The sequence below is a fragment of the Cucurbita pepo genome, chromosome LG02, assembly GCF_002806865.2.
Source record: "Cucurbita pepo subsp. pepo cultivar mu-cu-16 chromosome LG02, ASM280686v2, whole genome shotgun sequence".
Taxonomy (NCBI): domain Eukaryota; kingdom Viridiplantae; phylum Streptophyta; class Magnoliopsida; order Cucurbitales; family Cucurbitaceae; genus Cucurbita; species Cucurbita pepo.
In genome coordinates, this window is record NC_036639.1 from 12,969,181 (window position 1) to 13,103,986 (window position 134,806).

Sequence of the window (134,806 nt, forward strand, 5' to 3'; positions counted from 1 at the left end):
AAAAAGGTAACACATAGGCCTCCATTATTGAATGATAGAATCACTAGCATTTAGCCAGAAGCCCACGAATAAAATGTAATGTAAATATACCTGCAATTTTTTCAAAACTATTGATATTGCTTCTTCTGACGCTCGCTTGCAATCTTGGAATGATGAGTCTCCATATGCCTACCAAACATATAACAATGATTATTTTGGACTTATACCGAGATAACGGAAGAACTAAAGTCCCATACAAAAGTTGGAATCCTGCATTATGATTTATGCACCCCATTTTTTGGGATGGAGCAAAGGCCAAAAAGGCACCTTAAATATTGGCATGGCTCCGGTATAGAATCTAACTGCATCAGCATAGGCTTCTATTTTGATGCACTTTCCAAGTCTAGCAGGTAGATCATATATGAACTGTTCATGAATCATTTCCAGAGAAGAAAGAATAAGAGAAGCTCGTACAGCCACATGCCAAAACTCACATAAGAATATAAGAAAATAATAGTACAAAAACAGCTGACAATAAAATAAAATAAACTATCACATTCTGTTCAATAGTAACGTACATCTACATTAACTTCTAAAAGCACCACAACACCAGTACAATTGACTAGAAAATAGTACGGGTTTTGCAAGCCTGTTTTCTTCGTTTGCTTAATTTCTTAATAAGCCAAGGAGAGGCACCAACGTTGAATGGCATCTTACTTTTTAACTTAAGAGTCAAATATTTATGTTCCCTTAGTGGATTCTCTCGAGTCATGTATACAATGTCTTGGTCTNAAAAAAAAAAAAAAAAAAAAAAAAAAAAAAGAGAAAGAAAGAAAGAAAGAAACTATTTTAAAAACTAACCAATGATGAGCCTCAATGGATTTGCCTATATAGGCCACAGCTAAAGTTTCAAAAATAAGAGCTTGAATACCACTTGTAAGCAATCCAAGGAACATAACAGGCATAGGAACTACTAAAAGTACTATAAAAGAATAAGAATAACTATTAATTCATCCAAATATCTGGAAAAACCCAGAGCCACTAGAATTCACCACCAAATGTCCTACACTTTTAGTACCTGAACTTTACGGAGAAGGTTCCGCGTTCTATGCAATTTCTCAATGTGCTCTCTTTTTTCAAAGAGAGAAGTATTGACTCCATCACTTCTAGACTGCACGGACAGTATCTGCAACAATTTGCAATATGAATGGTAATCCCTTCATATATTGCTTAAGAAACGTAAAGATTCTGAATTCATCCATTTAAATAAGAACATCCTATACTTTCTCAAGGAGTTGTTCCATGTTTGTCTCCATACCCACGATATTATTATTCATCCTGGCAAAACAGAATTACATGTGTATTAAGTAAAGAATATGAATCTACTTCATCAAATATGGAAAAGCAATAGGCATTAAGAGGGAAAAAGATAAAAAATAAAATCGGATAAAGTAAACTGAGAGATATCTAGGTTAATTAGAGTCTGTTAGATTCCTAACTAGGAGGAAGGTCCTTTTTTAGTTCAACAAGTGGGGTTGGGGACATTCACCTCTTGGTTAAGGCATAACCAGGTTGGTAATCAGGACGAAGAAGTTTGTTACCCAGATTTGGGCATCATAAGGAGACCAGAATAAAGTAAAATGGTGGTAAGACGAGGGGAGAATATGGGATAAGACTAGAAATCTAGTTTTACTAGCTGCAGTTCAGTCAAATTGGGTGAAGATCTTCACAGATCTCTAGTGCTCATGATTTTTTCAAGTTAAGGTGAAGCTAAATTGGGGGATAAGTAAACTAATTTTGAGGTTGGGTCAATAAAATTTTAGTGTTTCCATCAGACATGATTTAAACTGGATTTTGCATGGTTGGAAAAACTAGGGACAGAAGAAGGAACATCACATTTCAAAGGACATGACAGAGTGCTCAATGATGAAGGTTCAATGGAACCTAATCAAAGACGACAAGCCAAGCTAAGTGAAGCTGTTGAAGAATTGCCTTTTTCAGCTGAAAAGTTGTGCATGGAGGAAAATATGATTCGTTTCGAACAGCTTCACTCACAGAAATTGGGGGTTCCAAAAGGTTAGCAAGAGGATTCATAACCCTTGTCTAATCAAGAAAAAAAAACCTGGGAAGGAGGAGATGCTGCCATTGAGCCAAAATTTTATGCAAATAGAAAAAATCCAGAGAAGAAAAGAGAGAGAATCAAGCCTCTGTTGGAAAATAGCTGAATGAGTACCTTGCAGAGACTCTAGGAAAAGTCATTGCAACTACTCTCAAACAAACGAATGCCTTCAGAGGACGTAGTAAAATCATTGTGGCCAAAGCATTCTTTTTCTACAGGTTTGGACAATTAAGCCATTATGGCCACCAAGGAGTATCTTGAAAAATTAAATTCTGTATTCGTTGTCTGGAGAAGTGAGAACAATATGATAATTGAGTAGCAGACAGTGTGAGGAATGTATGTTAGCCATATAGGCTGGTTAGAGTATGTTGGAGAGTCAAGTAAGAATCTCGGAGGGAGAAGTTTATTGGTTATCAGTTAGTGTCATAATTACGAGAGAATATTAAGGAAATGGGAGGTTATTGAGATGTGAGGGCTCAAACAGAGATTTCCAAGCTCATCAAATCACCTAGGAGGGACTTATCCAACCTGTTGTTGTACACAACTTTAAATTTCTGTCACTTGGCACCTCGTATCATAAGCCTAACTTTATTCATAAACTAACTACATAAATTTGTCGCAATTTCACAAACTTAACATTCACGTATCACATATGGCAATTGGCAATCAGCTTCATAATCGTGGGGGAAGAAAAAATTATCAACCTTTTAATTGTATCAGTTGCACTGATGAATTTATTGTAATTTTCATAAACCAACATTTGAAGATCAGTGTCAAGATTCTTTATTTCGGCAGCCATTTCAACATGTCTTTGGAGAAGCCCCTCCAAATTCGCCTTTTGCACCTACATTGCATGGCACATTAGAATAAATGAATAAAAAATCTGGATTTTACAACCAACAATGAAGTTCAAACTACAGACATATATCAAGTTATAGTGATACAAGAATTCCTTGAACTCCCTTTCAATATCTTCACTAGAAATGGGACTTCAACAAGTCCACAAACTAAATAATAAAAGAATCATAGCTGATAGTTTGGATGAAGAATAAATTATTGGCAACATATTTTTCTGATAGTTGTGATAATTTCATGTTGAACCCCACTATTTTACTTGGTGTATTCTGTGTTATAATGATCAGAATCTTCTATTCTTTGAGCCGACCTTTAGTGCATATACCCACTGTTGGTGATAGGAGAATGAGGAATTTGTTGGGTATTTCACAGTAAAGCTTAATAATATTAATAAAATACTTCTTCAAGAAAACTGAAATTTGCACAAATATCCTTAACAGAGTAATTACAAATGAAAGGAAGTAAAAAATGAGATGGGGCCTAGGACGTACCAGAATGCTCATATATTGATCGGGATTAAATGAGGTGGTGTTGATGGTTTCTAAAGGAGAAGCATATCTATTAGACGAACCGGTGGATGAGCCAGACATTGAGGCATCAGGGGAGTAGAAGCTAGAAAGCAGATCCCTCATCCTCTTAGCTTTTTCATCCATTGGAACATCTTCAATCTCCATTTCTTTTGTCCTGCTTCCTCCTTGTAAGCTCTTCCAATTAACGTCTATTATTCCGGATAGAAGATCCTGGCTCTGGCAGTTATCTTCTGTTTATATTTTAAGCCTATCCTGCTGCATTCACAAATGGCATGGTATTATTCAGTTTTTTTTAGTAAGAAACAAAGGTTTTATAGGGAAAAAAAAAAAAAAAAAAAGAATAAACTCACAATTACCATAAGGACATTTTTATTTTAGTAAGAAATTGAGCTTCCATTGAGGAAAATAAAAAAATGTACAAGGGCATACAAAAAAAAAATCAATCCCACAATTACCATAACAACATTTTAAACCGAGCTACCCCTCAAACCTCCCTATAAATCCTGTTATTCAGTTTCATTTTACAGCTATCTGGAGGCACACACCAAGCACTCAGCTTCTGCTCTTGAGAAATGAAGCAATCGTGATTGTTACATATTAACGAGATAACATAATAGATTTGACACAGTAACTTAAGAGTGATGAACTGCACCTTCTTTAGTTTGCCAGATGCGATGTGGATCATTAGAATAAGTCATAAAAAATATTTATATCGTTTAAGAAAAATTCAAATGAGTTCTTTCACATTCTCAACAGACAAAAGGCGTTTTCATTTAATACTTCAATCTATATCTTGGACTCTCCTAACATACATCTTGATCAGCCCTTTTGAATGATACATCAAAAGCACTACCTAGCATGGATCTCTATAAGAGTTAGCCATGCAGAAGACTATTTTAATAAAAAAAATACTGCTAAAAAAAGTATTACAAACTCACCATAACATAATGCCTCATTGCATGTATTTCAGCATGATATGATCTCCTTAATCTATTGTGTTTATCTTTTCCATACAATGATCTTTCCATTTTTGCCAATGTAGACAAGATGTATTGTAGATATAAACTTACTACGATTTTGATGGGATAAATCAGCCACCAGGAAAAAGGCTGTTCAATCAGCTGCTACAGAAATGAATAGCTTATCATATTTGCGTTATCCATAGAAACATACGGTAAACCAGTAGAGTCGAAGAAGATTACTACTTATCATATTTGCGTTTTCTATTCATCTCTCCCTTTCCCTGAGCCAGTTATATAGTAATGAATAGCTTAAAGCTTTGTAGTTAAATTAAAGCTAAATGGGCTACTTAAAAATAATTTACAACACTCCACCGAATAAATAACTTCAATTTCCTAAAGTAAGCATTTGAAAGATTCCCTTCCTTGAATTTTCTTTTTGCACACACACTTCAAAGAAGAAATCTTGAAGTTGCTGTCTTCTTGCTCTAAAACTGCTTTGAGTTTCTTCACTAAGAATTTTTCCACAAAATCCCCAACTGTTTGAAAGTTTCTTTCCTAACAAACAGTTTCCAGAATATACATAAAGTATTTTTTTCCTCCAAATCCTTTAACTTCAGCAACTCTAAATTCTATGCATCTGAAAGGATTACATCCATTATTGATTCTAAAACCAAATTCCCCCAGATCTCAAGAAATTTTCCATCAGCATGGTCCAATTGTCATAATGAACTTCAGAATGTGGGATAGCTGGCTACATAAAAGTCTTTGAAGCCATAAGAAAGAAAGATGAGATGAATGGAGGGAAAATAAAATAAAGCCCCCACTTTTCTTATGCAAAAACAAAGCGCTGAAGAATTCAAAATGTATTCCGGGATACAAAATTCAATGAAGGTGAATAGGCATAATTAAGCAGATTCGGCACCTTACTTGTCACTGACCATTACAAACAACCTCTGGAATTAATGATTATAGGACTAGGATTCTAACAGAAAAAACTATTAACTACGACAATTTGTGGGAACAACTCAACGGTGATAAAGAAGTCCTAAAGCCTCTTAAACTGAATAGTCACCTCCGAGAAATCTTTTATTTTCACTTCCATAACTAAGAACCATTTTTTCCCCAATCCCACTCTCAAATAACATTCCAAACTCATTAGAATTCGGACAAACAAAGACAAAAGTAGAATACAAGACCTTCCAATAGATATGTTCTATTGAGGATGGCTTGAATACTTACTTTTGGTTCTATTGAGGATGTCTTATGTTTCCTTGCCTGTACCACCTTGTTTTTCCTTCCTCAGCTAACTCTTCCTTGATTATTTTTGGTTTCCATTGTCCTTTTCCAGACAGGGAGACAACAGATGTGTCCATCGTTCCTTTTCAATCGAACAATTCCCATGTTTTGCGTGATCCCCTATATTTCTTTATTCTCCTCCTTATAGAAGACTAAGATCCCAAATTATTTTTTACAGGCGGAGTTTACAACTTGCTCATTAAACATGGAACTGATTTTTTGAGTCATTTTCGTAATTGAGAAGTGGTGATGGCTGTTCAATGTTGGAGGAGGTTATATAAGCTAGAATTTCCCTAATAAGAGATCTGCCAATAAAACTCCAAAGGGGAAGAATTATAAACATTTGTTCTATCTAAAACAGCTTCAATTCTTCCTGTTCGCATCAAGGAGACAACAATCAATGGACCTTCAGCAATCATATTCTGATACAATCTAGATCATTCATAGAGGCAGAAGATAACTCAACAAATATCTAAAACTATTCAATGGCGATTAAGAACACATTTCCATATAGCATCCAATGTAACAACTCAATCTCGGCATCTAAAGTCTTCTCAACTGTATACCATTTCAAAATCAAAACTCCTTTTCTTCCCCCTCACTTCGCGCAAAAACAGTCTTAAAACGGGAAATCGTGATAAGTAAATTCAAAACTATAAACAATCGTCTGTTTCAAGATTCTTACCTGGTTTCCACGGCGATCACCGGAAGGAGAGAGCAGCATCAGATCCAGTGAGACATGGGAGAGAAGAGAGCGAGTACAGAACAAGCATGTTGGAGGGAGAGACGAAGAAAAAGTCATGGCCGGTTAGCCCAAACCGGATTCCTTCGGTTCGATTGGTCAAATCGGTTCGGTTCGGCTGATAATTTCCCGCAATTTGAAAGTAATTTATTTTATCCAATCAAATAAAATATATAANACTGATAGATTTTTGCTTTAGGTTGCCAGAGTGCTTTTTTTATTTTTTTTAAGAATATATAGAGATTCAGTCAACATTTTTTATTTGTGGTTGAAATAATTGTCACATTTTCTGTGTGTATATATTCTTTAAATAAATTTCATTTGTTTAAGAATATCAATTTAATATAACTCCTAACTAAATTAATAAAAATATCTCTTAAAAAAAATACTCACTCTAATTTCCAAAGATAACTATTAATATTTAAAAAAAAAAATCAAAATTTCAGAAATTTCATCAATACCCTTCAAAAAAAATTAAAAATTTTAAAAATATTTTTTTTACGGTTAATATCATCTGAAAAGTAACATTAAAACATTTTGTAGATATTGACAGTAAAAAAAATTTACTTTTTTTTAGAAAAATAAAAATATTAATACTACTTTTAAAATTTGATGAGTGTTTTTTTAACACGGGCAACAATTAAAATATTTTACATTCTTTTTAAGAGGTCGATAAACATTTTAAAATTAAAAAATATTTTTAAAATATTATTAAAAATTAAGAGATCTTTAAAATAGAGTTATTAATGGTCTTCTCTCCCACCAAAATAAATAATTTTTTTAAAATTTAAGAGTATTTTCTTCGATAAGATACAAATTTTATGAATATTTTTATTAATATAGCGTAATTAATTACGAATATTAATTGAAATGAAAAAAAAAAAGAAAAAAAATGAAAAGTCAACAATTCCCTCCACACATGTGTATAGACGCAAAAGCAATTGGCTGTCTCTTGGGTGTAGCACAGGCATGCCTTTTATTTATTTTATTTATTTATTAATATTATTTTCCACTTTTTAATCGTTTCCTTGTCTTTAAGAAATGTAATTAAAAAATTCAACAACTTTGCTTCTTTTCTCAATTACAATAAAATACAATTTTTTTTTATCGGAATTACAATATTAATTTAGTATTATAATATTGTCCACTTTGAACATAAGTTCCTATGACTTTGTTTTGGGCTTCTTCAAAGCCTCGTACTAATGGAGATAATATTATTTGATTATAAATTCATGAGCATTCTCTAAGTTAGCCGATGTGAGACTTTCATCATTCAACCGTATTCATTGTATTTTTAAAATTGTGTATGTATGAGGTGTTTTGTGAGCGGAGGCTTTTAAATATAATTTTTAAAATTGAAATAAATTAATTTTACATGCTAATAAAATCATAGGTTAAATAAATGCAACCATTAGAGTTTAGGGATAAATAATTACAAAGATTATTGTAAAAAAAATATATTTTTTAACTATTTTATTTAATGAAAATTATGAAGAAAAAAAAAAAAAAAAAAAAGACAAGTGGACAGTAAGCGACAGTTACTTCCATGCTGTCGTCATATCCCATGCCAGCTATGACACCGACGGGATGCCTTAAAATTACGTTTTTCTCATTTTTTAATTAAAAAAATGTCATTAAAATATCCGAATTATTTAGTTGAGCCCTTCACGTTCCTCGCCTATAAAAGCCCCTCTCCACGCCTTGCCTAACCTTCTTTCGCCTCGCATTTTGCTCGCAGGTCGCAGTCGCAGTCGCCATTTCCAACCATTAAGCTAAGTCTCCTTTTTCCTTTTTCTTTTTCTCTCTTTTCGAGTCTTTTTCCTTTTCTTCTTTCTTTCTTTGTTCTTGCGTTTCTTTTCCAATTCTTCATGTTCTTGAATTCGAATCTTTGAGATTCTGTTTGTTGAAATCTTTGTCGGAGTTCTTGATTCGCTCTCGATTTTGTTGTTCATTTTCCGTCCTCCGTGTTTCTTGGCTGTTCCTTGGTTCATTTTCCGTCCTCCGTGTTTCTCTGTTGCTCTGGTTTGACGATTCGAGGTTAAGTACTTCTTTCCTAGGGTTTTGTTGGTTACCTCGATGATTTTAGGCTTTCTATGACGTTATCTTTACTAAGGCGACGTATTCGTATCCTCCACTCGTTTTCGGTTGTGTTTCTGTACTGGTTCTACGTCTTCTCATGAACTAATCGCCTAATTCGTCGTGGTGGAATTTGATTCATCTCTTCTTACGGTAGCTGAGTTGTCGATCGGAAGATTCATTTGATTTTTATCAGATTAGAAACTAATATAATTTTTGACTCGAGAAGATTATTTGGTAATATTTTGGCGGGAAGTCCTTGAAGGAGAGAATTATATGGCTTCTATTCCAAGGCAAACCAGCTTGGGTTCTAATGGAGGTTCGCCACCTGCCATTCCTGATGAGAGGAAGAGGAAGCGGATGCAATCTAACAGAGAATCGGCTCGGAGATCTCGGATGAGGAAGCAGAAGCAAGTGGAGGATCTCACGGGCGAGGTTAGCCGATTGCAAATTGCGAATAATCAGCTTCTGCAAAGCATTGGTGCCAAGGAGCAAGCGTTTGTCCAGGTCGACAACATGAACAATGTCCTCAGGGCTCAAGCTATGGAGCTGACTGATCGTCTGCAGTCCCTGAACTCGGTCCTTCAAATTGTGGAGGAGGTTAGCGGACTTGCTATGGATATCCCTGAAATTCCTGATCCTCTCTTGAAGCCGTGGGAGTTCTCTCGGCCAGTTCTGCCCGCTGCTGACATGTTTCTATGTTAAGTCAAGTCCCTCTTAAAGCCACACTTGCGAGTCTCTTGTCTAGTGGTCGTTTGTGAATTTATCGCAGATCTTAGTATTCTGCTATGTGTTGGTGTTTGCGTGTCATGTAATAGAGGTTTGTGTATCTGCAAGTGTGGAATAGTCGAGAAAAGTCTACCACCTACATGTGTTTTTGGTTTATGGTAATGATAATCTGATATTATCTGTATTCAAATTCTATGTTTGCTCTAGCGATTTCCCACTGGCTAATTGCAGAAAGCAAGATGTTAGTGGATACCACTGACATAGAATTTGGTCTTATGTATTGAATATTGTTAATGCAAAGCGCTCTGCTGCTTCCTATTAATTCTGCAGCTCGTTACATGCCTCTTGTATGTTGCTATTAGAACTTCTGTTAGTTCTGATCTGTGTCCAATCCAATTATATATCTCTATCACAAATTTGATCTTGACTGTCAGGAATTTGCCGCCTTTCCTTTTGAATTGGTGCATTACAGTTGAATCAAAAAGTCTCGTGGTTGATTCTGGTTCGTGGCTATCCCAGATGATAAAGAATACGCTGGAGAAACCCAGGTGAGTACTGTGGCTTATACTAATCCATTATGCAATCATTCATGGGGTTGATTTTTCTTCATTGAATTTGTTCGATTTTATCCTCGGTATGCTTCCTGGAACCTTCTTTCTGATTTATTTTGAAGCTTCTCTCTGGACTTTCTCAATGTTGTTTGCCGCTGGATATTTGTAGGGTGGAGTTGGTAGGAAATTGGAAAAAGGTAGAAATACTGTGAATATGGTCTCCTTTAATTAATGCTTTATTTAATTTCCTACAAGTCAAAAGTAATCTTAAAACTCCATGTGCTAATTTTTCTATTGCTTATCTTTGAACAAATTTGACCTGCTTGCCCCTTGGTTCCGTGGGCAATTTAGCTTATCCAATGTGTTAAATCGTCTTATTCCTCTTCCACAACATGCTGATTCTGTTCTTCTTTTCTTCTTTTCTTCATAAAATAATCATGTTCTCTAAAATAGTCTTCTCTTGACAAATGGCATAGATGTAGAGAATTGCGTGTTTCAACGTAATTTTCTATTGATAAATGGGTTCGTTACCATACAAAAAGTGAAACGTTTTTACAGTTTTTCTCTCCTTTTAACTGTACAAAACTGTTTGAACTCATTTAATAATATTATCGGCATATGTCGTTTTGTTTCTTGTGTTTGCCCTTATTTAAATATTATGGAGCTATTTTACAAACTGTTTTCGGTTTCTAGAACATAAATCTAGTGTTATTGTTAATTGCTTTTTAGAAGAAGTCATCCCGGGTTCTTTAAAATATGTTTATATAAGTTTATTATGATTATTGAACATTTAGTGGATATTATTTCTGAGTTTTATAATTACCATTAAGCATTTGGAATAAGTTTTAATTAGATAAATATGTATATTTACTTTTTATTATTAATTTAAGAATGTTATCTATCCAAATTATTTTTTCTCAATAAATAGTCGACAAGTGGCAAGGTAAACAAAGTCAAATAAAATATTCTCTATTTTTTAATATAAAATAAAACCTTTTCCACTAGTCCGTTTTGAATTTTGAATTGAATACATTTTTTCTCTTTTTGACTCGTCAAATAGCTTGATTTCTCAATTAAGACCGAGTTAAAGAGATATATACACATATACATACACCTTTTTCACATGTGAAACAACTTGATTTGTCAACTAAAATCAAATTAAAAGGGATATACATATGTATATATACCTCCCTGTGTTGCATATACCTCCCTTGTTTTCAACATGTGAAATGGCTTGATTATATATATATATATATATATATATATATATATATATATATATATATAGGAGACAATTAAAACCTGCAACGGTTGAGAGAAATTACTAATAAATTAACTAGTTGATCCTTTACTGTGAAAGAATCAATTCAGGGACAGGAAAGCCAAAACCAACTATAAGGGAGACTCCTGATCCTCCTTCACCGATTCTTTATTTATGGTCTCACAATTCCATTTCCTTAGCTGCCTTGAAAGTCCAAGATAGCAAAATGAACTCATTTGATCAATTTGGCTTGTTTTTCTATTCACCACATGATGCAATATTACGCCAAGAAAAAAACTAATACAAATCAAATATGTAACTTAGTTTATCCTAATGGCTCTAAACTTTCAGGATTAGCTTCAATGATAAGCTACCTAATAGTACTAATAATCAAAAATCCTAAACTGAAAAACCAAACCAACAATCATTTCAATCCAGCATCTTCAAGATACAAGTTAGTTTGTCTATGTGCAAATCAGTTTGCCCGATTTGCATAAAATGATACCGAATCGGTATACAATTACATAATGTTCAACATTATTTCTCACGTTTTATTAGCGTTTTATATCATATCCTAGAATAATCCTATGCATATTAACATTTATGGTTGTTTCTATAACTTCTTAAAAGCATAATAGGTAGCAAGCATGGACACGGACATGGTTTATGCATCCAAACCTTGCCAATGGCAAATCAATGAGATTGGTGTTTCTTTGCTCTCCCTTGGGAAACTGATCCATCGTCTCTCTTGGAACCCTCAGGTCTTCGAGCCCATGCAGGCGCTTGATCGGGTCCATAGCGGTAATCATAGAAAAGCTCTTCACTAGCATCAATATGCTCCTTGGCAAAAATGCCTACCCTATGATCTCCTGCCACCAACATTACCTGTTCAAGCCAGCAAAAAGAATGAGCTATTTCCTTTGTAGAAGTACAACGAGAACTGAGAATTTCAGGTTTCATGGGAGATTCCCGATACCAGCCTTAGCTTACCTTCGCGTAACAGTTGGGGTTTGATGAATGATTTGCAAACTTTAGCTTGTCTCCTTTACGATAGGCATCTAGAACATACTGTGGAAATAGAAAACTTCTGATATTTAGAATAATGTTGCAATGGAATTTGTAGTTCAGGGTCCAGTTCACAAAGTATCCTAATTAATATATATATATATATATATATATATATATATATATATGAGCAAAAAAAGGACCAAGTTATTTCGGTAAATACATTCAACCAGCTCCAATCCTTTTACCCATTAACATCTTAGAAGATTTTACAAAACCCTTATCACTTTGTTTTTTACTTTTTGGAAATATATTAGTTTTTTTTTAGTACTTTTAGTAGTGTTCCCATACCTGATATGTTCCTTGGATTATTTATCATTGGTATTCAAGCTCTTATATTTCAACCTTTAGCTTCGGCTTATATAGGCGAATCCATGGAGGGTCATCATTGATTAGTTTTCGANTTTTTTTTTTTTTTTTTTTTTTTTTGTTTTTTTTGTTTTTTTTTTTCTTTAAGCTTAGACTCAAGATAATCTAGGGAACATAAATATACAAATAATAGGAAAAATAAAATTACGCTATTCTACGAAAATTGTAAAAAAAGGAAAGAGATCTAAAAGATCTTTTTCCTCTAGACAATCAAACCAAAGAAAAAAAATAATAAACTACATGAACTTGGATTAATCAAATATTGATATTTCTAGGTAAGGATTTGGACTAATTCGTCCATATATATATATATAGAAAGCTGTAGAATATGTATATGGCATAAACGTGAAAGAAGCCCATTTACCTGATCATTCAAGTCAAAAAGGAAAGAAGAGTTTGCACGATCGTAAATTTTCCCACGCTTATCTGCTTCTCGATGTGAGATTAATTCCCCTGTATACTCTCCAAGATAATCATTCTTGTTGACGGAGTTCTGAAATCAAATTTTCCCCTGGTTCAGGATATTATTTGAACACAAGAACAGAATACAAAGCTAGTGTCTGACCTTCAAAAACGCTCCCCATCCAGCAACATCAGACTTGGACAGGAGAATCTGGAAATTGAGAAAATAATGTATACAATTCTTGAATTAATTCCAATAGATTGAAGTATTTAAACGTTAAATTTCTCACTCTCTGCTGTTGCCTTAGGAGGAGCCGCATGTTACCACACTGGCCATCTCCCTGTCTAGGTGGCTCTCCCAGTGAACCGTCGCCACAACTATGAAAATTGGACATATAGGCAGCATTGTCAGGGACCAGAAAGTTATTTACAACCAGATGAAATATAGATGTCAAACACAAGTTCTATCGGACCAATTTTGGACACTTATGTGTGTGTTCGTGCTTAAAAATACTCATGTTTCCTGCAGAAATAAGTGAACAGGTTGATAGGTTGATCATATTAGATTAAGAAAATGTTCGAACTTCCCATGGCATCAATGTACTAAGTATAACAATGTGAAATTCCGTTCCCTGGAAGATTAACTAATGAAATCTCTATAAATAATATATCTAAAAGTGTTCTCTTTCATGTGGAATATAGTGGCCCCAAAATAAATCCCAGTGAACCAAGATGGACCAAAAGTGTGCTGAACTTCAGTGAAGTTGCTAGCAAACTTCTGCATTAATATTCACCGATATATATGAATAAATGCATATCCATCAGAAGTTGAAGTAAAGTGGTTCGAGACCCAATACCTGACCCAACAATTTCGGCATACATCAGGGTCACATTCACGTCCCGCGGCAAAACATGGGCACTGCCTGCTTCTGCATTGACTCTTAGCACAGTGACATCCCCTGAACCTATTTTTGCAACTTTTTGAGCACCTGAAATGTAATTTAAATGCTGGTTTAACTGTGGCCTTTCCAGAAAGAAAGTCTCGTAAATGTCAGGCAACTAAAAAAGCTTAACTAGCAAGAGCATACAATAGATTGAAGTACAGTTCAACACGGGGGAGGGGGGTGGGGTGCAATTATGAACTAAAAACCAAGCATTAGAAAAATCATACCCACAATATTTTTCACAGCAGGTTCCATTATGAAGACAAGGGCATTGCTTTCCACATGAAGACAAGCATCCACACGGTGCATATTGTTTACAAGATTGATTTTTTCCATCAGCAATCCTTTTCCAAAATGATGGATGACCAGCAGATTTCCAAGAATACTTGAGCTTCCGTGCCTTTCCTCGTTTACGAAGTAGCCGTGATCTAGTTCGCATGTCCTGTTCCTAACACAAGAAAGAAGAGGTGAGGGAAAATGCTTAGATTTTGTTGTTTTTTCAGTGATGCAAAGCAACAAGATGAAATGATAAAGATGAGTTTTTCAATAGTGTAATTACAAAAAATTGCAGAAATAACAAAGTTAAGAAATTTAGTACTTCTTAAAATATGAGAAACATTAATATAAATACACCCCCCGCCCCTCCAAAAGAAAAATCTCAAGGGAAAAAATGTTTTAATTCTTGTTTTCATTTATGTGCAGTTTACCTTATAGTCAATATCAGTTTTTCCATTGTCATCTGCATTTGAGTTTAGCGTGCTGTTCGATCTTTGGGAAGTTGAAGCTCCACCATTGTGCATGTAATTGAATACCTCCATGCAAGTCTTCAATCCAGAGAGTAGGTTTCTAGATATGAGGCAACTACAACCAAAATTTTACATATAGAAATCAAAAAAGTCTCGAGGAAACAATACGATTAGTCTACAACTGTTGTTAGAATAGACTTGAGTTCCATTTAGAGAAACAAATATAAATGCGAGTCTAATTAAGCAAGATCTTGTCCCAAAATTTCATATTGTTTCATGTGAAATTCATGATGAGCAGAGAATAGCTGACCAGTCAAGTTCTAGCTATACATTCATATATCCCAAAGTTACGCAGGGAGATTAGCGTCTCAAAGGATCTTCCTAGCCTCAAAACCAATATCAAATTTTATTGGATAGCTAATCCCTTATCCTTTTCAACTGAAGGCATTGACTACCATCTCGTATCCATAAGCACAAGTAAGTCTAAGGACCCACCTGTTTCTTCCAAATATTTCTATTCCCTTCATGTACAATTCTTTTTCCATGAGCTTCCACTCCGAACTTTCACATGTTCCTTCAACTTGTTCATTGACAGCTTCAACCGACAACTTCAATGTTGACAATTCCTTGACTTCTACAGTGCTATAACTGCTAGTGTCCAAATTATCACATGAAGAAATATCTGAGGGAGGAACTTTCTCCTTAGCTTGTCCGGTGGCTTCACTCAAGGATATATCATTCCTTTGAAGTTCAATTTTTGGAAGTCCATGTATATCCTCATGCTTATATCTGGTGCTGGTAATATTGCAGAGTCCAGGGATGGTGTCATTAGGGGCATTTACAACATCCGTGGCTGACAACATTTTTTGTTTCTTGCAATCTGAAGAATTGTTAGAAATTAGTTCAGGGTCATTTGACGCTGAAACCTTATTTTGGTGCTCCACGGCTCTCTGCTTGGTCCCAGTTTCAGGACTGATAGCAGCTCCTACAGAAGCATCTGAATTTAAGCCTATGGTCGTCTCAGTCACAGAAATGGATTCAGGAGTAATGGATATCAGTTTTTCAGCAAGACATCTTTCATTCTGTACGATGTCAGCATCAACATGAGCACTTGACTCTTCAGGTCTGGATGATCTTGGTCTCTTGTTACTTCGTTCTGGAGTTTTCCCTTGTGTTTGCTGCAAGCAATGAATATATGGAAATAACATTAAGGATCTGTCAAGTATCTTAATGTAAAGAAGCAGACATGGACATTGAACCTGAAAACAACTTTGCAAGAACAACAACTATATTGCCGAATTTGGCTAGTTATAGATGCATGTAAGGAGGCCAAGCACACTATACGAGTAAAAGATGATGCTATTAACAATATAGCAGACGAGCGCTCAGAAAATTCAGCACGCCATCAACTATTTGTCTCATTGTGTATCTTACAACAATTAAGCATATCAAACTCCAATATGATGCAGAATACTCCTTCCTTTTGTTCACCAATTATAGATAATTTCTGAAACAACTGGGTCATATCAGTGGTATGAGTTGGATGGAAAATTTATGAGGTGCTAAGTGGTTTGTGCTAGAAAACATCAAGAGACAAGAAGAAACTTTACCTTAAGGAAACATTGGTTACTGCAAGGTTTTCTTTCTTCCTCATGTTCAGGCCAATAAAGCAGCTTTTCAATCTGTGAAACAAGATTCTCGGTAAACTCGTTGATAATAAGACAATTACACAAGCGACAAAAGGAAATGAGAACGTAGACACAGTTGCTTACAGGATAGGTTAACGATTGAGAGCACCCATGTAGACGGCAATCAAATAGCTGTCAGTAGGATGCAATACAACAGGTGAGCAAAAGAATGATCAGAAACCACTAAATGTGTACGTCTAGAAATTTTAATTATTATGATTAAACTGTGATATTTAGTCCCTAAACTATAACTCACTTTCAGCTTACTATATAATCATCTAAACTTCGATTTGTCTTTAAGTTTTTAGCTGATATTCAATTGGTCATTCCTCTTTATTATTAGGAGGATTGCCTGGTTTTAGTTCGTGGCTATTATATTTGCAGCGGAAGCTAGCCCAATTGAATTTTAAGATAACTAAAAATGGCCCTACTTACAGGAAAATCTGTACGACATGGATTAAAATTTCAAAGAATCAACATAGAATTTCAAAAACTCTGAGGACCAAAATGAAAAGCAAAAAGTGTTCGAAACTATTCTAAACATTATTGCTTAAACAAATAAGAATGAGAACGGAAAAACTAAAAATCGCTTACCATACAGCGACGGCAAAAGAGGTTATCAAAAGAATCTAATGTCGAACTGAGGCTCTTGTATAAAGATATTCCCTTGCTAGACTTCAATTCTTCCAAAGCTTTAGAACTTGAATCCGTTTTGCAATTCCTTTCCTCAAGGACATTAAACCGCTCCTGAAAATCTCAGAAAAGTTGTGACTCAAGCAATAGAAAAAGGATGGACAATTGAAATTTAGTTTTTTGACAGTTCAAACTTGTACATAACATACAAATATGTATACACTTATAGATGCATGACTATTCAGCACTAGTGTATGTTGCCATTTTTAGCCACCTTACCTGGATTTCTGAAGTGGTACAGCCAATGGAATGACTTAAAATTTGAAGTACATCCTCGCCTACTCCATGTTCCTGAATAATAATCCTGGCAAAAGCAACAAAGAAAAAGAATCGACTTTAACAGCTCTGAGTCTGTTTTAAAGTAATAAATAACCAGGCAAAGCCACTTCAATTTATCTAATATATTTGAGTCTTGCATTGCCTCCTCCCACAGAAAGCCTCAAACAACAGGTCAATCTCATTTGGTCTCCAAAATAGAAGTGTATCAATAATCTAGGAATATAATAAAGAAACAGGAAGACATGTACGAATGGTTGAAAATACTGGGAACTAAAATGTGCTTCTCCAGGTATGAAATGACCAATACACACACACACACACACACANAAAAAAAAAAAAAAAAAAAAAAAAAAAAAAAAAAAAAAAAAAAAAAAAAAAAAAAAAAAAAAAAAAAAAAAAAATCTAGAAATCACCGCTGAATAAATTAAGCAGAAGAACAAGAAATACAGTTCATAATAAACCAGGCATCAAGCAATATCTAATTAAGCTTACTGTAGAACACGGTCTTCACCCTCAGAAAACTCATGTTTTTCATCCTCGGGTTCTGCAAGTTCTTCCTCACTGTCACTACAGATCAAGGCTTCACTGCCATGCTGGTCATAATAAATGCGTCTTCTTCCGACTACCGACTGGTCCTCAGCCATTCTCTGATTCCTGTGCTGTGAGAGACAAATTTGAGATGGATATGATAGAAACACCACAACAAAGTACATATTCTTTACTATATATCTATCTTCCCTTCTTGTGAAACAGAGACAACTTCAAGAATATAAATTATTAGACTGCTAAAGCTAATTTTAAGAGAGAACAATTGAGCAAAGTATCTCAAACAATGGTATACCTGTCCAAAAATATCCACGTTGTGTAAGGAGGTAATCTCTCAACGTATGGAAGTTTAATACTGATGGAGTATACTACCTCCTGATTGTTAATGTAGTCTTTATCTTCAGAACCGGAAGCAATCCCAGATAACTTACACAGAGGGAGCTCCATTCTTGAGAGAAGCATTTTTCCATTCCTACTTTCTTCTACAAATGACGGAACATTTCTAGAAGTTGCAGACATAACCAGAGCAACGTTGCTTGCAAGCCTCAGTGCATTGCTCTCAAGCTTCATCTGCACAAGCATACTATGAATTTAGCCTTTTCTCTTTTTCATGGATGTAGAAGGCTTGCCCTAGTTTAAAAGAAATCTCGAATCAAACAAAATTTCTGCAACATACCTTTACTGAAACTACTCTCTCGGCTTGAATTTGCCTTTTGAGCGAATTTACCCGATTCGTCAAGGACTCAATACCAAAATTCGATTTGTCTCCCTATGAAATTGCAATAGAATGGGGTAAAATGCATAGATGTACGATCATATACTCAGGAACCAAATGAACCAATTAAATTCTCAAATAAAAAGCTTAGATCAGATCACTTAATCAACTCTTTCATTGCAACAAATTTTCGCGGGAAAAAACAAGGAATACAAAAACCATTACGATTGTGCCGCATACATCAACCAGCCAAAAACACACGAACTTCCGTCGTATCATCTCTAGAACCTCGAATTTCGAAATCACAACCAAATTTCATTCGGATACTAAACAAAATGATCACCGATTGCTTGCTTAAACGATCGTGAAATTAAAAGAAAGAAAAAAGTGCAAGGATCGAGAAGCGCAAGGGAAGGGGATGTGTTAAAGAGAAAGAGACTGACAGTGAATTTGGCGTCGGAGTCGATTTGCTTGGACGCCATGGTTGGCACATCGAGAGTGGGACTGCAACTGAATCGAGGTTGAGGAAGAAGAAGAAGAAGAAGAGAGGCCGAGTCTGAAGCCGACACGTACGGAGGACAGTGACGTGGCTCCACTCAGATATAGGAATCCAGGACGATTTTGTGCACTCAAATTCAAGAAAAAATTTATTCCAAGTTTCCGATGGGTCCTTCAACTATTCAGTAATTATGCTAAATGCCCTTTTTGTCCTATTTCTCAAATTCATCAACCTCCTTAAATTATTGAGTAATTACACAAATGCCCATTTCTCTTCGAAATTACAACGTTCTCACAATTTTACACCGTTTAGAGATGTCTATGGGGCAGAGACGGGAAAGCCTTCCCCGTTCCTATCTCCACCACCTATTTCACTCCACATCCTATAAAATTCTTCATTTATTTACGATTCCCACTAAAAATATGTCGAGATATTATTATTTTTTAAAAATAGTTATTTTAAAATTTTTGTCTTTTAATATAATCTTTAATAAATAAAAAATTTATAATTATTTTTAATAAATCAATATATTTCCTATATAAAATGGAGCTAACTTTAATTTTTAAAAATTTAAATTTTAATATTAAAACATTTTAACAATTAAAAAAAATCTAATTTTGACTTATAATTAACTAATTTATTTTTTAATACAACAAAAATAATAAATATAATATAATCTTTAATAATAATAAAAAATTTATAAAATTTTTAATAAATCAATACATTTCCTATATAAAATGTAAACTTAATTTTTAAAATTTTAAATTTTAATATTAAAACATTTTAACAATTAAAAAAAATCTAATACATCATCTAACTTTAGTTCAAACATTACCACTGGCTTATAATTAACTAATTTATTTTTTAATAGAACTAAAAATAATAAATATTATTTATAATATAGGTTGAAAATATATTTATATTAAATGAGACGGAGAATTGAACTGGAGTGAGGACGGGGAATATAAACTTGTTCCTGACCCTATTTTCTATCTAAATCAGGAATTCCCTTCGTGTTTGGGGGTAAAATAGATATTTTTAATTAAAAGTAAGAAAACGAAACTATAAAAATAACTCAAAATTATAACCGTCGATTACGAAGGAACGTATAATTTTTTAAAATTAATATTAAACTGAAATTAAGACATGTTCCCTCGTTGAAAAACACGTAAATATTAGGAACGTGAAACATAGAACAATCAAACAATTGCATTAATTTTGAAATATATGTTAATTACCATTAAATACAATTATATGGTAATAAATCTAATTACTATTCTAGATAAAAATAATTTAGACATTATCCTCAAGAACAACTTCATAGGTTTTAGATTGTTTTCTTGAGAAGCGAACCTTATCCAAAAACTGAGCAACAGAATTAACGACCTTTGCAATTCCAACGGCAACGTTGACATAATACAAGCACCAACCCAAAATGTCCACCGGACCCAATTCCTCCGCTGCCATCAACCACTTTCGTTCCGCCACGACCACCAACGCCTCCGCTTCATCCCTCAACCGCCACCACCAGAGGCCGCCGAAGCTCAACGTAGTTGCCGTCGTCTCAAACCATCTCTCTTTTCGGGTTTCCCCAAATACAGTGTCGTCCACCACTGGCTTCACCACCGTCTTCGTCCAGTGCACTACAGACTCGTGAAGTCCCAAAAAGAACAATATCCTACTCCACAGGCCGCCCTCGACACGGCCGACAACCGTGTCGCTGAGGCCAATCGACAAACTTCCCTCGATTCCGACACCGACACACACCTATCATTAACAAATATGAATAAATTATTGCTTGGAATCGAATTAAATTTTTTGGGTTGAGTTGGGTTGTTTTAACGTACCTGAAAAGTACAGAGGAGAATCCAAGCAGCGTAGAGACGTGGTTGGGAGACATGGCCGGGAAAGTTAGTGTGGAGAATGGATTTACCGGTGAGGGAATGGAGGAGGGCGGAGACGATAACGAAAGTAACGAGAAGGAAGAGAAGAGGAGAATTGAGGTAGAGAATGAGAGAGAGGAACAATGGCGGCGGGGCGGGGAGATATAGGGCGGAGGAGAGGCGGAGGAGGAGGAGGAAGGAGAGGGGAAGCAAGAGGCCAAGAAGGTTGACGGCGAAGAGATGAAACAAAAAGGAAGGTTTTAGAGCTTCCATGGTGGCAACTTTGGTTTGTAGAAGACAAAGAATTGGATTGGTTTATAAATAAATAAATAAATAAATATATATATATATATATATATATATATATATATATATATATATATATACACATTTCTTTGAGTAATGTTTATAAAATTTAGGGAATAATCTTGTTATCATAAAGTGGANAATAATTAGTTAATGTAATCAGATTCCCATTAAAGTTAAGATAATAGATCAGATACCATTTTTCACATAATTTTCTACATTTTTTTTCTTTTTTTTTTAGGGGATGAGTTGACTTTGACTTTGTCCCATGATTATTATATTATATACAACCACCATATCGGAAACATGCTGGATTTGTAAATGACGTGGCGTTCCCGATCGAAATGACGACTCCTTTAGATAAGTTATTCAACTTCTTTTTCCTAAATTAATCTCGTCTTGACGGCCCGACGAGTCATCTACCTAAAAGAACCATCCATGTGCATTCCTCCTTGAATTATTCGATCATGTAATACTCATAGAATACAAAGAACAAAATGTTTTGACCCATCAAAGTTCTCAATCATTTCGTGCCACCAGGCGTAGCTGACCATATGTGATGGTAGGAGCGAATATACCAGGAAGAAGCTTNAAAAAAAAAAAAAAAAAAAAAAAAAAAAAAAAAAAAAAAAAAAAAAAAAAAAAAAAAAAAAAAAAAAAAAAAAAAAACTTAGTGGATTGGATTAAACCGAATTGAGTATATAATTTGTGTATTCCATATAATTAGAGGTACTCGAGACGAATATATTTTTTGCATAGAGTATTAACTAGAGATATCTATGAGGCAGAGCAAAGTCTTGAAAGTCTTCCTCATCCCCATCTCTGTCCCCGTCTTGTCAACTTCTCCCTATCCAATAGTTATATGCTGTAAGTCGTTGTAAGTGTCTTTTTGCTTGCATCACATATAACATCAATTTCAATCTCTCAAATCTTGCTTTCAAAACTCTCATTCGAAATCTCTCTGTTCCCATTTTCTAAAACTTTGTTTTTGAATCGGGGCCAGAAGCTCGAGCATATATCGTAGGCAACCCAAGAATGAATTGGCTTAACTTACTATTGGGAAGTGAATGCCGCACAATCACAAGTGTGCTACCATCAAACGTACGATTGTGACAAGTGGTATCAAAGGAAGAAACCTTGTATATATTAACCTTCATTTAAAAAATATATATATATATATATCGATACTTTAACGATTTATCCATTAAATTGAAAATCTAATAACATAATTATAAGAGACTAAAATTATTTTATTTTAGATCGAACTTGTTTCTTTTTTTAATTTTTAATTTTTTGAATTAAAAAATTCGAACTAATTATTTCGTAGACTTATATAAGTAGTTGGGCCAATGAAGTATTTTTGGAGCATCATGGGCTCTTGGGCCTATTTGTGCCATGATCTTTTTTTATTTATTTAATATTTTATAATTTAATTTTCTATATATATATATATATATATATTTGTTTTTAGTTGAGTTTAGATTTATTCTGAAATTTTGAAATATTATTTAGATTACTTTTTAAGCCTAATTTGGCTAAGAATTTGCATGAAGAATTGATTATGGCCTTGTGTAATTTTGGCAATAATTCTTATAACAAAAATTCAAATATGGAAATTTCTTTCAAAATTTGGTAATTTTAAATTTTTTGAAATCACAAATGGTCCAAATGGTTTGAAAGGTTCGACCATGTGAGATCTCACATTGATTACCGAGGAGAACAAAAGTCTTCCTTATATGGATGTGGAAATCTCTCATTAGTAGACATGTTTTAACGAGTTAAAGTGAACAATATCTGTTAATGGTAGAGTTGGGCTGTCACAAATGGTATTTAAGTCAAGCACTGTGCCAACAAGGATGTTGGCCCCTTAAAAGGAGTGAATTGTGAGATCTCACATCGATTGAATAAGGAAACAAAAGCACTCCTTATATGGATGTGGAAATCTCTCATTAGTAGACATGTTTTAACGAGCCAAAGTGAATGATATCTGTCAATGGTAGGGTTGGGCTGTCACAAATGGTATTTAAGCCAGACACTGGGCGGTGTGCCAGCAAGAACGTTGGGCTCTTAAGGGGGGTGAATTGTGAGATCTCACATCAGTTAGAGAGGGAAACAAAATCATTTCTTATATAGATGTGGGAATCTCTCCCTAGTAGACGAGTTTTAAAATCGTGAGGCTGACGACGATATATAACGGGTCGTAATTCAATGGAAGCTAGCACAAGTCGTAATGAAGTTCGATCTAATTTAGTTCGGTTCGGGATAGAATTTGGCAAATGTAAAGATGAAAAATGATAAAAATTTGCATAGGGCTCCCACATGTTGTGTGGAGAGGATATAAAGGAGATTCAATAAATTCCTTAAAGTTCCATTAACTTGTTGGTGGGTATGGCATTATGAATGTGAATTAGTGCTTTTTTTCCCCTTTTCAAGTTTTATTATTATTATTTTTTTTTATGCTTTTTCTCTTAAATAAGAAACCACTTAATATTTCTTTTCATAAATTGATTAGCAAATAAATAAATAAATATATATATATATATATATATATATACTCTTACAAATTTTTTAATAAATTCTATTTTTTTTATATAAACTTTTAAATTCTTACGTCACACTAGTAAATTGCTTACATGAACATAACATCACATCATTTAAATATTTTTAAAAAATAATATTTTAAATTTTAATAAAAAAAATTTAAAAGTTTAATGGTATTTTTTTATGTTTTTATTATAAAAAAAATGTTAAAATACCTTTTTAGTTTTTTATTTATTTTTAATTTATGGATATTATTGAATTTTTTTGAAATTTTAAAATATTTTTCAACAAAAATAAAAAATTCATTAATATTTTTTAAAAAACAAAATACAAAATAACGTATTACATTCCAAATTTGCCACCCATAGGATTGTATATGCGTGCTAAAAAGGAGTAGGGCCCACAAATGCGCCATGCAGCCAATGGAAAATATAATAGGGGCCCACCATCCCTAAATTAGTAACAATAATTATCATCTTAATTTTCATCCTAATTTAAATATTTGCTCGGGGTGAAGTTGAGCTGTTACAAATGACATCAGAGCTAGACCGATGACACTGGCCCTTATGGGAGGTTGATTGTGAGATTTCACATCGGTCGGAGAAGAGCACAAATCATCTCTTACAAAAGTATGAAAATCTCTCCCTACTAGAGATGTTTTAAAACCGTGAGTCTAACGACAATATGTAACGGGACAAAGCGGACGATATAACAAAACATTTCTTACAAGGGTATAGAAACCTCTCTCTAACAGACGTGTTTTAAAACTATGAGGCTGATGATGATACACAACGAGGTAAAGCGGACAGAACAATATCTGTTAGCGGTGAACTTGAGCTGTTACACAATTACTAACACGAACATAATTTAGTTGTGATTAAGATAGGTTGGTATTAATTTAGGGATCTCTTTTTTCCTCTATCACTAACTCCATTAAATGAGTGATGAGAAACAAAAGATGGCAACTTGGGAGGGTGATTTTGTCATCTACTCTCTTTCTCTCTCTTCATTCACTCTCTCTTCCTCTCTTCATAACAAATGCTCAACAATCCCTCTGTTCTTATTTTCCTGCTTCAAATTCTCAACAACAAGAACAACAAGAACAGGAAGAACAACAAGAACAGGAAGAACAACAAGAACAAGAACAGATAGCCATAGATAGCCATAGCCATAGCCATGGAGCTTTCTTCTGTTCATTCCCTCTCTCCAAAGCCAAACCCAGATGATGACAATGATACCAATCTTTCAACCCAGCTCATACCAGAAGCAACTTCCAAAAAAAGGTTCGTTTTTTCCTCTTTTTTCCAACTTTTCAAGGCAAAAAAATCCAAACCCATTTGAAAAAATTTGTTCTTTTTGGTTATTTCAATCCATTTTCTTCCAAAAACAAAACCCTTTTTCTGTTTTTGCAGAAAGGTCCTGCAAAAAACTGTGGTTACTGTAAAGATTGGGTCTAAAAAAGCTGCAATAGGCGTAGGGAAGATGAAGAATGAAGGGCCTCCTCCTGATTTTTGGTCTTGGAGAAAATATGGTCAAAAACCCATCAAGGGATCTCCATATCCAAGGTTTAATTTGCTAAAAACTCCCTCAAAAACATGTTTTTTGCTCTGTTGGTCCTTTGTTTATCTCTGTTTTGGTGGTGTTTTTAGGGGTTATTACAGATGTAGCACAACAAAGGGCTGTTCTGCAAAGAAACAAGTTGAGAGATGCAAAACAGATGGTTCAATGTTCATTATAACATACACTTCAACCCATAACCATCCAGGTCCCAACATCTCTACTCTTAATTTGGATCAAACTCAAGAACAGATTCAACCTCAGCCGTTGGATCAAGGTCAAAATCAGGATGTTCATCCAAATCAAGGGCTAGAAAAGCAAGATCAAGATCAAAGTGATGAAGAAGAAGAAGAAGAATTAAGTATGGAAGAAGAAGAAGAAGAAGAAGAAGAAGAAGAAGAAGAAGAAGAAGAAGAAAAGGCAAACAAGACAGAAGTGGAAAATCATGATCATTTCTTTGATGAACTTGAAGAATTGCCATCTCCTCAACCTTTCTCAAGCTATTTTTTTGATGAAATTAGGCTAATTTCTGCTGCCCCTTCTTGATTTTTGTTTATGTTGTTCTAAGTTCAAAAGGTTTAGAGGGCTAAATCTTAGTTGAAGGGTTCAAATTTCCGGTCGTGTTGTACTCGATATGCAAATATGAAATCCTACACCAGTTTCTATCATCAGTTATCTTTATTTGGTAATGGTTGAGTAACGTCTTTTCATACAAGGGTTGGTTGACGAGTGTTAATGCTATGTTTGGTTTACGAGTAAAAAAGAAAACTTTATGTGGTTTATAACTTTTTGTTAGTATATCCTAGAATATCCAAGTTTAGGTTACATATATCTCAACCAATCTTACGAGATAGCTCTATGGTGTTATAAAGAATGTTTCGTTCTCTTTATAAGAGTGTGGAGATCTCTTACTAGCAGATGCGTTTCAAACACCTTAAGGGGAAGCTCGAAAGGAAAAGTCCAAAGAAGACAATATTTGTTAGTGGAGGGCTTGGTCGGCTATAAATAGTATTAAAGCTGAGCCCTGAAAGGGGTGGACACGAGGCGGTGTGTCAGCAAGGACGCTGAACCCCGAAGGGGGAGGGTGGATTGTGAGATCTCACATCGGTTGAGGAGGAGAACAGAACATTTTTTATAAGGGTGTGAAAATCTCTCATAGCTATCGCGTTTTAAAACCTGAGGGAAAGTCTCTACTACTCGTTGTGGGCTTGGGCTATTGATGGTGTTGTTTGAACTGATTCTAAAGTTTACCCTCAAGCTAACTTGTGACGGCGAGTTCACGACATTAGAACCCGCACAAATCTAGAATAGACAATTCTCAATAACTCAAACACAAACTTGACGACCTAGTGAGCGGGACGACCTCTAAAAATATCTCTAGAGGATAACGTAGGTAGAGAGAGAGAAGGGTTAATCGTTTACAGGTAGGACAGGTATTNAAAAAAAAAAAAAAAAAAAAAAAGAAAAGGGGGAGAAGATCCTTTTTAACATAACCATTTTATGTTCGATAGGTTACTTTTTTCACCTTAAATCAACATGTTAATATACAAACTCAAACTTATATTACTAATTTGTTAAAATTAAAATAAAGTAAAAGATTAAAATGACTAAAATAAACATTTTTAAAGTCGGGATACTAAATATTTTTTTTTTATTATAAAGTTTATTGTCGGTACAAAATGTTAAATTTATTGATAAGAGAATGATGTGATGTGAAAACATATTTTATTAGTTAGGTTGAAGTAGGTTTCCGTTTTGATTAGACGAAGTAGACAATTTACTCGTAAACCCAAAATTTACCTTGTTTGATATCACGTATCGTGTAATAACATACGCGATTAGAAATGACGTGATACAGGAAAATAGATCTATTAGAAATATTATTATACTCACGGCTAATATGATGGTTTTTGTACACATCGTTTGATTTTAAAAACGTTCCGTGACAATAACGATTTTATAAGATTTAAAACGATATAGTATTAAGGAATAAGTTATAAAATGAATAAAATTTCAAATTAGTTGAATAATAATTTTCACAAAAAAAAATATGGACCAAATTTATAATTTAATCAATATATTTTAACCTACTTTAAAAATTTTCTTGATGAAAAATCACAAATGACAAACGATTAAAAACATATTTTGACCGTGCCTTTAAAGACATCTCCAAATTATTTTTTCACATGGACTTCTACACGATTTCCGAGCAATAATTTTAAAGTAGAATATAACAGTCCAAGCTCACCGCAAGAAGATATTGTCCTTTTTGGACTTTTCCTCAAGATTTATATATAGCTCGTTTGTTGAGGTTTTACACCCTTGTAAAGGATGTTTCGTGCCAACCGACGTGAGATCTTACGTAAAAGTACGTTTAAGTGAAACAAAATCTCTTAAACATATTCTCGATCATTTTACTTCTAGAGAAAGCAAATGATCGATACTGAGCTCAATCTTTCACTTCAAACATACTAAAAGAAGACGTTTTCTCGATTTTTCATGGAAACATAATGAGAAGAAAGATGGAAAAGAGAAAACATCATCAATAATGACCAATAATTCTAGTTCAGCCCCAAGTTTGTGAAGAAACACATCCATAATGCAACAACTCCATTGAAAAAAAGAGCACTAAAATATCAGAAACAGCCAATTTCACAGGTAATAAAACCCTCCCTGCAACGCATACGGAAAGCTACTGAATGCATTAGAAATTCTCATTGAAACCTAACGCATATTAATCCACAATCAAGATAGTGACTTCATAATAATGCTGTCTTTTATAGGGTCGGCGGCATCTTTTCCAACGCCCAACCAGACATTGCCAAGTGTCAGGTTAACATTATCCTTGTCATCCCAACCAACCAAAAACTTGAGGGGCATTTGAATAAAATATCTTGGTGGTGTAAGGAAACTAACAGGAATTCAATGGACATTTAAAGATTTTCTAAGATGAAAGCATGGAAGCCATGTTGTTATAATGGTCAAAATCTGCATACACTAAGATGGTTTTTGCATTTAAATCTACAAGAAGAAGAATATCTAACCGGTTGCTACACAGCAGGAGGAAATTTACGCACCCGGCTCGTTTTCGGTGGAAGCTGCAGCTGCTAAAGGTTGGAAAGCTTTGAGAGGATTCATGATGACTCCATCTATGAGTCCATACTCTTCGGCTTCTTTGGCACTCATGAAGAAATCGCGATCAGTGTCTTCGTTAATCTTCTCGAGACTTTGACCGGTGTGGTAGGAAAGATACCCGTTAAGATTAGCTTTATGATACAACATTTCATTTGCCTGCCAAGCAAGTTGCAGTTTAGGGGCTTTGTTGAAAATGTCTAAAATGAACATGGATGAAATCAGAGAATCAATAATCTACTCATCTAAGGTAATAGTACATTCCTGCTAAAAACAATCTAAATTCTCCTACCAAAAACTTGTTCAAGTTGGACATTAAAATTTTCATTTTCTTAATGTTCTTGAAGACTCGTGAAATGATAGTGCTTACTAAACAAAAACAAATTAGCTCCAAACTCATCCTCAAAGCCTATATATGAAGTACCTTGACAATATAATGCAACCAAAGGAAGTATTAGAAGTATCATACCACAATTGTAGAAGTTTATCAATATTTTATTGATCATCCAAGAGGATATACAAGGATACCTGAATATCGATGTCAGTCTGTCCACCCTGAGCACCACCAAGAGGCTGATGGATCATTATCCTTGAATTTGGTAAGCTGTATCTTTTTCCTTCACAAATAAAGGAGAAAGAAGGTGCATACTTAATACACAGAAATATGTCATTTAAAAAGAACTACAAAAATAAAATTCCAAAATTTGATGACACTAAAAACTTGTACCTTTAGTTCCAGCACTAAGCAGGAAAGCTCCCATACTGTCAATTATTACAACAAACGGAGAACCAAATATAAGAACAAACATATTACTTTAAAAAATGAGGGTGAGGTTACAGATAATAGCTTTATGGTGGGAAAACTTCTCCTTTTCGCTCATTGCGAGAAGGAGAACGAAACATTCTTTCTAATAAGGATGTGGAAACACTCCCTAGCAGACGCGTTTTAAAAACCTTGAGGGAAAGCCCAAAGAGGACAATATCGGCTAGCGGTGGGCTTGGGCTGTTACAAATGGTATCAGAGCCAAACATCGGGCGATGTGCCAGTAAGGAGGTTGAGCCCCGAAGGGGGGTGGACACGAGGCGGTGTGCCAGCATGGACGCTTGGCCCCGAAGGGAGGTGGATTCAGGGGTCCCACATCGATCAGAGAAGGGAACCAATACCGGAGAAGGGAACCACTACCAGCAAGGACGCTGGGCCCTGAAGGAGGGTGGATTATGAGATCTCACATTGGTTGGGAAGGAGAACGAAACATTATTTATAAGGATATGGAAACCTCTCCCTAGTAGACACGTTTTAAAAACCTTCAGGGGAAGTCCGAAAGGGAAAGCCCAGAGAGGATAATATCTGCTAGCGGTGGGCTTGGGCTTGGGCTGTTACACTCATACTTTCCTAAGTTACTGATACACTGTACAAGAGACGCAGCCTTCATAAACGTATCTATATTATGCAAGCCATAAAACTAGTAGAAAAAGATGATAATTGGAACCAAGAGGAAGCTATATGCGACTATTTTAGTTTAGATAATAATTCTTCCCAACACAATTCAGCAATGCCACAACAAATTGCAAAAAAAAGCAGAATGTATCAGCTCATAAAAGTACGGATGCTCCAATTAATCTTGTACCTTGCGGCTAGTCCTACGCAGACAGTAGAGACATCTGGTCGAATATGCCTCATAGTGTCAAAAATGGCCATACCTGCACAGATCCAAGTGAATCAGTGGTTAAAGGATAACACTAATCCGAATCTCCAATGAACAAATGATTGGTGAAATAGTTTTCTGATTCCAATATTACCAGCTGTAACAGATCCACCAGGGGAATTTACATACAAAATGATATCCTGTTAAACATACCAAAAATATTTAGTTAATTGATTAATTATGCAGAAACGATAACAAACTGTATATGAGATACTTCCTTAAAATGGATTGAGAACCAAAAAAGGAACCTTATTGGGATCAACAGCATCAAGGTATAGAAGTTGAGCAACAATGATATTAGCCATATCATCATCAACCGCACCACCACAACGAACAATTCTCTAGTCCAAAAGCAAATTAAATTATCAAAAGATAGTGATAACAACCTACACGCGCTACACCAAACCTGGGCCGATACCCTTACATGTTGAAATAGCTGGCTGATAACACTTTGGAAGCGCTCCTGCACCATTGGAGGAGGACCTTGCCCTTGCGCGTACGTTGGAAAGTATGGTGAAGATGGAATTTGCACATCATCCCTATGAATCATACAGAAATATAATTTCAACATGTCTATGCTTAGTATTTCAATAACTGGTAATGATTATAGCCTTCTTTGGCCTCAAGAGAATGAAAGGGGAAATTCCAAGTTCATCAATCTATGCAAACCTTATAGACCAAAGTCCTCGGCGAGAACTCTTATCCAATGATGAAAACTCGCCTGAGTAGATGGCTTTGACAGGAGAATTCTTGAGGTTTCTTCCACCTCCAACGAATTTTCCTAGTTTCCTGCAAATAGGACATTACCCGTTGCTGCTACAATTAAAACAATAGAGAAATACGAGAACACAACTTCTGCAGCAGAAAAGAAAAAAAAAAATACAAAATAGAGGGGTTTGAATTTAAGTTCATCCCCAGAAGAGTAGAACGGTAACAAAATTGAGGTTAAAAAAAAAAAAAAAAAAAAAAAAAAAAACCAGAATTTCCCAATCTTATCATGCATCCAAAAGCGTGCCATTGGTACCAGTAATCTGCAAATACCCAAAGTCCAATTGGACGTCGAAACCCTTCCATTTTCGAACTTAAAACTAAATAATGCACCAATTCAAACAATGCATCATCGTCTCACTAACATGATTCAAAGACGCTAACACATTCAAACACCAAATTAAACTAACATTGAATCGAAACACAAAAAACGAAGACAACCAAAAACAGGTACCTGGAATGGAAATTCTCCAACGGAAGAAAGAGCTTCTGAGACTCGGAAGAAGAGCTCGGATTCGGAACAGGNCTCACTAACACGATTCAAAGACGCTAACACATTCAAACACCAAATTAAACTAACATTGAATCGAAACACAAAAAACGAAGACAACCAAAAGTAGGTACCTCGAATGGAAATTCTCCAACGGAAGAAAGAGCTTCTGAGACTCGGAAGAAGAGCTCGGATTGGGAACAGAAACGAGGGAGTTTAATCTGAAAGACGAGGCAGATGTGTAGGTGAAAGTATGGGCCATTTTTGCAGCTGAAGGTTTCGGAAAAACTGGACAGAAAGCAATAGGGTGAAGAAGAACCTGCCGAGAATTCGGAGCAAAGTCCGAGAGGCCTTATCCGAGGGAAGAAGCGAACGACGGCGAAGATAGAGATGAAGAAGAAGATGGGTCGAACAAGTAATTCGATGGCAGTGACCTCTGTTAATATCTCCATCAGAGGCTTCGAGCCCCTTCGCTTTCACACTCACCGAGCCCGACAAGTCACTCATGGGCCGAGATCCGTTCGGTGTTGGGTTTGGATCGTATGCGTCAGGCTTAGCGTTTGGCCCAATTGGCCCAATAACGACTTTGACCGAGGAATTTTTATATATATAATAATAAATTTTTATAATATAAAAAATTATTATTTAAATAAAAAAAAATTATAAACTAATTTCGACTTTTTTAGTGGGGTAAGATTTAAAGATTCACTCATTTAAATAATTATTCTACTCTAAAAATGACTACATGACCACAAAGATGACCCACGCTCCAATAACCCTGACCACAAAGATGACCCAGGCTCCAATAACCCATAACCCATAGCATGACCGATGATCCAGGCTCCAAAATGGCTACAACTAAATCCATGCTAGTAAACATGACCCATGACTCCAACTTGACCCACGAGGCTCCAAAATGGCTACATAAATCTGTGCTAGTAAACATGACCCATGACTCCAACTAAATTTATGCTATAAACATGACCATGGAAAGAGGCCCATGCAACAACAAATTTGTGCTACTTTCTTGTAAACATGATCCAAGCTAGAAAGATGACCTAAATGGCTAGAAAGATAGTAATTCTTGGACGTGTACATGACCTAAGTCAGAAAGATGACCCAGAAAGATGACCTAAATGGCTAGAAAGATGGCAATCCTTGGACGTGTACATGACCCAAGCTAGAAAGATGACCCAAATGGCCAGAAAGATGGCAAGCCAGAAAGATGACCCAAATGGCCAGAAAGATGGTAATCTTTGGACGTGTATGTCAAATGGTCAAAAGAAAATATGCAACCTTTCATTATTTAGTTGAAATAGATTGTGATAGCGTCATTATTTAGTTGAAATAGATTGTGATAGCTCCTGACATCGGCTGGGCTTCCAATTTGACCCAGACCAAAGAGTCTAACATGTGTGCAAGTTACTTTTACTTTACTCAGGCAAAATATTATATTTTTATTTGAATTTAGTCCCCATATTTTAATATTTATCTAAAATTTTCATATATTCTCAATTTTGATTAATTTATAAATTAATTGTCATTATTTTTTTTTAATTTGTATTAAAGTTAATTAAAAGATCTCTAAATGAAAACTACACATAATAAAAATATAATATTTTAAAATTTAGGGATGAAATTGAAATTATAAAAAATAATATTTTGACTAAAAAAATGTATACTAAAAAACTTGGAGGGAGGAGTTTTTTCTTTATTTGTTCTTATAAAAACCAATAAAATATCGCAATATGAATTTAAAAATTCAAAAATGGAGTAAAAAAAAAAAAAATGATGAAAATAGGTAAATACATTGAACATATAATATTTTGCCATTGCCAATTGAGTCCGTTCAGACCAATGAGTCCGTTCAGAAAAGTTCTTCCATCCATTCATTACAACAAGAAGATTCGCAGAATCAATTCATCAGGAAATGCACAGAGGAGAATCTGATATCATCATTATGCTTGATCGATCTTCTCCAAATGAACACGTCCAGTTGAAGAAGAAGAAGAAGAAGAAGAAGATGAACAACAAGTCTGTCTTCGCTCACAGAAGCAATTTCGAAATCGCCAAGCAGTTACTGGCGTATTTGCTCATCTTCGAGCTAAGATAGTCCAATGGCGAATCCACTCCCATCTCAATAAAAGTATCATCGCAAGTCGTCAGATCAGACATTACGGCGGCGAGGACGCTCTCCATTGTACCAGTATCTTTAGTGTCGATTGATTCCAATCCAGATTGTAGGTCATAAATTGCCATATCGAAAGTCTCCAAGCAAGTATCGTAGCACGAGATTTCGACTTTCGATGCACTTTTACGGAGTGACTTCAATTTTGTTACTGCTTTCCTCACCTCTTTAATCGATTCCTCAATTTCCGTTTTCAGTGCAGAGGTAGGATTCACCTCTGATTCATCTATGTGAGATGAAATCGATTTTGTACACAACTGTGGATCGCTCGTTACATCGCAGATCTCTTCGAGATCGGTTGGGACGGTCGAATCGTCGGAGGAGGACGCCGAAGTCGGTGGTGTTGATGATGGAGATTGAGGCGACGATGCTTCCGATGCTTCCGATTTTTCCGATGAAGAATATGAATCGAAAGGGAATTCCATGTCGGAGGGAGACACCGCATCGGAGTACGATTCTTGAGAATTTAGTGCCGAGTCTTCGGAGTCGGTTGGCGACTGAGCCGGTGGTGATGACGATGTTGATACCGATGGTTGTGGTGATGAAGATATAGACGGCGATGCTTGCGGTGCAATAAGTGAATCAACAGGGGAACCAAACGGAGCGGAGTTGCGAGGGACGCAAACGGTATTGGCAGGGAAAAAAAGAGAAGAGAGGGCGAGGAGGAGGAAGACATTGAGGCCATTGATGATCTCCATCTTTTGTTCTTGTTGTTCTCTTCCTCCAGAGAACAATAAGATAATAACAGGGTGAAAGGGAAGGGAAATGGATGGAGTGTTGTTGAAGGTAATTGATGGAGGAGGAGGGTCTATAAAGAAGGCATCAACCGCCATTGGAGCTCAATCCAGCAAATGCCTGAAATAGGTAAAGCTTTCTTCTGGTTTCAAATTTCTGATCCCTTTTCCACCATAATTTCTCCTTCATCTTCGTTCGATAACTGTTTATAACATGAACATCCAAATATAGAATTTTGTACTTGACTTTGTCTATTTCTACCATGAACAAAAAGAACAATACCTCATTTTTTGTGACCTTAAAAGACTAATTACACCATCACTTATTATGATAGCCTACTTCTAGTCATTTTGGTGGTAATTACACGATCACTTAACGTATGATTATCACAATGTCACGATTACTTGCGTTTGTGACATTACTTTTGGTGTCCCCGGTGACTAATTACATGAGTATTTGATCACAATGTCACGATTACTTGCGTTTGTGACATTACTTTTGGTGTCCCCGATGACTAATTACATGATTATTTGATGTAGAATTACCGTAATGTTATGGCCGATAACCAACTTCTAGTTATATCATCGATGGCAAATTACAAGATTACTTAGCGTGTAATGATCAAAATGTCAAATGGTAATACTTTAATTAAACAAACCCAAATGCTTTTACGTGGCACCTTAGTGCCAAACCAAATTCTCAAATGTATGTCCAAATGTCTACTTACCTCGATTGACACTAATTTATAATCATAATAGGACTTTTTACTTCATGTGATTGACATTTAAAAGTTTAAGGACGTGCGAAACAGAACTTAGATTTTTCTCCGAACATAGCCTTATAAAAATATTTCAACCCTATGCTCGAGTTGGTTGGTAAAAAAGAAAAAAGATTAGAAAACATGGTAAATTTAAAGGCTAATAAAAAGGGGGAAGAATCATATGCAAAAATCATTCAATGGCCATTCCCCATCATACAAAGCTAGAAGAACATATATTTACAAAATCTATCATCCACCACATTCAGAATAAACGTCACTGCCATGAAAAAATTGAAACACAGCAGTTCTCCGCTAAAACCTATAAGTTTGAAAGAGATGAACACCCCCCTTTCCTTTTCCCACCAATCACCATTACTAAGTCTCGTTCACGCAACCATATTTTCTTAAAACTGATCTACAATCCTCGCCAAACCGAAAAAGGAGGGGAGTGATGGAGGGGGATTCTACGAACTCGTGAGATTCCTAGTTACCTTGCTTTGAAGGCTTTCATCGTCCCTCGTGGAGATCTTCGGAGAAAATTGCTGTCCGAGATACATTGTCATTGTCAAAAGCGCTTAAACCAGAATAAGGACCAGAAGAGAACATCGATGAGGATCCATCGGACTCGAATGTTGTGGAGAATTGTTTGACATTGGTTTGGTTGTTGGAGGATGGTACCATGGCGTCTTGGTATTCTGTAGTCCGCTGGACCATTTTAAGAGACTGTACAACTTCGCCCATAGTTGGGCGTTGGCCAGCCTCTGAAGCGACACAGGCTGCAGCAATGGTACACACCCGCACGAAATCTTCCATCGGATACTTTCCTCCGAGTCGTGGATCAGCAAGTTCTTCCAACCGATCCTTATCTCTCAAAATCGGCCTAGCCTGTAAGGAATAAACCCTACTAATCTTAGCTTCAACCAATATACAAATGGTAAATGTATACACTTTGCAAAGATTAAACCAGAAAGACACAGCAGCAAGCACATTTAATGATGAGAAGAATGGGAATTGCTTCACAAAAACGCACCCACGTGACAAGGTTCTCCTGCCCTGATGTTTGTGACATATCGACAGGTTTTCTTCCGGTGAGCAACTCAAGAAGAACAACTCCATAGCTATAAACATCACTTTTAACGAGTAAATGACCAGTCATTGCATATTCGGGGGCGACATACCTGCAAGAGAACTCCATTCAATGAAGATCCCAAAATTCAATATACAACAACTAACTATTACTAGGCGGGGAATGAGACAAACCCAAATGTACCCATCACACGAGTAGAAAGGTAATTAGCTCTGCCTTCCGGAGCTTGTTTAGCAAGACCAAAGTCAGCAACTTTGGCATGGAAGTTGTTCTCAAGCAGTATATTTGATGCCTTAAAGTCTCTGTGGATAACACACGGTTGCGAGTCTTCATGAAGGTAAGCAAGTCCTCGAGCTGCATCAAGCGCGATCTTCATTCTGGTGTCCCAATCCAAAGGACAATTAACACCTAGAGGCCCTAGCAAAAATATACTTGTCAATACATCATCGTAAAAATCTTTTAAACCCAACTTAAGTTTCCATCATTTAAAGGTTCTCCAAATCTCCAAATCATAGTCCCCTTAGTAGAAAGAGAGAATGGATACCATGGAGCCAGGCCTCCAAGCTTCCATTTGGAACAAGTTCATAGCATAGCAGGTTTTGTGAAGAATCACGATTACTGTAGTAGCCAACAAGTTTAACAAGATTTCGGTGATGCAACCGACTAAGCATCTCGACCTCAACCAAAAACTCCTTATCACCTTGTTGCCCTCCACTTGTAAGCCTCTTGATTGCAACAGCTGTGCCGTCACTTAAGACACCCTTAAAAACCCTGCCAAAACCACCCTCCCCCAAAATGCTTTCTGCTTGAAAGTTATTAGTTGCTTCTTTAAGCTCCTCGTAAGTTAGAAACCTCATACTTGATGGATGAGGGAAAGATCCTACCCCAAGCACTTTGTCTTCAACCCTTGGTTTTTCTGAGATGTGAGAAGAATGGATGAACATGCAGTTGACATAGTAGTAAACAAAGAAATTATGCANAAAAAAAAAAAAAAAAAAAAAAAAAAAAAAAACCATGTAATTTAATCTCTTCTTTGGCAATTCCTTTTATCTTATAGCCATAAAATCCAATGGATACTAAGGTTTCGTTATTATGTTCTCTTCTTCATCCCAACACTAGGTTCAAGGTGTCGATAGCGACGGATACTTTCATAAACTGTGTAAACCAGACACAGGAACAAACTAAGGACGTAGGCTAAAATTTTATATACGTACCAGCTACTAAAGGAGGTGCTTCAGTCTTCCCACGACGAGATGTGCATAGACAAATTATCAACACAAATAGAATGGCAATGAAAAAAAAGCCAGCACCGATCCCAAGAATAAGGGTCAGATTCGAATGGTGTCCTTTACTAGGAGGACTCAGTGATGTTGAGGCTGGAAAATGATATACAGGAGCTGCTACAGGTGATGCCGAAGCTGTAGGAGCTGTAGATCCAATGAAAATATTGTAACAACACCATAACTTGAAAGCAACCACAATTAACACATCCGATACAGGCTTAACAGAACAAAACAGCAAAAACATTTATATCCTCAAAAGCAACAGTATTTCCAGCAGTGGGTAACCTAGGTTCCTCAATTATGAAGGAATTACTAATTTATAGTCTTTATTTGCTTCAAATCAAATTCTATACAAGTTGCAAATTACCCAATAAAATGGTCCATAAAACCTAAAGCTGCATAATAATGTAATTTAGAAGTTAGCAGAATCAATCTTAAATTATTGTTTGATATATTGGATGTACCTTGAGAAGGAGGAGGAGGCTTAAACCAGGTGAGATTGAGAAGATTGTAATCACCAACCAGTGTAGGGTCTAGATGAACCTTGTGCATTGTAAGTGAAGAGTTTATCGTCGATGCATCAACCGCAGAAAAGCTGATCCCAGCATGTGGAGTGATGTCCATTGAGATATTTAACCTTGATAAACTAATTACATAAAAGTTTATCAGCTCAATCTGAGAGACTCGTAAACCTAGTTCGGAAGCTAACTCTTCGAGAAAAAGTTTCCAATTAGGAGTCTGTGATACATTCAAGAGGAGGAGATCAATTTTTATGGGATAGACACAGTGGCAGTCATTGCCACTTCCTCGTTTCAGCACCATGTCAGGTTTGCAACAGTCTGCTGGATGATGAATAAAACCAGGAGCAGGCCTCAAATAAGTTTATTTGTCAACAAATAAAATTAACCTAAGTAGCTTACTTTTAATTCATAAGCAAGCAAGAAAGAACATACTTCACTAGAAGGGAATGAAAAAAAGGAAGAAAAAGAATCCAGCATACGATTTACCTGCTGCATTAGGAGAAAGTGGTGGCTGAGGTAATCCAAGGGGAATAGCTCCAGCACTGGACTGTATGGGAGCAATGTTTTCAAGCCTACCATCAGGAGGAGCCGATCCACTCTTCATCAATGGTTTTGAAAAACTTGAACTCGTGGGTGAGTGACCAGAAGTGATAAGAGGCCCATGGTAAGGAGGAGATGCCGGTGCTAGTCCAGCTGCTGACACACTCTGCGGTGACATATTTTTTCCGCGGTGGTGTTGGTGAGGAGGCAATTTGGCAGGAAAAGGCATATCGTGGATAGCAGGTGCAACCAAAGGTGCTGCTGATACATCGGATACGTAGGCATTGGTGACGGGAATCAGAAACCACAATAAAATGAACTGTTTTGGAAATGAGCAAGCAACCTGTTTCGATATACCTGCATTATAACCTCCAAATCAAGGTTTCGTACACTAAAAATATGTATCGATATAAACATCTCTAAGTTTCCTTGTATGTAAGATAGCTTAAGGATTCTAAAGGGACTTGGGAAAGTTGTAAAAGAAGGTGAAGCAGCTAATTGGTGATACTAAAATTTTCTTCAATCCCCCAAAGGTATGTTTCAAGGAGTTCACTAATTCATTACCAGTGGAGTACAGTGAAGAAGGAACGAGTCCCGCTCTTGATTTGCCTTTGATTAAAAAAATTATATAAAAAGTTCAAGATTTCAAAATTTCATCTCTAATTTAGCCCCTAAATCATCTACAGATTTTAAAAACATATAATTTTCCCCCTCAATGAAAATGTTTACTCCACCCCCAAATTCTAGATAAGCATCCTTTTGCCTCAAGTGCTTGTTTTTCGCCACTTGAATAGAACAGAACAAACGATTACAGCAATTCGCCGTCCTCATACCACATTTCCTCACTCGAAAATTACAAAAATGGATTTCCAGAGTTGAAAGCAGCGATCAAATTTAAGTAAAGAAGGTGTCAGCAAGCTTAAAATCACAGCACTAGCTCAAGAAAATGCGAAAGCCAGCCTAATAATCAATCAGGAAGAACAACTCAAATTAAGGTCGCAAGAAAAACCACCAAAAGGAAGTAAATAAATTTCACATCACCAATTTCCAAATACTCAACTATAGCATTATCTCATCCAAATCCCACTAACGTTTTCTCATAACCTAACGAGTCACACAAGATTCAAACCACAATCTCATTTCCCCATCTACCAATCTTCAGATTGACAACAATCAAACATCCCAATAAAAAACCACTAAAAAACCCAACTCAAACACCATGAACACCTGTAAACAAGCATATAAAATTCCGAAATGAGCATACCTGCAGCGACGGAAGCCGCAGGCACCGACATCGCCGACGAGTCAGATCTGTGAGATTTGGATCAAAACGCCGAAGAAACCATTACCGAAATGAGCGTAGGCGGCAAGCAATAACAAAGCCGATGCAATAGCGAACTGCAAACCACTCGCTCCAACGAAGAACAATTACCAAAGCGGAGTAGTAACATCACCGAGAAGGGAATCGAAACGAAACCCAAAAAGCAAAAGCTATGAATGAATGAAGTAATGAATGAAAGAGCGAAATTGAAAGGACGAAGAGAAAGTTATGGGAACTTCTTCTTCTTCTTCTTCTTCTTCTTCTTCTTCTTCTTCTTCTTCTTCTTCCCTGACAAAGTGACTGAGACAGTGAGAGTGCAGGGGGAGGTTTTTACGGGATAAATTCCAAGAAATGAGTCAAAGAGGTCCTAAAATTCCAACGTGAAAAGACATTTATGACCCTCCTTATATAACAAATAAGGGTCCTACAATTTAAGCTCCTTACTCTTGTTTTGCTTCATCTTCTCGGTGTAAGAAGACGTCGTCACCCGACTCGATCCGACGATGAGAACACCATCTAATGGGATGTTCGTCGAGTTCACGAACGTAATCGATGTATTGACTCGAGATACAAGAAAAAAAACTCTTCGAAGACCATTCAACACAGAAAGGCACGGTATTACCTCAAACAGGTGTTGGAGGAACCCTCATGTGCATTTGTACAGGGAACCTCGATGTTTTGTACGTGTATGTCTACATCGGTCTTGTCATCTCCATCTTTGTCAGGTTCATCGTCTCCATTTACCGTATTCTCGATTAAAATATGGGAATGTCCATAATGGTAATTTCAATATTTTGGCAATGAATAAAAAATAAAAAATTTACAAGAAAAAAGAAATTTAAATGACAAAAGAAAGAAAAACCTCATTTAATATATTTAATGGGCCATCACTGAAACCTCTTTGGAACATGTGGGCCTACGGCCCAACCCAATGGTCACCTTGAACGATTCGGGTCGTTTTGTTCCGGGTTTGACCGACCCAAAGTTCGACCCAAGATCACAGTTTCTCCCAAAAGATGTCTCGGTCGTCGTCGATTCTCTCTTCACTCAGCCAAGGGAACGAACAAACCCTTTTCTCTCCGTCGAGTTGCCGTTCCGATTCTCTAAACCCTAGCTTCAGCTAATTTATTCATCAGATTGAGGGTTGTCAAACGCTTCGATTTCTCATGCCGATTTAGGGTTTTGTTCTTTTTGGTGATTAGAATTCAGAATCGTCGACTAAACGATCAGAATGTCGAAGAGGAAGTTTGGCTTTGAAGGGTTTGGAATCAATCGACAAACTACTTACAATTTTGAGCGCTCCCAAGCTCCCCAGAGGCTTTATGTCCCTCCCTCGTCGCGTGGCCATGGGCACGACAATTATGAAGATACCGACGTTGATAATATAGAATATGATGATAATGAAGCGGAGGAAGCGAGTGGAAACGGCGACAATGTCGCTGGCGCTGGCGCTGGCGCTGGCGGTGGTGAAGAAGAAGAAATTGACCCTTTAGATGCGTTCATGGAGGGAATTCACGAAGAGATGAGAGCACCCCCGCCCCCCAAACCGAAGGAGAAGGTGGATAAGTATAGGGACGACGAGGAGGATGATCCAATGGAGAGCTTTCTTAAGGCTAAGAAGGACGTGGGACTGACGCTGGCTGCTGATGCGCTTCATGCTGGTTATGATTCGGATGAGGAGGTTTATGCGGCAGCTAAGGCTGTGGATGCAGCGATGGTTGAGTACGACTCTGATGATAATATGCTGATTGTTGAGAAGAAAAAAATTGAATCAATTCCTGCTCTAGAACATAGTTCCATTGATTACGAGCCGTTCAATAAGGATTTCTACGAGGAGAAAGCTTCAATATCAGGTCATTTTTTTTGTTTGAAGTTATACTTAAGTTTTATTTATGAAGTTGGTTATATTTCAGTATTGCTTTTTCCTTGGCTGATCTGACTGCCTTTGATCATTTTGTGCATCATGGTAATTAATTTATCTTCTTAACTTCTTTAAATCATTGCTGGTTAAATCGAAGCCAAAGTGGACCGAACTGTATGATGTATGGGACTGGTGACCACGATTTTTTTTCCTCTCATGGAAAGAGTTAAAGATTTGCTAAGATATGCAACCTTCATTGCACCACTTTTGATTTTTGGCCTTTCCAATTTAGTTACAGCAATAAATGGGCTTCCCAATTAAACGAGTTCCATTTTCTAATGAAATTTGTGGATTTTTGTGTTTATCTTGTTGCTTACCCTTTTTATTGTTGTTGTTTTATACGTCCGATTACATCTTCACTTAATTCTTTTTTCTTGCCTTCCCCTGCTTGCGGTCTCCTAGAATAAAGATACTGAGTTTTTGGAGAATCTAAATGATTAATTCAGGTTCTAAATTTTTTGAGTATTTCCTTTGCTGCTTCATCTATAGGAATGAGTGAGGAGGAAGTTTCTGAGTACCGGAAGAATTTGGCTATTCGTGTGTCGGGTTTTGACGTTCCTAGGCCAATTAAAACATTTGAAGACTCTGGATTTTCCCCTCAACTTATGAATGCTATAAAAAAGCAAGGGTACGAGAAACCTACTTCTATACAGTGCCAAGCTATGCCGATTGTGCTTTCCGGGAGAGATATCATTGGAATAGCAAAAACGGGTTCCGGTAAGACTGCTGCTTTTGTTCTTCCAATGATTGTTCATATTATGGATCAACCTGAACTTGAAAAAGAAGAGGGTCCTATTGGAGTTATATGTGCCCCCACCAGAGAACTCGCTCACCAAATATACCTTGAGTGTAAAAAATTTTCAAAAGTACACGGGCTACGTGTCTCTGCAGTATATGGTGGGATGTCTAAATTTGATCAGATAAAAGAACTCAAAGCTGGATGCGAGATAGTTGTTGCCACTCCCGGCAGACTGATAGATATGATAAAAATGAAAGCCTTGACAATGTCAAAAGCCACATACTTGGTACTTGATGAAGCCGATAGAATGTTTGACCTTGGATTTGAACCCCAAATTCGCTCCATTGTTGGTCAGATTCGGCCAGACCGTCAAACCTTACTCTTTTCTGCAACAATGCCTCGTAAGGTTGAAAAGTTAGCTCGAGAAATTCTCACCGATCCTGTACGAGTTACGGTTGGAGAGGTTGGGATGGCTAATGAAGATATCACACAGGTTGTTCATGTACTTCCTTCTGATCTGGAGAAGTTGCCTTGGCTTCTTGAGAAGTTACCTGAAATGATTGATGATGGGGATGTATTGGTGTTTGCTTCTAAAAAAGCCACAGTGGATGAGATCGAATCTCAACTCCTACAGAAAGGTTTTAAGGTTGCAGCTCTTCATGGTGACAAAGATCAGGCATCACGAATGGAAACTCTGCAAAAGTTTAAATCTGGTGTTTATCATGCTCTTATTGCAACTGATGTTGCTGCCCGTGGGCTTGACATTAAGTCAATCAAGTCCGTTGTCAACTTTGATATTGCAAAGGACATGGATATGCATGTTCATCGTATTGGTAGAACAGGTCGTGCTGGTGACAGAGATGGGAAAGCACACACCCTTATAACTCAGAAAGAGGCTCGCTTTGCTGGTGAATTAGTCAATAGTTTGATTGCTGCTGGCCAGAATGTTTCAATGGAACTGATGGATCTGGCCATGAAGGTAATTTTTCATTATATGCATGTTATTCGGTTCACAGTAAGCTAAGGACCTATGGAACTATGCTTATACCTTTTTTCCTCGCCCATTTTGTTCGTTTGAAATCAGTTTTTCTTCTAATTTTTTTCCACGTAAATTATGTGACTCACATCTCACCTTTATAGTGGCTGCAGAAACGTTTAGAAGATACTCCTACTTGTTGCTATTGAGAATTAATGTTCTTAAAAAACTGACCTTCTTTGGGAAATGAATAGAGTCGATCTTTGTGGCTATGGATTTCGATGTGCATCACTGATGATATTGATTGATGGGAAATTGTTTTCTCCCAAATTGATGGTTTTGTGGCAGGCTAGTGTGCGCGATTTTGTGGGGTCTTTAGAGTTAGAGAAATAATGAAATCTTTAGGGGGTGGGATAGGTCGACTAGCGATCTTTTGTCCATTGTTAAATCCTATATTTCTTTGTGCTTTTGTGAGAAGGCTTTTTGGTAATTACCTTCTTGGTGTCATTTTACTTTATTGGAGCCCTTTTTAGAGTTTGACTTCCTAGGTCTTGATTTATTCTTTGTAATATTCTGTTATTTTTTATTGCTAGCAATTGGGGTTCCCTCATGTAAGTTTTTGGGCGCTTTCTATGATCTTGGGCATGTGTTTGTCTATATTCTTAATAGCCTTGCTTATCATTGTTCTTTCATTAAGCTTTCCCCCTCTTCTTTTTTTCCCTGCTTATGAGGCGTAGTTGTTTGAGAAAGTTGCTAGTTGATTTTTTGCTGAACCATTTGCCTCTGAAATCATTATAGGATGGGCGATTCAGGTCGAAGCGTGATGCGAGGAAAAAAGGAGGTATTATTCAACATCTGGCTATATTTTTATCTTTCGAGCTGTGAATTTAAACTTTGTGATAAAACTTACCATTTATGTATTTATATGATACATCGTTGTCTTCGTAGGCGGCGGCGGTGGCGGTGGCGGGAAGAAGGGTAAAGGGAGAGGTGGCAGCAATGGCCGAGGCGTGCGTGGAGTGGATTTCGGTCTAGGAATCGGTTATAACCCAGAAAGCAGTGGTAGTAATCCTTCAACAAACAATGTTCAAAGTCGATCTGCAGCTGTAAATTCTCTGAGGACAGGAATGATGGCACAATTTAAGAGCAGTTTCGTCGCTGCTTCATCAGCTCCTCCAAGTCAGGGTTCAAATAGCGGCTATAGTATGCCAGCAAACAAACGACCAACATTAGCTGGTTTTGTATCAGGTGGCTCGATCGGTGGGGGTGCGAACCGCCCTCCACCTCCTCCGCCAAGAGCAAACTCATATGTTCCAAATGCCGGAGAATTCTCAAGCCAAAAGAACTCAGAAAGGTTGTTAAATCTTTCCTCCCTTGTGTTTGTTGGAACCTTTAGTACTACGAATACTTTTATGAGTATCCTAATTTGGTGCCTCATATGATCTGATTGCAGTTCTGGCGACAGGTCCAAGGAAAGGAGAAGACCCTCTGGTTGGGACAGATGACTACTAGAATTGGAAGAAAGATAAAAACTCAGTAGTGTTGAGAGAAAACTGTATCAGGTTTCATACACTCTCTCTTTCTCTCTTTGTTTTGTTTAAATTTGTTTTCACCAATGTATGATTTTAGCTCTTATGAGATTGTAGAAGTTGTCTGATATAAAATCATTACCTCTCTCATTTTCCCTCTTAATATTAATCTTTGCCTCTCTACTTCAAAGATCAATCGCCATTGGGGACTTATTATTATAGACTATATAATATCGGTTGTATGGTCATTCCATTGAATTTCAATGGAACTTCTGCCAATCCCATCAAGAAAGACTTTAGAACTTGCACCTTTTTCCCTGTTCCCAAAATTAAGACGATCCATCTTTATATCACAATTATCTTAACATGGGAATGAGTAAGTGACCAGATGAGTGTGAGTTTTGTAAATTTTCCTGATTTAGTTGGGTTTCCTTTGTACGAACTTATATATATATAGACACACACACAAGTGATTAGATGTGGAGGATGAATGAACTGAGTTTGATCTGCAGATCGGTGTTTTTATGGATTGCCATTCAAGTGTTGCTCCCATCGGCCTTCTTATGTCAGGATATAGATCCAATAAGGTGGTCTACGAGCTACTGCTCAATCAATTAGTTATAAAATACCGTTAACTCTGTGTATTCTCAATATCTCTANTTTTTTTTTTTTTTTTTTTTTTTTTTGAGAAAAGGGGGACCAATCGGTTAACAGCCGACTGCTCTACCACTGAGCTATTGAGGAACAACGGTAAATTAGTTTTCATAGAATTCAATTCCCGTTCTCAACCAATGACCAATTTGATGAGCTTGATTGAAACCATAGAATCCAAATACTAAATTTCGGAAGGCCTATAACTCCAATACTGGAGTATTTAAGTGTGAAACAAGACTTTAGAATGATATAAAATGCATGAATGACAAAAGACTTAACATGGAGATGAGATCCTACAAATAGGTTACTCACGAGTATTTTTATACTCATTCATGTTACTCTTATTTTTCTAATGAAACTCGAGATATGCAGCCAAGAAGAGTGTTTGGACGAATTGTGAAGCTCGCTATAGGAGCTGCAATAGATTCGTCTCATGGTTTTTTTTAATGATTATTACGCCTCTTTAATAAACTTTTATTGGATTATGTTTAAGGTTATTTGATGAAATTGATTGAAATTATTGAATCGTTTTTAATTTAATGTCAATAGTAATAATATCTAGAACATAAATGTCAAAGTACTTGACATATTGTTAACGAAGATGTTGAGAGGACATCACACGTTAACTATTACAAAACTAGAGAAAGTTTTGAAGTCTAACATCATCCTAGTTCGACAATTAAGGAAGCTTTGAGGAAGCTTTCAAGTCAAACATGTAAAGTTCTAAAATAGAGGAAGCTTCGATGTCCAACCTTCCTGATCAACGAAAGAAATACTCGTAAAGCGTCTAATCTCATCTATACTAAGTTTTTTAAGCCAAGGCACACGCTTCGAAGTGTCTGCTCCTGGTCCAATACAACGTGTCTCTAAATAAGTCAAACTCGCCCTACAAGATTCACATCACATAACAATTTAGAGTTAATGTCTCGTCTCACTGCCGAGAAGCGAAGAACGGGAAGAAAAAAAAGGCTTACTCATGGCCAACTTGTTCCCAAGGATCCCAACCAGCAGGGTTAATACAAGCTGATAGGAAAGATGAATAGTAAATAACTGTGGAGAAAGGTCTGTAAGCCCTCCCAAGATAAACAGTCCCACTTCCAATCACTGAGCATCCAATGAATACAAACCCATTGGTTTGACTTGAATCTTCCTTCCCTTGAGCTGTTATGTAACCATGTCCTATCACTGGAGCATATCGGTCCACTGGTATATTTATCTCACAGCTCTGCAGTAAACAACACGACCACAATAATCACAACTCCAAACCAATTCAATGTCTAACTTAAGGTGTAAGTATGCATGTAAGCTAACTCGAACACTTGCGTAAATGAAAAGAAATTCAAACCAATTGAATAATTGTGAGATCCCCACGTCGGTTGGGGAGGGGAATGAAACATTCCTTATAAGGGTGTGGAAACCTCTCTCCAGCGGATGTGTTTTAAAACCATGAGGTTGCGATGGTACATAACGAGTCAAAGCGGATAATATTTGCTAGCGGTGGGCTTAGACTATTATAAATGGTATCAAAGCCAAGTTACCAAAAAGTGTGAGGTACTAGTTGGAGTAGAGATAGACTCTTTCTAGATGCATTTTAAAACCGTGAGGCTGACGACGATACGTAATGAGTCAAAACGTACAATATCTACTAGTGGTGAGCTTGAACTGTTACAAATAGTGTCAGAGCCAGACACCGGGCGGTGTGCTAACAAAGACACTGGGCCTCCAAAGAAGATGGATTGTAAGATCCTACATCGATTGGATAAGGGGAACGAAACCTTCCTTATAAAAGTGTTTTTTATTTTAAAACCGTGAGGTTGTCAACGTAATGCATACCGTATAAAATGCGTAAAACATAGTTTAAAGTTAACCTCGTATATAGATTGACCAGCACCAGATATGACATCGATTACACCTTCGATGTAGCATTCGGTGTAGCGATGGCGACCATTTCCATCCCACAAGGTATCTTGCAGACCAACAAACCCACACTTATGGAAAATCCCTTTATCTCCTTCTATGAGAGCTGCAACTGCTGGTGCTATATCTTCTTGTCTCTTCACACTTCCGGGCACATTATACGTATTCTGCAAAAGTCATTAAGTTATAACAGTCCAAGTTTACTGCTAACAAATATTATCATTTTTCTTATTCAGACTAAGAAAAGACGTGTTCACTAGGGAGACGTTTCTACACTCTTTTAAGGAATGCACTCTCCAACCGATGTGAGATCTCACAATCCACCTCCCTAGGGTCCAGCGTCCTCGCTGGCACACCGTCTGATGTCTAGCTCTAATACCATTTGTAACAGCTCAAGCTCATCGCTAACAAATATTGCAACATGAAAAAAATAATATCAATACTACCTTGAATGTGATGCCTTTTACTACAAAGATTTTCTGCAATAGAAGTGAAGGTGGCACTTGTAGCTGTGGTTGCATGGTCATTCCATCGAATTTCCGTGGAACTTCTACCAGCTCCCTCGAGAAAGATGCACGATTTTTCTTCCGAAATATGCACCTTTTCCCTATTATATCACGATGATCTTCTCAAATTGTTCTATCTAAAACTTCAATCTATGGCTCGTATCAATAATTTGGTAATATCATAAAAAAATGAATGAGTAATTAGCCACACAACACGAACGAAAAATGATAAATGAACGAAACGATATCTTACGAGTATATCCCACTAGAAATTTGAATTCTAATCCATCGGCTATTTTGTGAAGGGATCGAATCAATCGCACTTTGGATTGTTCTGAAATTTCCCGAACCTGATTTGTCAACGACAATAGTATATGCAACTCTATTAGGATCATTAGGATTCAACTCACAATCTAATGCTTTTGAAACATTGAGACAAAGTAACAACAACAACGTTGTTATTAACAAAATTTGTTCCATATTTCTTGGAACATACAAATCATAAGATATGATTAAGAGATGATGAAATATACGTAAAGTGATATGAAATCCAAGTTATATATCAAATTAAATTTGTTGGCATGAAATGCATAAATTCTAATATGGTAACTTATATAAATGACACCTTAAATACTATATATATATATATATATATATATATATATAATGGAATCGTAACTCGTTACATAAACATAATATAATTGTTGTCTTTTATCAAAGTATATTTGATCGTGACGAGAGTTTGCTGTTTTGTCAAGTAAACACACATTAAAGTTTACGTTGTAACCCGTCTCTATAACCTATATGGTGGACTCCGACCCAACTTTCAAAAATCTTATACCAACTAGGGTTTGTTACCAAATGCATTGTAATGCTCGAGTCGTGCAATTATGTAAGTATTTGTTTAATTTTTGAACTTAAAAGATTTTATCGAGGGCCTTAAAAGGTTGAAATTCAAGGAAGTGTAGAAGGAAAGAATGTTTGGGATAGAGCTAGGGACTCGAGAAAAGATAAATTGAAAATAGCGAAAAACTGAAAAATACCAATGAAAGTCAACCGAGGGGATTTTGCCCCTCTTACTAACTCGAGAAGACCCTGGGCGGACTTGAATTAGGCTTCTCCAGAGAATTTTTAGAGTTTTTGGTGACTTTTATGTTGAGCAATTGAACTTGGGAAGGCACGTGATAGTCATGTAAGTAATCACGAAGATGATGAGAAATTTGTGATCTGTGCTCTGGGTGTTTGATGGATGTTATCGCCCGTTGAGCATGTGTGACTGTATGCATGATTTAATGTACATTAACTCTAGGTGATGAATGTGTGATCTCGCCGTAGAGTGCAGATAGTCAGTTTGGCTAGACTATGATCTAGGATGGAATGCTGCCAGTTGTTCGTTCGAGCACCTTAAAAACGTAAGCGACGATCAACAGGTTCAGTCCTTAGTTCTCTCGATCTAGCTAGGTTCAAGGAGTCTGAACAGAGAAGCCTAGAGATCATGTTAATCCAATTCAGAGCTGTCAAACCACCCTAGGGACCTAGGAGACCACCACGACAACCTAGGAAGACAAAGGTAGCCTCTTAAGCCAATAGTAGTTGATACGGTATTTGTGGAGTGTCCATTTCGATATGAGTACCATCGAGCTAGGAATGAGGGCGGTTAGATTTGTGTGACCTGATAGTTTTGTTGGATTACTCGAGATTCATCCTATGAAGAGGCACGGATGCAGATAGTCATTGGAGCTAACGCACACAACCCCTCACACCCCAACTTTACAAAAGAAATAGTGTCTTGAGGTGATCTGAAGTGTTACAGGAGACGAAGTAAATATCATACAAATTATAGAACTATGTAGCTACTCGATTTATTCATTTGATTCGTACCACAAAACAGATCATGCAGATGCATAAATGTCCTAACACTTAACATATTAACCGAGAAAATGTTAAGTACACTTCACACATCACTTATTACAACATTTTAGTTCTAAAACTGAGGAAGCTTCCTAGTCCAACCATCTTGATCAATAAAAGAAATATCGATGAAACGTCTAAGATCATATTTATTAAGATTCTTAATCCAAGGCACACGCTTCGAAATGTCTGCTCCTGGTCCAGTGCAACCTGATTCCACATACGTAAAATCCATCCTACAAGATCATATAACAAAATAATTTAGATGCATTAGGTACTTGTTCGAGCATGTCGATCCATCTAACATTAGATACTCGTTCGAGTAAATTTATAAGGAGAAGCGGAGACATACTCGTGGCCAACTTGTGTCCAAGGATGCCAACCAACAGGGTTAACACAAGATGATAGGAATGATTTATGATAAATAACTGTGGAGAAACGTCTATAAGCCCTCCCAAGATAAACAGTTCCACTTCCAATCACTGAGCATTCAATGAATACAAACCCATTGGTATGGCTTGAAGCTTCCTTTCCTTGAGCTGTTATGTAACCATGTCCTAATATTGGAGCATATACGTTGATTGGTATATTTATCACACACTTCTGCAGTAAATAACACATAAACAAAACTAAATCAAAACTCCGAACCAATTCAATCTTTAAACGTGGGTATACCCGATTCGAATCATATCGTATCGTCGCTAGTGGATACCTTTCGAGGTTCCTCTTAAGGTTTTAAAATGCGTCTGCTAAGAGAGTTTTTTCATACCCTGTTTCGTTCCCCTCTTCAACTAATGTGGGATCTCACTGTCCACCATGATTGAAAGTCTAGCGTCCTCACTAGCACACTGTTCGGTGATTGGCTCTGACATCATTTGTAATAGCCAAAGCCCACCGCTAGCGGATACTGTCCGTTTTGGCTCGTTACGTATCGCCGTCAGCCTCACGATTTTAAAACGTGTCTGTTAGGGATAAGTTTCTATACCCTTATAAGGAAACGTTTCGTTCCCCTCTACAACCAATGTGAGATCTCACAATCCACCCATTTTAGAGGTCCGGCGTCCTCGCTGGCACATGGTCCGATGACTGACTTTGATACCATTTGTAAGAGCTAAAACCCATTGCTAACAGATGTTGTCCACTTTGACCCGTTACATATCGTCGTCAGACTCATGGTTTTAAAACATGTTTGCTAGTGGAGGTTTCCACACCTTTATAAAAAATGTTTCGTTCTCCTCTCCAACTAATGTGGGATATGACAATCCACCACTTAGGGGCCAACATCCTCACAAGCACACCATCCAGTGACTAGGTGGTAACAGCCAAACATCACCACTAACAGATATTGTCCGCTTTGGTTCGTTACGTATCGTTGTCAGTCTCATGGTTTTAACACATATCTGCTAGTGGAGATTTCCACACCTTTACAAGGAATGTTTCGTTCTCCTCTCCAACCCATGTGGGATCTGACAATCCACCCCTTAGAGGCCAACATCCTCACTAGCACACCATCCGATGACTAGGTCTGATACCATTTGTAACAGTCAAAGCCCACCACAAACAGATATTGTTTACTTTGGCCCGTTATGTATCACCTTAGCCTCACAGTCTTAAAATCTGTCGGTTAGGGAGAGATTTTCACACTCTTATCAAGAATGTTTAGTTCCCATATATATATATATAGCTAAAACAATATAAAATCTAACCTCGTATATAGATTGACCAGTACCAGATATGACATCGATTACACCTTCGATGTAGCATTCGGTGTACCGATGACGACCAGGTCCGTCCCACAAAGTATCTTGCAGACCATAAAAGCCACACTGATGGAAGACTGCTTTATCTCCGTCTACAAAAGCTGCAAGTGCTGGTTTTATATCATTACGTGACGTCACACTTCCCGGCGCATTATAAGTATTCTGTCAATTTCATTTACGCTCCATGTTCAAGATTCAAAATTTAAATTCAATACTTGAATTAATTCTCGTCAGAACTCGTACCTTAAACGAGATGCCTCGTACCATGAGATTTACTGCAGAAAAAGTGAAGGTGGCACTTGAAGCAGTGGTTTCATGGTCATTCCATTGAATTTCAGTGAGATTTCTATCAACCCCATCTAGAAAGATGCATGGTTTTTCCGGGGGAATTCTCACCTTTTCCCTGTAATTTACGGTATATTGTTACCACTAGTAAATATTGTCCGTTTTAGCCCATTACGTATCACTATCAGTTTCACGATTTTAAAACACGTCTATCAAGAAGAAGTTTCCACACCCTTATAAGGAATGTTTTGTTCCCATCTCCGACCGATGTGAGATTTCACACGTTTAAATAAAAAAATTAGACTTTTTAACCACGCAACATAAACAAAGAAAGGTAAATAAATAAAATGATATCTTACCGATATACGCCAGGAGAAATTAGAATTCTAATCCATCGATTATTTTGTGGAGGGATCGAATCAATGGCACTTTGGATTGTTTTGAAATTTCCCGACCCTAACTGATGAACAAAAATAGTACGTGCAACTCTACTCGGATCTTTAAAATTCAACTCACAATCCAATGCGTTTGAAACATTGAGACAAAGTAACAACAACCACAACGTTGTTATTAACAAAATTTTGTCATTGTAATGTTCCATTTTTCTTGGAACAAACAAATTATAAGACCCTTTACAAAAAAAAAAGTTGTGTTTTTTATAACATATATACACACACAATAAACACAAGTGAATCAGAGACCAGATTTTGTTTTTACATGCTTTCCTTTATGAGCATGTGAATTTTGTAATTGTTTTGGGTGAAACATTTTGAATATCATTGAATTATAAATTCGGATAAGGTAACTGACATATGTATGACACCTTAAATATACTAAATCTAATTCAATCACTTAGATATCCTACTTGTCAGTATTAGTTGTAAAGAATGATGATGTTATACCGATCGAACGCCCACGACCGGCCGACAAGGAGTTGGTCGAACAAACGAGGGTCGAGTTTGTGGATGGAGCTGAAAAATGGGAGCTTTTAGCTCGAGTTGGAGCTTGATATAATCACTCGAGAGAAGTTTCTTTGCACATCTATGGAGTTGATTAGAGGAGAAGGAAGCTTGAACGCGAGATTTAAGGAATTGAATTTTCGGTAACAACCACGAGCAATCGTAGACTGAATCGAGGTGGAGAGCACCACAAAGTTCTGGATATCGAACTCTGGTGAACTAGATCATCCTATGAAGTTAAGAGTGATCACTAAGGAATAATAAAGAGCGAATTAGATCATGCTGGAATCTCGAGATAATACTAAAGAGTCAGATGAGCTCCAAGGAGCTAAATGATGAGAACCAGTGAAATGAAAACGGCTCTAATAGGGCTAGATAATAAGAACGTACGAAATGAAAGAGTGAGAACCCTAAGTTAGTTTCCGAAACCTTATGACTTAGACACGTGGTATTTAGGAAAGAGATAGGACTTATGAACGACATAAGAGGAATTACTGGTATAAGATTTAAGAACAATCTAAGAACTTACACGCTATTTTTCTACTTATTTATATTACTTTTTATTCTTACAGATGAAACCCAAGCTCCACTAAAAACTAAAGCGCACATTCGAAAGTGCTTCAAAAGGTGTCAGCAGGTGTGTGGAGCCGGAGCCTGCCATGTTCGCCCGTTGGACCGAGTGTTCGCCCACTTCAGAGTCTTCGCCTTTAGATAACAAAAAACGGTGTCCGCTCCTTAGGTTGCCAAAGTACGACAAGAGTTTTGGCTTTCGGCTGTGTTAGTCGCATAGGGCGATCAGACCAGGCCGAGTCATAAAGGCTTTGATGACTCAAGGTTTATATTAGGGAAAGGAGAATGAGGGGAAGAGGGGGTTGCCCTCGGCCCGATCATCCTATTCGCTCCAAGAAACAGACATGGTTTTGTAGTCAAAGCAACTTCGTCACTTTCGTGTACTCCGCGGCTATCGGCGGACTGACTCTATTGCCCGGAGTCGAAACAAGTGTGTACATGAATTGTGGATTATAGGAGTCAAGATAGATTCGAATCTTGATTTTGACTCCTTATATCATGCACGGTTCAAATCAATCAAACCCAACTCATAATTTAGCCAACTTTAAGAAATTTAAACTCGAATCCATTTAGTACTTCGAAAAAGGATCGTCCAATGCCGAGACAGACAAACAACAACGTTGTTACTAACAAAATCCCTCCTTTTTACACATGTTCCATGTTTATGGGAAGGAAGAAGATTAGAAAATGTCATTCAAAAAATAAATGTCTTCTTGTAATTTCTTTATTTATTGCATTTCCATGGTAAAATTTAATTGATTTTTTTATTAAGAAAAAAAGAAATGGAATAGGAAACTTAAATAAATTTGACAAATTTAAATTCTAAATTTGTCTGAATTGAGGATAGAATATACAATAAACATCATCGAGTAAACGAGTTCATGTTTTACGTGCTTAGCAGATACTTAGGTTGGATGTATAGTCTTTTCGATTAGGAAGTAATTTTACTACGTAATAGATTTTTAAACTTTTTAATAAAAATTTTAATTTTAAAAATATATAATAAATTATTTAATGATTAATAAATATTTAACCACCTTTGTATTAAAACAAATATATTTAATTGAAAAAAAGTAGTTTTTATTAAAATTTAAAATATAGTTGAGGTTTATGACCTACCAATAGAAATTAAACACGTGTTGATTTAATTAATAAGATGAGATTAATTAATGGTAGGATGGAAGGCTTGCATGTGCCTTGGCCGTCATGTCGTATTTGTTTGTTTTGCCAACTATATAATTAAAACGATGGAAGCCCAGTCGTCGTCATATAATGGCAACGGATCTTCTATATATATATATTTCTTAACACGTTCTTTACTTTAGAACCACTTGATCATCTAAATATATTGATTCTTTTTTAAAAAAATTATTTATGGCTTAACGGTCCAAACTCATGGTTATGCAGGTATTACGTAACGTCGTCAATCTTACGGCTTTTAAAATACGTCTACTAGGGAGAGGTTTTCGCACCCATATAAGAAGTGTTTCGTTCTCCTCTTTAACCAATGTGAGATCTCACAATCCACCTCTCTTGAGGCTCGACGTCCTTGGCACACCACCTGTATCTGGCTCTGATACCATTTGTAACAACCCAAACCTTCGTTCCCTCTCCAACGATTGTGAAATTTCACAATCCACCTATCTAGGGGTTTAACGTCCTGTCTCACAGTTTGGCTTTGATACCATTTGTAACAGTGAAAGCCCACCGCTAGAATATATTATCTATTTTGGCCCGTTACGTATGGTCATCAGCCTCACAGTTTTAGAACGCATCTATTAGGGAGAGATTTCCACACTCTTACGAGGAATGTTTTGTTCCCCTCTCCAACAAATGTGGGATCTCACATGTCACTCATGATTCAGACTAATGCAGATCTCATCAAACCATCCAAAAAGACGATCAGGGTCGTATTCTATTCTTTCTATTATGCGCATAAATGAAGTGATTCGCTAACAAAATATGAACGTTAGGTTAAATCTGAAACCGACTATACAGATGTTTATGTCGTATTAAGGTAAACCCATTCATCTCCAACCAAATTATCAAATAATATTCAACAATAGATAGACACAAAACATTATTGTTTCCAAACAATCCTTACACAAAAGCATGTAGTTGAAGATCATGATCCAAAATGTCTACTAAATGTTGGCACATTCAAGGACAAGCAACCATCAAACGTCCAAGAGAAATTCAACTCCACCCCTTTACTTAAATCAACAGGTTCCCTTAATGGAAGCAAGGCCTCAATAGCTGAACCACCTAGAGTAGCTATCAATTCCCATAGACATGAATATATTTGTAAGAACACCCATGTTTTGTATGAGCTGGATGGAAGAAAAAACGAAGCAAAACTCCAAGATTGTGATTAAAAATAATGTTCATTGAATTTGGAAAGGCATGGGGGGGAAGAAGGAATCATCCAGCTTGCGTTTGATAACACATGCTTCATTTCTAGGGTTCTAGATTGGGTATAAAACAATCATGTGGCTGCATCACCTCCTAACATGCTCTACCAATTTTATGCAAAAGCTTTAAAAGCTTTAAGCTTTAAATCCAATTTTTAGGTTATAAAAACCCCATTTTTGTTGTTTTGAATTAGAGATCGAGCTATGCAAGAAAAGGGGTCGTCGAGATCGAGGTCGAAGAAGAGGGTTTGTTGTAAGAGGATCAAGAGGCTAAGGAAGATGATACCAAAGGGTGAATCTTTGGAGTTGAATGGGCTTTTTAGAGAGACGGCTGATTATATTGTGTGGTTGCAAATGAAGGTGAAGATGATGCAAGCTTTGGTTCATGTGTTGAATGGGTCTATCAATGATTGATATTGATATTGATATCGATCCATTTTATCTGTATATATTGATCTAGTTTCTTCTCTTCTTTGTGTTGGGTTCTTCTTGTTTTGAATGTGTTCAAATCAAATGGGAAGATTTTCTTCCACTTATGGTAAATAAACCAATATTTATCGATTATGTCTCAGACCATCGATAATATTTTGTTTTTGTTTTTGAAACATGTCTAAAGGTTCAAATTTTTATTAGGAAAGATGTAAACAATGACACATGAGTAAAGAAATGGTACTTGAATGAATCAAGACTATATCCGATTGAGAGCGTTCCTAAGGATAGAACGTAAGAGCCAAAGTCCACTGTTAACAAATATTGTCCATTTTGGCCCGTTACGTATCGCTGTTAGCCTTACGATTTTCAAACGTGTCTGCTAGAAAAATGTTTCCACACCCTGATAAGGAATGGATAGAACGTAAGAGCCAAAATCCACTGTTAACAAATATTGTCCACTTTGGCCCGTTACATATCGTTGTTAGCCTCACGATTTTCAAACGTGTCTGCTAGGAAAATGTTTCCACATCCTGATAAGGAATGGATAGAACGTAACAGCCAAAGTCCACTGTTAACAAATATTGTCTACTTTGGCCCGTTACATATCGCTGTTAGCCTCACGATTTTCAAACATGTCTGCTAGAAAAATGTTTCAACACCCTGATAAGGAATGGATAGAACGTAACAGCCAAAATCCACTGTTAACAAATATTATCTACTTTGGCCCGTTACGTATCACTGTCAGCCTTACGATTTTCAAACGTGTCTGCTAGAAAAATGTTTCCACACCCTGATAAGGAATGGATAGAACGTAACAGCCAAAGTCCACTGTTAACAAATATTGTCTACTTTGGCCCGTTACATATCGCTGTTAGCCTCACGATTTTCAAACATGTCTGCTAGAAAAATGTTTCAACACCCTGATAAGGAATGGATAGAACGTAACAGCCAAAATCCACTGTTAACAAATATTATCTACTTTGGCCCGTTACGTATCACTGTCAGCCTTACGATTTTCAAACGTGTCTGCTAGAAAAATGTTTCCACACCCTGATAAGGAATGAATAGAACGTAACAGCCAAAGTCCACTGTTAACAAATATTGTCTACTTTGGCCCGTTACATATCGCTGTTAGCCTCACGATTTTCAAACGTGTCTGTTAGGAAAATGTTTCCACACCGTAATAAGAAATGCTTCATTTCCCTCTCCAAATGATGTGGGATCTCACGTAAAATAACTAAGAAATGTTTAAATGAAATGAACGTTACTGTCTATACCAACAAGGTCACCTTCCTTTTTTATGGCTCAATCATAGGATATGGGCATTTTCGTCCGAATTTAATTTAAAAAACTCATTTTGATAATGGGCCACTTAGAAGCCTCATGGGCTTAGTGGGCCGCAACTTTTGAGCATTACCAGATCCAAACACCTATAAATTGGTTCGTGGTGGCCCAAACCAACAATACCTTATACCTAACCATAACCTAACCATGGTTAACCAAGTAAAATATATTTTTTTTTAATTTTTATATATTTTAAAGTGGAGGAACAAAATAAAATAAAATAAATATAAAATTGTACGTAGAAAAATAAAATAAAAATAAAAATAACACGTTTGAATCATTTAATTTTTGGTACCTAGTTTGGCATTAAAAGTTGATATGACAAGAAAAGCATATAATTTTAGGCTATACTTATCTATCTTATTCTTATCTTATGTCTTTTTCGATTTCATTTAAACGTGTTACATGAGGAATCTTCTTACGTTAGTGATGCTTATGATTTTATTAACGACTAAAAATTAAATTTAACATTAATAAATTATAAATTTAATAGTCGTTGTTGATGTGCAAGAACGTAATTGACTTACACGTGTTTCAACTATAAATTTGTTCATTTGGGAGATGTTTGCAACACAGTGTGTGATTCCACATCGATTGGAGAGAGAAACGAGTGTTAGTGAGGACGTTGGGCTCCGAATGGAGAGTGGATTGTGAGATCCCATATCGGTTGGAGAGGAGAACGAAACATTCTTTATAAAGGTGTGGAAATCTCTTCCTAACAGACGCGTTTTAAAAATCTTTAGGGAAAACCCGAAAGGGAAAAACTCAAAGATTGTAATATCTGCTAGCAGTGGGGTTTGACTGTTACAACATGTTCCAATGCCTAAGCTAGAACGCGGAGAAGAAGAATGGAACAAGCTTTTAGAAAAAGAGAGCTCGGTTTAGACTTATCTCACTTCAGAGTTGTAACTATTAGAATTTTCATTTCCTTTTCGAGCCCTTTTTTGAATCATTTCCGACTCGAGGAAGGGAAAAATTAGGTCGATTTCTTGGCCGCTCGAGCTTAGGTGTGGTCAATTAATTAATGGGATTAAAAAAAATAATAATAATAAGAGAATAAATAAATAGAAGGAATTGGATGACACATGATGTCGGCAGGATTGATCCTATGTGTACGTAAAATTTGGGATCTTTGTCTCAATCTCATTGACTCTCCTTTAAATTTTATATGTAATCACAAACATATTGACTTCCTCCCATGTGCTTTCAAAACCCTTTCTTCATTAATTAATTAATCAATCAATCAATTAATTAACAAACACAAAGGGTTTGAATCAATGTCAAACTTCTAGAACCACTTTACTATTAAAGAACAATGGTTCGTTCTCATTTTCAATCGACGTGAGATCTCACAATCCACCTCTTGAGGGCCTAGCGTCCTCGCTAGCATATCGCTCGGTGTCTGGCTCTGATATCATTTGTAACAGCCCAAGTCCACCGCTAGCAAACATTGTCCACTTTGGCCCATTATGCATCGCCGTCAGTCTCACGGTTTAAAAATGTGTCTGCTTGAAAGTGGTTTCCACACCCTTTAAGCAATGTTTCATTCCTCTCTCTAACTGATGTGGGATCTCACAATCCATCCCCTTTGGGGTCTAGTGTCCTTGCTAGCATACCACTCAGTGTCTGGCCCTGATACCATTTGTAACAATCCAAGTCCATCGCTAGTAAATATTGTCCGCTTTGGCCCATTACGTATCGTCGTCAGCCTCACAATTTAAAAATGTGTTGGCTAGAGAACGGTTTCCACACCCTTATAAGCAATGTTTCATTCCCTTCTCCAATTGATGTGGAATCTCACAATCCACTCCTTTTGGGGTCCAGCGTCCTCGCTAGCATACCATTCAGTATCTAGCCTTGATACCATTTGTAACAACCCAAGTCAATCGCTAGGAAATATTGTTCGCTTTGGCTCATTACGCATCGGCGTCAGTCTCACGTTTTAAAAATGCGTATGCTAGAGAGTGGTTTCCACACCCTTATAAGCAATACTTCATTTCACTCTCCAACAGATGTGGGATCTCACAATCCACCCCATTTGGGGTCCAGCGTCCTCGCTAGCATACCACTCGGTGTCTGGCCCTGATACCATTTGTAACAGCCCAAGTCCACCGTTAGTAAATATTGTCCGCTTTGGCCCATTACGTATCGCCGTCAGCCTCACGGTTTAAAAATGCGTCGATTAGAGAAAGGTTTCCACACCCTTATATGTAATGATTCGTTTTCCTCTCCAACCGATGTGGAATCTCACATGTAAACCCTAATACGGTCAGCTAACATAACTAACCAAATAAAAGCTAGAACTAATCGTCAGGTGGATAGAAAACCCGTGATATATTCAAAATCATGAGAATCGGGAAAATTTACGATCAACTTGAAATAAAATTTAAAACCTAGGTACATAAACGTTAATAAAGATGAAAATATTATCAATAATTAAGGATGTTGTTGTTTATTAATTGTAAAGAGATTGTGTTATCATCCCAATAAAGTTGATTAGAGAAGATTAAAGTAATGGTTAGGTGGTGGGGTTTCATAATTATGAAATTAGAAGTGCATGGCAATTCCATAGCTTATGACCCGCCAATAATGGTGGATTCTTAACGTGATAAACATTTCCCATCACTTTCTCTTTCATTACCAACAAAAACATGTTAAATTAATCACTTCTAGACACACAAACTAGCATGTTTTTGAGGTGGCCGACATGCGTCGATCGAGGTTGATACACGTTTAAACAGATTGATTTGGTCTGACTTGACCTCTCACATCGGTTGAAGAGAGGAACGAAATATTCTTTATAAGAGTGTTGAAACATATCACTATCAGATGTGTTTTAAAACCGTGAGACTAACGGCGATACGTAACGGACTAAAACGGACAATATCGACTAACAGTATTTTCAAGTTCATACATATCTCTATCAGATGTGTTTTAAAACCGTGAGACTAACGACGATACGTAACGGGCTAAAACGGACAATATCGACTAGCAGCATTTGCAGGTTGATTGGGTTGATCCTGGTAGATGAACAGGATGAACAGGACTCTCCACAATGGTATAATAGCAGTATTTTCAGGTTAATTGGGTTGATCCTGTTAGATGAGCAGGATGAACAGGACTCTCCACAATGGTATGATAGCGGTGATTGGGTTGATCCTGTTAGATGAACAGGATGAACAAGACTCTCCACAATGGTATGATAGCAGTATTTTCAGGTTGATTGGGTTGATCCTGTTAGATGAACATGACTCTCTCCACAATGGTATAATATTGTCCACTTTGAGCATGCTCTCACCGATGTGGGACTTTCATCCAACACCTCCCCTCGAACAAACTACACCTCCCCTTAATCGAGGCTCGACTCATAGCTCTAATACCATGTTAGATGAACACGACTCTCCACAATGGTATGATATTGTCCATTTTGAGCATAACCTCTAATGGTTTTGCTTTGGGTTTCCCCAAAAACGCCTCAAACCGATGGAAATAGTATTCTTTGATTATAAACTCATGATCATTCCCTAAATTAACCGACGTGAAACTTTCATCCACCAACAGATCCAACCAAAAAAGATTCTACCCGCGAATCGAACCGAACCTAAATTTCTCAACTTTCTCGAAAATCAACACAATTCAAATCAAAAAATACTCCCAAACGTAACCCGAAACAATATGTGTCAAATAGTTAGATATAATCAAACACGTTATCTTAAATAATTAACAATAGCTTTCCACTAATATGATTTGATTCATATTATAATGTTTTAAAAGATTGCGAAATCTTCATTTTTATTATCAATAATGTTTATTATATGGTCTCAATATCCATCGAGGGCGTGTCACACAAGCCAACCTTAATTATTTAATATTCCCCTAACACCTTGCCTAATCTCTACCCATACACATTTTGGTCTTATATCAACCTCAAATATTATATCATTAATCATATTATATGTAAATTCACGAGGCGACAAAACAAAGCCACGTCGTAATTATATATTATATTTTTATTTAACTTTCTAGAACGAACGAGTTTGACGAGCCATGTCAAATAGCAAACATATACCAACAAAATCTTTTCTTGGACATCGCAGTTTTTCTCAACACGACGATCACCGTACAGTATCACGATTATAATAATTACTTTGATAAACTAAACTACGTTTAGATTGACGATCAAATTCAGATAGATTAGGTACAAAATTCCCGTGCATCCATTTTGAATCATTAGTTTTGCACATTAATTGAGCGATCGAAAAATAAGATGCACCTTATTGATATAGATAATAACCGTTAATTCTCGTAAGCATTTCTTAACCACTAACCAGCATATTTTCGGGATAACTGTATAAGCATATATAAATAGTTTGATCCAATCCGCGTTCCCGATCAGTCAAATTGGGAATATATTCTGTACATTACCCTAAATTGTGTTCATGCATTATGTTGAGCTATATACCCAACTTTTCATCAAATCAGGCTTAAAAACATTATCTTTTAATTTTTCATATGTCACGTATGTGTAAATTATGTCATATTAATGTCTACGAATATATTCATATTGATCTAATTTTTTTTATTATATAGTTTGTACATATAATTAATTATTTGTATTCTATACGTCAAATTTTACTATTTTACTACGAATAATATTATTCATTAATTTTTTAGGATTACTTTTAACAGCTGGTTAAATTTAATTTTAAAGCTAAATAATAATTATAAAAAAAAATAACGTAATCATATATTCTCTTTGTGGATTGCTTTTTAAGTGTGAACACAATTTGAAACGAAAGAAAAATAGGGTTTAAAAAAGAAATGAATTAAAGGAAAAGAAAAGGAAAAATTAGAAAAAAGAGGCATATTTATTTATTTATTTATCTGATGCACGTGCGAGGTTTTTACGATCCACTTTCAGCTGCTAGGATCGCACGAGTAAGAAGTACGATAAAAACGTGTTCACATTTCGAATCTCGGGTAGTAGCTGGTCAAGTAATTCATATTTACTTTTGACCCGATCCAGATCCAAAATTCTTTCTTTATTTTAAATTATAACTTTTTTTATCATATTGAAATTTTAATTAAAATAATTTAAACTAAAAAAAAAGTTAAATTACAAGTTTTGTTTATTAAATTATTAAAATTTAAAATTTTAAAAACATGTACAATAATTCTTTATAAATTTTAAATACTCAGTTGAATTTCATAGTTTTGTATTATAAATCTAAAAGAATTTCATAATTTAAAATAATGTTAATTTTGTGTTTAAAAAAATTATAAATTTTTTTATACACAAAGTTAAAAAAAATTTAAAATTATTACTCATTTTAAAGTTGAGTTAATTAAAAAATTAAAATAGATTTTTTAAGTAGTTAAAAATTATTTTATGTATTAATATAAATTTTTAATTTTAATTTTAATTTTATATTCCGTACATAAATAAATATTTAAAAAAAAATTGAGAGTTAAATTTATAGGTGTGATTCGAAGAGATTACAAACAACAGTCACTTTCTGTCTGATTTCAAGTTTTTAGAGAGAGAAGAAAAAATCCAACAAGCAAACCGCCGCAGAAGCATCGGACATGGAGAAGAAGAAGGAAGAGATTATGAACTCCGGCGGCGGCAGCGGCGGCGGAGGCGGCGGCGGTGGTGGGTATTTGCCATTTTCCGACAGTATGACAGGCGGCAGTTTATTTGATTTTTGTGATGGTGAAAAATTGTCTGTTGGGTTCATGGAGCTGCTTGGTGTTAAAAATGGTGAATTTAAGGATTATTGTTCGGAGGTTGTGAACCCTCCGGACACCCCTAATTCCTCCTCCATCTCCTCCCCCTCTACCGACGCTGCCGATCACGACGCTGACGGTGAAAATCCTCAACAACAACATAAGCCATGTAATAATCCTTTGAAGGTGAAGAGGAGGAAGCAAAAGAGAGAGAAGGGACAAAGATTTGCTTTCATGACGAAGAGTGAGGTCGATCATCTCGAAGATGGGTATCGTTGGAGGAAGTACGGCCAAAAAGCTGTCAAAAACAGCCCTTTTCCTAGGTATCTATTTTACTCGCCTCGATTCATTGTGTTAATTGTGAGATTACACGTCAATTGTGGAGGAGAACGAACCATTCCTTCTTTATAAGGGTGTGAAAACCTCTTCCTAAAAACTTTGAGGGTAAGCTCGAAACGGAAAGTCCAAATAGGATAATATCTGCTAGTGGTGGGTTTGGACTGTTACAAATAGTTTTAGAGCTAGACACCGAGTGGATGTGCCAACGAGAAGACTGAGTCTCGAAAGCGGTGGACTCGAGGCGGTGTGCCAGCAAGGACGCTGGGCCCCGAGGGGTGGATTGTGTGATCCCACATCGATGAGAGAGGAGAACGAAACATTTTTTATAAAGGGTGTGGATACTTTTCCCTACTAGACGAGTTTTAAAAATCTTGAGGAAACCCGAAATAGAAGGATGGACACGAGGCGGTGTGTCAGTAAGGACACTGGCCCGAAGGGGGTGGATTGTGAGATCACACATTATTGGGGAGGAGAACGAAATTTTCTTTATAAGGGTGTGGAAACCTCTCCCTAGTAGACGTATTTTAAAAATCTTGAGAGGAAACCTGAAATGAAAGGGTGGATATGAGGCGGTGTGCTAATAAGGACGCTGGGCCTTGAAGCGGGTGGATTGTGAGATCCCACATTGATGGAGAGGAGAACGAAACATTCTTTATAAGTGTGTGGAAACTTCTTGAACAATATGTATTAGCTATGGGCTTACGTTGTTACTTTAATAATAATAATTTTCTGGTGCTCTTTCTTTTTAGGAGCTATTATCGATGCACCAATGCATCTTGTAACGTAAAGAAGAGAGTTGAACGATCTTTTGTTGATCCAACCGTCGTGGTCACCACGTACGAAGGCCAACACACTCACCCAAGTCCGATTCTCACTCGGTCCGCCTTAGCGATCGCCACTCCACCTCCGCCCTCCATGTTGGGAGGAGGGTGTGTCGGTGTTGCACCCATACCATGGCTCAAAGCTAGCAACGACACTCATGGTTAGTTCGCTTCCTTCTATGATCTCGATTCACGAAATTCAAAATAATTTCTAATACTTTCATTATTTCAAACATTTCAGCAATATCTCATCAATACATACAAAACTCGACCTTCTACCCTCCCCAACATTCAACCGTCGATTACAACCGCAGCCTCATCGGAGCAGCGAACATGGCCGGATTGCTTCAGGACAAAAGATTGTGCAACCCAAATCCTGCTTTTCTTGCCGACCATGGGCTGCTTCAAGATGTTGTTCCTCCTCATATGCTGAAACAGGAGTAAAAAAAAAATAAACTTTACAATAAGTTTAGACATATATATTATATATATATATATAAATATATATTAGCCTAAGTTTAAAAATACAGATTTTAGTTTTATTTTTATTAGCCCACAACTGACCATTAATGATAATGAAGTTAAATTTTAGTTAAATTTGATCGATACGCTCGAAGAAAGTTCGAATTTTTATTGATAAAACTTCAAAAATAGTTTGATCTCGATCTTTATAGAAACCCCATTAGGGTTTTCTTCTACAAATCATGATTGAACTGTGTTATTAATCGTACGGTTCTTTTTTTCTTAGATTAACAACACGGAGAGGTAAATATGTATCTTGTCATTTTGATGTATGTTTTAATGATGTCTGGTTGGAGTAAAAGTTTAAATTTTTAACTTTTTGTTCACGGGTATGTATATCTACTTCGTGTAACACGCTAAAGTTTAAATATGCGTTAGAAATCTAAGAAAGAAATGATTTTTTTTTTTTTTTTGAAAAATATGAAAAGGGGTTGGGAATTAATGGATAATGAATACATCAAATGGATTGATATAGGGTTGTCAATATTAATGCCTTAGTTTACAAGCATTGCAACATCCTGTTTTTTTGTGGGTTTGGTTCATTGAATGATGGGGACATGAGAATATGCAACAATAATGGAGTTTCACACGGGTTTGGATCAACGTCAACCGTCGATATTTAAACAGGGTATGATCGAGCTCGTAAAATGGTTTACTATAAACTTTGTTTGTATTTGGACTTTGTTAGGACTTGAGGGTTTATAGGTCGGGTGTGAGAGAGCGGGTGTATAGAGAATGACACGAACATCTAGCTTTTTTGTCTTCTCTATTATCGTTTGGTTCCCGAAAGGTGAAGAGGTCGAGATTAGGTACATTTCCATGCATGAAATGGGAATATTCTTTTTACTTTTATATCAATAATCCATAAAATTAGCCTGAAATGGAGGGGCCGAAAGAAAGTTCAAAAGTCACCTACCACATCCNTTTTTTTTTTTTTTTTTTTTTTTTTTTTTTTTTTTGGGAAGGGATCCTTGATTATGACTTCAAGGTTCGTTCTTATGTTTAAAATATTCGATTGTGTATTTAAATTCTTTTTTACGGATAGAAATTATAATATATTGTCGATAAATGATGTGTTATGAAGTAAGAACCGTAGAGGAATTAGATTTTAAAGAAGATATCATACAAAGATGTAACCTGATATGACCGTATAGATATTGTTGTCAAACTAGACCGGTAGAGAAACCCATCAAAACAAGTGCAATATTCTTTGTTTTGTTAAAAAATATTATATTACAGATAAGAAATTCGAGTCTTTATTTTGAATAATGTTGACGTGAGATTACACATCGATTGGAGAGAGAAATGAAACATTTCTTGTTCTTAGCAGATACGTTTTAAAATCCTTGAGAGGAAGCCTAGCAGTGAATTTGGACTGTTACAAATGGTATTAAAGCTAGACACGGCAAAATGTGTTAGTGAGAAAGATGGGCTTCCAAGGGGTGAATTGCGAGATCCCATGTCAGTTTGAGAGGGAGCGAAACATTACTTACAAGGGTGTGAAAATCTCTCCCTAATAGACCGTCTTAAAAACCTTGAGGGCAAAGTCAGAAGAGAAAGTCCAAAGGGGACAGTATCTACTAACGATAGGCTTAGATTATTATAGTTGAAAACACTTGTAAATAAACGCACGATTAAGATTGGACCCTGTTCATAATAGCAAGTATATCCTTCAATTTCATATATGTTCATAATATGAGGAGATTAGGGATCAACACGTATTGAATGGATAAAAAGAGTAAGAACAAAAGCTTCTAAAGTATTAATATCACATTAATTACCGTTTAGAGAAGCAACTCGACAGAAGTGGCATGCAAGCTTAGCCCATCTCCTTCATACATGTACTATACCAAGTGTTTGCAGGAACATTGAGATTGCCAATAGACTATATAGTGCATCAGCTTTACACGAGCGTTACAAAATCATCGTGTACTTGCTAGTCGAGCAGCTAACGTGTAGTCTTTGTTACCATCCTAATTCACATTGTAATGACTAGGCATCAAAAGGATGAACGTTAGTTGCTAACAGGATAAACTACTAAATATCTTAAATAACCTTCCTAATAACTTAAACAGCATTGTTAAACACAGGCTGGACTAACAACAGGACTTGCTTTTGATTGAAGTCGCATACAATCCAACTCCTGCAGAAGAATTTGAGCATATTAAAGAATTAGTGAGAACCGAAACCCGGAACTATGGCCTAACGAAATATAGAAGATAATGAATGCATGAACTGTACGTATTCGTGTATAGATATATCGTGTATGAATACTAACTCGTACAGCTGCGGAAGTTTGGACGTTGGGTTTGAAGAGATTTGGCTGAGGAAGCCCCTCTGGAGAAGAGAGACCTGCATGGTTTGGTTTTTGAAGCTTTTCCTGCTTTGATTGTTGCTCAAAAGTGGCAAACTCCTCTGGCTTCTCCCACTAAGGACCGATTTTCAAAGGTTTATATCATATATTGTACCATAAAAGATGGGGGAACTGTGGCAAAAGAGCTGGTTGCATATAAAGCTTACCAAACTTTCACAGGTGACACAGTTATAATAGTATTTGAAACCGTCCGGGCAGGTGTGTTCGCTCCAATCGCACTCCAGAGGACCCTCTACCTGAGAACTTGGATGTGTCATAGGCGAGTTGGGAGTACCGGTAAAGGTTTGAACACCGTGTGCTGGAGGACCCTGCACGAAAACATAAAAGAGAATACACGCATAAGTTACCGAGACAAACCGACATTAAAGGACCTCTTTAGTAAACAACTCTTAGGAGAATACTATAATTCAGATCACTTTCATAATGAACCTGTAAATTCTGCTGCTGCTGATGTGAATCTTGCCTGGGCTGTTGACTATGCACCTGATTCGGCATCTTAGAAAAATCCGTCTGTGTAGGAGGCTGACAAACTTGCTGTGTCGGTCTCATCGGTCGAGATGGCATTTGAGCAAAAGATGATGAGGGTTCCTGTATTTGAGGGGGTGGCTTCTGTATGCTATTAGGAGCGAAAGGGGCATGGGATACCACTTGGGAAGCACTCTTTGGTGGCCCTAAACTTGCAGAGTTTTGTTGTCCGGGATATGAGTTATTAGGAAAACATCCTCCAGCAGGAGGGCCAAGAGGAAGCTCTGGTCTAGAAAAGGTTAAACCAATAAGAAAACAATTTGTTTTATAAAATTAGTAAACAAAAAGGAAGCAATAAACACACAATGTACCTAAATGGGTGTGGATGATGACCAAATTTCGGGCTGCCTGACATGTTGCTTCTGTGCAGAAAGAGAGAGGTTCAACGATTGAAATTGACACGACCAATAAGAAAATAAGCATAACAGTTGAAGCGGGCACGAATTGGCTCCCGTATTTCCTTGCTTCCTCTCTCACACACACACACATTATTAGTACTCTCGTGGGCCTCGAAAGATTTAAAGAACGTTATTCGATGGTGCAAGAAGCAAGACTACGGGGTACAGCAACTAGAAGTGTTGATTATTATCATAGTTACGACAGATGAGAAATCAGCAACACGAGACTATTCTTCATATCGATAATAGATTTAAGAAAAGAGTAATGTATTAGGAGGCCGAACCTTTGTTCACCAATCCTGGGTTTCTTAGGTTCTGCAAGACGAACAATCAACGGCTGATCACAACCCTGGTCACGAAGAAACAAGAAATCAATGTTACGCTTAGAAGAGTAATGTACACATAAAATGCCTGATCGTGCGCTCAGACTATAGATGGGTATAGAGACAAGTCATACTCTCATCGTATATTTTCCGTTCAATGCTTCGATTGCTGCCATTGCCATATCTCTACGAGCGTACTTAACGAAGGCACATCCTTCAGAAAGCATGAGCGCGAAATCAGAAGCATAAATTGAGAGACTGACCCAAAATTAAAGTTAATTTAGCAATTGAGTAAAAAAAGTGGCTTGATCCATAAAACATTGATATTAGATGATGAAAATAATTTGTCGAGTCCAACTTATTTTCCGACACAAGATGAAACTATAGGTACTTTGTCTATCAGAATAGAGCTTTTACTCTACCATGATCTGCTCAAAATTTCATATTGTACAAGTTTCATGACACATGTAAGAAAGAAATTATGCAGTAAATTGGAAACTATAGCTTTTTAAGATATAATCTCAGATAAGAACAATGAACAATTTAAAAATCCTCCTCAATAAATTTAATAGAAGGATCACAAGATTTCTTAGTTATATCGCCCAAGCGGATAATTTTACGCACCTCGGCTTTGCTTCAGCTCATCACGCATGATATAAATATCCTCAACAAAACCATAAGGTGAGAATACCTGGCGGTGAAATGTTCACAAAAGATTCTTAATTGAATAAATGACAGATAAACAAATAACATAAATCAAAGTAATCAACTTTTTAGCCTCATTTATTTGGTGATTTCCTCAAACTATCATCCATAAGCTTTATGGCACTGGAGAATATGCCCTCAAATAATATGCAAGACATCCTCAGAGTCCACACAACACACAATAGCCAAAACCTAAATAAAATCCATACTGGGAGAGGATGATGAGGAGATATTCAATGTAATTGTGTGGGTCTGGACAAGTTCATGAAAACCTAAGGAATGTTAGATTAATCTTGAAGCACCACAAGTGGCCATCAAGAAAAACCCGAATTATTTATTATCCTAAGCAACCACCATGATCTGAGCTCAAGAACCAAAAAAACATCTAATCTTACAGCTTATGCAACCATGGGGATATCACCGTCAGCCTAACGATTTTAAAACGTGTCTGTTAGAAAGAGGATTCCACACTCCTATAGAAAATGAAGTTGCCTAATTATTCTCGAGTTACCCTAAAAAGATCATACAAAATTAATTTTAAAAAAATTCAGTCATCTTTCCAGTAATGTAGTTAACAAAAAGTTTATGGTGGGGACTCTCTCTTTCAGTGACTTTAACCTAGGAATAAAAAGAATTGTTAAGTATTAAAATTGAACCTCAGAACCAAAAGAGCAATGCTTCTTTTAAGAAAATAACTCAACGTTGTATGAACGCGAAGAATATGGCTTACCTCCTCAATTTCCCTTTTTGTAGTATTTTTATTCAAGCTACCAACATACAATTTTTCAAGTACTCCTACATAAAACATAAAAATAAAAAATTTGAAAAGAGCATAGAGATAAGATAATTGATCAGGCGGTTCACGCTTACGGGAAATAATCAGAATGATATTCACCATGGCCGTGCAAAGATCAAAACATAGCATGCAAGAACGAATTACAAAACAATGCTTAACTACTGTTTTGCAAAGTGAAATAGCCTTGCTATGATGCAAATAATACAGCATAGATAAAGGAAAAATACGTCCTAGCGATGCGACATGAGGTCAGAAATGCTAGAAACTTACCAAGGCGCTCCTTTTCACCATCGGCATATTTCACATTGATAGGAGTCATTTCCTATTATAAAAAGAATAATAAGAAACGACATAATATTTTTTTATACGAGAGAGAGAACAAAAAGCCATTATGACACGAATTGCCTAAATGTTACCAGAAACAGCAGAAACGACTCAGTAATCATTTACCGATTTATGTTGATAGAAAATGAACTTTCAAAATAAGAGCAAGTGCTACATTTAATATGTTCATCTATAATAGACAATAGCTAATAACTCACTCCAGGAAAAGTATACTGATTGTCCAAAGCTCTGATTGCCCTGTCTGCTTCAATGGAGGTAGCGTATTTCACAAAACAACTACCTGAAGTGAAAATCATAGACCTGCTTTAATATCATTATTCTATTCTCATAACCTCAAATGACTGACAGCATTAAGCCAGATTAACCAGAATCCGTTCGGTTCTTAACCATAAAAGATAATCCAATATAAATGCATATATCGAAGCTGTTATTTAAAGCAACTGAGACTGGAGAAGAAATTTAAAAATGACATTTCATTCACTGAGCTTCAATTAAAGATGATAACCATAAAGGAAGCACGACAAAATCAACTTAAAGGAACATAGCCATAAAAAAGTAAATAGATAAAACAGGTAGATATTTGTGTTAATTGTATGGAAGAATCAAGAACTGTTTCGAAGAAATCGAGAAGGAATAAAATGACAGTAATCCACTAAATAAGAGTTCGCTTTTGCAAGGGGATGCTTCACTATGGAATCAACTCGAAGCACTTGTCAGCATATATTATGTTCTCCAAAGTGCCTTGCTTCCCCGTTTCCAAATGACAAGGTACTGTCACCACACTCAATTTTCACTCCCTAGTACTACTACGAATGTATAAAGATCAAAAGTGAGCATATTGATGCTCTAGTCAACCCATTAACCGGCAGAACAATAAAATGGAATGGAATTTAAAACGAAGAGAATACCTTGTTGTTGGCCAGTTAACTTATCCCTTAATATTACAATCTCGAGAATCTCTCCGTGAACTTCAAACAAGGGACGAATCTGAAACCAAAGATTTAAATATTTGTTAAATATTTAAAACGAAGAAGTGTAGATGACTATAAACTAATGGAGAAGCTAATTACTTCTCATAGTCCAGATTTAAATATTAAAATTTTAAACTAAGAACAAAAACAAAACATAATGAGTATACAACACTCTTTTCTCTAATCAATCTTGATTCTGAAGGATACCAGGGGAAAAAAGTCGATATTAAATTTTTTTATGGAAGAATTTTTCTGTTAGTACTTCAGAATGATTTGAATAACTTTACAAAAACATTTCAACCATCTTTAATTGCATATAACCTTCTTGAGGAGTGAAATAAACGTCCCAAGAGTCCCAAAAGTAAGAAAATGAAGATAACATACAAACCCCAACACAAAAATATTAAGAAAACTTAAAAAGAACCGAAAAGATGGAACCACAATCCATGACAAGATACAAGACCATAAATTTTCCTTCATAAGAAGAACTCTTTCGGCTAGAACGTTAAATGAATTGGAAAACCGTGGAAATTGAAACTTACAGCTTCTTCGGTTCCTGTTCGGGGAACTTGTGCAACATACAATTTTGCAGTACCACCAGCCTCAGCATGATCTTGAAAGAAAAATAACCATCTCAAAGACATTCATTATGGAGTAACAAATTGATTACTCTAAAGAAAAGCAATATCAGAAAGCCATTGAACTAAAAAGCTTCCCCTGCACCTCAAGTTAGACACTCAAAACAGTATTCTGATGCTCCTAGCGTATATCTCCACTTAATTGCAAATTACTCTTGGAATTCTTGTACAAAAGTTCAAAAATACTTTTTCCTAACGCGTTCATACAGAACCAAGGGATAATCATTGGGAAAGGAAACGTGCAGAACTAGTAGATTCAGGTAAAAGAAACAGTTTTTGATGAATTAAGGGTACCCGGGATGAACTTCTAAATTTGAAAAGACCCAACAAAGAAAGAACATTTAATTCTCACTTTTACAGTCTAAGAGAGGAATTTTTAAGTTCAATTCACAATCCAGTAGGGAATTATAAGCTGGACTATGAGAAGTAATTAGCTCAATTAGGTTTACATGTTCACATTGTAGTATCAGTTTAGCTATTTCCTGTATTTTATGACTCATCAAACATGAATTACCTGCAGGAACTGTTCTGATGGGCTGGTTTCTAGGCCGTTTACGCCCCAAATTCGCATTTTGATTCCCATAATTCGGCCTCATACCGCCGTTTCCGAACACCTCATGGGCCCCGCCGTTAAAGAGTGGCGGGGGACGGTAGTCCGGCGGAGGATTATGGAACTCTGGATGGTTCCAGTTATTACGCTGGTGCTGATACGGCTGCTGGTGCTGGTACGGCTGCTGGTGCTGGTGCGGCGGCGGGGGCGGGGGCGGAGGCTGGTGCTGGTGCTGGAACGGCGGCTGGTGTTGCGGAGGCGGCGGAGGCGGCGGCGCTGGCGGACGGTGTGGGTACTGTGGCGGGAAATTGGGCTCGCCAAAAGGAGGCCCGGGATGGTGATTGGGGTATTGAACATAGGGATCAAACTGGTGGTTGAAATTGGGGCGGTGGTCGTCGGATGGCCACGGCGGCGCCGAAGAAGTTGGGCGATGTCTCTCCAGTTTCGAAGAATTGGAATCGAAACAACGTAAAATTACTCGAGGCCTGTGAATGGACAAGCGATGCAGAATCGAAGACGAAGACGAAGACGAGCGCGCGAGATGAAAGAGAGATGACCACGGAAACTTCGGTGCAAGTTTCCGCACTGGATCATCTACAAAAACAAAAAAAAAAAAAAAAAATCTTTAATATTTTTCAAATAAAAAATTTTAAATTTTAAATTTTATGTTTAATAGAAAAGAATTTAAAATTTTAAAAAAATAAATAATTAAAAAAGTAAAATTTTGAATTGATTCAAAATATTTTCCTAATTTTTTTTAACTGTTTCGAAAGATTTTTCTAACTTAACTCGTATTAATTTGGGTCACTAATCGGACCCATGAATTCTGTCACACGAATGGGTCATCAACTCAACCAACTAAAATTTTTTGAACAGTTTCGAAAAAAATTTCTAACGTAACTCGTATTGATTTGGATCACTAATCGGACCCATGAATTGGGTTGTCTAACCTAAGTGAGTCATGGTCTCTAACTCAACTAACTGAACCGAACCGATTCAAAATATTTTAGTAATGACACATTTTGTGAGGGAGGAGTGAAATGTAAATACTCGAAATAATAGGAGCATATGAGTAATTTAGCAATACCTATCAAACCCTATCGGAGTCTCTGGTTTATTTCGCGGCAGTTGGAGCCATAAAAACGGACCACTTCCCTCCCTTCCGGTAGCAGCCTCCGCCTCCGGCAGATTCTTCCCTCCGACGACAAGGTATTTTTCGTTTCTCCTCGTGGATTTCGTCTTATACTTCGTTCCTTCCTCTCCCATCATCGGCTTTTTTATATTCCGGTCTCGTAGTGTATTGCTTTCTTTCGCTTTTCTCCTCTCCGTTTTTTCTTTCCTTCTTCTAATTTCCGTTCTTCCTTCATGTTTTACTTGAATTCTTTGTTGCTGTCAGTAATAATCTCTCTCNTTTTTTTTTTTTTTTTTTTTTTTTTTTTTTTTCTTTCCGATCTTTATTTCTCTCGGGGAGAAAAAAAAACCTTCTATTCGTCCCCGCTCTGTAATTTGTACGATTTAGTTTTGCTTCAATATCTTTCAGTTCACGATTCACAGTAGCTCACTATCGCTTAATGTGTTAATATGCTTCGACATTACGTCTCTGTTTTGATTTTATTTACTAATTTAAGTGTGCATTCTTTTTTTACTCCGGCGACGATAAGTACCACGCACGCTCTCTCCTTCTGGCGGCGGAAGGGAGTTGTGGCGTTGGAATGTGGGTTGTGATTGGAAATGAAAACATTTCCCGAGTAATTGTTCTTAGGAGTTAATTGGTGCCTTATATCTGAACCTAAATGTTTGAATTAGGATATGGATAACTTCATAATGGGATAGCTAGTGAGTTTTTTCTTTTCCTGGTTGCTTCCCTATCTCCAGAAATTTTCTGTTTATTTTGTTTTTTCTTTTTTCAATTCAAGGGGGTTTTTAGTCTGAATTGGGCGTTTTTCTCGCTTTTAGGTATGCCTAATTTGCCAGTTGCCAATTTTCAGGACATTGATTAGTGTGGTTTATTCTACAAATGCAGGAGCTAAACTGAATTTGATCTTCTTGTGATGGCGAATTCACCAGATGTGGATGCAGATGATGAATTTAGTGAACTCTACAAGGAGTACACTGGCCCTCCACGATCAACCGCTGTTGTAGTACAAGATAAGACAAATACAAATAAAAGGTCTCATGGAGGTTTTGATGAGGAGGATGGACCTCGTGATCCCAATGCTGTGCCAACTGATTTTACCAGCCGAGAAGCCAAGGTTTGGGAGGCCAAGTCAAAAGCTACAGAGAGGAATTGGAAGAAGAGAAAAGAGGAAGAAATGGTCTGCAAAATATGTGGAGAATCAGGTCATTTTACTCAGGTATTGTTACTACTATAAACGTTTTATCGATCTTGTTAAGTTATTGCACATAGTTTTTTCACAACATATGAGTTCTATTTTATGGTCTCACTTGTATTAGGCAATCTTTGTACTATTTGGACACATTTAAAACTTAAGGGGTTCATTAGACACGTTTAAAAGTTTATCAACTAAATTTGTANTATATATATATATATATATATATATATATATATATACATATAAATGAGAGAATATCTAAGTAATAGGGAGCAAGCTAGAAAGAACAATTGAGCAGAGAGTACATACAATAAAACCTCCACAAGCATTGCCTAGTAATTGAAAGTTTTCTCTCAATCTCGCACTCACTTGTCGTTTGTGTGGATGGTTGCATGCAAGGGGAGAGAGACTGAGAATATTTGATGCTTTATGATTTGTTTTATAGAAAGATAGTTTTCTTACAAGAAGTAGACCTTCTGAAACTAATTTATATGCTTTAAATTCATATCCCTGTTTTTACATGACGGTAGAATTCAAGCGGGTTATCATTATTTTAACAGATGCTACTTTGCAATTTTTTTGTATTCATAGGGATGCCCATCTACCTTGGGATCAAATCGTAAAGCTCAAGATTTTTTTGAAAGGGTACCAGCCAGGGATAAACATGTGAGAGCACTTTTCACTGATAGGGTAGTACAGAAAATTGAAAAGGATATTGGTTGTAAGATCAAGATGGATGAGAAATTCATCATTGTTAGTGGCAAGGATAGGCTAATTCTGGTAAAGGGAGTAGATGCTGTGCACAAGATGATTAAGGAGGAAGGTGATCAGAAGGGTTTTTCTAGTTCTCGTATGAGTAGATCCAGGTCACCTGAGCGAAGCCCAGTTGGCTCAAGATCACAACGTTCTGACATCCGTAGATCACATTCTGGTCCTACAAATGCATCACAATTTCAACCTAGGTTTAGCAGACAGGAGAAGGCTGTTGAAAACCGCATTCGTGATGATCTGCAGAAATATCCAAGGGGCTCGGTTCAAGGTAGGAAAAGCATAGGATATGTTAACGGCATCAATAGAAAGCTGGTAATTCTATGTTGTAGCTTGTAGCAATCTTTGTTTTCTCCATCTCTTTGCCTTCTTAATAATGTTATTTGTTGCTTATATTTGTTTGCTGTACAAGGTAAGTTCTTCTGTTCAAGCTTATATTTGCGACTCTGAAGTAATTTTCAGGGATAGGATCTGAATTGATCAGATTATCTTCAAAACAAAACAATTTTATGATTGGGCATCTGGGTTGTTTTTCCTCCTATGGTTTCTTCATTTGATTATATGATGATCACCTTGAATTATACCACAACACACTCTAGCATTTGCCTATTTTTAACATTGCTCTTCATTTATTGTGAAGCATATAGCAACGACAGAGTTAGAGGTCGTTCAAGCCACTCAAAATCTCCTGCTCATCCACCTTATTCTGGCAGCTCATTCAGTTCATATGATAGTTATCAGAACAAAAGTGCATATGGTAGAATGGAAGGATGGGATAGTGAGAGAAGAGGATCTGATTTGCAAACTAGTCATCAGTTCGAGTATCCAGCTTTTCCCCAGTCTCTTGAAGAATTGGAGATGGAGTATAAAAGGGAAGCAACTGAACTTGGAAAGATTCGTGACAAAGAAGAAGACGATGAGAACTATAAACACCGTGAGGTATGGATCTCCTATCATAGCAATCATACATCAAATGACACCTGGTGTATTTTCGTATTTTTCCATGTTGCCATTTTCCCTCTTTGGATATCATTTTGGATCTCTTTACACAACTCAAATTTGTACTCTTCGTTATTTTAATTTAAAGTTTGTGCTTTCTACTTATGGTTCTATTAAAAAGACTATAAGGGAGATGAGAGAGAACTACACGAAGAAATTGGCTCATTTGAGGGGAACACATGCAAAACAATGGGATGAGTTTCACCAACTTGATGCCCAAAGGCGTCAGCAACAAGTGCACCAGCACATGGCCGCTTCAGGTTTTGCTGGTTATAAGCAGCATAACTATTCTGAGTATGAAGGTGGCTCAGTCAATTCCCATTATGAAGGGGCTACTAATTTAGCGGCCCTTGATTCAAGAAGCAAGTATCCAAATCATATGATGGAGAATTTTCCTTCAAGGCCTCATGGTAGTTTTGGGGAGTTTCAACGTCAGAGGCACGACGATTACGGAAACGCTTACAAACGATACTAATTTGTTAACCCCCTGGAAGTAAGTTGGTAAGTAGTCTAACTCTTCAGCCAAATTAAAAGGATTTTAGTTATCTTCATCTTTTTCGGGTTGTTGGCGGTATGATTGCAAGGTACATAATCTCCATGATGCCCAATTTCATATTATTACTCCATAGCATGCCTGGACTAGAGACACCATGTCCATGTCCATTAGAAGGTTATTTTGGATTTACAGGAAATGGCCAGCAATAGCTTTAATTTCATTCCAAAATTTTCAGGATTCAGATCCATCTTGGGTAGGCCTAATGCATGGAGGAACGCCTAATCAAAGGTAAATATGTTGGTATCATACGGTCTTGGACTGAGTTGATAACAATGGTCTCGGACTGAGTTGATAACAATGGTCTCTCTGATTCATTGTAGCCTACTTCCAGTTTTTATCGTTACGTTTGATAGTTCGACTGGGTTCGATACTTGTTGTAAAGAGCGCCATGGAATCTCGTCTTAGATTTTTTATTTTTCAGATGAAGTTCTCATGAACGGTTGAGATTTTGAATTAGTTATGAATTGGTTCCTTGGAGAACTCTTCTTTCTGCTGTTTTCCTAAACTAATTGTTGGACAGCCAACAGCATGACTGACTGAATTCAACCACTATTTCATACCATATGGAAGCTTACGACAGTGTTTACTGGTTATTACATTTACGAACCGGTTACCGAGTCTTGTTTTCTGGTCTAGATATTCATAAATCGGTTATTACGGTTATTTCTAGGCGTGGAAGCTGCGGATAATTTACTGGTTATGTTTAAATTGATAATATCTATCATACTCTGAAGGAAATTGAGAATCCCCTATACATATAATGTGTTATTTTTTAAATTAATTTTTTAATGTGACAAAAATTAATCGTCGAATCATATTCAAATTTTCGCTTAGTCCTTAATTTTTATACCTCTTAATTTTTAATTTTGTGTTTAACAAATTTATAAACTTTAATAAATTATTTAAAATTTTATGATTATTGGCTAAAAATATTGTGTGCTTAATTGAATTTTGTTGTAGTTGGAATTGGAAATGGCGAGATGAACAAGTTTTAGAAATGACAATTGCCTATTTAAGCGCCGCACCTCACGTTTTCAGATCTGAAATTTCTCTCCATTTCGATTTTGTCCCAAATTTCTCTCGTCTTTTCAAATCTCACGATCTGGGTTCTCTCTCTTTCTTCCCCTCTCACCATTTTTGTTCTTCAAATCATTCATATCCTCGGTTTTTTTTTTTTTTTTTTTTATTCCCCAGATCTTTTTCTGTTGTTCGTGTGCCAGTTGAATCTCTCCATGAACTCCAGCTTCAAAATGGCAGAAATGGCTTCTTCTTATTGATTTACTGTTTGTCGGTGAGTTCTTCTTTCTCTCGTCAAGGTTTGAACTCCCCTACCCTTTTCCTGCTACTACAATTGCATGTATGTTGGGGGAGAGGGATTTTCCCTGTTGAGTTCTATTGATTATGGAGTTTTCATTGTGTAATATTTTTGGTATGACTGAATTCAGAAGGAGAAACAATCTGCGCTACGTATTTGATTCAATTTTTGCATTTCACTTGTGTTGTTGAGTTCTATTGAATATGGTGTTTTCAGAAGTGTATGAACGTGTACAAAGATAAATTTGAAACGAAATTTGGTCACATAAGCACATTAAGAAGCTAATGTATCTAAAGCTTAGATTATAGATTTAGTTCATGAAGTTAGGGCAGTCCCACAACTTCTTGCCCCTTTTAGCTTGGATTATGCTTTTGTTTAGTTATTGTGGTTAATACTATCGATTGATCATAGAAAATTGATAATTCAAAGTTTGGGGATGATATTGATAAGGGTAAATAAACTCAATGCTCAAAGTTCATGAGTGAGTTCATAGTTTGCACTATATAAAAATCTGATAAAAAGTTGGTTCTCTGTTTTTTGGTATCTTGGCCCATTGCTAATTGTTTTGGATTTATTTTTTTGTAATTGAAAGGTTCAACAGAGTGTTAGGAAGATGAGAAGAAAAGAAGGCCCTTTCATTTCAGGATCTTGGTAGAATGAATGCCCTGCCATAATGGGAAGTAAAACCTCTTTACATGAGTGGTTTAGATTGTATGGCTACAGAAGATAGAGAGTTTGAAATAGATCTTGAAGGTGGTGATTATACTAGCGAAGATGATCTGAGCAGTGAATCTGACTCGACATCGAAACCACATGTTAGGAAAGCTATCAGTAGGCTTCGGAGTGGGTTTCTGTGCACTAATGGATCTATAAATCAAGGGTGTAGCTTTGCTTCCAGTAGTAATTCCACCAAGCTCAATAAGCTTGGTGTTGATGAAAACGTGGAGTTGTTGATAGACAAGAGTTTAGATGGAGAAAAGAGACGAGAACTCGGAGCTCTTGCAGAGAAGAAGAAGAACGTTAAAGAGACGATTAAGAACAATGGAAAGCTTCACAAGCCACCACGACCTCCAAGGGGTCCGTCGTTGGATGCTGCTGACAGAATCTTTGTTAAAGAGATGACTCAATTGGCAGTGAAAAAGCGTGCCGCGGTCGAGAGAATACAAGCTTTGAAGAAGATGAAAGCAGAGAAAACATCTTCATTCTACAGCAACTTACCTGCTTTGTTTATCACATTGCTTTTCTTTGTATTCATCATCTTTCAAGGTATGTCAAATACTATAATCACAAGAATCTCTCAAATTGATATTGATAAAAAAATGAGGATAATTGTTCATGTTGTGTAAATTCCCTGGCAGGAATGAGTGTTAATGGTAGCGCAATCATGTTCGAGTCTCCCGTGCCTTCCAGTAGCAGAAGTGCAGGCTTGATACCTCTTCAGCATTCGTCTAAATCTTTCCCGAATGTTAACGTACCGCAATCCCTCATTCTCGAGTCAGTGTAGCTCGATCTTTTATGGTTTATTTAAGTAAATGCTTTATTTTTGTGTGTTCTTCATCTTAAATCCATTGTTCTGATGCAGTTTTGCAGGTTTGAAGAACCACTCCTTGAAAACTGAAGATCTTGGGGGAAGGTCTGTGCAATTTTGTTAGAATACTGAAGTTTAGTGTCACTAATCTGGTAAGACATCGCCAGCTCCTTTACACTGAAGTTTTCATATACCTTATAACTTGATTGAAGGCTTTAGATCATGTTGGTATCTGTAAATATGCAAAGGACTCGAACGATTCGATGCTTTGGCTGGGTTTTTTCTTGTACAGAGAGTTCACTTTTGGTTGATCCATATTATTTTTGTTATAGCTAAATTGGCTTGTTCTTATCAGAACCCAGAACTTTGAACTTAGTCATATGGGCTTCAAAAAATTGGTGGTGATTGGTATAAACATGTTTGACATTTGAAGAGGCAATTTCATCTTCTTTTTTTTCTCTCAAGTGTAATGCCATCTGAAACCCATTCTTTAAATGCAAATTTCATTAGATGTTCTTTCGGGTTTTCGTTTTTAAAAGATTATTTTGTATTAGTTATTGTGCGATCTTATATCGGTTGGAGAGAGTGACACATTTCTTATTGGGGTGTGGAAATCTCTCCTTAGTAGACGCGTTTTAAAATCGTGAGGTTGACGATGAGTAACGGGCCAAAGTGGACAATATTTGCTAGTGGTAGGCTCATGCTATTACAAATGACATCCCATACATCGGGTGGTGTGCTAGTGAGGATGCTGGCCCTAAGGGGGTGAATTGTGAGATCATGCATTGGTTGGAGAGAGGAACGAAACATTTCTTATGAGGGTGTGGAAACCTCTTCCTAACGGATGCATTTTAAAATTGCGAGACGGACGGCGATACGTAATAAGTCAAAGCGGACAATATTTATTAGCGGTGGACTTTGGCTATTACAATGGCATCAGAGCTAGACATCGGACGGTATGCTAGCGAGGACACTGGCCTCCAAAGGTGTAGATTGTGAGATCACATATGGGAGAGGAACGAAACATATCTGTAAACTCTATAACAATCTTAAAGGTGGAGTAGGGTAGGTAGAGTAGGGTTGGATTGAACTGTAAACTCTATTTCAAGCTGATGCTCGAAAAGGGAACTTGGCATATCAAACAAACTCAACCTAAAAAATTTATTCTCGTTACTCTAAAAAATTTATTCTCATTCAAAAGTAACGTATACTTCAACGTGATTTCCCAAGAAATCGATGGTATTTATATTATTATAACATATGGTTTTTAAGGGATGCTTAAACTTCATCACCTCTTGGCCTCCAAGTTCTTATATTCTGCATTGATTTCCTTCTGCAACAAAAGGCACCTTATTAGTCTCAGTTTTGGAGAATCTCATCTGTGGGAAAATAAACAAGTTTCCAACCAACAACCTCATAGTGTTTGAGCAAATTGTTTCTCTTCTTCTTCAAGGTCGCCGTGACCAATTCGTCTTCTATATCGAACGGGCGTGATTCCAGCACCACTCCTTTGATGTATTCAAAACGTTTCAACTGGTGCAAGCCAGAGACGTCAAGAGTTAAGATGATCAATAATCTTGTTATGTAACAATCGAACTCCACCTCTGGTAGATATTGTCCTCTTTAGGCTTGCCTTCAAGGTTTTAAAACGCGTCTACTAAAGAGAGGTTTCCACATCCTTATAAGGAGTGCTTCGTTCCCCTCTCCAATCGATGTGGGATCTCACAATCCACCTCCCCAACGTCCTTGCTAGCACACTGTCCAATGTCTGACTCTGATACTATTTGTAACAACCCAAGTCCACCGCTAAATATTATCCTCTCTATGTTTTCTCTTTTAGGCTTTCCCTCAAGGTTTTAAAATGTGTATGCTAGGGAGAGGTTTCTACGCCCTTATATAAGGAATGTTTCGTTCCCCTCTCCAATCAATATGGGATCTCACAATTCACCTCCCTTGTGGGCCAGCATCGTCGCTGGCACACCACCCAGTGTCTAGCTCTGATACCATTTATAACAACCCAAGACCACCGCTAGCAGATATTACCCTCTTTATGTTCTCTTCTGGACCTCCCCTCAAAGTTTTAAAACGCATTTTCTAGGGAGAGGTTTCCACACCTTTATAAGGAATGTTTTGTTCCCTCTCCAACCGACATGAGATCTCACATTATACGAAAGAAAAAAAAAAAACAAAACATGATCATATGGTGCCATACTACTTTTATCCGACAGGAAGTAGAGCCGAGAGTGATTGTACCTTGGTCCTTTCAGCTGTGGAAGTGAGCTCAGAAAGAACATATTGTCTAAGCTGTTCAAGACAACAAAGCTCAGAAAAAGAACACAAAAAACCATTTGAATTTGCCCATTTCTTGGTGTTTTCCTCATGTAGCACCACCACTGCCACCAGTTTTGATTTGAAGCTGTTCCCATAGATCCATATCTTTGGGAAAAAAAAACAACATCAAAGAAACTCAAGTCACCAAAAGCTATTCCCATAGGCTTATTAGAGGAACACGATTTAAAACTTACATCTTCGACGATCGGGGTAACAGAGTAAACGTTTTCTAAGTACTCGAGCGCTATGTACTCTCCTTGGGATAGTTTTATAAGATTCTTCTTCCTATCAATGATCTTCACAACCCCATTAGGAAAGATCTCTCCTATGTCTCCTAAAGTAGCAAAAGAATGGAACAAATAAGCGGAAGAACCAATGAATTATTCGACATGAACGAGCGAAGGACGTGACGAATCACCTGTATGAAACCAACCATCCTTGATCGATTCTTTCGTTAACTCCGGATTCTTGTAGTATTCATTGAAAACCGTCTTCCCTCTCACACATATTTCCCCACATGGACGATCCCCCAACGGATCGTAACCCATCTCGGGAACCTCTTCCAAGCGAAGCTCGTTGTATAGAGTAACAGCACCAACATTCCCAAGCATACACATTTCATCAGGAAAGCCAACAGTAGTTGGTCCACAAGTTTCAGTCAATCCTATATGTACCACATCATTACATTCACAAACAACGACGAGAGAAGCTCGTTAAACATATCGTGACGAAGAACGGAGAATCTTGAAACATAGGATTGTGCTAAAGATACGAGTATTAAAACCATAGTTTTACCATAGCCTTGGACGAACAAAGCACAACATGTGACCCTTAGAAACTCTTCAACTTCGGCACTCAAAGCTGCACCCCCGGATATTATTAGTCGAAGGCGACCGCCTAATCTAGCTTTCACCTGAACTTATAGAAGTTTAGAGTGATCGTAAGGTTGCCTGAAACGAGAACGTGTAATCTAATAAGAAAAGTAGGAGTCGACCTTCCTGAACGCTAAAAAGTCTGCCAATGGCGATGCGTCCTTCTGTTTGTATCCGCTATTCATCCATGAAAGTTTGCTGCAAGTTCAGCATTTAAGCTTATAAGAATCATGAAAGGAACAAGAACATAAAGATAAAAGGTTGACTTACTATTTGTAGAGCAAATCAAAAGCCTTCCTTCTCACTGGATTGAGTACTTGAACAGCTTCCTTGATTCCTATAATACAGATTTGGTTTGCCATGTTAACAAGGCCATGGATTAACGAGTTAATAGCAATCGAATTACAAATGACGAGCAATGTTCTTCATGCCTTCGTGAATTTTTTCGAAGACTCGAGGTACACCAACCAAAAGGGTCGGCTTTAATTCCATTAGATCATCTTTTATCGCATCGAGATCCTACATATCAAAGGTCTAGAGGATGTTAATGTTGGATGTAGCCCACGATCGTAACTTATTCTACTAAGTCAAGTTTATTAGGTCATGAAGAATACAATACCCCGTGGTAGTAGCCAACGGATGCGCCGTTACGAAAGAAATATTCCTCGACCGTACGGTCGAGGATATGAGCAAGCGGCAGGAAAGATAGATACACGTCGTCCTCTGTCATCTATGGACGAAAAGTTTTACGTCATAAACAAAGAAAAACTTGAGCCAGAAAAGAAACAAAGGGACTTATCTACCTTGTCTTCAAATTGCTCCATGAAGACATCAACTCCTCTAATAAACGTTGTGATCGTTTCATGTGTTAACACGACGCCTTTGGGAGTTCCACTCGTTCCACTTGTGTACATAATCGTGCAAACGTCGAGAGGTCGTGGAGGAACGATCTCGAATGGATCTTCTTTTCCCTGATTCAAAATAGATTCACGTATCAACTACGACACGTAAAGAAGGATGATAAAACAGACTTAAAACGGACCAAACGAAGGAACTCGTCCCACGAGTATGGTTTTATCCCGTTGCCTACTGCTGAGGTCTTTTCTTCCCCCTTCAGTGATGTAAAGCAGATGATCACTGCAAAAGGAATTGAACTCGGTAAATTGGTTCAACGGTTGCTCGAAAACCGTCTTGTCTCGTCGTTCTTACCTTTCAGCCTCTTAGGATTTGTGCTTCCAGAACTTAATAGCTGCAAAACAAGCAGAGAATTTATAAGTGTGTCCCTTTGTTTGTTGTATACTTTACTAACAGGAAAGCAGTTCTTACCTCTTTTGCTTTCTTATCTTGGATGAAAATGATATCAATCTCTGCGTGTTCTATAATATAATTAACAGCTCCATGTCCTGCAATTCATTTAGTTTAAGAATCATTACAACTTACAAAGAGCTTTGAATGCTTGAAGACGCTCTCTTGGTTCTAAGTTCAAACTCTTAAGTAACGGTCCAAGCCCACTACTAGTAGATATTGTCCTACTCGGGTTTTTCCTTTCGGGTTTCCTCTCAAAGTTTCTAAAACACGTCTGCTAGGGAGAGGTTTCCACACCCTTATAAAGAAGGTTCTGTTCTCCTTTCCAACAGGGATCTCACACTTATTGTCTCTCGTAGTGCTGGTTTTAAGATGGGTGAACCCTATGGAAATTAGTACGGGTGAGCCACGAAGAAGGGGAGCATAGGACACGGTGGTGAATGGATTCCGGGAGGAGGAGATGAAGATGAAGAAGGAGAAGAAGGCGTTATTCACAATCTACCAAGGAGTAGATGACGCCACGTTTGAGTGGATTGCCCCTGCAAAATCTTCTCAGGAAGCTTGGGAGGTACTGAAGAAAGCCTTTGAGGGCGTGGATAGAGTGAAGAAGATCCGCTTGCAGTCTTTACAAGCAAATTTGAGGCTCTAGAACAAGAAGGTTTGGAATCAATTTGTGATTACTTCTATCAACACCGACGTCCTAGTTTGGGGCGTGCTATGTTTGGGGTGCGTCGGGAGAGAGAAATAATAGACTTTTTGGAGGACTTGAGAGATCCCGAGTAATGTTTGTTCTCTTGTTAGATCCTATGTTTGTCTTCGGGCTTCTTTCTAGTGAATATAGTAAGAGACCAAAATGAGAAACAAGCTTTCCAGAACGTCCCATTGGTGCTCGTTTGAGAAACAAAAAAACCGTTGATGGTACCCTTATCGAAAATTGCCCGAAAAGGAGTACTTTACCAAGTGTATCATAGAGTGGCACAGCAACCAAACTGTGGGCATTGCAAGCCTACACAAAACATTTAGAGTATCAGTTATCTGATATCACCAACACTGAAACAACGACAAAAAGCTATTACAGCTTATAAAACATTCAGACAAGATTTTAAGAATGTTTCAGCTAAACCTCCATAGCAATTATCCATTGAGGACAATTCGCGCCATAAATCCCGATTCGAGAGCCCTGTCACGCGTATTTAGTTTCTCAGTTCTTACAATATGGTCCTTATCATATTGAAAAATCATGAAATCGTCGAAGTATGCTAACCGCTTTGGCGCCAACCGCTCGTAGAGCAGAACCAATGTTAAGAACATCAACATAAACTTCTTGGTAAGTTTTCCATATATAAGGTCCAGGCTGAATACCAAAGACAAAAACAAAGAACCCGAAAAGAATTATCGATCAATCATGAAAACCGTTTTAAGTTCATCAACAGTTCTATCATTTTTTCTTCAAAGATTATGAGAATTCACCTTCCCTTCCACAAATTTTCGCCATCCGAGCATTCGCTTTCCAGCGTACTTTTTGGCTGAAACACTGCAAAGATAATAAAACATGAACGGAATACAACCATCCGTGCATAGTTCAACTAGTTAAGACATATACTCTTGACTACCCTGCACCTGAAAATATCCCAAGTTGTGCTCAAATCTTCATAAAGAGGAGGAAAGCCATCCTTTGTAAGAACATTGCGATAAACCGGACCGACCGACGGTTTACCGTCTTTTCCTTCCTTTCCTTCCTCGACCTTGATCGAAAAACTCTTCATTCTTCAGTTCTGTAAAACCTGTTGCATTGATCTTTAATGGGACTCAAACAAAATGCATTTCAAAACTAAGAAATGCCTCACTATTTACCCCAACTTTCATGGAAATTGTCTATGTTCTTAGCAAAATTAATTACAAGGGTCAGGTTCTACATATAAGTTGTACAATGCAATCAAAAGACAGCAGGCAGCCATTAATGAGATGCCAACTACCATGCGCAAATGCTTCCAATTGGGGGCTCAGAGAAACAAGAAGGCCCAAAACTTTATGAAGTTTTGAAAGAAAAAACAGAGTGAGGAAGAAAATAGAGCTTGTTTTTCAAGAACGTTGCCGATATTTAGCAATGGTGAGAAGAAAACAGATTGAACATCAAAAACCCACTTCCAAATTCATCAGAACAAACAGAAAAAGAGAGAAAATAAAGAAAACAGAGCTTGTTTTTCAAGAACATTGCTGATATTTAGCAATGGTGAGAGGAAAACAGGCATGGAAATGGAGCAAACAGGTAGAACATCAAAAACCCACTTCCAAATTCATCAAAACAAACAAAAAAAAAGAGAGGAAAAGAGCAAAAAAGAGAGAAAATGAAGAAAACAGAGCTTGTTTTTCAAGAACATTGTTGATATTTAGCAATGGTGAGAAGAAAACAGGCATGGAAATGGAGCAAACACTTCGAACATCAAAAACCCACTTCCAAATTCATCAAAAAAAGCAGAAAAAGAGAGAAAAGAAAGAGGACTTACAGTGGAATGAGCAGAGCAGCAGAGAAGGAAGAAAATCATGCAATGCAAGAGAGGTGGTGGAGTGAGCAGATTATAAGGGGAAGGAGGGGAAGAGAAAGGGCAGAGATGTTAATGAGTTTGTTGAAATCAGCTGCATTATCAAATACCAAATTTCCCAATACATTTATCAAAACATCTCTTTGTTATCCGACTAAAATATACTTAATCATGGAGTTCTTGTGATAGAGTCACTCAAAAAAATGTGCATATTATTGGTATAGACAGTAACTTTCAATTCTTTTAAGTATTTTTTTATCTATCGATATCTCTTATTTAGAAGTAGTCTCAGTTCATTCGTATATATTTGTAGCGATCGTAGATGAAAAAAAAATAGGAGGGGAGAAATTTCATTTATGCCTCACCTACTTCAATCTTGAAAGCATTAAGTGTGGGTGCTTCTCACCATTCCCAATATTAAATTATGAGTGCTTTTTTTTTCTTCAATAAAAATAGAGATTAAGAAATCAAATATTAAAAAAAGATAAATTATAATATATTTAATTTGTTTTTGTTGTAAATTTTGTTTAAATATATATTCTTTTTTATTTTTTATTTTTTTAAATGATTGATTGGACTTGTAAGAATTGAAAGAGAAAAATCAAAATAATAATTAATAAACAATGAATTTCAAAGCATTGGTTCAACGGTTAAATATGACCGCTTTTGTAATGGCTTAATGGGGCGGGTCATTTTAGTAATTTAACTTTAGATATTTTTTAAATTATTTTCTATTTAAACCAATATTTTTAATTTTTTTTACTAAAAAAATTCTTAATTAAAATTTATAATTAAATTAATTGAGTTACGCTCTAGTTTACCTTATAAGTAAGATCGGTTTAAGCGTGATATAGAAGATAAGCACATTAGATGTGAGAAAGTTGACTTATAAAAGTTTCAACAAAATCGTTTGCAAGCAATTGGATAAGATGAGAGAGAGGGTTGACTTTATTCAACTTAAAACTTCAGACTGGATTTTCAACCCGAAACCAACAAATTAGCGGTGTGATGTGAAGTGTTTTAAATTTACATTATTTTCTTTTATCATCAATATTGCCCACTAGACCTAATCTATGCTCGATCTTCCTCTTATATGGTAAGTTATCACATCTTCATTTACAAAATTAGTAAGCAAACGAGCGTTATAAAATTTAGCATGTAACTCCCTTCTAACATAAAATTAATACACTAAAACCCGATAAAAATAACATAGAAACTCGAGCTAAAAATATAACCATAGCAAAAACAAACTATATAATAGCTAGTTCAATCCAATAATAAAAACAATAGTGGTTAGTAAGTGGAAGTTGGAACTACAATTTTGATTTTAATAAATAAAACTAAATAATAATAAATCATGAGAGCTATAGCTGTTGAAGCCGATTTTGTTGGGCTTTTTTAAAATTAAAAATGGAAAAAAAAAATAAATAAATAAAAGTCAATTTTAATTAAAGAATGACAACTAATTGTCAAAACTCATTGTCCAACTGCATGCAACGTGTCTTTTTTATAATAAATTTATTATGAAATTAAAAATTCAGTTGTTTTCTTTATTTAATAGCATATTTGATATTTGGTGGTTGATGAAGTCTATGTTGTTAGCTCATTTATAAGTCCATTTTTTAAAAAAGAAAAGTGGGGCAATTTTGCAAAAAAGACCAAATATATGGTGACGTGGTCAGACATGGACTAATAAGATTACAACACATGGCATATTAACCACTCAGACGCTACACGACTATTTTCTTCCTTAATTTAAAGCTTGAAATTTTTTATTTCTTACAGAGTTAAAAGAATGTGTGACACCGAGTAAATGAGTAATTATGAACGAACAATTACTAAGAACAAACAATTCAAATTATAGTTTTGTCTTTTACCATCCAAAAGTATGTGTTGTCACCTATGAAACAAAGGAAAATAAACTAAATATATTACCACGTAAGCAATAAAAACTAAAATTATTTATTTCCAAGAAAACCCTATTACCACGTTGGAAATAAAAAGTAGAAAGATTTATTTCCATTGTCTCGTTATTATTATAATTTGTACCTAATATTCATTTTCTTACGTACTATTCTTGATATAAAAGGTTGCTAATACAATTAAATACATGTCAGAACACAATTCAATTAATTAGAATATATACTTATGATCAAGAGGTCAAGTGGTTCAAATGTCTACCTTCACATATTGTTATCCCGAGCATTGATTTCAGGCCTCAGTTCCAATGCCTATTAGGTCTACGGTACAAGAATTCAAATTCAAATCGTAAGATCAGAAGACTCGTAAAAATTAATCAATTTGTCCTCAAATGATACACTCAAGAATCAAAAGTATATTCAACACGATGACCAGCATCACATAACCCAAAAGTACTAATAGAAAGGAGATTTTTTTTTTGTATGATAGACATTCAACGCTCCCCACATAGGAATCAGCGGCAGAAAGCTCACAACTAATGCAAATGGGCAATAAATGAATCAAAATGAAACTTACCCAAAGTTATTGGCAGGTGGAATTTAACTCACACCCACTTGCTTGATTCTGAATCAAACCAATATAAAAGGAATAAAAAGGACGCAGAACAGAAAGGCAATGAAGAGAGTAGCTATTTTTGTATGAAAATGGCCTGTAACTGCACATGAGCTAATAATATTAATTGCCCCAAGCCATTTGAGTGAAGTACTATTACCCAACTTGGCTTCAAGAAGATAAGATTTGGGAGTTCGTTTCAGAAAATGGTGCATGTGAATGAACAACAATGGTTGGGCATTTATTTAGGCCTCTCACAAAACCCTAGAATCTTAATGGTGGGCAAGTCAAATTGGTTGTTTATAATACACATTCTTCGGTCGTAGAGTCTTTGAATTTGGATTTTGAATAGAAAGCATCGTACAAATGAAGTTATACTGCAAAGATGTGTGTCAAATAGGTCTCTAAATTTTACAAAATGTCTAATAAGTCCCTAAATTTCCAGTTTAATTACTTCTTAAACTTTTGATTGAAATTACCGGCCATGAAATTAGAAGTTTATTGTCTCCTACTTGTTAGAGGATTGTTGGGAGGGAGTCCCACATTGCCTAATTTAGGGAATGATCATGGGTTTATAAGTAAGGAAATACATCTCCATTGGTAGGAGGATTTAGGTTCAAAGTGGACAATATCATACTATAGTGGAGAATCGTGATTCCTAACATGGTATCAAAGTCATGCTCTAAACTTAGTCATATCAATAGAATCCTCAAATGTCGAACAAAGAATGGTGAACCTCAAAGGTGTAATCAAAAGTGACTAAAGTATCGAACAAAGGTTGTACTTTGTTTGAGGGCTTCAGAGAAGGAGTCGAGCCTCGATTAAGGGGAGGCTCCATAGGCCTCAAGGGAGGCTCTATAGTATAGTTTGTTTGAGGGAAAATTGTTGAGAATTGTTGGGAAGGAGTCTTGGCTAATTTAGGGAATGATCATGGGTTTATAAAGTAAGAAAATACATCTCCATTGGTATGAGGCCTTTTGAAGGAGTCTTGACTAATTTAGGGAATGATCGTGGGTTTATAAAGTAAGGAAATACATCTCCATTGGTATGAGACCTTTTGGGGAAGCCCAAGGCAAAGCTACGAGAGATTAGGCTCAAAGTGGACAATATCATACTATTGTAGAGAGTCGTAATTCCTAACACTACTATCCTACTCAAATTCAAATTTGAATTTATATTCAATTTAATGAATTTTTCCTATTAAAAACAGAAAATAATCTTCAAACAGAAATAAAAATGACAAGTCATCAAAATTAATTATTTACCTTCCCAGCTCCAACCTTCCAATCTATTAGGCAGAAAAACATTTGATTAAGCAGACCCATCCTTTTTTACAGCAGCAGAATCCAACACAGACTTGAGCCACCTCGATAAATTAATCAAGAATGGAGTGTAAACAAAATAGCATGTGATTGTCCAGCTGATTAGCCCCTGCATTGAACAAAAGCAAGCTTTAAAACTTTCCAGGAAATAAAACTCCATGAATTTCCCATCACTTGCTGATATGTGCCTTCATCACTTACCTCACCAAAGATCTCGACATTCGCTTGTGGATAATACCAGAGATGGAAGAACCTGTATAAGCATTAGATCAAGGAGTAGAGTAGCATTTGGTTAGCTAAAACAGAATCGAAGTAAAAAAAAATTGTTTATGAATCGAATGTCATTTGATCATCTAAGGGATTCTCTGTAAACCATCTTTTGCTTCTATGATGAAATCAGTTGCGGCTCAAAGGAACGGCAGCTCATCAGATTAGTCATAAAATATTGGATATTCTTTTATAAAAGTGAGGCATCTTTTGAACCTTTAAGTTGCCAAGAACATCATATCATCTCAAATTTTTTCCTTTTAGTTTGAGAAGAAATGTACTAACTGCATCTAACTAATGATGAAATCTTCATATTTTTTGTAATCAAGGTATCACATGACTTGGCTCCTTGTACCATGCTCCCGATCCACCCTACTAATCTTTTGGGGAGACTTCGTCCATCCTAAGGCTATAACAGCCTAAGCTCACTACTAGCAAATATTGTCCGCTTTGACTCGTTACATATCGCCGTCAACCTCATGGTTTTAAAACGCGTCTGCTAGGGAGAGATTTCCACACCCTTATAAGAAATGTTTTGTTTCCCTCTCCAACCGATGTGGGATCTCACAATCCACCCCCCTTGGAGACCTAGCGTCCTCGCTGGCACAACACCTGATGCCTGGCTCTGGCTCTTATACTATTTGTAACAACCCAAGCCCATCGCTAGCAAATATTGTCCACTTTGGCTCGTTACGTATCGTCGTCAGCCTCACAGTTTTAAAACGTGTTTGCTAGGGAGATGTTTCCACACTCTTATAAGAAATACTTCGTTCCCCTCTCTAACTAATGTGGGATCTCAAAAAGGCTAACCTCGCTCCTTGTAACAAGGGTTTTAATTACAATAAAGTCTACCTCTGATAACATTTCCTTTCTCATCTTAAGCCTCTTCTAACGTTGTTGGCACTCATGTTTTGCTCTAAAACAATTTCGTCCTAATATTTTTACAAATATAACAATTAAGTTCTTGACATTCAAAATTTCGTAGGAATCTCTTCAAGTAGCAACTAACGTACTTGAAGTTGGGTCAAGTGAATAAAGTAGATATACACCTCCTTACAATCCAAACTCAAAAGTAGTCCAAGTATTTAGTCATTCGTATGCCTCACTAACAACTAAACTTCTCACAATACAGAATTAATCTCTGCATTTCTAAATATATAGGAACTAAATCATCACATAAAAATGTACAAGAACCAACAAATATCATAAACTACTTGTAGGTGAATTGAAAGAGGGTCGTTCACATACTTCATAATGGGAATCTCAGCCAGAGGGCAGAGAAGGCCAACAACACAAGCCAGTGAGAAGCCAAGCAATGAACTATCAAGCAATGCCCATATAAACTCAGCCCCAGCAAACAATGCATATGCCTCAATGTTGGGAGCCACTCCAGCTTTGTACATTTCAGCACTCAATTCAATAAACAAAGCCAATGCTCTGATCAAACAGTAACAAACAATACATATTAGAATACTAATTATATGAAAATCGCTTTTAATAGATCATTTTCACTCCCTAAAAAATCTAATACAAACAAAAAAAAAAAAGCTCACATTAAGGATGCTACTGTCTTGCCCAAACTCCCCTCCGGTCTGTTCGGCGAAAAATTCTCATCTATGTAGAGTTGAATCAATCCAACAGTACAGTAAAATACTCCCAGCAAGAAAGGAACCTAGAGAAACATTCAGATTCAAAATCGCTCGTAAAATCATCAATTGCACTAAAAATTAACGGCAATTCACGAATCTTAGGGTTCTACAATCGCGATTCGAAAATCTTACACAAATGTTAGTGCGGAGTGGGCCGATATCGACGGATCCCATTTGATAAACGACGAGATTCACCCGAGAATGGAGACCATCGAGAAGAGGACCTAAGAGAAAGCCTGAACCGAATAGGGCAATGGAAATGGAGGGCCAAGATGCTCTGAGACTGAGGCTTGTTCTAGCCTTCCTGTTGCTTCCATGGCTGGCGAGTGTTCTTAGCAGAGAAATTTTGGGGTTGGGATGGAAATGGGATTGGGAAAATTGAAGAGAGTGGGAGAAGCCCAATGCATGGATCGATTGCATTTTGGAGTTCGAAGAAAATGCTAACAGATGAAATTTTGAAAACTGTTATTATACCTTTTTTATTTTATTTTTTTTTCAATTTACGAAGAAATATATATTTTTAATTATAATAATAATAATAATAATAATAAATAAACAAATATTTTAAATGAAAGAAACAGTCTGCACATTTTCCTAGGAGCCGGATTCTCGATGTGTCGATCTGCTACAGACTACAGTCTTATCAGTAATCAATCTATCGAATTGTCAATCAGCTGTCGTTTGAAAGCAATAATTTGTCCCACATCGGTCAGTTTTGATTATATTTTTCACTTTAAAGAAAAGAGCGCTAGGCATAAGGCTCGTCCCTTCGGGGACATCCGATAAAATTGGAACGATACAGAGAAGATTAGCATGGCCCCTGCGCAAGGATGACACGCACAAATCGAGAAATGGTCCAAATTTTTTTTCCAATTTTGCCCCTTCCATCTTAGTTATTCACGAATATATCCTTTTCCTTTCCAGAGAAAATATTAGTACACCTAATTGATTTTTTTTTTCTGCATTAATAATAATAACCTTAANAAAAAAAAAAAAAAAAAAAAAAAAAAAAAAAAAAAAAACTCGCCTCAACATTTCACCTAAGATCCACGATTTTAATACATATATTCAAAATTAGCACGTTTTCATCGCTTCAAACCCATATTATTTATATACATATATTCAAAATTAGCACGTTTTCATCTCTTTAAACCCATACTATTTATCGAGATTAACGAGGTTCGGACCCGCCTCAATAAAGAAATTTAATACATATACTCAAAATTAGCACGTTTTTGTCTCTTCAAACCCATTTTATTTATCGAGATTAACGAGGTTCGGACCCACCTCGATAAACAAATTGAGTATACAAATATTGGAAAAATAGACCAGGAGGAAGTTGCATAGGGCATGGATGACGTCATATAGCATTAAAATGTAACAGTGAATTCCATTGGCTGCCTAATTTTATCATCATTATCCATTATAACCAATCATACCCAATTTTTGTTTTATAAGAATAATTAAACTATATGATAAAAAGAACATTTCAAAGCTTACGGCAGCCAATGTAAAATAATCCATTATCATAAACTATATAATATACGAATTATGATCCTCATCATAAAATTTTGCCCTAAAAAGTCCACACACGACTTTGATTTGACTCATCCAATTCCTTCCCCCATTCATTTAACTTACAATTCTATATTCTTAACGTGTTGAAAATGTCTTTGTGTGTATATTGGCTTCTTTTTTCAAACTAGACCATGAGTGGCTATGCTTTGTGTACTAAACTTTTAATTTAATATCTCTCTATGATCCTCGAAATTCTTGTTCGAAACATAGCAAAGATGTAAGATCCCACACGGGTTAGAGAAGAGAACAAAGCATTCCTTATAAGGATGTGGAAGTCCCTCCCTAACAGACGCGTTTTAAAACAGTTAGACTGATGACGATACGTAACGTGCCAAAGTTGACAATCTTTGTTAGCAATGGGTTTGGGCTGTTACAAATGGTATTAGAAGACAGTGCGCCAGCAAGGACGCTGGGGGCACAAGGGTGTGGAAGAAACATTGCTGGGTTAGAGAAGAGAACAGAGCATTTCTTATTAAAACAGTTAGACTGATGACGATACGTAACGTGCCAAAGTTGACAATCTTTGTTAGCAATGGGTTTGAGCTGTTACAAATGGTATTAGAAGACAGTGCGCCAGCAAGGACGCTGGGGCCACAAGGGTGTGGAACGAAACATTGCTAGGTTAGAGAAGAGAACAAAGCATTCCTCATAAAGGTGTAGAAGTCTCTTCCTAACAGACGCGTTTTAAAATAGTGAGGTTGATGAAGATACGTAACGTGTCAAAGTTGACAATATTTGTTAGTAATGGGTTTGAGCTGTTACAAATGATATTAGAAGACAGTGCGCCAGTAAGGACGATGGGCCCACAAGGGTGTGGAACGAAACATTGCTTATAAGGGTGTGAAAATCTCTCCCTAGTAGACACGTTTTAGAACAGTGAGATTAACGGTGACATGTAATGGATTAAAAGGACCATATCAAGACAATTTTTAATTAGTATGAAAAAGAAAAAGAAAATTACAAAAAAAAAGAATGTTTTTTTCTTTCCACCCAATAGCATCGCCGAATTTTCCGACATTTTTAGGGTATTTTTCCATTCTTTAATTAATTAAAATTCTATTCTAATTCTAGTCAAAGAGCTGTTGCTGTAAGAAACAAATGTTTTCTTCCGTCCACAAGCTCTCTAACGAGTCAACTCCGTCTCCTTCCCACCATTCCGACCCGAATTCGTCATCCCAACCCGACCCATCCACAACCGTCAAATCCGACACGTCGGAAGACGACGCCGACACATTGGCAGGGACGTTATTGTCATTTGGGTTTGCCCATGTAGTTTCAAAAACCATTGAAGTTGACGTGGAGATGTCGATGCATGGCGGTGGCAATGACGGTAAAGGACTCGAAGTGGCCGTGATCCGCTCGACCATGCGAGGGATCCAAACATGTCTCATGGCGTCTCGAAAACGTTGACTGTTGACATCGCAATTCAGCTGTTTCGCTTGCTTTTGAACTCTCGTCCTCCAATAATTTTTTATCTCATTGTCCGTTCTCCCCGGTAGAAATTGCGCTATTTTCGACCACCTAAAAAAACCAAATCCAAATAAATAAACAAATAAAATAATAATTATTATTATTATTAAAAAAAAAAAAAAAAAAAAAAAAAAAAANAAAAAAAAAAAAAAAAAAAAAAAAAAAAAAAAAAAACTCACCGGTTGCCCCAACGGGAGTGGAGTTGGAGAATGAGAAGCTGTTCCTGAAGAGTGATATTGCCGCGGCGGACATTAGGGCGGAGATAATTCAGCCACCGCAGTCTACAGCTTTTTCCGGTTCTCTTCAACCCTAAAACCAAAAAAAAAACCGGAGGAATTCCATTAAACCAAACCGTGAAGAAATAAACCGGCAATCTAATCCGGAAACGACGTCGTATATTGCATACCAGTAGAACGAGCGACGGAATTCCAGTGGCCTTCGCCGTGAATACTGACGTAACTAAACAGCAAAGAATCTTCCTCCGGCGTCCATGGCCCTTTCTTTAAATCCTCCATTGGAACCCTTTTAGAAAGCTCTGTCTGTAAATCAGAATCCAGGGGAAGAAGAAGAAGAAGAAGAAGAAGAAGATGGAACTTTGGGCTTCTATGGAGGAGAATTGAACCAAAATATATATATATATATATATATATATATATATATATATGTATATATATGTATGTGTGTATATATGTATATATATGTATGTGTGTATATATATATATAGATAGAGAGAGAGAGATATGGGGAAAACAGGGGAAGTTCTGAACAACGTGTTTTGCCGCAAGTTGAACATGGTTTTATAAAATATATATATACCAATAAAGTGAACAAGTGGGGAGTTATTTAGAGTTTTATTTATTTATATATATATATATATATATATATATATATATATATATATAATATCTAGTGAGCTTGTGCGTTCGGATACGGATAGAACCCGATGATTTAAAAAAAATTTGATCGATCCAACCCGACCTAATTTGTCCCATTTGAATTGGGTTATGTAAATTAAAAAGTTTTGGGTTCTAAAAACTCGAACGATCAAATTAAACCTAATCGCTATGATTTGAATTCAGTTCAAATAAATGAAGATGTTTATTTATGGGATTTCGTAAAATTATTTGATCGAATAATTTTTATTTTGTATTATTTATTTATTTATTGGAAAATAGAGAGAAAAAGAGGGGTAGGACTAAAATGAAAGAGAAAAAAAAGAGTCAAAGTTTTGGGCATTAAAAATTAGAAAAGTGGATATTTATTGGAGTTGACGTTGACTAACTCTACCTCAATTTTAGGGTACAAAAACACAACAGATCCGCCGATACCGACAAGATTTTCAATTTTTTGTTTCTTTTTTTAGAAAATAAAATATCCATACAGAGCTTCTCACATGTCTTGTTGTCTTCTCTTATTTATTTATTTATTTTTCATTCATTTTCCTTAATGTTAATTGTGCGCAAGCTCTGTTGAGTGTATTAGAAATTACGGCTCTCTTCAACGGTATGATATGATATTGTCCACTTTGAATATAAGTTTTTATGGTTTTTCTAAAAGACTTCGTACGAATGAAGATATATTATAAACCCATGATCAAGTCTTTAATGCCCAAAACAACCTCCCTTGAGACCTATGGAGTCCTTGAACAACCTCTGCTTAATTGGGACTTGACTACTTCTCTAGAGCCCTCAAATGAAATACACTATTTATACCATACTTAAGTCATTGACTATGTAAAGAGGCTAACTTGACCTCGAGCCAATCTTGTTTCGTGGTAGGTCATTTCGGGTCCATTTGGGCATTGGGGGTCGTTGACCAAGCTTCGACGTGGGTCCTCGACTCTTCCTCTACTCCCACTTCAACCTCTTTGTTTTGACTTTTTTTTTTCTTTCAATTTCACAGTGTTTGGTTGGTCTAATTAATCTAAATTGAATAATATATCAATTCATTACAACATAATCCGAATTAAGGACTATAGTAAAAAAAAAAATAATAAATAAATAAAACTTGAACAATGGGAACTAAAATACAATTTAATTATTTAAATAAAAAATATAATAAAGACAATGCCACAAAATAATTAAATAAACAAATAAATAATTTTACAAAATATTCACATGCACTCCACCCGCACCGCCTAATTTTGAATTTTTTCCCCCTACTTTAATTCCATAAATATTAAATAAGTTTAAAATTTTTAATTTCTACAAACTTAAATAAATTCAAATTTTATATTTTCTCCACCGCTTCCTTTTAATTTTTTTAATTTAAATTTTTATTTTTTTTTAAAGAGTAGATATATAATAGATATAAATTAAATATTAAATTTTAATTTTTTTAATCTTATAAAAATTATTTTTTAGTATTAACTAGTTTATTTACTTTTTTTTTTTTAATCGACTTTTAAATAAATAAAAGTTTTTACGAGAATAAAGATTAAAATAGATAGCGAGAACATAAATAAAAAGATTTCTCTATTTTCCACCACTATCATGAGAATATTTGTAACTCTTGACCGACCTTGTGTTCGAGTTAAATCTAAATTTAATTTAATGAAAGCCGTCGAATGGAAAATAATAATTTTGTGTAGGGTTTGATTAAATAGTATTAAATGAAGTCAAATAGTGGAAGTCCACGTATGAAACGTGGGAAGAACGAGTCAACGAGTCTTTGCTGGCTGTTTCTTTAGTTATTTGGTCAAACGTAGGAACCTTCTTTGACTTATGAAAAACAACCCTTCTAGAATCAAGCTCTATATATTTCTTATTTATTTATTTAATCAGAATTTATATTTTATTTAATTTCATAAAGATCATGTAAATTGAAAATTGGGCCTGGTTTCAGTTAAAAAAGCCCATTCCATAGCCCATATCATAATAAACATCCCATCTTATTGGCCCGTTATATATCACTGTCGGCCTCGTGATTTTAAAACACGTCTACTCGATAAAAGTTTCCACACTTTAAAAGGAATGTTTGGTTCCTCTCTACCTGGTGTGAAATCTTACATAAGTGATCAATCAAGAAGTTGCTTAATGGATGAAGATCGAGAAGTCTACTAGCCAACGTGGCTCGACGATCCCGTTCGGGTAAAGGAGGAGAGTGGAGGATGTGTGTGGACTTCATCGAGCTTGCTCGATCAATCCAACCCACTGATACGGTTTGGGTTAGATTAGATTTTTGTTCAAATAAACAAAATTAATTAAAAAATAACTTGAACATGAATATATATATATATAGCCTTTTTAAAACGAAGCCTCCGCTAACCTAAACGCTTTATCGTCCGGCTCAAACTTCTTGGAGCTAGCTGAAGTCTGCAACTCTTCGAGCTTTTCGATTTCAATCTCCTTTTATCTTCTTTTGATTCTTCTGCTCAACAAAACGAAAATCCTGCTTTGGAACTACCAAAATAGTGCAGATTCAGTTTCATTTCAAGAAATCCGACGATGATTCTCCGGCGGCAAAGCTTTTTCCAATCGCCGATCAGGTACTTCTCGCCAACTCCATTATCCAATTTCTTAGGGCACCAATTTTCAACTGCAAGCGAAAATCAATCGCTAAATGAGAATGTAGATACAGTATTCCGCATAATTAGTAGTTCAACCTCTTCTGCAAACATGAGGCAATCACTGAAATCGAGTAGGGTTTTTCTCTCTAACGAATTGATCGATGGTGTTCTTAAGAGGGTTAGGTTTAGTCACGGGAATCCCTTACAGGCTTTGGAATTTTTTAACTACACTGGTAGAAGAAGGGGATTTTATCACTCTGCGTTTTCTTTTGATACAATGCTGTATATCCTAGGTAGAAACCGGAAGTTTGAAAAGATTTGGGATGTTTTGATTGATATGAAGCTTAAGGATCGGTCCTTAATCACGCCGCGAACCGTTATGGTTGTTTTAGGAAGAATTGCCAAAGTTTGCTCAGTGAGACAAACTGTGGAGTCTTTTAGGAAGTTTAAGAAGTTTGTTCCTGAGTTTGATGTCACTTGCTTTAATGCATTGTTGAGAACTCTGTGTCAGGAGAAGAGTATGACGGATGCGAGGAATGTCTACCACGGTTTGAAGAGTAAGTTTAGGCCGAATTTGCAGACGTTTAACATCTTATTGTCGGGTTGGAAGTCGTCGGAAGAAGCTGAGGGATTTTTTGATGAGATGAGAGAAATGGGGGTTCAACCTGATGTTGTTTCATATAATTGTTTGGTTGATGTTTATTGTAAGAATAGGGAGATGGACAAGGCATTTAAGGTGATTGAGAAAATGAGGGATGAGGATATAGCTGCTGATGTGATTACATACACTAGTATAATTGGGGGACTTGGATTGATCGGTCAACCCGACAAAGCGAGAAATATTTTGAAGGAAATGAAGGAGTATGGATGTTACCCTGATGTTGCAGCTTATAATGCAGCAATTCGAAATTTTTGCATTGCGAAGAGGCTTCGTGAGGCTTTCGATTTGATGGATGAAATGACGAATAAGGGTTTGAATCCAAATGCAACTACATACAACTTGTTCTTTAGGATTTTCTTCTGGTCGAACGACTTGCAAAGCTCGTGGAACTTGTATCGTCGAATGATGGATGTGGGGTGCTTGCCTAATACGCAGTCGTGCTTGTTTCTAATGAGGTCATTTAAGAGGCATGAAAAAATAGACATGGCACTGCAGCTTTGGAACGACATGGTGGAAAGGGGTTTCGGGTCTTATATATTAGTGTCCGAGGAGTTATTTGATCTTCTTTGTGACTTGGGAAAATTGATTGAAGCTGAGAAATGTTTTCTGCAGATGGTAGATAAGGGGCATAAACCGAGCAACGTCTCGTTTAAAAGGATCAAAGTACTCATGGAACTGGCAAACAAGCATGAGGCTCTGCAGAACTTGTCGAAGATTATGGAAAGTTTTCTGGATCCTTCAAGACGCCTTCCTGAACCGATGACTCGTCCCGCAGATCTGTCAAATTTGAATTCATTGCCATGTTAAATGAATCATATATGATCAAGGCATTAATTGTGTTTCGAGAGCAGGATGCCGACCGAGATATACCTTATGAAGGCAACCTACACTTTCCTTCGGTTAGCACGAACACCTAAATGAATTAGTTAGCATGCTAGAAAGAGAACCAAACTAGCCTTGCTGAATAAAGCTTTGCATTGTAGGCACGAGAGAAGGAGCACGACTGCAAACTCTCGTGTTTAGAGCATTGCGCGCATAAGGCAATGAACTCTTAGCTTCAAAAGATGGTTGAAATTTGGAGGATTGAAGTTGAGGAAGGGGAAAGGAAAGTGAAGGAAGGAGCTGATGGGTTAAAGAGCTTGGCCATTGTATTCTATTCTATTCCGCGCCATTGTTGTTGCAAACCGAAAGACCTCAACCCGTTCTAATACGTTCTTAAAGAGAAGTTCTTATTCGTTCCTCAAAATTCATACGAGCCATCGAGTCGGATGTGTGGAAGTTTGTGTCTGTTTTAGTCTCTAAACTTTTATAAACAGTTAGTAATTATTAAACTTTTAATTGAGGACCTAGCCGAAACGAATCCTACTTCAGCTATTATCTTCTTCATTTCTATGTTCTCGTACGTAGGAATACACCCGTTAGCTAGTTTTTGTAGCAAATTATATTTGATTTTTGGCTTACTTCCTACCCCTAATGGAAATAGTGACTAGTGTTATAGGTCGTTGGACGGTCGAAAGGTTGCCGGAGTAAGAGACCATATTGAAATTTTTTCGATTGGAAAAAAATTGAAGTTTGTATCTTAAAAAGTTTGCTAATTTTTAAAAAGTTTTCAGCCACGTGGGAGTTTATTATTTGTTATACTAAAAATGCAATTTGCCAAAAAATAATAATAATAATAAAAAATAAATTATATAAAAAAAATTCTCACAATATTTTTTTATTTTTTTAAAAATCAATCTAATCAAAATTAAATATAATATTGCAACTTAAAAATAAAAAATAAAAAAAAAGTAGTATTTTTGAGACTTGAAACTTGTTCGAAGAAGGTAGAGGATTCTGGGGACTGATTGAACCAGATTCAGAAGCTTAGCAATTGAAAATGGCAGGCCAGGATGAGCAAGGAGGATCTGCACCTGCAGTAGCAGAAGAGTTCGTTTACAGAATCAGTCCATCCAAGGAGTGGGAACACTCAAAGAGCGTCGGTTATCTCCATGGAGGAGATTTCGATACCTCTTCTGGTTTCATTCATCTCAGTAACCTCAATCAGGTTCTCTCTTTCTCCCTNAAAGAGCGTCGGTTATCTCCATGGAGGAGATTTCGATACCTCTTCTGGTTTCATTCATCTCAGTAACCTCAATCAGGTTCTCTCTTTCTCCCTTTCTCTAATCTGATCGGAGTTTCTAATTCACTCTCGTACTAGAACAATTTTGCTCTTTCCACAATAGTTAGAGCATTGCATCGAGGAGAAATCATGATTTCGTTTGTTATTCGCCGCACACTTTCGCTCCCTCTGATCTAGGGTAAACTTTGTCTTCATTCGTCGATTTTTGTTAATTTTTTTATTCTTAAGTGGATTGCGTTCATTGACTGTATTATTAGCGTCGAACAACTAGTCGATTCAAATTGATTTGAAAGCTAGTTTAGAAATCTCAAATGTAGTTTCCCCGAGATTTAATTGATGGGCATGAGAATGTCATAAAATCAATATCCTCCGCATTATATTCGATGGTACCGTAAAATCATATTCATTGGCAAGTATTATTCGAAAACCTTAAATTTGTAAGAGAATCGAAGTGTAAATGACAAATGATTAATTATTAAACAGTGAGCCTGGAAACTGGTTATTGTTTTGCAGGTTCAGTCAACTTTGCAGAATTTCTTCCTGAATAGCAAGGAGGAATTATATTTACTTCAAATTGAGGCCAAAAAGGTATACAAACACCTTTTCTTTTCCCTCTCGTGTTTGCAATGAATAGAAAAGGGGAGAGCATAAGTTCTTGTGATCTTGTTTTGTTCGTACTAAAATATTATTTGATAACAATTCGGTTTTTGCAAATTGTACTTAGTTCCTTGTAATTTATGGATTCCACCTTTTGTAAAGAAACATTAGAATTCTTAGCCAACTTCCTAAAGAAACTACTTTTTTAGTTTTCAAAATTAGTTTGATTTTGAAGACATTTTTTTGAAAAGTAGATAACAAAAGAAAAGAACTCATTTGGGAACTTTCAAAATCTAAAAACTAAAAAGAATAAAATCTAAAATAAAATAGTTGACAGATGGGGCCTAAATATGTATGGTTCTGATCTTGTTATGTGGTGATAATTATTAGCGAAAAGATTAAAGGAGAGTGGCATTCAAAAAGTGTGATTGTGTGAGCTAGCATTATAATCGGCTCGTTTCAACCATGGAACACAATGCATATACATATAAGCAAACTATTTACTTCAACAATTATCATTGGTTTGAGGCCCTTGTTTTACATGAACACTATTGCGTGCGTGGAAAATGTGTTAAAGTATATACTTTTCTAGTATTCAAGAGGCTCCTTTTACTACTGGAAGTTAGCCTCATAGTTATTTTGTTTGATAAGTAAAATGAAACAAACTGGATCATCTGGTTTGACCTATCTGAATAATGTGTGTTTAACTCTATCATCAATTAGTAAACATTCTCCCATTTTATATGTTATCAGTACTGGCCTTTTTCCATTTCACGTGTTCTTACCTTGTGCCTCTCTATTTAATATATTACATGGACCTTTTTCTTTGCAGCTTGGTGATGGATTAGTATATGAACTTGTGGATGGTTCCAATAGCTTCCCTCACTTCTATGGTCCGTCTCGAAGCTTCAGCCCTATCCCTATTGATGCAGTAACCAAAGCTGAGAAACTAACCTTTTCTGACGGTCAATTTGCTTGTAGTTTTCTTGAATAGGAATAGCTATAGGTGGCCATTCCAACTTTGTATTGTATTAAAAAGCCAATCTCTGCTCAAGGTTACAGGCTGCATAAGCCAAGCGCCTACTATACTGCAGCGTGTTTCTTTTCCTAATTTGTGAAGTACATTGGAAACCTTGCTGTAATTGTTGGCTAAATTCATGTTAAGCTTTTGGGTATTGGTCTGTTGTAACTGATTCATCCCATGACTCTAGATATTAGGAACTTCGAAGTGGTTCCGTTGCTCTCATACATCAGGCAAAAAATGGGAATAAAAATGATCACTTGAGATTGTGGAGAATACAGTAAAGTTTTGTGTCGTGCAATTATTTCCCCATTTGAATCTTTCATCTCACAAAAATAGGTGAAAAGGATCTAACTTGAAACTGGATTTTTTAAGTTGATGTGAATCTCAGAGATTCTCGTTAACTTTATCACTTAGATATCCACGTTACTCAGATGCTCATGTTCTCTTAGATTTTAAAGATGTTATGGAAGATCTTGGCTTTATGAATCCCTTTCCACATGCTTTTCTTTTATATTTTCTCCAGAAGATTTCCAGGTAGCTTTGAAATGGGGGATGAACTGGTACGTGTGATGTTTTAGTGTTATATTCTAATGGCATTAAAATATTTCAATATGCTGTTCATGTGACTTTCTTTCAATGACACCAAGTTGCTGAATGTCGGCAGTCCCTGTATGGACAAAACTGATATTCTTGTCTCAGAAGACTATGAGAACACGACAATATTTTTTTTGATACTCAAGATAAGATTCATTTGACTCACTAACTCTCTATCTCTATTTTTTCCAGGGATCTGTAAATCACGGACTAGCATAAGGAATAGTGCGAGCTCAGAGTAAAACAGAATTAGCTAACTATATTTCAACATGTCTTTGTCACTTCTGATTGACGACAGGATTTGCAGTTTCGAAACCTACAACTTGCCTTAGAACCAGAGAAATGCTCCATTCCCGAAAGAAATTGTAGTTTCTCGGAAAGTAATGCCTTTATTCTCTCTCTCTTTAAACGTTTTTATAGGAAGAACTATATGGATTTTGACATGGATGAAAATGGAAGCTGTTTTATTATTATTTTTTTCTTATTGGGCCGAAATGTCTTTGATCTCATGAATCATGAAAAACATTAAAAGATCGTATCAGATTTTTCAGATTTTTAGATTTGTCTTCTTGTGAATTCAAGAGCTTCAACTGCATAATGAACTAGCTGAGACACAGATCTCAAGTAGAGCACATGGAACGCAACAGGGCACTTTAGTACTCATTGCATATGACATTCTCTTCCTGCTACTTATTTATTGTGATCATTCGTTACCATAACAAGCTGGTAAGGAAATCTGATAGCAGAAATGACTGAAAAGAAGAGAAATTCCTTTCCTTTTCCGTTGTTTGTCATGTTCTTCGTGCTGTCTCTGCCTGGGCCTCTTCTCGTTCTTTCCCAGTGCAGCCAAAAGCCAGTTATTTTCAACTTCGGCGACTCGAATTCTGATACGGGTGGCTTCTCCGAGGGACTTGGACTCAGATTTGGACCCCCAAGTGGCCGTGTGTTCTTCCACAAACCATCCGGCAGATTATGTGATGGACGACTGATGATTGATTTTCTATGTATGTACTCTGACACTACCTAACTATTTCTCTCATACGTATAGCCGAATGTCTTGATTTTCTTACTAAAATACATTTTCTTACGCAGGTGAAAGCGTGGGTTCAGATTATTTGACCCCATATCTGCGATCTGTGGGCTCAAATTTCACTAATGGAGTTAACTTTGCCATATCTGGTTCAGCTACTTTGCCAAAGGATCGTCCATTTAACTTGTATATTCAAGTTATGCAATTTCTTCAATTTCAATCACGCTCCCTCGAGTTTATTCCAAAAGGTATATAGTATTCAATATGGTAGTTGATTAACACAAATTCTTACTTTTGATTACTCATCAGTTTCTTATGGATCGGATGAATCTCTTCATTCCACCATTGACTAAGGTTTCTTAACTAATGAACTGATGTAGGCTATAAAGACTTGGTTGATGAAGAGGGATTCAATAATGCAATTTACACAATTGACATCGGACAAAATGATCTTGCTGGTTCGTTCACTTACCTGTCTTACTCGCAAGTCATCCAGAGAATCCCATCTTTTGTTACTGAGATAAAAAATGCCATATGGGTTAGTCTTTAATTCCTACTCTGTTGAATTACTCTTCACCACTTAAAAGTTTAAGTTCATTCTTGATCTTCCAACACCAGAAAGTTGAGAGTTGTAGATATTTCTTCTGGTTTTAGAAGTAGAAGTTAAAAAAGACAACTCAATGGATTCTTGTGTTCTTGCTTCTGCTACTCCCCCTTCATTGCTTTTCAATATTAATGTAGACTATATACCAACATGGAGGAAGAAATTTTTGGGTACACAACACAGGGCCATTGGGTTGTTTGCCTCAAAAGCTTGCTACAGCTTCTACAAATGCTAGCGACATAGACAATCATGGGTGCCTCCAATCCCTCAACAACGCTGCAAAAGAGTTCAACACTTTATTAAAAGCAGCATGTGGAGAACTAAGGTCTGCTTTGATGAATGCCACCATTGTGTATGTCGATATCTACGCCATCAAATACGACCTCATAGCCAATGCCGTCCTGAACGGTAATGTCAATATTATCATCTTCTAACAAGAACCAACAACATTATCATCTTGACTCGAGCTGTTTCCTACGCGGTGCAGGGTTTGAGAATCCATCAACGGCATGTTGTGGCTATGGAGGACCGCCGTACAACTTTAACCAGAGCGTTACTTGTGGCATGCCCGGATTCAACGTGTGCAACGAAGGATTGAAGTATGTAAGCTGGGATGGAGTTCACTATACAGAAGCAGCAAATGGTGTGTTTGCCTCCAAGATACTTTCTTCTCAATACTCTTCTCCAAAACTTCACTTTAATTTCTTCTGTAACAACTGATGATTGTGTATGATTGTATTCGTTTTGACCCAACCAAAAAAGCTTGATAATATTCAGCTTTTAGTTGGAGTTCTGTTGGATGTCTGCTCTACTGTGTTCTTGAAACCATTGTAGGAAAAAAAAGGATAACCCAATCATAAATTTTTTGGGTTGTGTTGGTTCGAGTTGTTCGGGTCATAGTTAATTGAGTCACTCTTAAATGGGCCTTGAGTCCACAACCAAAGCAGGTGTTGTTAATGGGCTATTTGCAATATATCTAATTGGGCCCGATGATCCGGCCCATGATTTATGAATAAGCTGTCTAGTCGACAAATAAATTTAATGGACATTATGGATAATAATAAATGTTTTTTTTTTATTTTTAATGTTTGAACTTATGAGTTAATTAGTACAGTTTTATTAGCATTATATGACTTAAAAAATATTATTTAGTTTCCTTTATGCACTTTAATGAATTGAGTCAACTCTTGGTGGGAGAAAAAAAAGAGGCATCCAATAAAAGAAAAAGAAAAGTTCATTTTTTCCCCTTAATTTAAAACCTTTTTCCTTTTTCCTTTTTCAAAATTCAAACTTTTCTTCCCCTCCCCATTTAAATGGCTTGCTAGAAACATAGTGCATCTCGAATCTCGAAGGGCATGAAACGGGAATGATTTCGAAGTAGAATTCTAAACTCAGTTTAGAATTCTACATATCTAAATAATTCTTATTTCAAACAAGAAGTTGAATAAGGTAGATTTGAATTCGGCTTTAGCTGAGACTGATTGAATGAACCCCCTTTGTAGCTGGCGGGCTAATGGAGAATGTTCGAGATACTTTGATCAAGCAACCTTTTCTTTTTGGTATGTTGTTATGAGCTGCTCAAGTGCTCAATCTTGAATCTTAGGTGTGGGTCAGATCATGATAAAAAAGGTTCGGTGGTTATATAATTCCCAAACAAAAAGTCATCTACTTACAAAGTCGATAGGGTTCCGCGGCTAGCAGATAACCTTAATTTAAAAACAACTTTGGTTAAACCCTAACCTAGTAGAATAATCGTTTTGGGTTTGTGTCGTTTCTCTTGTCATATTCATTCCATAAAAAAACTGCAGCCCTGCACCACCAACTCCGATCAACTTTGGGGACTCAAACTCCGATACCGGTGGCGTTCTTGCTGGAACCGGGCGGCTCGGCGATGGCCACCTCATAAATAACTTCTTCAGTAAGTTTTGTTTACACAACATAGGACCATGGGGTTGCTCTCCAAAAGAGCTGGCCATTGCATCTCCACAGCCACAAGGATGTTGACCAAATTGGCTGCCTTATGGTTCACAATCAAGTTGCATCTCCACATCCTTGAATGTGTGCAAAGAGCTGACATCTCCGTTTGAGGATGCCATCGCTATCCATGTCGACGTATGCACTATCAAGTACAACCTCTTTGACAAGTTTATAACGTTGTGTGGTATGTATCACAACAAAACTTGATTTGTCAGATGCATTTTGTTGATATAGATAGTGACTTTCAGTTCTTGTAAGTCTTTTTTAGGATTGTTTTCATTCAGATGTGGTCTCGGTTGATTCATGTATCTCTCATTTACTCAAATATCACAACTTGTACGTATTATTTTCTCGTGTACGTTCGGGTTGTGGTTTTGTTGGACAGGGTTCGAGAATCTATTGATGTGATGTAGGTTATGGGTATGAAAATGGATGGCCAGGAAAGAGTCACAATTTGAAAGCAACACCAACCCTTCAAACCCCATCGTTTGGGATGGCGTTCTTCACCCACTCATTATGCTGCCAATCCTCTTCTGCCTTCTTATCTCCCCATTCCTCCACTCCCATCCTTTAACACCACCAATTTTGGCTCAATCTAATAATATTTTCAAATTTAATCCAACCCCGTATTCGAGTTCGAAATTCCATATCGATTGGAGAACTGAACGAAACATTCCTTATAAAAGTGTAGAAACATCTCTCTAATAAACACGTTTAAAATTCGTGAGACTGATGAGGATACATAACGAGCCAAAATGAACAAAATTTCCAACAGTGAGCTCGAATTGGTACACGAGTACTCTTTAAAGTTACGTTACAAATTTACCCACGAAGAGTTTTTCGTTGAAATAAAATGAAAATTAGCTCAACGACTCGAGAGTAAAAAATTGGTATTAACTATAGCATTGTAATTTTTACATATCAACTATCATATCAATTTTCATACTTATCTTAACCGAGTTATTTTGTATGGTGTAATTAATATGGTATAATATATAGTTTTTAGAATAGGGAGAAAAATAATTCACATTTTGAGATAAAGTTATAATGAAATGATATGATGCAAACCTCCATAGAAATATGAAACCACAAATTTATAATAATTTCACTTTGAATAATAATAATAATTAATTTTTTTCAAAGTAACAGTTGAAGTGAAAGAGAAGTCCAAATCAAAGAAGGGTGATTATGGTTCATAAACCTTATGGGGTACCCTACATTATTAAGTCCATTAAACCCTAAATTATTGTTTTAATTTTAATTTTAAAAAATTGAGGGACCTACCATGATGAACGGCTGAGATTGATTTAAATCCATAATTAATGAGAGGGAAAATGTATTGTGGTAGACAAAATGATTTCCAATGCATAGTGATAAAAATATAAAGGAAGAAGAAGAGTTGAAAAATAAAGGAAAGATTGAAATCAACTTATCAACCTTCCCTAGTTAGCTCCCTCTTTTCGGTATCCTCTTTAATCATGAATGTATGCGTTCGTTTCGTACCGCTCATATAAAGAGCCTTTTTCGGAAAGAAAATGAAAATTATTGTCTATATTGATAAGGTGTATCTTCCTTTTCGGTGGCTCAATTGTAGGTACTCTATGGTTAATCGTGTTTTAGTTGGAAAAACATTCCATGTTGGTTGACCCGCTAAGAATTTTTCTGGTATGCATATGAGAGAGGACAAAATATGCTGGAAGGACTTGTGTTGGTCTATAGGGATAGTCTTCACTCTTAAGAAGTGAGGAATAGGTAACGTGACCATGTTGGAGGGGAGGATCGAAGCTAATAGGTGACGAATTCAAATTCTGAATCTTGGTCTGAGTCCTGGACAATCCACCCTACTTGGAGTCATGTCACCCTACTTGGAACATGGGTCGTTACAGTGAGCTAGTTGCCTGTGCAATTTTTCTTTATATAGTTATTTTCTGTGTGCCCACGTAGGATACTCGGAACGCTGGGTCACGAAAAGGGGTGGATTGTGAGATCCCATATCAGTTGGGGAGGAAAACGAAACATTCTTTATAAGGGTGTGGAAACCTCTCCCTAGCAAACACGTTTTAAAAACCCTGAGGAGAAGCCCGAGAGGGAAAGCTCAAAAAAGACAATATCTACTAATGGTGGGCTTTGTCTATTACACTCATTGAGTTCATGTCTCCTAGCACGGTGAGCTAGTGTGTGCATTGCCTTGTTGGTGCACTTTCTTTCGTGTTACATCTCCAACAATAATCGTCTCGAATTCGATCCATCTATCTAATTTAGTTTTAAAATGTTAGGGTTAGCACCAATCCCTTGAACTCCAAAGTTAAAAGCTCATGTAGACACAATATCTAAGCACAAGCCATGGTCTCTAGCTCGCAAGAAACAAGGAGACAAACAAACATATTTGCAAGATTGGAAGACAATAATTGAATTGAGATGGGTAGACAACAAATGGGTTGACCAAAAATGGTGGGCTTGATGATGCTCTATGATTGAGTATGAATGAAGTGTTGGGTAGGTCAATTATATGCATCTACAATATATAAAGCTTTCTTCTTCATGCTTTTCTTTTCTTTCTTTTTCAAAAATTTGTAATCTTTTTATCACCCACTTCCCTACTTTGTCCTATATCGACCTCCACGAACCTAATATCTTTGTCAGATCCTACATCGGTTGGAGAAGAGAACGAAACATTCTTTATAAGGGCGTAGAAATGCGTTTTAAAACTGTGAGGCTAATGGTCATACGTAACGGGTAAAAGCGAACAATATCTGTTAGCGGTGGGTTTGGGCTGTTACAAATAGTATCAAAGCTAGACATCAGGCAGTGTGTCAGCGAAGACGCTAGACCCTCAAGAGAAGTGGATCATTCCTTATAAGGGTGTGGAAATCTATCTCTACCATATGTGTTTTAAAAAGGGGTGAGGAATTCCTCCCTAACATATGCGTTTTGAAACCGTGAGGCTGATAGTGATACGTAACAGGTCAAAGCGGACAATATCTATCAGCGGTGGACTTGGGCTATTACAAATGATATCAGAGTCAGACATCAGTGAGGATATTGGACCCTCAAGAGAGATGGATCATTCCTTATAAGAGTGTGGAAACCTCTCCCTAGCATACGCGTTTTAAAATCATGAGGCTGACAGCGATACGTAATGGGCCAAAACAGACAATATCACCAGTGGTGGACTTAAACTATTACAAATGATATTAGAGCCAGACACCGGGCGATGTGTCAACGAGAACGTTGAACCTTCAAAGGAGGTGAATCATTCCTCATAAGGGTGTGGAAACCTCTCCCGAGAAGACACATTGTTTTCAAATATTGTTAAAGCGGAAAATATATTACACTCTTGTAATGGGTTTGAGCTGTTACACTCTTATTTTCAAATATTGTTGAACATAAAGAACGTTCAACTTTAGTCCCTATACTTTTAATAAATTTAAAAATGAGTCATTATCATTAGTTTGATATTTATTGTTTATCTACCCGTACGAAAATAATAATAATAATAATATCCCACCGAAGAAAAGATACATAGAATAAAAATTAATCGAGAGACTAATTATTTTAAAAAAAATGTTAATCATGATTTAAGGTTTAATTTACATATAGAATCAATAGAAGCTAATCAATTACAAAGCTTTAATATTAAGGCACTATGCTTAAAAGTTAAAGGGTTGTTTGGTTGATACCTTTGAATCTTTCAAAAATAAAAACTATATATTATAATGTTAATATTAATCAAAGTGACAATTAAAGCTATAAGAAAGCATGGTAGCCACTCAAAGCCCTTTGCTTTATTTATTTATTTATTTATTTATTTATGCAAAAAAAGAGCCTTTTAAATTAATATTAAATATACCTTAAAATTTGCTAATTAAAAACCCTACCTAGGTCAAGTGATTTCATGTATGTAACACACTATAAATTATTTCTTTATTAATTCATTAATATAATATATGATTCAAAACCCTAATTAATTATCCATAAATGATGTAATAAATCCATATACCATGTTTCTTAGTTTATACGATTAGGTCATAGACTATTACCACTATCATGATTAAGACTCGATCAGCTCATTTGAGTTGTATCATAAAAGACTTACTTTTGGTTATGTCAACTTGTATTAGCTCGTCTAAGTCCACCACTAGTAGATATTATCCGCTTTGACCCCTTAAGTATCATCATCAGTCTCACGATTTTAAAACGCGTTTACTAGGATAGGTTTCTATAGAATAAACAATGTTTTGTTCATCTCTCCAACCCACGTGGACAGAGTTGATCCTAGAATGTTCTACTCTCAAAATTGCAATCTTGAGTTGGTTGGTTTCAATGATAATGATTGAGCTGGAAGTCATGAAGAAACATGCATTTACTCGGTCATCGAAGAAGTAATCTAGGTATCTAAAATAAGAAACATGTAATCTCGGGTAACTTTTTGAAAATCTTTTTAAGAAACATGTAAATGAGAATAAACATAATGAAAGGATCTGTGTTGGTTTGTGTGGATAGTTTTCACTGTTAGACAACATGATCATATCGCAAGAGACGTAGAAGAATATCAGAATTATCAACTATATTCTCGAAATGAGTTAAAAGAAATAATAATAATAAATAAAGATGCACATGGGGATGAGCTATATTCTCTCAATAATAAAATTCACATTATCGTTGCTATAAATATAATCTTAATTACACTTAAAAATTAATTTAATCTTAATTACACTTTGGTGAGCAAATGTCATTTGATGACATAAATGATTAGATCCATCAACTTACAAATATATACCAAACAAAAGACATTATTGTACATTTAATCATTGAAAAAACCCAACATATTAAGTATTTAACACAAGTTTATTTGGTCGTTACCCATTTGTTCTTGGCAGAGACATGCTCTGGATTGTTGGAGACCATTACAAATTGTCAGTTTTTGNTTCTTCCCAAATCTTTCCTTTCTTATTTACTTCTTAAGTTTTTTCTCAAAAACAAAGCTTTGAACTTTAACAATGGAGGATCATCTGGAAAGCCCCACCACCATAGCTTCAAAGCTTGAATCTTTAAATGGGTGATGATATGGCAGTTTGGCCTTACATGATGAGGGTCCCATGGAAGCTGGAATACTCAGAGATACACATGATTCATTCTCCGAAATTTACAAAAACAATTTTTTTAAAAAAGAAAAATTATTAGTGAGCTTCCTTTTCATACCCCCTTCTGACCCGCCTCCATGTCTGCATCAAATCTACCCTTCTTTTCCTTCATGTTCTTCCCTCACCGCCCCTTTTCTACCTTATTTAATCCTCATTCTTGCTTGTTTCTCTGCACACCCATTTCCTCTGTTTCTCAGATTTCAGCTCTTTTTGTGTTCTTGTTCTTGTTCTTGTCTCTTTTTCTTGCTAAACCTTCTTTGAATCGGTTTTTACTCACTCTAAGCCATTGAATCATGTAATTTCTTTGCCATTTCCTTGTTTTGAGATTGAGTTTTCAAAGCCCTTTTTGTTAATCACCAATGCCATTAAGAACCCCATAAGTTGAAGCTTAGTTTTTCAGAGATTTTGAAGTGAAAAGAGGATTACCCATATTGAGTCTATGGAGGAAAATTTCGTTCCATTTCGTGGAATCAAGAAGGACCTTAAAGGGAGGTTGCTCTGCTACAAACAAGACTGGACTGGTGGATTCAGAGCTGGATATAGGTATGAACATTTCTCCATTGTTCTTCATTTTGTGGAATCTTGATTCATTTTTGCTATTGGGGTTTGTTCTTTTTATGTTTCTATGTGAGTGTTCATGTGGGTTCTTGATGTTCTTATTGGTTTCTAGGATTTTGGCTCCCACTACTTACATATTCTTTGCCTCTGCTATTCCTGTCATTTCATTTGGTGAACAATTGGAGAGAAGTACTGGTAAGAACAACTTAGAATCTCCTGCAAACTTCATTTTAGATCTGTTTTTGAATTTGTAAACATGTTCTTAACTTGTTTATGCAGATGGGGTGTTGACTGCTGTTCAAACCTTAGCCTCCACAGCTCTTTGTGGCATCATTCACTCCATTGTTGGAGGTCAACCTTTGTTAATCTTGGGAGTAGCTGAGCCTACTGTTATTATGTATACCTTCATGTTCAATTTCGCGAAGGAACGACCCGAGTTGGGTCGGAATCTGTTTCTAGCATGGAGTGGATGGTATAACTTTTGTAGAATTGGTCTGTATTGAAATGTTGTAGTGCTTGTTGTTGACACCATTTTGTATGAACATGTGAATCTTTAGGGTGTGTGTTTGGACTGCAGCCTTGCTGTTCTTAATGGCTATATTAGGAGCATGTTCCATCATCAATCGGTTCACTCGTCTCGCTGGTGAATTGTTCGGTTTGCTTATCGCGATGCTTTTCATGCAGGAAGCGGTGAAAGTAAGAAATATGCACACTCCCTTTTGCTCGAGTTTACTGGCTTGATGTCTAATAAGATTGAGCGTTTGACATTGTTTTTAGGGACTTGTGGATGAGTTTCGTATCCCGGAACGAGAAAATCCGAAGTTGATCGAGTTTATACCTTCGTGGAGGTTTGCCAATGGGATGTTTGCTTTGGTACTGTCGTTTGGCCTTGTACTCACTGCGTTAAGGAGTCGAAAAGCTCGGTCGTGGCGATATGGATCTGGTATGATTAGGAAGAAGATTAGATATTCATATGAAAAGGTCAATTCATTTCATAATGTATTGTTTTGGCAGGTTGGCTCAGAAGCTTGATAGCAGACTATGGAGTGCCGCTCATGGTTCTTGTTTGGACAGGTATATCCTTCATTCCGTCGAAAAACGTCCCACAAGGTATCCCGAGACGACTCTTCAGCCCGAATCCATGGTCTCCCGGTGCATACGAGAATTGGACTGTTATTAAGGTAAGGCTAATCATCATGTTCCTCTCTTGTCTCCTTCATACTGATCGTTTTTTCGCTCCAACGTTGCAGGATATGCTCGACGTCCCAGTCCTTTATATCTGTGGAGCGTTCATCCCTGCTACGATGATTGCGGTGCTTTACTATTTCGACCATAGTGTTGCATCTCAACTTGCTCAGCAGAAAGAGTTTAATTTGAGGAAGCCATCTTCTTACCATTATGATTTACTTCTCTTGGGATTTTTGGTATGGAAATGAATCTCTCTAGCAATTTGTTTTTCGTTTTGGCATCTCGCTCGTTATGTCAGTATAACGGTTTGAATCATGTCTTCTCGTGCCAGACCTTAATATGTGGCCTTCTTGGAATTCCTCCTTCTAATGGAGTCATCCCACAATCTCCGATGCATACGAAGAGCCTAGCTACTCTCAAACACCAGGTAAACTGGTCGTTCGTCGTTCGGTCACGATAATCTTTTCGAGCTATCTTCATCGATTTGCTGTTGAATACTCGTCTTTTTAGTGTTGTAATGAGATTCTGGCTCGTTTTGTAGTTGCTGCGGAATAAACTTGTAAAAACGACACGGTGTAGTATGAGAAAGAATGCTAGCTTGGGACAATTGTATGGAAGTATGCAAGAAGCATATCATCAAATGCAGACTCCCCTGATCTACCAACAGCCCGCATCTCGTGTAAGTCACCCGATTTTCGTACTCGTAAAACTCGAAACTAGGAAGTAGTCTCGGAGGTACACGAACTTATATGAGTAACTCACGACCGGGGAAACGTGTTTACTCTTCTTAATTATAGAGTTCACTAAGCTATGTAATGACTTTTGAGCAGGGACTGAATGAGCTAAAAGAAACAACGATTCTGGCAGCTTCGAGTATGGGCAGTTTCGATGCTCCGGTCGATGAGACGGTGTTCGACATTGAAAAGGAAATCGATGATCTATTGCCTGTCGAGGTGAAAGAACAGCGTGTCAGTAATTTGCTTCAAGCTGCAATGGTGGGAGGATGCGTTGCAGCCATGCCCGTCCTGAAAAAGATCCCGACCTCGGTTCTATGGGGTTACTTCGCGTTTATGGCCATCGAAAGCTTGCCTGGTAACCAGTTTTGGGAAAGAATCTTGTTGCTCTTCACTGCACCCAGTAGAAGATACAAGTAACGAAAATTTTCGATCCTTTTTCGACTTCTCAATTTGATACGTTTCTCCGATTGACGAACTTTTTTTTCTGTCACGTGCAGAGTTCTTGAGGATTACCACGCGACATTCGTCGAAACCGTGCCATTCAAATCGATTGTACTTTTTACCATTTTCCAAATTGTATATTTGTTCATATGTTTTGGACTAACATGGGTTCCGATCGCCGGGGTCATGTTTCCTTTGATGATCATGCTCCTCGTCCCGGTACGACAATACCTTCTTCCCAAGTTCTTCAAAGGTGCACATCTCCAAGATCTCGATGCAGCCGAGTACGAAGAAGCATCGGCTTTACCGTTCAATCTTGCTACGGTAACATCGCATTGTATACATTTAGATGCAGATATATGGTTTCTAATCACGAAGCTGATCGACGTCTTTGATTCTATTCTATGAACAGGAAGCCGAGCTGGGAGCTGGAGCCTCATTTGGTGGCGATGGGGAGATTTTAGACGATGTTATCACTCGAAGCCGTGGCGAATTTAGGCATATTAGTAGTCCTAAGATCACAAGCTCCAATGCATCACCAAGATGTGAGCGAAAGAGTTTCGAGAGCCCTCGGGTGAGCGAGCTAAGAGGAGTGCAAAGTCCTCGAGCCGGGGGACGAGGAACACCATCGTCCGGTCTGGGAAAGAGCCCTCTTAAGAACACGGCATCAAAGTAGATGCAGTAAGTGTTGGTGTGATAAGAAGTTTTAGATTAGTTTGATATGATATTGTTAATTTGCATTTGTGTATAGTCTTCTTGTTCTTGCTTTGTTCTTCCTCTTTCCCACAACACATCGCTTCATAAAATTTTAGCTTTTTGTTAGATATGAATATGTATTTGTTGCTAAGTTTGTAGCTTGGAATCATAAGTTTCTCTTCACAATCCACCGCTAGTAGATATTGTCCGCTTTGGTCTGTTATGTACCGTCGTAAGTCTCACAGTTTTAAAACGCGTTTACTGGAGAGACGTTTCCACACCTTTAGTATGAATGTCTTATTCTCCTCTTCAACCGATGTGAGATCTCACAATCCACCCCCTTAGGGGACAGTGTCCTCCCGGTATCTGACTCTGATACCATTTGTCATAACCCATGTCCACCACTAGCATATATTGTTCGCTTTGATCCGTTACGTATTGCCGTCAACCTTACAATTTTAAAACGGTGTGTTAGGGAGCGGTTTTCACACCTTTATAAGGAATGTCTTGTTTCACTCTCCAACCGATGTGGGATCTCACAATCCACCCCCTTTGGGGGCACAACATCCTTGCTGGCACACTGCTCGGTATCTGACTCTAATACCATTTATCACAATCAAAGTCCACCGCTAACAGATATTGTCCATTTTGGCTCGTTACATATCACCGTCAGCCTCATTGTTTTAAAACACGTCTACTCGGAAGAGGTTTTCACACTCTTATAAAGAATGCTTCGTTCTTCTCCCAACTGATACGGGATCTCACAACTATATTGTTAGCATCATTGTCATTCTTTCATATAAGTTATATCAACGCATCTTAAAACGACTCGAACGGGTGGGGCCTCTCCATTTTCTTGCAATGCCAACCACCCGAAAAAAGCATTCCTATGCAGTAAGACATCATATTTTCAAAAAACGACAAGAAGGGTGCGAGACATTAGAACACGAAAACATGAAGATTCAAACTTTTTAGATGAGCACAAGTCAACTTCCAAACAAGAGAGCAACTCTGTGGTAGAACACAAAAAGGAAGGCTACAAAAAGGGGACAAAATGGAAGCAAACCAAAAGCAATGGACAGAGTTCCTCTAAGGAAAGTCCCAACACAATGAATTGCAAAGAAGAAGAGTTTGTCATTTCCATTTTTGNTTTTTTTTTTTTTTTTTTTTTTTTTTTTTTTTTTTGGTAGCTTTTTGGTCTCTATCTATCAAATCACTTTACCCTATTATTCTCCTTTGCATCAACTCGAGAAACAAACAAAAAACAAAACTCGAACAGGGTTGGATTGTAAATTCTATTGAGGTTGCTCGGGTCATCAACCCAACTATCCCTAAAACTTAAGGTTAATCCAAAAAAAATTCCAACCCAACTCACGTACACCTCTTTGTATGACGTTAACAAAAAATCAGGATTTTATATTTGTCTATTTGAGAATATTGTGCAAGAATTTATTTATTTAAGAACAATATAATCACGTTAAAAATGAAATTCTGGTGAACGAGAAGTTTGATGTGATAGGATCTAGAAGAATTAAGAGTTGGAATTTAATTGTTTAATAAAGTTTATTATTTTAACAAATAATAGGGATTATTTTCCACATTAACCTAATATGGACAAAATTATAATTTTTGAAATATAGTGACCAAATTCATAACCTAATTTATATAATGTGCAAAATTAAAAATTTCAAAGCTAACAAACATTTTTAATTTAATTAAATTTAAAATTTAATAAAAATTCTGGTTTTGTCTAAAAAAAATATATAATAATAATAATAAAAAAAAACTATTTTTCTGCCTACGCAGAGAGTATGACGTCAGGGGGGGCTTGTTTCTCAAGCTACCGTTTTCATGGAAATAAAAACGCAGCCGTTTCGTGAGAATAAAGTGGAAACTTCCTTCCAATCACCCATTTACACGTCATCATAGAAATGCCTATTTTTCTACCTAGACCTAAAATTTCCGTTTAGCTAGACAATATTAAAAAAATTATAAATTTTAAAAATTAAACTTTTATTTTATTTTAAACATATTTATAAAATAACATTTGAATTATATATATATATATATGGGGGATGATACATGCTGTAATGTTAATTAAAAATAGTAAAGATTTAAAATAAATTATTAAACAAATTATATACGAATAATTAAAAAAAAAAATGAAAGAATAAAATAAAAACCATTTATTATTATTATTTTTAATTTTGAATATTAACATTCATTCGGTTGTTTCGCGTCTAAACTAAACACTCAAATTGAATCAAAGACAGAGGCGAAGGTCTAACCCTTCGTTATTCTCCTTCTCCTCGCTCCCTCCGTCTATCGTTGTCGCCGCCGCCGTCGCCGTCGCCGTCGTCTCCGATCTCCTTAGCGCCGTGGATTTCCAGAACTTGATCACCTCCTCTTCCTCGAAATCTTCCAGAAGAAAAAACGGCATCCAAACGTCGCCTCGTTTCGAATCGTCTTCAACAATCTTCTTCTTCTTCTTCATTCTCTGATCCTCGCCATTCGCTACGGAACCGGACATTTTAGCCCTAAACCAGTCGTACGGAGCGCGGAATTTCTCGACGATCTCCATGAATTTCTCGATATCCGCCTCGTCGCTCTCATTGCGATTACCGTCATTCTCCTTCCGCTTCCTCTTGCCGGAAACCTCCATTTGCTTGGATTGGAATTCTGCAAAACTGAGAGAGAATTTGGGGAAATTTTCTGTCCTTCGTACGACGTGTAGTTTCGAGGGCGCTTCACTGGGAAGACCTCCACAGAACAGAGTATTTATAGGGACAATTATTATTATTATTACTATTTATTTTATTCATTATTTAAAAAAAAATTGGAAAATGCGCATTTAGTTGGTCTAAATTACAGGTAATTGTGAACGTCCTATTTTAATTTAATTTCGTAAATAATTAATTTTAATTATCTTATTTTATTTTATTTTATTTTATTCTATTCTTTATGCATTGAGTTTGTCAAATTCTCACAATGATAATAACGACTTAGGGTAAATAAATATTTTGTTTTTATTTTTTGTGTATATATTTTTATTTTAAATTAAATAAATAAGTAATTTGATGACGTAAGCACAATGACGTAAGAGTTGGAGAATAATGGTGTCAACTTTGACTAATTGGTTGTGAAAAATAGTTTTTTTTTTTTTTTTTTTAATTTTCTTTTTTCTTTTTTCTTTAGTTTTAGGGTTCCAATAATAATGAAAAAATCAGTTGGAATCATAATTACCATAAATTTGAATTATCCTTTAATTAAAAGTAATTTTTATCTCATTTCATTTGGCATTTGCCAAGCAAGCATCGCCGAGGAGCCCATGAAACTAATATTTGGGCCGTGCAATAGGCCCAAGTTTTTTGTTTAAGCCCACATTTAAGCCCAATTTATTCGAATTTATCAAAGTAACACAACATTCTTTATAAGGGTATGAAAAAATTTAGTTGACGCGTTTTAAAATCGTGAGGTTCACGGCGATATATAACGGACCAAAACGAATAATATTTACTAGTGGTGGGTTTGGGTTGTTACAAATGGTATCAGAACCAGACATCGGGTGGTATGCCAACCAGGATGCTGTACTCCAAAAGAGGTGGATTGTGAGATCCTACATCAATTAGAGAAGGAAACGAATAATTCCTTATTACACATTTTTAAATTATTTGTTGTTTTTGGAACTTGAATCACGTGTCTTGCATGAGAACAAACATTAAACAAGACCAAGTGGTAGAAACAAAAATCTACACAAAATATTCTTTTTGTGTCTTTTCTATTCAAAAGATTATGTTTTTTTAAAAAAAAATTATTTTATGTTTAAAAAATGTTAACGCGTTGTTGAAAAAATTATATAAAAAATCTCCTTTAATGAACATTCACGCTCGAGTACGACGTGAAATTGAAAGTGTTTGGGAACGGAAACGTCGAAAAATAATTTATTTAAAAAATTGGTAGCAAAAGAAGATCGTAGAAGATCATGAATAAAGAAGTTTAGACCAAAAGCACGAGCATTTGCTTCTTTGGAGATATTTTTAGCTCATGAGCTTGACCGAAAAATACTCGAAAATATTTTTAAGCATGAACATCAAACGCCCTTAAACCTATAGATACTAATAAAAAGATATCTCATTTATAAACACGGCTCTAACGAGCACGCTGCTCAGACACTAACAGCAACGGATTCTATAAAAGCTATACGAGCAATATTCAAAGCCTAAGTAGCTTTGAAGCAAAGCCGAAAGTGTCACAAGTCATATGGGATAGGGGACCAAAGTTGCCTCTTTTGCCTCCCCACCATACTTGTTTCTTTTTATATATTCAAAAGTTTAATTCACCTTAGACCTTCTACCAAAGTAATTATAACATCACATTCTTCCCACCTAACTCACCTTTCTCGTCTACTTTATTTTACTTTCTTGATTCAAACGGGTAACGAGTCGGTTCGAGGTTGATTAGTACACAAGTGAGTATCGTTGAATTGGTTAGAATTGGTAAAACGGGTAATGGGTCGTCCTCACTTGCACAACGCCCGGTGTCTAGCTCTTGTACTATTTGTTACAGCCCAAGCCCACTGCTAACAGATATTGTCCACTCTAGCTCGTTATGTATCGACGTCAGCCTCAAGGTAAACACGTCTGTTAGGGAGAGGTTTCTACACCCTTATAAGTAGTGTTTCGTTTTCTTCTACAACCGACATGAAATCTCACAATATTCTTTCTAGATAGGAAAGGGCTTATTTGTTCACTTTTAAGAATTCGAGAAATATTGAAGCTTCTTCAAAAACATTTTTCACATTTCTAGAAACATTCTAATACGAGTATCGAATAAGAATCTACAACGATGTGATGTAAGTTTTCGATAAGAATTTGCAACGCGCTAAACATCCTTTTTGACGATTCTTTACTCCGACGACATCAAAAAAGTGATAAAATGTGGATTTCTTGGCATAAAAGTTCAAAGTTCTTGAAGTTCTTCAAAAACCGACCAATAAAGTATAAAATTTGCTGCAAAATGGTGATTGATCAGTGCCAAAATTGCTTTAGCATATTCTAAGGTTATGTTCATAATCAACAAGGAATTACAATCTGTTTGTCAACTACAGATCAAGGGCTGTTGTGTTATCCATCATGGTATTAAGAACATACCAAGCAGAACCTTCTCTCAACCTGATTTCTACAGGGGAAAACGACGACGATGACGAGGGTGACTACCGATATGAAAAAATAATAGGGGCATGGGATCGAGTAACGAATAATAGGGCTTCCGTTTGTAATTTGATGCTAGCTACTACTTTCTACAGGCTTTTATGTGTCTCTGCAACGTTCAGATTACTATCGACTGCATTACGACCCGAGAAAATTGCAGTGTTTCCTTGCATGTTCGGGAATAAGCCTCACGAGCATCTCGGGCGGTACTCCCTTCAATTCTGATCGGCAACACAATTGAAATAAGTTAAAGTTAGTATCAGTAGTTCTCATCAAGCAAGTCGTGAAGAGTTCTTTAGTCGTTAGTAGATACCATGAGCCTTGAAGTTGAACAACGGAGGAAGGAAACGTCCGTTTGGTAGACGGGTGTTCGGGTCACGGAGTTCATCGAAGAACGGATGAATTAAAGCCTCCAACTGTATTAATATGGAACAGATAGTTGTCAGAGACCAAATGGGTATCCAGGTTCATGTATTAACGTTTTGGAGTCTTTCGACTTACCGCGGTGCTTCGAAGGTTCGGAGAGTACTGAAGTAGTCTCGAAACGAGATCCACGGCTTCTGGAGGCATTCTCTTATGGAATATCTGATGTCATGGACATATACGACGTTAAAACAACGTTAAAACGGTTAACAGTTTAAAAGGGTGAACGTATATATAAACACGCGTTTTAAATACCTTGTGCCATGGATGAGCTTTGATTTGGGGAAACTTGAATTCAGTGTAATTAGGGTTCATACACTTAATTTCCTCTCTGGTTGGGGTTCCCAGAACCTGCAAGAATTGACAAATTAACACTTGAAATGAGATTTAGAACAGAAAAAGACTGCAAATAGAGAGAAAATGTTTGCAACAATACCTTGATTATTTCAACGAGCTGATCGACTCCGCTTTCACCAGGAAATAGCGGCTGAAAACGCACCGGAACACGCCTTAGAATCGTTTCTAATAACAAGAGTTATACAGCAATCACGTGAGAGAGTATACAAACCTGTCCGAGAAGTAGTTCAGCTAGAACACAACCAGCTGACCAGATGTCGATGGCTGTGGTGTACTCAGTCGCACCAAATATAAGTTCAGGTGCTCGATAGTACCTAGAACAGATGTAGGCTATATTCGGTTCGCCTCTAACCTGCCAGATGTAAGTAAATTGGTCTTGATGTCAGGAGCATATCACAAAACTCATCGAACAAATTCCAGAACACGAAAGAAACGTACCAAGACTTTCGCACTGCCAAAGTCGCAGAGTTTGAGTTGGTGGGTGTGTGGATTAACCTGTCAAAACGAGGAAGCGAGAACAATCAGCAGAAGACAATAGTAACGAGGCTTCGTAAAACAAGCTATCCATCGAAGATTCAAAATATAATCAACACTAGAGACCGAATGAACACGAACCAGTAAGTTTTGAGGTTTTATGTCTCTGTGGCATACTCCAATACTATTATGAATGTATGAAAGAGATCTGCAAATCTGCATAGAAAGAAGAGAAAGAAAAGAGAAAAAGAATGTTAAAGAAGCAAAGAAAGATGTTTCCAATAAGGGTCGAGGTCCCAAGCCCACCGTTAGCAAATATTGTCCCCTTCTCGGGCTTTTCCTCAAGGTTTTTAAAACACGTCTACTAGGGAGAGGTTTCCACACCCTTATAAGGAATGTTTCGTCCCCTCTCTAACCGATGTGGGATCTCACAATCCACCCCCTTGGGGCCTAGCGTCCTCGCTAGCACACCGTCCAGTGTCTGCCTCTGATACCATTTGTAACAGCTCAAGCCCATTGCTAGCTGATATTGTCCTCTTTAAGTTCTCCCTTTCGGGCTTTTCCCCGAGGTTTTTAAAACGCGTCTACTAGGGAGAGGTTTCCACACCCTATAAGGAATGTTTCGTCCCCTCTCTAACCTATGTGGGATCTCACAATCCACCCCTTGGGGCCAGCGTCCTCGCTAGCACACCGTCAAGTGTCTGCCTCTAATACCATTTGTAACAGCTCAAGCCCGCTGCTAGCAGATATTGTCCTCTTTGAGTTTTCCCTTTCGGGCTTTTCCTCAAGGTTTTTAAAACGCGTCTACTAAGGAGAGGTTTCCACACCCTTATAAGGAATGTTTCGTCCCCTCTATAACTGACGTGGGATCTCACAGAGTAGGTTGTATGCTAGAAAATAATACAACAAAGAAGATCGTTTGGCAAAAAACCTGATAAAAATAGAGTTTCACATATATCAGCGGCATCCTTTGGTTCATCTTGTTATAATGTTTGATCACTCGATGAACGGTCTCAGGAACATACTCAAGAACAAGATTGAGATAAAGCTCGTCCTTCTCAGTCGTCGAGAAGAAACAGTGCTTCAAGGACACAACATTTGGATGGTCTAGAAGACGCATGGTCTGCAGTTCCCTATTCTTGTACCTCTTGTCCTGAAGAACCTTTTTAATCGCAACCGTTTCACCCGTTTCTAAACATTTCGCCTACAAAACAAAGTTGATAATATATCGTGTTTCTTAACATAACTTAACGATTGTAAGCAGTGAACAACATACCTGAAATACAACTCCAAAAGAACCATGTCCTACCGCACGCTCAGCCATGTAACTGATAGTCTACAACAAGTTCGAAACGAAAACGAGTCAGTAAGGAAGTTAAATTACGATAGTCTCGAGAGCAAGTCTCAGGATATTCACCTGTTTCGGTTGGCCATTCTTTCCACCAATGGTCGTTACAATTATATGCCCTGTTTCAGTACCGTTTCCATCAACAACGGTCGCTTCGATTTCCTGTGAATCCAAATATATATCAGAAAAACTGTATCGTTCAAACGTCGAAAAGATCAACGTACATTAAACTCGCGCCAGTTACCTTATCATCCCTAAGCTTCATATCATTCATCTCATCAGGCAACCTGTCAACACCAATTGTACTTCCACCACGGTCTCTTATCGCAGAAGCTGGAACGACGCTTACGGATGCCATTCGCTTCGATATATATGCAGCACTATCCTTACAACGTCACGTCTAAACTCCGAATCTAATTGCTTATCTATAAAAGTAACCTGCAATAGTTGGAAAAGCAGTAAGAACAAGAACAAGAATTTTCATTCATGAAACAGAGGATTTATCTTCAACCCTCTTGAAAGAAGAGGTTATTCCACAGATTAAACAGCAAAAAATTACCATCAAGGCTTGAGAAGAGCATCAAATCAGTAAAGAAGTTGTTACCTAAAGTTTTCTACATCTAATCAAAACCCTAAAAGTAAAAATGGGACAGAACAACAAAAACTAGCTTAAACCCGATTTAGATGTTCATCGGCCATGACGGGAATCTGGAAAACCGCCGCCATCAGCGGCAGCTCCACCGTCTCCGATGGATCATGAGACATGAAATCGGAAAAGAAAACCTAAATCGAGGAACACCCAGTAGAAAGAGAACAGATTCCATAAACATCAGAACAGAGGAAATAAAGAAGATGCAGAGATCAAACAAACCCTAATAAGAAACATCGAAAGAAATCTCAAAAAAAGGAAAACCCATGAAAGAAGAAGCAAAATAGAAGGAACCCTTTACCGATGAGCACGAAACAAGAGGATTTGGGGAAGTGGGTGTTCTTAGAAACGAAGAAGACGGTGGAATCTTGTGAAATTTGGGTATAGAAATGGGGGTTTTGTAATTAAAGAGGGGGGGATGGAGAGAGAAATGGTTTAAGAAGGGATTTGTTAAATTAAATGTGATTGTGAGTTGGGTGGATAATGGTGTTGGGTTTGGCTTTTTAGGCTTGTTTGACAGTCAACAAAACGACAGAGCTGAATTCAAAGCTCCCATTTTTATACATATTTCTTAACGAATTAATTAATGTCCATCATCATGGTCTTGTTCTTTGTTCTTTGTTCTTGTTCTTCTTCTTCTTCCTCTGCTTCTTTTTTGGTTTTTAACTTTTCTTCTCTTCTTTCCACAGTCTCTTCCTTTTTGACCATTCAAACCTCCCCTGTCCCCACTTTTCCACTCTTCCTTCTTCTCCATTCTTTTCCAATTCCCAAATTACCATTTTACCCCTCCCCTCTCCATTTCAACTCGGTTAGCCACGTGTCTGCTAAAGCAAGCTAAGCTAGAGACGACCCCCAAAAGACCCTCTCACAACTGTCGGAGATCTTTTAGATCCACCCTGAAAACGTCCATTCTCAACGAATTTGAAATTGATCCTCATTCTCATCGCTACCTTCTTTAGTCGAAAGAAAGCCGGACAAGAGTCTCGTAAGGGGAAGCAGAATCGTATCTAATTGTGATTTTTCGGATGTCCACAATATTTAAAGATTTTGTAAACAAATATTACAAGGGTACGAACAAAATTTGTCATTTTCAACTTATAACGTCTCTTTTATCATAAATAAATAAATAAAAATATATCACGTATTTAAAAGTACCCAATAAGAAAAATATATTAATATTTTTTTGCGTCTGTGAATTTTATAATTTTATTTAATATTAAAAAAAATAGAGATTTGAATGAAAATTTAAAATGGTAATTTTATTTTTAAACTATATTATAAATGGACTATTTTTAATATCTAAAATTATAAGATTGAATTTAACCTTTATTTAAAATAAAATAAAAAAAGCTGGAAATTTATATATCTTAAATTAATTAAATATTTCCCATTAAACCTGTAATTTGTGGGTGCAATAATTAAAACCTGTAATTTCTTTTTTTATTTATTATTTTACTTAAAATAAATTAATAACATACGAAACTTACATTTCACAATTTTTTATTTGACCTACTTTTTAAAATATTATTATTATTATTGTCGGGGACATTTTAGTAATATCGCTTGCCTGTCCTCGACATATGTTTAATCCTTTGGTCGGAAAATTATTTTAGTTTTGAATTCTTATAATTATTTTAATATTTTTCAAAACAACTCTTTTGTCTTTGCTTTTATTATAACATTTATATATATATATATATATATATATATTTATTTATTTATTTATTTATTGCTAAATTACCAAGTTTATCCAACAAATTCTTCAGCTTAAAAATGTTTTAAAGTTTTATTATAATTAAGAAAATAAAATTTTAATTTTAAATTAAAAAACTAAATTAAAAATAGTAACATAGTTTTTGTTTTTAAGTGTTTAATTTAATAAGATGTTGTCTCGTTATCGGCTAATATGATTGATGAACATTATTATTATAATAACAAACGAATCTTTTGAAATTATTAAAATAAAATAATTAATTATTAAAAAAACAATTTAATGACATTTGAACATTGACGCAATTAATATACCATAATTTGTATTATAAGCAACGAGAATATAATTAAAATATTGCGAATTAAAAAGATAAAATCTAACAAATTTATTTATTTTTCGATTATTTTATGTGTTCAAATATATTATTAGAATAATAATTTGATTCTTGAAGGATTATCGATTATTTAAGTATTTTATTAAATAAAATTTTAAAATTTAGGAGCTAAATAGAAATTAAACTCGAGTGTATTATTTTAAATTTTGTGGACAAAACTAAAACTAAACTCGAGCGTAATATTTTTTAAATTAAATATGAAATATTTTAAATTTTATTAACGGATTAAAATCATATTTTTTAATATATATTTTTTTTCTTCTTTTTCGGTCTCTTTGAATGGCTATCTAGTTTTGAGGCTAATTAATTTTATGACGTTTAGAAAAAGGCACATATATTTAATTCCTTTTTAAATGCTATTATTTCTTCGCTTAGCTTTGATTCTTTTGTTTATTTGGTTGAATTTATATTTTACGATGGAATGAATTTTAGTTTTGAATTAATTAGATGACTTAGACCGAAACATTTTAGAGCTTAAATTTAGTTGGAATAAAATGTATTTTATTAATATTTTAGGATCGTACCGAGTCTAACACTTGTATCGTATAAAATAATTATTTGAAAGTTAAAAATTATATGGTTATTTTAATTTTTTTTACATGACTTTTAAAAAATATTAATAATAATGTATCAAATTTCACATTTTTTAAATATTAATTTTCGTTAAATAATAATAATAATGTTTTAGCGCACGTGAACCATAAAAAAAAAATCGATATTTGCTTAATTTAAAAAAAAAAACGTGAAATTGTTCCAACCCGACACAACAATTAGAACATGTCTAAAATCGTCATTTCCAATAGAACAAAAATGAAGAGGTCGGAGTCTAACCACTATTCAATTGTACATCTCCCTTTAACTAAATTTCATAATTTTTTTTTGTCCGATTCTCAAATCAAGTTTCGGGCTCAAAAATATATATATATATATATATATATATATATATATATATATAGCTTATGACACGAGATTCATGTAGTGTTTTGGTGTCTTCTCGTTATGTTTCGACTTGGTGAAGATTTTAATGTTAGCGTATAATGATTAACAATTAATTAATAGACGCCAATTTAATTTTATTGAAAATAAATTTAAAGATAAATAGATTAAGAGGGAATGAAACCTAAATATCCTTAAAATTGGATTATTAAATCAAATTCTTTTTTCGTTTACTACCAGATTTGAATAAATTGATTTACATGTGTTTACAACGAATGGGGATGTAGCTCAAACGGTAGAGCGCTCGCTTTGCATGCGAGAGGTACGGGGTTCGATACCCCGCATCTCCAAAGTTTTTTCTTTTTTCCCGTTTTTTTAAATGGGCCTTCTTCCAGCCCAAAAGTCGCGCCTCCGCACCCCTCCGCCGAAGAGTCTGAATTTTACGAGCACGTGTCAATTATCGTGTTTGAGGAATTTTTACCTCCAATTTTTAGGTTTAATTCTCATACATATATATAGCTTCAAGCTCAAATATTCCGGCTGAAAATCGCCATACTTTCCGACCGATTCACCTCTGACGAATCCTACCGGAATCTCAATATCTGACACTAACAGCCGCAAGACGTAGCTGCCATGGCGGTGGAGGAAGAGCAGACCGAGTGGCATTTGCATAGCGGACAATACCTTGGAGAAATCTCAGCTCTATGCTTTCTCCATTTACCTCCTCAAATCTCCTCTCTTCCAATTCTCCTCGCAGGTACTCCTTACTCTTTCTCATTGTCTCAATGTTGCATTATTCCAATCTTCATCGAGTTCATAAGCGATTGCTGTATACCTCCATTATACTGATGGAAAACACACAGGCTCGGGTTCGGAGGTGCTGGCGTATAACTTGGAATCTGGAAATATGATAGAATCGTTTCGAGTATTTGAAGGGATTCGTGTTCATGGGATTTCATCAATGTCTTTGAGTTTCAGTGGAGCATCGTCTTGTACCAAGCTTGATTTCGTACTAGTTGTTTTCGGTGAAAAACGAGTTAAGTTATATCGTGTTAGCGTTGAAATGGTTGCTGAAGTTTGTGTCGATTTGGTTCCGTTATGTTCTTTGCCGAGGTTCAATCATTGGGTCTTGGATGCTTGCTTCTTGAAGGTATCAGTTCAGTTCAGTTCAGAATCATTTGTTTCAGTGGCTTAACTTGTATTAACTTTTAAATTGTCATCGGGAGTAGAGCCGTGACTCTTCTTCCTCGGCAGGTAGTGATAGCTGCGGCTATATAGCCATTGGATGCAGTGATAACTCTGTTCATGTTTGGGATACTTGTGAATCTAGAATGATTCTTGAAGTTGAATCACCAGGTTAGAGCTCGATGCTAATTTTATCAAGATGATTCTGCAATCGGAATGTTCAAATAAATTCATCGTTCTTTCTGTTTTTTCCCTTAATTTGGAGATTCCGGTGTTAACTTTTTGTCTTGGTTCCTTTTGAAGTTTTCTGCTTCTGACTCTGCTTTGTATTTATGTATATCAGAGAGTTGCCTCTTGTACTCAATGCGGTTGTGGGGTGATGCCATTGAAACTCTTCGAGTTGCATCTGGTACTATTTTTAACGAGGTAACAGATCTTTGTTTTCATTGAAACTCATGAATACTACTTTTTAAATTCAGAATCCGTTGCCTGTTTAATTTCAAATTTTTGAGATTTGGAATGTTGAGCATCCCCTCAACATCTGTAACTTAGGTGCGTCAAAGCTGTTGGCTGCTGCTCTACTTGATTTCCACCTCTATGCCTACCTGTCATTGTTGGTTCCATTTCAAATTCTAGCGTTTAAGCAGTTTTCACGTTTTGCAGATAATTGTTTGGGAAGTGGTTCCTTCAGAAGGTACTCTGAAAGATTGTGATGAAAAGAGTAATGACATTCAATTTGACCATTTGAAATATGAGGCTATGCATATTAGTAGGCTTGTGGGACACGAGGGTTCGATCTTTCGCATTACTTGGTCCTCTGATGGATCCAAACTGGTTTCTGTTTCTGATGATCGTAGGTGAATTTGTTTCTTGATTTTCTCTTGTTCTGATCTTCACGAATTATATCCTAATTCATATTGTTGTTCTTTTTTTTGGGTTTAACTTCAGTGCTCGCATTTGGAGGCTTAATGCAAAAAGGAGTGAGGCAGATAAACCTGAGGACGTTATTGTTCTGTTTGGCCACAATGCTAGAGTTTGGGACTGCTGTATCTATAATTCTGTGAGCTTCATCACATGCGTTAATTTTAGAGTGCTGTGCTAATATTCTACAGCCCATCATGTGCATTTTATGTGCTAGCATATCTTAACTGGAAATTATATGTTTTTTAAGAACTCATAATTCCTCAAGTTTATCAAGTTGGGAATCCTAAATAAGATATATTGAATGGAAGATCATTGTTTATAAATATGTGAACTGTGCTTTTCATTATTTGAAATATTGGATCTTCCATCTTTCCCTTGGATTGGGGATCTTTTCCTCCGTAATTCTGTACTTTCAATGAAATTGTTCCGTATAAAAAAACCATGGCCTCCCCCTCCTGAGGTTGAAAATACCTGCAACTCTATTTTTATTAGAAATAAGAAAATAATTTTCATTGATTGAGTGAAAAGTACAACCAAATATCGACCCTAAAACTAACCTTGCCACATAATGTACAAAAATCCCTGCAAATTTGTGTAAATTCCGTTTGGGGAATAACTGCAATTTACAAGAGTAAAGGAATTCAAAAGGGAATCGTTGACCTTAGCTATTTCTGATGCCTCAATCCACCCTCTGCCCATATCATTGAAGCCTGTTTCATCTCTTTCTTTCCGTATAGTATACCCATAGGGTTGCCTTCACTGTATTCAACCAGATGATCTTTGCCTCTCCTTAATGAATCTGTGACCTCAGAGCAGCTGCTTTCAATTCTCCTTTCTAGTTGAGTGGAAGGTCCGGTGTAGGTTTTATAATATTAGGTGTCAACTCCCCAAACGTAAGGTCCATAATAAGTTCACCTTTTTGGGGTTGCCAGCTTCCCAAATTGCAAAGGAAAGAACTTTGAAAAAAGCAAAATCAGTACCGGTCAGATTTTGTGCCAAGGAATTTACTGAGAACTGCCCTGAACTCAGTACTTTTCATATTCTTTCGTTATCTGTCTATCTTACTTGCTCCTCTGCCAAACCTTTCATCCAAGTTTCTTCTTGCTGTGATGTTCCTGTTAAGAGTTTCTCAGTCCCAAAAATCGCTTGCCTAGTTCAAAATTCTAGAGATCATTTTTTACACAACTTAAGTTTTTCCAAGATGTTTAAAAACCAATTGCAACAGTGCATCTCTTTTTATATATCATTTCTACTTTGAGTTCTATTTAGCTATACCAAAACAAGAAGTCTGGTTGTATTTCCTTGTTTGTTTTTTAATATTAACTTACTGTTCTTTTGGGTAATCATTGTAGTTGATAATCACTGCTGGTGAGGATTGTACATGTCGCGCTTGGGGATTAGATGGAAAACAGCTGGAAATGATAAAGGAGCATATGTGAGCCATGAAGACTTATCTGTTTTGACAAAAATCTTTGACATTTTTACCTCTTATGCATATATTATATAACTATCCAGGGAGCCTTTCCATGACATACTTTTTTTTTCCCTCTTTTTCCTTTCTTCAGAGGGAGAGGTGTATGGAGATGTTTGTATGATCCAATGTCCTCTCTTCTTATTACTGCTGGCTTTGATTCTTCTATTAAAGTGCATCAGCTAAACATATCTTTATCCGGGACCTCCAATGACCCTGTGGAAATTACTAGCAGTAGTATGAAAAGAGAGTTTTTCACTAGTTGTATTCCAAAATCATTGGATCATAATGGACTTATGGACAGGTTAGGTTTATTTTCGAGGGAGCTCCTTCAATATTTCTTGTAGATGTTTACTCATCACTGAATATTTCTTTATTCATTTGCCTGTTTTAGAGCTGGGAGTGGCAATCACGGTTAACATTTATTTTTCTTTAATTTTGCAGCAAAAGTGAGTATGTGCGCTGCTTATGGTTTTCGTCTGAATTTACACTCTATGTTGCTACCAACCGTGGTTATTTGTATCATGCTACATTATCTGATGCCATGGATGTAAAGTGGACTAAAGTTATTCATATTAATGAAGAGGTTCCAATTGTTTGCATGGATTTATTTCCCTCAAGTCCATCTAGAGTTTCCTGTGAAGCTGATGATTGGGTTGCTCTTGGAGATGGTCAAGGAAGAATGACGGTTTTAAGAGTTCTAGGAAATTCAAATGCCCCTAAACTTCATCTCTCGTTTAATTGGTCCGCTGAAGCAGAGAGACAGCTTTTAGGAACCTTTTGGTGCAAGTCACTTGGATTCAGGTTAACACCACTTCTTATTTCAACTCTGATAATGATGTCACAATTAACTGAGGTATTTGTATGAGCTGTGGTTGGACGTGAGTGTGTGTCTGATAGATCCTTTAATCTTTCATTTCATTTTCTGGCTGACAGACATGAGATCCATGTGAGTCTGAAGGCAAAATTTCTAGCAATCTTGATTGTGCATTGGTTTCTTTTTGAAGTCTAAAGACCAGTCTTTGATTTCTCTAAAAAGATATGTAGAAATATTCACCTTTTAGGTACTTGTATCCTTGACAAGAACTGCAGAGAGAGTTTGAATATCATTTGCTGATTTTAATTTCTTTCTATATATTATGTAGGTACATCTTCACTGCTGATCCTAGAGGAGTATTGAAACTCTGGAGGTTAAATGATCATGTACCAGATTCTCAGAATGGCGAAAATTGTAATGTATCTCTCATTGCAAAATACGTATCATGCTTTGGCTTGAGGATTATGTGTTTGGATGCGTCATTTGAGGAAGAGGTGCCTTTTCTCTTTCTCTAAATTTTTTGTTAAGTGCAGCGTTACTACCATTGGTGATGTCATGTTTTAGAATTAACCTAAATATCAATGCATTAGACTTTATTCAACCAGCCTCACTTGTGATCTTTGACCCCATTAGCGTGGTGCATTATGTGCAAATACAATTTGGAGGACTTGAACCATCTTTTATGGCTCTGCCTGTTTGTCTTTTTCGGTAGACTTTTGGATTTCCATGGTTCTTAAATTTTAGTTTATGTGCAACGATGGAGAAAGTTGTATTGAGTTCTTTTTTTTTAAGAGGATAGGATGTGTATTTTTAGCAAGCTGATTTTATGGCAATTTTGTATAATATTTGGTTCGAAAGAAACCTGAGAACCTTTCTAGTTATTGATAGGTCTGGGAGGAAGCTTGGGGGTGGCGCATTCTAATGCTTCCATTTGGGGCACTCACATAACTCTTTTCAATTTCTTTATTATTATTTTTTAAATCTAGTAACCAACAGCAAGGGCCTCTTTTTGTGATTTTTTCCATTTTCCCTTCTCGTTGTCCCGCTGTTGGCAGGCACTTTTGTGGTCCTATATGCATTGTCGTTCATCCTAATGAAAGCTGGTTTTTTTATAAAAAAAAATCCATGTTATCTTTCGGCACATAATGGATGATAATGTTAATCTTTCCTCAATTTTTAATGCACTTACTTTTGCAGATTGTGGTGTGTGGTGATGTACGTGGTAATCTTACTCTATTCCCTTTATCGAAGGACTTATCACTTGATAATCCAATAACAACAGAAGTAAAGATAATTCCAACCTGTTACTTCAAAGGAGCTCATGGTATATCAACTGTGACCAGTGTTGTGATCAGATTGGACTCATGCCAAACAGAAATACACTCAGTACTACCTCTTCTTTTCCCTTAATAAATTCTCTATATTTGAGGCATTAAATTTTTCTTTATATACTAGCAGAAATAAGAAAATTAGACCGAGAACCTCATTTGGACATGAGGTCCGCCATGGATTTTTTTTTTGTTCTTTAGGAGCATGGCGACATTTACAACTGCTAGTATAATTCCACATGCATTTCACTGTCTACAATTTCTTTAGATTTGAACTTAGAATGCTATAAAATCAGCTAATGTAGTACAATGGGTGGGTGGGTGACGTGGTCAACTTTCTTTTATTCTCTATTGGATAATTATATAAAAAAAATGGAATCAAATAATTGTCGGTCTTTTTTTTTCCTTGAGAACTAAGTTTATGATTTCAGGAAGGCGGAAGAGTGCTAAATATAAAACGTTTTCCTTATATCTTACTCTGCTGTTGCAATTACTACATGCTAAACACGATGCGGAGA

General features: G+C 36.5%; 23 protein-coding genes and 2 non-coding genes across 35 annotated transcripts in view; 13 read left to right on the plus strand and 12 right to left on the minus strand.

The window, feature by feature from the left end:
- LOC111788859 (vacuolar protein sorting-associated protein 51 homolog) overlaps positions 1 to 6,531 on the minus strand; it is a 14,239-nt gene extending 7,708 nt beyond the window's left edge. For both annotated transcript variants that reach the window (XM_023669417.1, XM_023669416.1), the window contains exons 1-7: positions 6,427 to 6,531; positions 3,445 to 3,738; positions 2,803 to 2,942; positions 1,263 to 1,317; positions 1,058 to 1,165; positions 307 to 405; positions 91 to 168 (exon numbers count right to left, since the gene is read on the minus strand). In XM_023669417.1, coding sequence (XP_023525185.1) covers positions 91 to 168; positions 307 to 405; positions 1,058 to 1,165; positions 1,263 to 1,317; positions 2,803 to 2,942; positions 3,445 to 3,627 — 663 coding nt within the window. In that variant the 5' untranslated portion in view covers positions 3,628 to 3,738; positions 6,427 to 6,531. The remainder of the gene's footprint in view (positions 1 to 90; positions 169 to 306; positions 406 to 1,057; positions 1,166 to 1,262; positions 1,318 to 2,802; positions 2,943 to 3,444; positions 3,739 to 6,426) is intronic.
- A 1,668-nt stretch (positions 6,532 to 8,199) lies between these two features.
- Positions 8,200 to 9,625, plus strand: LOC111789364 (bZIP transcription factor 53-like). The gene has a single exon (XM_023670115.1). It carries the CDS (start codon positions 8,836 to 8,838, stop codon positions 9,262 to 9,264), a length of 429 nt encoding a protein of 142 aa, XP_023525883.1. The 5' UTR covers positions 8,200 to 8,835; the 3' UTR covers positions 9,265 to 9,625.
- A 1,875-nt stretch (positions 9,626 to 11,500) lies between these two features.
- On the minus strand, positions 11,501 to 19,149 carry LOC111788624 (histone-lysine N-methyltransferase EZA1). Of its 3 annotated transcripts, none has more exons than XM_023669026.1 (17): positions 18,991 to 19,149; positions 18,509 to 18,601; positions 18,128 to 18,402; positions 17,779 to 17,940; positions 17,227 to 17,311; positions 16,909 to 17,061; positions 16,399 to 16,446; positions 16,237 to 16,308; positions 15,122 to 15,804; positions 14,588 to 14,741; positions 14,108 to 14,322; positions 13,794 to 13,925; positions 13,227 to 13,314; positions 13,100 to 13,147; positions 12,899 to 13,027; positions 12,091 to 12,168; positions 11,501 to 11,985 (listed from the first exon to the last, which is right to left on the minus strand). In XM_023669026.1, exons 1-17 carry the CDS (start codon positions 19,027 to 19,029, stop codon positions 11,794 to 11,796), a joined length of 2,646 nt encoding a protein of 881 aa, XP_023524794.1. In that variant the 5' UTR covers positions 19,030 to 19,149; the 3' UTR covers positions 11,501 to 11,793. The 3 variants fall into 3 exon arrangements, with proteins under 3 accessions (XP_023524794.1, XP_023524793.1, XP_023524795.1); XM_023669025.1 differs by having other exon boundaries at positions 14,108 to 14,328; XM_023669027.1 differs by lacking the exons at positions 18,509 to 18,601; positions 18,991 to 19,149 and having other exon boundaries at positions 14,108 to 14,328; positions 17,779 to 17,945; positions 18,128 to 18,265.
- Positions 19,150 to 20,339: 1,190 nt separating this feature from the next.
- Positions 20,340 to 21,202, minus strand: LOC111788496. The gene is made up of 2 exons (XM_023668833.1): positions 20,894 to 21,202; positions 20,340 to 20,813 (listed from the first exon to the last, which is right to left on the minus strand). The coding sequence occupies exons 1-2, from the start codon at positions 21,200 to 21,202 to the stop codon at positions 20,340 to 20,342; spliced, it is 783 nt and encodes a 260-aa protein (XP_023524601.1).
- Positions 21,203 to 24,719: 3,517 nt separating this feature from the next.
- LOC111787524 (probable WRKY transcription factor 27) lies at positions 24,720 to 26,022 on the plus strand. The gene is made up of 3 exons (XM_023667511.1): positions 24,720 to 25,059; positions 25,189 to 25,341; positions 25,426 to 26,022. The coding sequence occupies exons 1-3, from the start codon at positions 24,953 to 24,955 to the stop codon at positions 25,877 to 25,879; spliced, it is 714 nt and encodes a 237-aa protein (XP_023523279.1). The 5' UTR covers positions 24,720 to 24,952; the 3' UTR covers positions 25,880 to 26,022.
- A 2,045-nt stretch (positions 26,023 to 28,067) lies between these two features.
- Positions 28,068 to 31,856, minus strand: LOC111789086 (ATP-dependent Clp protease proteolytic subunit 5, chloroplastic-like). 2 transcript variants are annotated; one of them, XM_023669730.1, is made up of 10 exons: positions 31,635 to 31,856; positions 31,394 to 31,464; positions 30,841 to 30,960; positions 30,596 to 30,710; positions 30,420 to 30,512; positions 30,266 to 30,311; positions 30,094 to 30,166; positions 29,193 to 29,227; positions 28,994 to 29,082; positions 28,068 to 28,624 (listed from the first exon to the last, which is right to left on the minus strand). In XM_023669730.1, exons 1-10 carry the CDS (start codon positions 31,689 to 31,691, stop codon positions 28,403 to 28,405), a joined length of 921 nt encoding a protein of 306 aa, XP_023525498.1. In that variant the 5' UTR covers positions 31,692 to 31,856; the 3' UTR covers positions 28,068 to 28,402. The 2 variants fall into 2 exon arrangements, with proteins under 2 accessions (XP_023525498.1, XP_023525499.1); XM_023669731.1 differs by lacking the exon at positions 31,394 to 31,464 and having other exon boundaries at positions 31,564 to 31,856.
- Positions 31,857 to 33,235: 1,379 nt separating this feature from the next.
- On the minus strand, positions 33,236 to 34,677 carry LOC111788958 (pectinesterase inhibitor 10). The gene has a single exon (XM_023669553.1). It carries the CDS (start codon positions 34,448 to 34,450, stop codon positions 33,476 to 33,478), a length of 975 nt encoding a protein of 324 aa, XP_023525321.1. The 5' UTR covers positions 34,451 to 34,677; the 3' UTR covers positions 33,236 to 33,475.
- Positions 34,678 to 35,294: 617 nt separating this feature from the next.
- Positions 35,295 to 40,670, minus strand: LOC111787522 (proline-rich receptor-like protein kinase PERK3). Of its 2 annotated transcripts, none has more exons than XM_023667508.1 (9): positions 40,309 to 40,670; positions 39,808 to 40,152; positions 38,490 to 38,900; positions 37,947 to 38,321; positions 37,414 to 37,626; positions 36,744 to 37,115; positions 36,373 to 36,616; positions 36,143 to 36,290; positions 35,295 to 35,997 (listed from the first exon to the last, which is right to left on the minus strand). In XM_023667508.1, the coding sequence occupies exons 2-9, from the start codon at positions 39,836 to 39,838 to the stop codon at positions 35,620 to 35,622; spliced, it is 2,172 nt and encodes a 723-aa protein (XP_023523276.1). In that variant the 5' UTR covers positions 39,839 to 40,152; positions 40,309 to 40,670; the 3' UTR covers positions 35,295 to 35,619. The 2 variants fall into 2 exon arrangements, with proteins under 2 accessions (XP_023523276.1, XP_023523274.1); XM_023667506.1 differs by having other exon boundaries at positions 37,947 to 38,324.
- Positions 40,671 to 40,878: 208 nt separating this feature from the next.
- On the plus strand, positions 40,879 to 45,212 carry LOC111787521 (DEAD-box ATP-dependent RNA helicase 24). 2 transcript variants are annotated; one of them, XM_023667504.1, is made up of 5 exons: positions 40,879 to 41,717; positions 42,275 to 43,503; positions 44,299 to 44,342; positions 44,444 to 44,854; positions 44,954 to 45,212. In XM_023667504.1, exons 1-5 carry the CDS (start codon positions 41,096 to 41,098, stop codon positions 45,003 to 45,005), a joined length of 2,358 nt encoding a protein of 785 aa, XP_023523272.1. In that variant the 5' UTR covers positions 40,879 to 41,095; the 3' UTR covers positions 45,006 to 45,212. The 2 variants fall into 2 exon arrangements, with proteins under 2 accessions (XP_023523272.1, XP_023523273.1); XM_023667505.1 differs by having other exon boundaries at positions 44,299 to 44,341; positions 44,449 to 44,854.
- Positions 45,213 to 46,406: 1,194 nt separating this feature from the next.
- On the minus strand, positions 46,407 to 48,586 carry LOC111788497 (probable pectinesterase 55). Its single transcript, XM_023668834.1, is given in 6 exon segments — positions 46,407 to 46,569; positions 46,658 to 46,908; positions 47,552 to 47,767; positions 48,047 to 48,070; positions 48,072 to 48,207; positions 48,360 to 48,586. Coding segments are annotated over 6 exon segments (1,017 nt in total).
- Positions 48,587 to 50,090: 1,504 nt separating this feature from the next.
- Positions 50,091 to 52,044, minus strand: LOC111788498 (putative pectinesterase 52). Its single transcript, XM_023668835.1, has 4 exons — positions 52,021 to 52,044; positions 51,724 to 51,939; positions 50,370 to 50,620; positions 50,091 to 50,253 (listed from the first exon to the last, which is right to left on the minus strand). Exons 1-4 carry the CDS (start codon positions 52,042 to 52,044, stop codon positions 50,091 to 50,093), a joined length of 654 nt encoding a protein of 217 aa, XP_023524603.1.
- An 11,241-nt stretch (positions 52,045 to 63,285) lies between these two features.
- LOC111789095 (probable WRKY transcription factor 23) lies at positions 63,286 to 65,148 on the plus strand. Its single transcript, XM_023669740.1, has 3 exons — positions 63,286 to 63,828; positions 64,594 to 64,826; positions 64,907 to 65,148. The coding sequence occupies exons 1-3, from the start codon at positions 63,365 to 63,367 to the stop codon at positions 65,107 to 65,109; spliced, it is 900 nt and encodes a 299-aa protein (XP_023525508.1). The 5' UTR covers positions 63,286 to 63,364; the 3' UTR covers positions 65,110 to 65,148.
- Positions 65,149 to 66,926: 1,778 nt separating this feature from the next.
- On the minus strand, positions 66,927 to 74,078 carry LOC111788499 (CUGBP Elav-like family member 6). The gene is made up of 15 exons (XM_023668836.1): positions 73,961 to 74,078; positions 72,777 to 73,406; positions 72,167 to 72,237; positions 71,562 to 71,640; positions 70,851 to 70,933; positions 70,579 to 70,630; positions 70,243 to 70,307; positions 69,432 to 69,498; positions 68,942 to 69,021; positions 68,769 to 68,833; positions 68,398 to 68,448; positions 67,991 to 68,315; positions 67,708 to 67,869; positions 67,466 to 67,615; positions 66,927 to 67,330 (listed from the first exon to the last, which is right to left on the minus strand). The coding sequence occupies exons 1-15, from the start codon at positions 74,076 to 74,078 to the stop codon at positions 67,268 to 67,270; spliced, it is 2,061 nt and encodes a 686-aa protein (XP_023524604.1). The 3' UTR covers positions 66,927 to 67,267.
- Positions 73,908 to 79,883, plus strand: LOC111788735. Of its 2 annotated transcripts, XR_002814210.1 has the most exons (8): positions 73,908 to 74,021; positions 74,836 to 75,166; positions 75,737 to 76,184; positions 76,554 to 76,852; positions 77,034 to 77,413; positions 77,644 to 77,696; positions 78,663 to 78,759; positions 79,376 to 79,883. XR_002814210.1 is itself a non-coding variant. In XM_023669200.1 (6 exons), exons 2-5 carry the CDS (start codon positions 74,864 to 74,866, stop codon positions 77,385 to 77,387), a joined length of 1,404 nt encoding a protein of 467 aa, XP_023524968.1. In that variant the 5' UTR covers positions 73,908 to 74,021; positions 74,836 to 74,863; the 3' UTR covers positions 77,388 to 77,413; positions 77,644 to 78,042. The 2 variants fall into 2 exon arrangements, 1 of the variants encoding a protein (XP_023524968.1); XM_023669200.1 differs by lacking the exons at positions 78,663 to 78,759; positions 79,376 to 79,883 and having other exon boundaries at positions 77,644 to 78,042.
- On the plus strand, positions 79,479 to 80,530 carry LOC111788501. Its single transcript, XM_023668837.1, has 4 exons — positions 79,479 to 80,049; positions 80,142 to 80,277; positions 80,366 to 80,416; positions 80,524 to 80,530. Exons 1-4 carry the CDS (start codon positions 79,479 to 79,481, stop codon positions 80,528 to 80,530), a joined length of 765 nt encoding a protein of 254 aa, XP_023524605.1.
- Positions 80,531 to 81,400: 870 nt separating this feature from the next.
- On the minus strand, positions 81,401 to 87,443 carry LOC111787483 (long chain acyl-CoA synthetase 1). 2 transcript variants are annotated; one of them, XM_023667456.1, is made up of 20 exons: positions 87,327 to 87,443; positions 86,440 to 86,594; positions 86,290 to 86,353; positions 86,084 to 86,173; positions 85,943 to 85,999; positions 85,777 to 85,825; positions 84,841 to 84,917; positions 84,724 to 84,763; positions 84,557 to 84,651; positions 84,318 to 84,485; positions 84,134 to 84,244; positions 83,946 to 84,033; positions 83,785 to 83,851; positions 83,637 to 83,712; positions 83,438 to 83,555; positions 83,061 to 83,306; positions 82,837 to 82,976; positions 82,565 to 82,747; positions 81,725 to 81,844; positions 81,401 to 81,644 (listed from the first exon to the last, which is right to left on the minus strand). In XM_023667456.1, exons 2-20 carry the CDS (start codon positions 86,583 to 86,585, stop codon positions 81,600 to 81,602), a joined length of 1,980 nt encoding a protein of 659 aa, XP_023523224.1. In that variant the 5' UTR covers positions 86,586 to 86,594; positions 87,327 to 87,443; the 3' UTR covers positions 81,401 to 81,599. The 2 variants fall into 2 exon arrangements, with proteins under 2 accessions (XP_023523224.1, XP_023523223.1); XM_023667455.1 differs by having other exon boundaries at positions 86,440 to 86,603.
- A 2,182-nt stretch (positions 87,444 to 89,625) lies between these two features.
- LOC111788502 lies at positions 89,626 to 97,963 on the minus strand. Its single transcript, XM_023668838.1, has 10 exons — positions 97,928 to 97,963; positions 96,587 to 96,719; positions 96,360 to 96,489; positions 96,056 to 96,231; positions 93,265 to 93,524; positions 93,037 to 93,155; positions 92,732 to 92,920; positions 91,418 to 91,469; positions 91,160 to 91,325; positions 89,626 to 89,906 (listed from the first exon to the last, which is right to left on the minus strand). Exons 1-9 carry the CDS (start codon positions 97,961 to 97,963, stop codon positions 91,206 to 91,208), a joined length of 1,215 nt encoding a protein of 404 aa, XP_023524606.1. The 3' UTR covers positions 89,626 to 89,906; positions 91,160 to 91,205.
- On the plus strand, positions 93,896 to 93,998 carry LOC111789439. Its single transcript, XR_002814338.1, has one exon. It is a non-coding gene; the product is annotated as a U6 spliceosomal RNA (small nuclear RNA).
- Positions 97,964 to 99,448: 1,485 nt separating the features above from the next.
- LOC111786090 (putative pentatricopeptide repeat-containing protein At1g02420) lies at positions 99,449 to 101,735 on the plus strand. The gene is made up of 2 exons (XM_023666439.1): positions 99,449 to 101,248; positions 101,333 to 101,735. The coding sequence occupies exon 1, from the start codon at positions 99,627 to 99,629 to the stop codon at positions 101,154 to 101,156; it is 1,530 nt and encodes a 509-aa protein (XP_023522207.1). The 5' UTR covers positions 99,449 to 99,626; the 3' UTR covers positions 101,157 to 101,248; positions 101,333 to 101,735.
- Positions 101,736 to 102,125: 390 nt separating this feature from the next.
- Positions 102,126 to 104,257, plus strand: LOC111789057. Of its 2 annotated transcripts, XM_023669693.1 has the most exons (4): positions 102,126 to 102,320; positions 102,415 to 102,490; positions 102,985 to 103,059; positions 103,901 to 104,257. In XM_023669693.1, the coding sequence occupies exons 1-4, from the start codon at positions 102,229 to 102,231 to the stop codon at positions 104,060 to 104,062; spliced, it is 405 nt and encodes a 134-aa protein (XP_023525461.1). In that variant the 5' UTR covers positions 102,126 to 102,228; the 3' UTR covers positions 104,063 to 104,257. The 2 variants fall into 2 exon arrangements, with proteins under 2 accessions (XP_023525461.1, XP_023525462.1); XM_023669694.1 differs by lacking the exon at positions 102,415 to 102,490 and having other exon boundaries at positions 102,126 to 102,396.
- A 200-nt stretch (positions 104,258 to 104,457) lies between these two features.
- On the plus strand, positions 104,458 to 107,258 carry LOC111789056 (GDSL esterase/lipase At1g09390-like). The gene is made up of 5 exons (XM_023669692.1): positions 104,458 to 105,690; positions 105,779 to 105,964; positions 106,097 to 106,254; positions 106,458 to 106,728; positions 106,808 to 107,258. Exons 1-5 carry the CDS (start codon positions 105,435 to 105,437, stop codon positions 107,038 to 107,040), a joined length of 1,104 nt encoding a protein of 367 aa, XP_023525460.1. The 5' UTR covers positions 104,458 to 105,434; the 3' UTR covers positions 107,041 to 107,258.
- A 6,225-nt stretch (positions 107,259 to 113,483) lies between these two features.
- LOC111788059 (boron transporter 1-like) lies at positions 113,484 to 117,249 on the plus strand. The gene is made up of 12 exons (XM_023668206.1): positions 113,484 to 113,984; positions 114,112 to 114,194; positions 114,279 to 114,471; positions 114,557 to 114,695; positions 114,777 to 114,942; positions 115,014 to 115,180; positions 115,250 to 115,423; positions 115,519 to 115,614; positions 115,729 to 115,866; positions 116,018 to 116,337; positions 116,422 to 116,689; positions 116,778 to 117,249. The coding sequence occupies exons 1-12, from the start codon at positions 113,881 to 113,883 to the stop codon at positions 117,039 to 117,041; spliced, it is 2,112 nt and encodes a 703-aa protein (XP_023523974.1). The 5' UTR covers positions 113,484 to 113,880; the 3' UTR covers positions 117,042 to 117,249.
- A 4,835-nt stretch (positions 117,250 to 122,084) lies between these two features.
- On the minus strand, positions 122,085 to 126,099 carry LOC111788060 (glycogen synthase kinase-3 homolog MsK-3). The gene is made up of 13 exons (XM_023668207.1): positions 125,824 to 126,099; positions 125,118 to 125,311; positions 124,943 to 125,035; positions 124,802 to 124,861; positions 124,457 to 124,729; positions 123,667 to 123,741; positions 123,490 to 123,546; positions 123,263 to 123,403; positions 123,131 to 123,181; positions 122,950 to 123,045; positions 122,773 to 122,856; positions 122,585 to 122,687; positions 122,085 to 122,492 (listed from the first exon to the last, which is right to left on the minus strand). Exons 2-13 carry the CDS (start codon positions 125,229 to 125,231, stop codon positions 122,410 to 122,412), a joined length of 1,230 nt encoding a protein of 409 aa, XP_023523975.1. The 5' UTR covers positions 125,232 to 125,311; positions 125,824 to 126,099; the 3' UTR covers positions 122,085 to 122,409.
- A 2,741-nt stretch (positions 126,100 to 128,840) lies between these two features.
- TRNAA-UGC lies at positions 128,841 to 128,913 on the plus strand. The gene has a single exon. It is a non-coding gene; the product is annotated as a tRNA-Ala (tRNA).
- A 175-nt stretch (positions 128,914 to 129,088) lies between these two features.
- Positions 129,089 to 134,806, plus strand: part of LOC111788640 (WD repeat-containing protein 6) — a 10,711-nt gene continuing 4,993 nt past the window's right edge. The window contains exons 1-11 of one of the 2 annotated variants that reach the window (XM_023669059.1): positions 129,089 to 129,320; positions 129,427 to 129,713; positions 129,793 to 129,919; positions 130,092 to 130,174; positions 130,412 to 130,605; positions 130,697 to 130,808; positions 132,025 to 132,107; positions 132,238 to 132,447; positions 132,588 to 132,947; positions 133,289 to 133,454; positions 134,158 to 134,346. In XM_023669059.1, the coding sequence (XP_023524827.1) occupies positions 129,197 to 129,320; positions 129,427 to 129,713; positions 129,793 to 129,919; positions 130,092 to 130,174; positions 130,412 to 130,605; positions 130,697 to 130,808; positions 132,025 to 132,107; positions 132,238 to 132,447; positions 132,588 to 132,947; positions 133,289 to 133,454; positions 134,158 to 134,346 (1,935 nt within the window). In that variant the 5' untranslated portion in view covers positions 129,089 to 129,196. Of the gene's footprint in view, positions 129,321 to 129,426; positions 129,714 to 129,792; positions 129,920 to 130,091; positions 130,175 to 130,411; positions 130,606 to 130,696; positions 130,809 to 132,024; positions 132,108 to 132,237; positions 132,448 to 132,587; positions 132,948 to 133,288; positions 133,455 to 134,157; positions 134,347 to 134,806 lie in introns of those variants that run through there. The other variant, XM_023669060.1, reaches the window with a different exon arrangement.

Excerpts from the sequence above, each read along its gene's own strand:
- LOC111789056 (XM_023669692.1), top strand. The coding sequence starts at position 105,435 with ATGACTGAAAAGAAGAGAAATTCCTTTCCTTTTCCGTTGTTTGTCATG. Across the intron at positions 106,255-106,457 it reads AGATAAAAAATGCCATATGG|ACTATATACCAACATGGAGG; the intron begins GTTAGTCTTTAA and ends ATATTAATGTAG. Across the intron at positions 106,729-106,807 it reads AGCCAATGCCGTCCTGAACG|GGTTTGAGAATCCATCAACG; the intron begins GTAATGTCAATA and ends TACGCGGTGCAG.
- LOC111788735 (XM_023669200.1), top strand. The coding sequence starts at position 74,864 with ATGGCGAATTCACCAGATGTGGATGCAGATGATGAATTTAGTGAACTC. Across the intron at positions 76,185-76,553 it reads TCCAAGGGGCTCGGTTCAAG|CATATAGCAACGACAGAGTT; the intron begins GTAGGAAAAGCA and ends TTTATTGTGAAG. Across the intron at positions 76,853-77,033 it reads AGAACTATAAACACCGTGAG|ACTATAAGGGAGATGAGAGA; the intron begins GTATGGATCTCC and ends TCTATTAAAAAG.
- LOC111789095 (XM_023669740.1), top strand. The coding sequence starts at position 63,365 with ATGGAGAAGAAGAAGGAAGAGATTATGAACTCCGGCGGCGGCAGCGGC. Across the intron at positions 63,829-64,593 it reads AAAAACAGCCCTTTTCCTAG|GAGCTATTATCGATGCACCA; the intron begins GTATCTATTTTA and ends CTTTCTTTTTAG. Across the intron at positions 64,827-64,906 it reads AGCTAGCAACGACACTCATG|CAATATCTCATCAATACATA; the intron begins GTTAGTTCGCTT and ends CAAACATTTCAG.
- LOC111788502 (XM_023668838.1), bottom strand. The coding sequence starts at position 97,963 with ATGACCTACCACGAAACAAGATTGGCTCGAGGTCAA. Across the intron at positions 96,232-96,359 it reads CACTCCCGTTGGGGCAACCG|GTGGTCGAAAATAGCGCAAT; the intron begins GTGAGTTTTTTT and ends TGGTTTTTTTAG. Across the intron at positions 91,470-92,731 it reads GCTGAGATTCCCATTATGAA|GTTCTTCCATCTCTGGTATT; the intron begins GTATGTGAACGA and ends ATGCTTATACAG.
- LOC111787483 (XM_023667456.1), bottom strand. The coding sequence starts at position 86,585 with ATGAAGAGTTTTTCGATCAAGGTCGAGGAAGGAAAGGAAGGAAAAGAC. Across the intron at positions 86,354-86,439 it reads ACAACTTGGGATATTTTCAG|TGTTTCAGCCAAAAAGTACG; the intron begins GTGCAGGGTAGT and ends TTATCTTTGCAG. Across the intron at positions 83,713-83,784 it reads TTTGATTTGCTCTACAAATA|CAAACTTTCATGGATGAATA; the intron begins GTAAGTCAACCT and ends CTGAACTTGCAG.
- LOC111789086 (XM_023669730.1), bottom strand. The coding sequence starts at position 31,691 with ATGGCCCATACTTTCACCTACACATCTGCCTCGTCTTTCAGATTAAAC. Across the intron at positions 30,961-31,393 it reads TTGGAGAATTTCCATTCCAG|GAAACTAGGAAAATTCGTTG; the intron begins GTACCTGTTTTT and ends TCCTATTTGCAG. Across the intron at positions 29,083-29,192 it reads GCTTAGTGCTGGAACTAAAG|GAAAAAGATACAGCTTACCA; the intron begins GTACAAGTTTTT and ends TTATTTGTGAAG.
- LOC111788624 (XM_023669025.1), bottom strand. The coding sequence starts at position 19,029 with ATGGCGTCCAAGCAAATCGACTCCGACGCCAAATTCACT. Across the intron at positions 13,148-13,226 it reads TCCTAAGGCAACAGCAGAGA|ATTCTCCTGTCCAAGTCTGA; the intron begins GTGAGAAATTTA and ends CTCAATTTCCAG. Across the intron at positions 13,028-13,099 it reads GATGGGGAGCGTTTTTGAAG|AACTCCGTCAACAAGAATGA; the intron begins GTCAGACACTAG and ends ATTTGATTTCAG.
- LOC111788958 (XM_023669553.1), bottom strand. The coding sequence starts at position 34,450 with ATGGCGGTTGATGCCTTCTTTATAGACCCTCCTCCTCCATCAATTACC.
- LOC111789364 (XM_023670115.1), top strand. The coding sequence starts at position 8,836 with ATGGCTTCTATTCCAAGGCAAACCAGCTTGGGTTCTAATGGAGGTTCG.
- LOC111789057 (XM_023669694.1), top strand. The coding sequence starts at position 102,229 with ATGGCAGGCCAGGATGAGCAAGGAGGATCTGCACCTGCAGTAGCAGAA. Across the intron at positions 102,397-102,984 it reads ATCTCAGTAACCTCAATCAG|GTTCAGTCAACTTTGCAGAA; the intron begins GTTCTCTCTTTC and ends ATTGTTTTGCAG. Across the intron at positions 103,060-103,900 it reads TTCAAATTGAGGCCAAAAAG|CTTGGTGATGGATTAGTATA; the intron begins GTATACAAACAC and ends TTTTCTTTGCAG.
- LOC111788496 (XM_023668833.1), bottom strand. The coding sequence starts at position 21,202 with ATGGAAGCTCTAAAACCTTCCTTTTTGTTTCATCTCTTCGCCGTCAAC. Across the intron at positions 20,814-20,893 it reads TTCTCCTCTGTACTTTTCAG|GTGTGTGTCGGTGTCGGAAT; the intron begins GTACGTTAAAAC and ends TGTTAATGATAG.
- LOC111788499 (XM_023668836.1), bottom strand. The coding sequence starts at position 74,078 with ATGGGAGAGGAAGGAACGAAGTATAAGACGAAATCCACGAGGAGAAAC. Across the intron at positions 73,407-73,960 it reads TACCGGAAGGGAGGGAAGTG|ATGATCCAGTGCGGAAACTT; the intron begins GTCCGTTTTTAT and ends TTGTTTTTGTAG. Across the intron at positions 72,238-72,776 it reads CATCAGAACAGTTCCTGCAG|ATCATGCTGAGGCTGGTGGT; the intron begins GTAATTCATGTT and ends TTTTCTTTCAAG.
- LOC111787521 (XM_023667504.1), top strand. The coding sequence starts at position 41,096 with ATGTCGAAGAGGAAGTTTGGCTTTGAAGGGTTTGGAATCAATCGACAA. Across the intron at positions 41,718-42,274 it reads GGAGAAAGCTTCAATATCAG|GAATGAGTGAGGAGGAAGTT; the intron begins GTCATTTTTTTT and ends CTTCATCTATAG. Across the intron at positions 44,855-44,953 it reads AGCCAAAAGAACTCAGAAAG|TTCTGGCGACAGGTCCAAGG; the intron begins GTTGTTAAATCT and ends ATCTGATTGCAG.
- LOC111787524 (XM_023667511.1), top strand. The coding sequence starts at position 24,953 with ATGGAGCTTTCTTCTGTTCATTCCCTCTCTCCAAAGCCAAACCCAGAT. Across the intron at positions 25,060-25,188 it reads GAAGCAACTTCCAAAAAAAG|AAAGGTCCTGCAAAAAACTG; the intron begins GTTCGTTTTTTC and ends CTGTTTTTGCAG. Across the intron at positions 25,342-25,425 it reads AAGGGATCTCCATATCCAAG|GGGTTATTACAGATGTAGCA; the intron begins GTTTAATTTGCT and ends TGGTGTTTTTAG.
- LOC111786090 (XM_023666439.1), top strand. The coding sequence starts at position 99,627 with ATGATTCTCCGGCGGCAAAGCTTTTTCCAATCGCCGATCAGGTACTTC.
- LOC111788501 (XM_023668837.1), top strand. The coding sequence starts at position 79,479 with ATGAGTGGTTTAGATTGTATGGCTACAGAAGATAGAGAGTTTGAAATA. Across the intron at positions 80,050-80,141 it reads TGTATTCATCATCTTTCAAG|GAATGAGTGTTAATGGTAGC; the intron begins GTATGTCAAATA and ends ATTCCCTGGCAG. Across the intron at positions 80,278-80,365 it reads CCGCAATCCCTCATTCTCGA|TTTTGCAGGTTTGAAGAACC; the intron begins GTCAGTGTAGCT and ends GTTCTGATGCAG.
- LOC111788060 (XM_023668207.1), bottom strand. The coding sequence starts at position 125,231 with ATGGCATCCGTAAGCGTCGTTCCAGCTTCTGCGATAAGAGACCGTGGT. Across the intron at positions 124,730-124,801 it reads CTTTTGGAGTTGTATTTCAG|GCGAAATGTTTAGAAACGGG; the intron begins GTATGTTGTTCA and ends TTTGTTTTGTAG. Across the intron at positions 122,857-122,949 it reads AAGCTCATCCATGGCACAAG|ATATTCCATAAGAGAATGCC; the intron begins GTATTTAAAACG and ends CCATGACATCAG.
- LOC111788059 (XM_023668206.1), top strand. The coding sequence starts at position 113,881 with ATGGAGGAAAATTTCGTTCCATTTCGTGGAATCAAGAAGGACCTTAAA. Across the intron at positions 114,472-114,556 it reads TTTCTAGCATGGAGTGGATG|GGTGTGTGTTTGGACTGCAG; the intron begins GTATAACTTTTG and ends GTGAATCTTTAG. Across the intron at positions 115,615-115,728 it reads TAGCTACTCTCAAACACCAG|TTGCTGCGGAATAAACTTGT; the intron begins GTAAACTGGTCG and ends CTCGTTTTGTAG.
- LOC111788498 (XM_023668835.1), bottom strand. The coding sequence starts at position 52,044 with ATGGTACGAGGCATCTCGTTTAAG. Across the intron at positions 51,940-52,020 it reads TACGAGGCATCTCGTTTAAG|AATACTTATAATGCGCCGGG; the intron begins GTACGAGTTCTG and ends TGAAATTGACAG. Across the intron at positions 50,621-51,723 it reads CTGGTCAATCTATATACGAG|AAGTGTGTGATAAATATACC; the intron begins GTTAGATTTTAT and ends TATTTACTGCAG.
- LOC111787522 (XM_023667506.1), bottom strand. The coding sequence starts at position 39,838 with ATGTCGGTGCCTGCGGCTTCCGTCGCTGCAG. Across the intron at positions 36,617-36,743 it reads CTTGGAGGCCTGGCTCCATG|GGCCTCTAGGTGTTAATTGT; the intron begins GTATCCATTCTC and ends TATTTTTGCTAG. Across the intron at positions 35,998-36,142 it reads AGGAGAACCTTGTCACGTGG|GCTAGGCCGATTTTGAGAGA; the intron begins GTGCGTTTTTGT and ends TATTCCTTACAG.